This window comes from Pongo pygmaeus, chromosome 13 (genome assembly GCF_028885625.2).
Source record: "Pongo pygmaeus isolate AG05252 chromosome 13, NHGRI_mPonPyg2-v2.0_pri, whole genome shotgun sequence".
Taxonomy (NCBI): domain Eukaryota; kingdom Metazoa; phylum Chordata; class Mammalia; order Primates; family Hominidae; genus Pongo; species Pongo pygmaeus.
Genome location: NC_072386.2, coordinates 61,275,151 through 61,419,329, shown reverse-complemented (window position 1 = coordinate 61,419,329; position 144,179 = coordinate 61,275,151). Strand labels below are relative to the sequence as shown.

Sequence of the window (144,179 nt, the reverse complement as noted above, 5' to 3'; positions counted from 1 at the left end):
ATGTGTTTGTATGTGTGTGTGTGTAGATATTCTTTTTTCTTAAAATACATAATAAACATCTTCTCATACCATTAAATCTTATTTTACAATATTTTCAGCAGCCTATAGTATTCTATCCTATGCTTTTACCATAATATAGTTAACCAGTTCCCTATTGTTGGGTACTTACATGTTCTTCAGGTTTTTTTGTAATTATAAATAATGCCGTGATCAAAATCCTTTTCCCCTAACTCTGATTGTTTTCATAAGCAAATCCTTTTTTTTTTTTTCCCCAAAGAGGGTCTTGCTATATTGCCCAGGCTGGAGTGCAGTGGCATGATCATAGCTCACTGCATCCTCGACTTCGTGGACTCAAGCAATCCTCTGCCTCAGCCTCTCAAGTAGCTGAGACTACAGGCATAAGCCACTATGCCCAGATACTTTTTTTAATTTTTATTTTTGTAGAGACAGGATTTCAACATGTTGCTCCAGCTGGTCTCGAACTCCTGGCCCCAAGCAATCTTCCCACCTCAGCCTCCCAAAGTATTGGGATTATGAGAATGAGCCACTGTTCCCAGCTATATGCAAATTCTTAAAAACAAAATTGTTGAGTCAAAGGTCATGACTATTTTCTACTTGGTATTCACTGCCAAATTGCTTACCAGTGTTATGCCAATTTACATTCCTACCAATGGCATATTAGAGGGCAAATTTCCTAGTGTCCTCACTAATGTGGGGAGTTAGCTTTTAAAATCATTGCCAAGGTGAGAAGTGAAAAATGTTAGCATTCAACCTCTACACCTAAATGTAGGTGATTTACCACAAATGTTCTTAATTTATTTTATTTTATTTTGTTTTATTTTATTTTGAGACAGAGTCTCGTTCTGTTGCCCTGGCTGGAGTGCAGTGGTACGATCTTGGCTCACTGCAACCTCTGCCTCCTGGGTTCAAGCAATTCTCCTGCATCAGCCCCTGCTAGTAGCTGGGATTACAGGCGCCTGCCACCATACCCAGGTAATTTTTGTATTTTTAGTAGAGATGGGGTTTCACCATGTTGGCCAGTCTGGTCTTGAACTCCTGACCTCAGGTGATCTACCAGCCTCGGCCTCCCAAAGTGCTGGGATTACAGGCGTGAGCCACTGTGCCTGGCCAAATGTTCTTAATTTAAACCAAAGTAGGTTGCAAAGAATCACGGACAGTCTCTTTTTTTCCCAGATAAAGACAATCACACTTGAGCTAGTTTTGCACATTTGATTTTTTTTTCCTGTTAATTATACCAAAAACCATGATACCATCCTGCACTCAGTTTGCAGATGAAAATATTGTAGAGCAGATAACCATATATGTATGGGATTAGTTTTATTGGTAACAGATTCATATATAATCATCCCTTGATATCTGCAGGGGATTGGTTCCAGGACTCCCCACGGATAACAAAATTCAAGGATGCTCAAGTCCCTAATATAAAGTAGAGTAGTACTTTCATATCACCTATACATATCCTCCTTTATACCTTATTTTTTCTCTTCTTTTTTTCTTTTTAAATAGATGTGGGGTCTCCCTGTGTTGTCCAGGCTGGTCTCGAACTCCTGGGCTCAAGTGATCCTCCCACTTTGGCCTCACAGGCACGCACCACCATGCCCTGCTAATTTTTGTATTTTTAGTAGAGATGGGGTTTCACCATGTTAGCCAGGCTGGTCTCGAAATCCTAACCTCAAGTGATCCACCTGCCTTGGCTTCCCAAAGTGCTTGGATTACAGGCGTGAGCCACTGCACCCGGCCTATATATATACTTTTTGTTTGTTTTGGAGAGAAGGAAAGTGGTTATTCTGCCTTTTGCAGTGATGATAAGGAATATTTCTGCTGGATGTGGTGTCTCACACCTGTAATCCCAGCACTTTGGGAAGCCAAGGTGGGAGAATCACTTGAGCCTAGGATTTAGAGACCAGCCTGGCCAATATAGGGAGACCTTGTCTCTACAAAAAATTTAAAAACTAGCCAGGCATGTTGGCATGCATCTGTGGTCCCAGCTACTCATGAGGCTGAGGTGGGAGGATCACGTGCGCCTTGGAGGGTGAGGCTGCAATGCACTGTGATCATGCCACTGCACTCCAGCCTGGGCAACAGAGCAAGACCCTGTCTCAAAAAAAAAAAAAAACAAAACAAAAAGACAAATAAAAAACAAAAGGAGTGAGTACAGCTAGGTTGTTCTACTAGACAGAGGTGCCCAAGAGAATGACTTACCCATCTTTGTATTGCTAGTTCCGATGACAATGCCATTTACAATATGTTCTACTCAGAATTTAGTATTTCTCTCAAAGATTTGTACTTGATCTTAGCACAAAACCAGAGGTGATAAAGGAGAAAAAAAGTTCATTTTGTTTCTTATCAAATAAGTGGAGTGGATGAGATAAATTTCCAATTTTAAGAAAGATTTGTAGTTGTGTTTTATTTTAAGTAAACTAGTGTAATGTTACCTACATATGATTTTCTCAACATATTTGCAAAATCACCCTTTATAAAAATACATACACTGTATTTCGGAATTATTTATAGTGTATCATTTAGATGAAATAGGCAGAAAAGTTGTTCCAAAATAGCAATGGGAAAAGAAAACCCTATGAAAGATGATTTTATTTCTGTTTTAAGATTTCTTATAGTAAGAAACACCTCATTATAATGAAAACGTAGCTTAAAACTTAGCTCAAGGCAGTGTGCTATAATGGACAAAGCAGTTCAGGGTCAATGAATCTACATTCTCATCCCAGCTTTGTAATTAATCAGGGAAACTTGGACAATCCAGTTACCCTCTCTGGGTCTCAGCCTTCTAATCTGTAAAATATGAGATTTGTACTTGTTGATCCTTTCCAGGTCAAAGGGTTTCTGATTCCTTTAAAAATATATATGCATATATATTTTTTTACAGAGACGGGGTCTCACTCTGTTACCCAGGCTGGAGTTGAGTGGTGTGATCATTGCTCACTGCAGCCTCTAACTCCTGGGTTCAAGGATTCCTCCCACCTTAGCCTCTGGAGTAGCTGGGATTACAGGGGCAAACCACCACACCCAGCTACAGAGTTTCTGATTCTATTTGTGATTTTAATAATGCAGTTTAGCCAGATAATATCAAATTCTGTTAGTAATTTGGCTGATGTCTTATTTAACAAAAGAAAACATCATTTTGAAAAGTATCTCTTTGTAGAAAGCTGAATTACTATTCTCCAGAAGCAAGGGCAAGGAGCTACTCAATGAAAGAAAAGAGTGAGGGGCAAGAGAATTGAGAAGAAGACTGGAATGGTGAGTGTTTTAAGGTGAATGAAGGAGTGAGTAGCTGATATGGAGAAAAGGAGAGGTGGGTGTTCTCTAAGGAGGATGTTTATGAAGATGTGCTCTGTGTTGTGCAATGAAATTCCTTTTGTTGTTGTTTTTTAAAGAGACGGGGTCTCACTATATTGCCCACGCTGGTCTCAAACTCCTGGGCTCAAGCAATCCTCCCACCTCAGCTTCCCAAAGTGGAAATTCCTTTTTTGTTGCCTCATTAAGAGACCGAGAGTTAAGACCTAAATAATCTATATAACCCCTTCATTGTTCTTCGTGGCGAGATGTGGTTCTTTATAGATATGACGATGTGATTAACCTGAACATGAGATGTCCATGTTATTTTCAGGTTAGATTTATGACCTAGAGAGATCTACTTTAATGCAGCCTCACTCCTAAAATAATGTTATTAAAAAGCAGACAAGGAGATCATTTATTGAGTATGCAACAGCCACTTCACATATATTGTCTCTAACATTTTGAACAATTCTACATTGTATATCTTTTCTTTTCCATATAAAATCTGCCCCTGGGAAGTTGGGCACTTTATTTGCTCTTAGGAGAGTCTCAAAGAAATCTTTAATGAGATAAGCACAATTTTGCACATTTCTGCAATAATCCCAGCCATTGCTAGCTGTTCTTTGCTACAGTAAAAATTAGTTAGATTGCTCTAAATTACATAAACATTACAGAGTTAAAATAAATATTAGCCAAAGTTGAATCTTTAAACATACCATGCATAAAAAATATGGTTGTATTCTTCCAAACCAAATATTTTATAAATATTTAAATGAGTGGACATATTAATTTCCATAATTATAACAGCAAATTAAAAAAAGTAATTATCATGTTGAGCATGTGTAATCAAAGCAAAAGCAAAGCTTCTAAATGTATTTTGAACTTTGGTTCCTCCTCTTAGTTTGTACAGAGTGACCCCCAAATTGATATAACCAGGTCTCCTGACCCCCCAGCTTGGTCTGATTTTTGCTACATGGACTACCTCAAACACAAAAGACCTCAACCTCCACTTCCTCCTGTTTGTCCATTTTGCCAGCAATCAACCTCTACAAACAACCATTTGATTATAATTACACCTTGTTTTCCCATTTGGGTCAAGCCTGAACTCAGGCTCTTCTGAATGGTGAACTGCTGAGGGACATCATAAGAAAGTTTGAAGTTCTGCATAATTGCTGCAACAACCTGCCCTCCAGCTCTGATCTCCAACCACACTCACACTGGCTGGGCTATTCCTTTGAAGACAAAGAAACCAGTGCCAGAGGCTGTCCTACTTAATAATAAGCCTTTGGCCCTCTCTGCCCAGTATGCACATGGTGCCCTCTACTGGCAAAGTGGAGCCACATCCAGGAAGGGGATGGAGAATTGGATTATTAATGGCTTTGGGTATTCAAGGAAATCAGACCACAGTACCTGCTAAGGCCTTCCTGATAGCTTTTTGTTTGCTGATTATAAGCATTATTTGAGCTAAAAGTTGAAAGCAGTATGCTTTTATTTGCAATTTAATCGTGCACATTGCTATGGTAATGTAAAATACAGTAATTTGCATGCACTTTATCATATTATCGTTTTAGACTTTTTTATATGTAAACAATAAGTTTAATTATTTATTAAGTTTAACAGTAATCAGGCCGGTAGCTGACTCCTGTCATCGCGGCACTTTGGGAGGCTGAGGCGAGAGGATCATTTGAGATCAGGAGTTCGAGACCAGCCTGGGCAACATAGGGAGAACCCCCACTTCGTCTCTACAAAAAATAAAAGAAAATTAGTTGTGCATGGTGGTGCACAGCTGTAGTCCCAGCTACTCAGCAGCCTGAGGTGGGAGGACTGCTTCAGCCCAGAAGGTTGAGGCTGCAATGAGCCATAAATATGCCACTGCACTCCAGCCTGGGAGGCAGAACCAGAGACATTGTCTAAAAAAAAAAAAAAGAAAGAAAGAAAGAAAAAAAGAAAAACAAAAAACAAACAACAATCAGAAAATTTTCTTCAAAATAATTTTCTTAGTATAATTGCCAACAACCTTATATTAAGGGGATGAACCCAAATTATCAAATCAAATAAAAACACATCTGAAAAAAAAAAAAGGCTATAGAAGAAAGTGCACAAGAATAGGCCCTTATACATACTTTTCAAAAGGACATAAACTGCACTTTTCTTGGGTGGAGGGGCGGGGACACAGTCTCTCTCTGTTGCCCAGGCCAGGCTGGAGTGCGGTGGCATGATCTCGGCTCACTGCAACCTCTGCCTCCTGGGTTCAAGGGATTCTCCTGCCTCAGCTTCCCGAGTAGCTGGGATTACAGGCATGGGCCACCACACCTCACTAATTTTTGTATTTTTAATAGAGATGGGGTCTCACCATGTTGGCCAGGCTGGTCTCAAACACCCTACCTCAGGTGATCCTCCTGCCTCGGCCTCCCAAAGTGCTGGTATTACAGGCGTGAGCCGTTGCACCCGGCCAAACTGCACTTTTAGGCACTGTTTCTCTTCAGATTTCCTTTGTCAACAATATATGGCAGGACTTTTGATGCCCAGATGCTAACACAGAAAGATGATTAAGTCACCTTTATGCAAAAAAGCTTCTGTCTAATGCGCAGAAAATAAGTAGATAGCATGTTATGAATAAAGGTTTGCAAAGATAAGTTGTTTGATACTGAAAAGGCTTGCTGTCTCTTCATGTAATTAAACAATACAAATCTATGTATATTATGCCACTGGAGTCAAACTCTTAAATGGTACTTGATGTGCAAAATCTTTACCTTTAAAATAATTTTTGAATTTTTTTTTAAAGAGATAGAGTCTTGCTATGTTGCCCAGGCTGGACTCAAACCCCTGGGTTCAAGGGAATCCTCTCACTTCAGTCTCTGGAGTAGCTGGGACTATAGGCACACACCACTGCACCTGGCTAACTTTTACAATTTTAAAACAGGCAGATATTTCATTTCTGTGCTGTTTTATAGGCTGGCTATGTATAACAAAGTTTATTTTAAAATATTTATTTATAATAAACAGCTGGTCAGTTGTGAGAGCCAATTATGTCTCCTAAACCCTTGTATTAAATAGACACACTCTAAATATAAAATGTTTGGCATATAGTCATTGGATTTTTTTTTTTTTTTAGATGGAGTTTCGTTCTTGTTGCCCAGGCTGGAGTGCAACAGCACAATCTCAGCTCTCCACAACCTCCACCTCCCAGGTTCAAGCGATTCTCCTGTCTCAGCCTCCTGAGTAGCTGGGATTACAGGCATGTGCCACCACGCCCGGCTAATTTTTGTGTTTTTAGTAGAGACGGTGTTTCTTCATGTTGGTCAGGCTGGTCTCAAACTCCTGACCTCAGGTGATCTGCCTGCCTCAGCCTCCCAAAGTGCTGGGATTACAGACGTGAGCCACCACACCCAGCTAGTCATTGGATTTTTAAAACAATTACAACCTCCAGAATTCCCCATGTTTTACCATACTGAGTAGTTAAAAAGTTATTTGAGTATTTTGTTCTTTCAAAGAGAATTTTACTCCAATCGCCTTCAATTTCTTTCTATCATACTCTGGAGTGGACCCACGAGTTTACTGTGCATGTTCATTAAACCATAAAGTGTTTCACAATTTTCACTGTTAGTTCTAAAGTAGCATCTTCAGCACATACAAAAATAGTTTGGGGATGCTGCTGGAAAGCTAAAATAATCTTTTCCACTTTTGCTTTGTACAGGGAAAATGCCTTGTGTATGTCTCTTATGAGGATCATTCCTAGCAACAGAAATATTTATTCCTCTAGCTTTTAGAAATTTATTTTCAAATCCATCACATTCTGCTTGTAAACTTGCAGCACACTCATCAAGATTATGAGCATGATTAGGATCTATAACAATATACTTTAAAATGTTATGAGCATGATTAGGATCTATAACAATATACTTTAAAAAGTTACTCATACAGTAATGGTAGCTTTCAGGATGATTTCTGGGCAGTACTCTACATGCTCATCCATGTTAAATGTCTTCACATATTTAAAAGAAAGGCTTCCATTCTTGCAATAGTCTTTTAGTTTTTTGTGGGGTTTTTTGTTTGTTTGTTTTGTTTTGTTTTGTTTTGTTTTGTTTTTAGACAGGATCTTGCTCTGTTGCCCAGGCTGGAGTGCAGTGGAGCGATCTTGGCTCACTGCAACCTCCATCTCCCGGGTTCAAGCAATTCTCATGCCTCAGCCTCCCAAGTAGCTAGTACTACAGGCGTGCGCCACCATGCCCAGCTAATTTTTGTATTTTTAGTAGATACTGGGTTTCACCTTATTGGCCAGGCAGCTCTCGAACTCCTGGCCTCAGCCTCCCAAAGTGCTGGGATTATAGGCATGAGCCACTGCACCCAGCCATCTTTTATTTTTTAGTAGCATCCTCAAGTCGTACTCCCGGTTGACTGACCAACTCTTCTGATGCTAAAGCAGTGGGAGCCCCTGATAGCTTTTTCCGAGAGAAAAGTCACTGATTTATGCTGTGGTATTAAATACCCAACTTTCATGTTTCCATTCTTTTCCCTTGAAAAGAGAACTGTGACCACTTACACAACATTAGCTTCTGAACTTGCAGCTATTTACAGAGTAACTTGGGTGACACTACAATTATAGATGCAATGACCCAAACTTCATTTTATATAAAGATACAGATGTCACTTTCTATTTTCAAAAGTTAAAATATTCTGTTCTTCTTGATCATTATGATTTCCTAGCTCTCTTGTGCTGGTGTAGACATATAGTAGCATAACAGCCAAAGCTGATGAGCCATTTGACAATGAACCAGTTTTGGAGAGGCAATCTGAACCAGACTATCATAATAATAGAGAATGTTGCACGACATCGATCTTTGCTTTATATTCTTCTTTTGTGGTGTCATTGCCAATAAAGGCTTGAAATTATCCCACAGTCAACTGCTGAGGACTACCATGTTTGGAAACATGAAGAGTTTGACACAAGCAGTTTCATGTCATGGGGTAGGATAAACTGCTTATCCTCTTTGGGGTGTCCATCTTGTTATTTTTATTACCAATATATATTATGAAACATTTCCTTTTTTTTTTTTTTGAGGCAGAGTTTTTTTCTTGTTGCTCAGGATGGAGTGCAATGGCACGATCTTGGATGACCACAACCTCCGCCTCCCAAGTGCAAGCGATTCTCCTGCCTCAGCCTCCCGAATAGCTGGGATTACAGGCAAGCGCCACCAAGCCCAGCTGATTTTGTATTTTTAGTAGAGACAGGGTTTCTCTATGTTGGTCAGGCTTGTCTCGAACTCCTGACCTCAGGTGATCCGCCCGCCTCAGCCTCCCAAAGTGCTGGGATTACAGGCGTGACCCACCGCACCTGGCGAAACATTTCTTTTAAAAAAACGTTACTTTTTAAAAAGAAAAATTATTTTAGGTTCAGGGGTACATGTGAGGGTTTGCTACACAGATCGTTTTTTTGTACATATTATTTCATCACCTAGGTATTATTCCCACTACTCAATTATTATCTTTTCTGCTCCTCTCCTTCCCCCTACCCTCCCCCATCAAGTAGAACCTAGTGTCTTTTGTTTCCTTCTTTGTGTTCATAAGTGAGAATGTGCAGTATTTGGTTGTCTGTTCCTGTGTTAGGTTGCTAAGGACGATAGCCTCCAGCTCCATCCATGTTCCTGCAAAAGACATAATCTTGCTCTTTTTTATGGCTGTATAATATTCTATGGTGTATATGAACCATGGACAATCACTTTGGTACAAATATGTGGTACATATATGGGGCATATATGTACCATGGACATTTGCTTTATCCAGTCTGTCATTGATGGGCATTTAGGTTGATTCCAGGTCTTTGCTATTTTGAATAGTGCTGCAGTGAACATTTGCATGCTTGTGTCTTTACGGTAGAATGATTTATATTCCTTAGGTATATACCCAGTAATGGGATTGCTGGGTCAAATGGTAGTTCTGCTTTTAACTCACTGAGGAATCACCATACTGCTTTCCACAATGGTTGAACTAATTTACACTCCCACCAACAGTGTATAAGGGTTCCCTTTTCCCCATAACCACAACCTCACCAGCATCTATTATTTTTTGACTCTTTAATAATAGCCTTTCTGACTGGTATGAAATGGTATCTCACTGTGGTTTTGATTTGCATTTCTCTAATGATCAGGGATATTGAGCTTTTTTTCATATGAAAAAAGCCTCTCTTTATCTATGTAAAGTATTCTAAACTAGGATCCTAACCACCACACATAGTGGATGACCTAGAATGCAAGTTCGGTTTAAAAGACTTGAAACTGGGGCGAGGGGGCCTCCTTTTCTCCCCGTCGGCACCTCTGCCAACCTTTCTAAAACACTATATTGAATTTCCTCAAAGCAGGTGAAAACAAAAGCCTTTTCTATTGCCATGTAGTTTTAAACCAATGGCTTGTTTTGCATACTTCTATGTATTGCTTAATTAGGAGAAAAAAATTATTCTTGTTGAGAGGAAAATTCTTTTAAAAATGTTGCAAACTTTGTAAAATACGGCACATTATGAAAAAAATTTAGGTTTCTTTTCCACGGAGACGACAATTAAAAAATGATTAAAGCTTAATACAGATACTCTAATAATTTTAGAACTAATAGTCTATGTTGAATCTATGTATCAAGTTTCAATGAAGTGAAAAATATTCTGCAGACATGGAAATATATCACATTTTATATTTTATTCATTTTCTTTGCAAAGGATATGACATCTTGGAAGACAGAACAGATAGAAAATGGAAACATGTTAAAAAAATGATCTTACATAATTATGACTATCACATATGCTGAAATTTGGCTTGCTCTGCTATTGCTAAAGGGCTTAGGCAAATTATGTACCCCACATTTTAGAATAAATATTCAAAGATAAAAAATTAATCTTAATAGAAATAAGAGGCTCTTTGGCTTTAATTTCCTTATTTTAAAAAAAACCTCATCAAAGCTAGAAGATGGGGAAATAGTTCATTTATGAAATTGACAGTCACACTGTAAGAGATACATATAAAGATAAAAATCATAATCCTAAGTACAGAAATCTCGACCTTTGGCTAGAAATAACCCAGAATACTAACTGCAAGGAAATGGAGGTATAACCTGTCAAACGTTTTAATAGGTTAAAAAATCAGCTTGATCCCAGCACTTCGGGAGACCGAGGCGGGCGGATCACGACGTCAGGAGATGGAGACCGTCCTGGCTAACACGGTGAAACCCCATCTCTACTAAAAATACAAAAAAATTAGCCGGGCGTGGTGGCGGGCGCCTGTAGTCCCAGCTACTTGGGAGGCTGAGGCAGGAGAATGGCGTGAACCCGGGAGGCGGAGCTTGCAGTGAGCCGAGATTGCGCCACTGCACTCCAGTCTGGGCGACAGAGCGAGACTCCATCTCAAAAAAAAAAAAAAAAATCAGCTTGAAAAATATTTAGCAACCTTACCCATACTTGCTGATGATATCTTTTATAGAGTTAAGCCTCAGTATCTTATAGATCGTACCATTATTCCAATAGATCATATTTTCAAACTGTCATCAAATGTTACAGCTTGGTTCTTTCTGTTTAGGTAAGGTCTGAATGGATTTGTACGAATTTCAACCTGTATTTTATTTTTAAAAAATGGCCAGGCATGAGTTATTGTTAAGCATTTGGTAAACTTTTAATTTTACAGTTTTAATTTTGTTTTTTCTTTTTTTTAGAGACACGATCTTGCAGCCAGTTGCAGTGGCACATGCCTGTAGTTGTAGTTACTCAGGAGGCTGAGGCAGGAGGATTGCTTGAGCCCAGGAGTTCGAGGCTGCAGTGAGCTGTGACTGTGCCACTGAACTCCAGCCTGGGTGACAGAACGAGCCCTGTCTCTTAAAAAAAAGAAAAAAGAGAGAGAGAGATGGTCTTTGATTTTGTTTTCTACTAAGAAATTTTTGGGAGAAGGTAAACAGGTTTAAAAGACATTTTGTTCAATGCAGTGCTTTTCCAAAGCTTATTTTGGGGTGCTCATTAGGTTGGTGGTTTGTTGGGAAGTGTCACCTTCTAATTCAGCTCATTAACCTTATTCTGGGAGATAGGAAGCAACTTCTCTGAAAAGGTTGCATGGAGCCTCACTCCAAGGCAGTCATTTGTATAGTACCAAAATACCTTTATGATGTGTGACAGTTCATAAACAGTTTCAAGTTTGTTAATCCATTTGATTCTCATAACAACTATTAAGTGGTGAGAACAGACACTATTGTCCTGTTGTATAAGGTTCTAGAGGTAAACAAACATCCAAGAACACAGAGCTATTAAGTGGTGGAGGGAAGCTTTGAAATCTAAATTTTTGTGACTCCAAATCTCAAGTTCTTTTTACAACTTTATAGTAAAATCTTTTAGATTCTTGTGTGTGTGTGTGTGTGTGTGTGCACGTGTTGTGTGTTTAGATGAGGTCTAACTCTGTATCTCTGTATGCCAGGCTGGAGTGCAGTGGCATGATCAAAGTTCACTGTAGCTTCAACCTCCTGGGCTCAAGTGCTCCTCCCATCTCAACCTCCCAAGTACTGGGAGTACAGGTGTGCACCACCACACTGGCAAATTTTTTCTAGTTTTTATAGAGACGGGGTCTCACTATGTTGCCCAGGCTGGACCTGAATTCCTGGCCTTCAGTGATTCTCCCGGCTTGGCCTCCCAAAGTGCTGAAAGCACAGGTGTGAGTCACTGTGCTCAGCCTTTAAATCCTTATATAAGCATATGCTTAACTGCTACCAAATAACAGTCTTTAACCCTCACCAAATCATATTACTTGGCATAAATAGTGGCATCCCTGGGTTACAAGGATGTATAGGGAAGACAGAGGCCAGACTAAAGTCATGATGCTTACTGGCATCTTAGCAACTAGGTATGTGCTGTCACAGTTTTACCTCAAAGGAATAAACTTTAGTAAAGTTTAAATAGATTAGGACCATCTGTTGCACAGTTTCTTCCCATTATCCCATCACCATAGCAACCCACATACCAAATAAGCAAAGTTGATTGGGAAAGATTACAAGAAAGTGTCAGTAAAGGTGGCCTCCATTCCTAGTTCCAAAGTTATCTCAGGGTTTCAGCTGGTGCTCTATCTTCCTGTTGCCTGGCACCTTGTGACATTTAGCTCACATTTAGTCCCTGATGGACCCCTATACTCTCAACATTTGGCACCAAAGGGCTCTCCTGGGTTTTTGCATGACTTTACCAATACCCAGTCTTCATAGATAAGAACTATACCAACATTACATAAATGCTTCAGGTCGAAAAAGAAGAAAATAAAATAATTTCTTTTTTGTTGTTGTTGAGATGGGGTCTTGCTATGTTGCCCAGGTTGGCCTCAAACTCCTAAGGCTCAAGCAATTCACCACCTTGGCCTTCCAAAGTGTTGGGATTACAGGTGTGAGACGCCATGCCTGGCCAAAGGAATTTCTGTTCTAATAGATTGTACAGACTTTTCAAAATGGATTGTCAATGATCACCGAGTGACCTTGATGATAATAAAGAAAAATAAATAAAAAAAATTTAAGCATTTATTAAGTACCAGGCAGTATGCTAAGGGCTTTGCATGCATTGTATAATTAATTCTTTCAGCTACTTCAAGAGATGAGTATTATTATCACTCTCATTTTACAGATGAAGAAACTGAAACCAGAAAGTTTAAGTAGCTGGTCCAAGCTCACTTCACTTGTAAATGATGGGGCTGAAATTTTCACCTAAGCTTAGAGAGGCATGTTGATCATAAAAGCACAGTTTGGGGAGAAAAACAGAAAGGCCTATGGGCCAAGAGGTGGTTGAAATAACCACTGACTTCGTTCCTTAAGGATAAACATGCTTTTATTTATACAAAGCTTCTAAAATAAACAAAGCTTCTTGAAATATACAAAGCTTCTTGAAAATAAACAAGAGAGACTGAAATAATAAGTGAGGTGATCAATACGTTAATCGGCTTGATTTATTTATTTCATTGTATACATATATCAAAATATCACACATTACACCCCATAAATAAATTTATTATTTGCCAATTAAAACATTTAAAAGGCTGGGCACAGTGGCTCGTGCCTATAATCCCAGCACTCTGGGAGGCCAAGGAGGGAAGATTGCTTGAGTCCAGTTCAAGGACAACTGGACAGCTTGGGCAACATAGTGACACCTCATCTCTACAAAAATAAATAAAACTCTTTGGGCATGGTGGCACATACCTGTACTCTCAGCTACTCAGGAGGCTGAGGTGGGAGGATAATTTGAGCCCGGGAGCTTGAGGCTGCAGTGAGCCATTGATTGTACCACCGCATTCCACCCTGGGTGACAAAGCAAGACCCTGTCTCAACAACAACAACAGCAACAATAACAACAACAACACAATTTGAAAAGAGAAAACAAGTGAGACTAAGATGAACCATAAACAGGCGTTAGTTTTATTAGTATTGGGTAGCTGACCAAAGTATTTGCTGTGCTGATACATAAATAATGCCCTATGAGAGGATTCTTTTCTGCTGTCCAAATCAAATTCAAGAAACTTGCCAGAAGAAACAGCACAGTGTAGACCGAGTTGCACAGTAGCTCCTTTGCAATGCTGAAGTGGGTAGGAGTAGACCAATTTATTGACTTATTTTTAGACAACATGTTTATCTTTTTGTATTTGTGCTTTAATACAGTTAAGAGAGCCAATAAATAGTTGTCATGGGTAGCCTGGTTTTAGGTCTAAAAGTCTCACAGATACATATATCTTATCTCTTGATTCATTTTGACCTGATACCCATCTCAGGGATTTTTTCCCATGTGAGGCTACTAAAGTGAAAATAGCTGTATATCCTGTAGACACTTGGAGGGCTGTGATTCAGGGGAAGAATCTTCCCATTTCCTCCTATGAAGAGATGGAAAGAGGAAGGCTTGCATCTCATACAGAAGCTTTGATGAATTACTCATCTCGTGCTTTCCTTCTGCGTGTCTGTCCTTGGGACGCTTTTTCACATCAGGTCAAAGTCAAAACCAACAATCACACAAAGAAACTAACAGAGACAACTACATAGATGAACATCCTTACTTTTCCTTTATAAATCTTTTAGAAATGAAAAATACTGAAATTAAAACCACCATCCCCAATAAAAATTCTCAGCAATGAGTCCCTAATGGGCTTCCCTTTGATGCAGGGCAGGTAAGCCCCAAAGTTGGGGCTTAGCCAGGGAGAGTTCTTGCCTTGCCTTTGCCCAAGAAAGAATTCAAGAGCAAGCTGGTCGTGTTAGACAGCACCATTTTTTTTTTTTTTTTTTTGAGACAGAGTCTCAAAGGCTTGGGGTACAGTAGCATGGTCACAGCTCACTACAGCCTCAACCTCCCAGGCTCAAGTGATCCTCCTACCTCAGCCTCCTGAGTAGCTGGGACCACAGGTGCATGCCACCATGGCTGGCTAATTTTGGTATTTTTAGATGTGACAGTATTTTGCCATGTTGCCCAGGCTGGTCTCAAACTCCTGGGCTCAAGTGATCCGCCCACGTCAACCTCTCAAATTGCTGGGATTACCCACTGCGCCTGGCCTAGACAGCAACTTTTATTGAAGCAGCAGTGTACAGCAGCAGCAGAGGTACTGGTCCTGTGGAGAAGGCCACCCCACAGGCAGTGTGCCCAGAGTGGCAGCTCAGAGGCAGTTCTGCAGTCATAGTTATACCCACTTTAAATTACATGCAAATCAAGGGTTGGATTATGCAGAAATTTCTAGAAAAAGAGTGGTAACTTCTGAGTCATTGGGTCATTGCCATGGAAAGGGGCAGAAAATTCTGGGTGTTGCCATGGCAATGGTAAACTGATATGGCACTCTTGTGGGCATGTCTTACAGAGAGGTATTTTTACCTCTTCCCTGTTTTAGCTAGTCCTCAATCTGGTCCAGTTCCTGAGCATCACCTCCAGAGTCCCACCTCCTATCTCACCTTGTAGACAACATTTCACATGTGTTGTTACAACTCATTGCTGGAGGAATCAAGCATGTCCTTTGGGACTCTACTGGGAGGGGACTGTACTGGGAGGGGACCGTACTGGGAGATGGCTCTTGGAAGCTTGTGCCTGGTTACTTCTGGACCTCGCCCATGTGCCTTTTCCCTTTGCTAATTTTTCTTTGCATCTATTTACTGTAATAAATTTTAGCTATGAATGTCATTATATTTAGATTCCTAGCAAATCATTGAACCTGGGAGTGGTCCTGTAGATCCCTGACACAGCCTCCTTTACTAGATTTTTCTAAGTATTAAGTGTGATTATATTGGCATTATATTGTAATAATAAGTAATTAATAATAAACACTAATAAATGAAAGATAGCAAAATTACCTTATGATAACATGGAAAACTTGAGTCATATGCTAAAGGACATGAGATGGAAAAGGAGCATTAGCCAAGCCTGAAATTTTCTGCACATTCTCCAAAGTGGATTTTTAAAAAATAACCACAAATAAGTGCAGAGCTTTTTTTTACACTAGAACAATTAGGATGCCGTATTATTGTCTGGACTCTTCTGCTCGCTTGAGTCAATGAAAACTTTACACATATTGGCTAGATATATTCTCAGATATCTTCTGCATGTAAGCAAAGGGGAGAAATATTGTGCCGTTCTGAGCCTTTGAGAAAATTTGCCTTACCCACTTCCTGTGTTTAAAGAAAGGCAATGTATTAATATCTGGCAAGAGCACATTTGAGATCGAGACAAGAAGACAACAGGATGTACTTTCTTCTTGTCAAGATAGAACTTCATGCCTGGCTAATCACCTAGAAAGTTTGATTTTTGCATGCCTCAGGAAAAAGCGATCATAGGTGGTTTTGAGAGGAATGTTCTCTAGTGTTTCTTTCCCTGAGAGCCGAGATCTTACATGTAAATTGATGCACTTCTTCCTGGGTCATCCAGCTTTCAACCATCTTCACATTATGTTTAGCAAAAATAGGTGAAAATTTGAAGCCATGTGCATATTTTGATTACTGCTTCCGCTCATATACTCAGTGACATGAAAGACTGCCAAGTTTACATAGGACCTAGCGCAAGAAAAGGCTCTGCAGCAGGTCTGGGCCCTGTCACTTGGGCCATATGATCCTGCAGATACACTTGCATTGGAGGTATCAGTTATGAGAAAAGATGCTATGTGTTCAGTGTGAAGATAGGTAGATTAAAAAGAAAGAAAGATGCTATATGGGTTTCATGGCAAGTGCCAGTGGAAGAATCACAACTCAGGGCCTTGGGAATTGGGAGCAAGGCTATGCCATCTCTGGTGGAGAATCACATGCCTTTGGAAAAACTACTCCTGCCATGCTACAAGGCTCTGGTGGAGACAGAAAGCCTGCCAATGGTTGCCAAGTGACCAGGCAGTGAAATTTCTCATTGTGATCTGGGGCAAATCAACCAAGTTATAAGATAAGGGGACCCCAGCAGGAATTCATCCTAAAATGAAAGTGCTGTGGGACTGAAGAGAAGCAGGACCAGAAGGCAGAAGTAAGCTGCATAAGCAGCAGCCCAGACTGCCAATGTACCTACCACTGTTTTCCCAGTGCCACGCTTTAATAGCTGAATGGGGGATTCTTCATTGCAAGTCGAAAAAAGAGAAAGATGTTTGAGCTTGCTTTGTAGATTGCTGTGCCCTATATATGAGTGCAAGCTGGAAATGGATGGTAGCTTCTCTACAGTCTGCTCAAAGGTGGTCTTGAGAGACAGTGGCAGGGGAAAATCCTCCCAATAGGTAGTGCTTTGAGGAGGACACTTGGCTAACCACTTTGTGTGGAAAGAGAAGTAGCTTGAGGTTAGGATATATACAAACTCATGAGCAATGGCAAATGGTCTGGTCAGTTGATTTGGGACTTGGAAGGAAAAAGATTGGAGGTCTAGGGGAGAGGGATGTGGATAGACATACTGGAATGAGCATGAAGTGCATAAAATGTGAATATCCACCAGAGAGCACCCTCAAAAGAGGCACTAAAAACCAAGTAGCCAAAATGTCCTAGCCAGTTGACTGAAAGCCACCCCTGTCATTGACCACCCCAGTGTTGGCATGATAGACACAAGAATCAAGTGGCCGTGGTAGCAGAGATTGAGATCACTCATGGAACAAGCATTGTGGATTCCCATTTACCAAGACTGCCACTACCAAACGTGCAGCTGCCAGCAACAGAGACTAGGGAAGAAGTTGACTACACTGGGCCCCTTTCATTCTGGAAGGGCCAGCAGTTCCTTCTCAAGAATAGAAACATTTTCTGTGTCTGGAGTTGCCTTTTCCTGAATTCTGGGCCTCAGGCAGAATCACTGTGGTCTGTATTTCAGAACAGGGCTCCCAGGCCAATGCATTCTTCCTTGGCCACTGCATCCTTTCCTGGCCAATACACTCTTCCCAGGCCAATGCATTCTTCCCAGGCCAGTGCATTCTTCCCAGTTCAGTGCATTCTTCCCAGGCCAGTGCATTCTTCCCAGGCCAGTGCATTCTTCCCAGGTCAGTGCATTCTTCCTTTGCCAATGCATTCTTCCCAGTTCAGTGCATTCTTCCCAGGCCAATACATTCTTCCCAGGCCAATGCATTCTTCCCAGGCCAGTGCATTCTTCCCAGGTCAGTGCATTCTTCCTTTGCCAATGCATTCTTCCCAGTTCAGTGCATTCTTCCCAGTTCAATGCATTCTTCCCAGACCAGTGCATTCTTCCCAGTCCAGTGCATTCTTCCCAGTTCAGTGCATTCTTCCCAGTCCAGTGCATTCTTCCCTGGCCAGTGTATTCTTCCCTGGCCAGTGCATTCTTCCCAGTTCAGTGCATTCTTCCCAGTTCAATGCATTCTTCCCAGACCAGTGCATACTTCCCAGGCCAGTGCATTCTTCCTTTGCCAATGCATTCTTCCCAGTTCAGTGCATTCTTCCCAGTTCAGTGCATTCTTCCCAGGCCAGTGCATTCTTCCCAGTTCAGTGCATTCTTCCCAGTTCAGTGCATTCTTCCCTGGCCAGTGTATTCTTCCCTGGCCAGTGCATTCTTCCCAGTTCAGTGCATTCTTCCCAGTTCAATGCATTCTTCCCAGACCAGTGCATACTTCCCAGGCCAGTGCATTCTTCCTTTGCCAATGCATTCTTCCCAGTTCAGTGCATTCTTCCCAGTTCAGTGCATTCTTCCCTGGCCAGTGTATTCTTCCCTGGCCAGTGCATTCTTCCCAGTTCAGTGCATTCTTCCCAGTTCAATGCATTCTTCCCAGACCAGTGCATACTTCCCAGGCCAGTGCATTCTTCCTTTGCCAATGCATTCTTCCCAATTCAGTGCATTCTTCCCAGTTCAGTGCATTCTTCCCAGTTCAGTGCATTCTTCCCAGGCCAGTGCATTCTTCCCAGTCCAGTGCATTCTTCCCAGTTCAGCGCATTCTTCCCAGTCCAGTGCATTCTTCCCAGTTCAGCGCATTATTCCCAGGCCAGTGCTTTCTTCCTTGGCCAATGCATTCTTCTCTGGCCAATGCATTCTTCACTGTCAGACCCTGACATAGCTGGTAGTTAAAGACTATCTATTGATTGCAAGCCTTAAAAGGCGATCTGGGCAGTGGCACCACTGTCTACTATCCAGAAGCAGCTTTTTTCTTGTGTTTTCTCTCCCATTTCCCTCCAGTACTCAGGTTCCCACTCTCTCTCCCATTCCTTTTTCTCTATCCTGAAAAATCTTAGCCTGCCCTCCGGCCGACCATCTCCAGAGCTAAGTGCAAGAGAGTAATGGGAGAAATATTTTTTTCCCCATCTTCTTTCCTTTAGTGATTGCCAGGTCTGAGCTGGGTTAAGATTTAACAGGAGCTGAGTCAGGCTTCAGTAATCATTCTTTCCATTTGCATAGCCCTTTGCAGTTCTCAAAGTTCTTTCAAATACAGTTTTGAATTTTACTTCTTATAACTTCTCTGTGAAAAAATTTAGCATTATTTTTCATCTTATGAAGAATCTGAGGTCCAGAGAGGTTAAATGACTTTCCCAATCTATATAGGTTTTTGTCGTCAGACCAGGTCTTCTGAATCCAAGTCCAGGGCCTTGTTGGCTGCATCTTAGGTACTATCCCTACCTTGCAGTGGGAAGATTGAGGAAAAGACAAGAAATTACTTGCACAAAAAAGATAAGAGCTAGGCTGGTGTGGTGGCTCACACCTATAATCTCAGCACTTTGGGAGGCCGAGGCGGGTGGATCACCTGAGGTCAGGAGTTCAGGACCAGCCTGACCAACATGGTGAAACCCCATCTCTACTAAAAATACAAAAATTAGCTGGGCGTGGTGGTGGGTGCCTGTAATCCCAGCTACTTGGGAGGCTGAGGCAGGAGAATCGCTTGAATCCAGGAGGCAGAGGTTGCAGTGAGCCAAGGTTGCGCCATTGTACTCCAGCCTGGGCGATAAGAGCAAAACTCCGTCTCAAAAAAAAAAAAAAAGCTAATGTTGAGTGGGTTGATTGCTGTCTGGTTTCCAGGACCTACCAGCTGGATGTTTGTAACATACTGAGTGGAAAGAACTGGACTAAAGAACGTAGTTTGATCCAAATAATTTTTGTATCTATGTCCTTTTCCTAGGGCCACCAAAAATCACTGGTTACTATTTGGAAATGGAAAATAAGCATTCTTTCCTGTCCCTCAGCCTTCACTGTCCTCCTCTGATGGGTTTCTCTTCACATAGCACCAGAGTGACTCTCCATAAAACATAAGTCAGATCATGATACTCCCTTGCTGAAAGCCTTCTGATGGCTTCCCACAATTCCTAAAAGACAACTTTTTTTCTTTTTCTCTTTTCTTTTTCTTTTTTTTTTTTTTTTTGTCCCACATGGATCTACCTTTATTTCTTGTGACAAAATGTAAAATTTATGCTTTTTTTTTTTTTTTTTTTTTGAGACAGAGTCTCACTCTACCAGGTTGGAGTGCAGCATCGTGATTTTGGCTAAATGCAACCTCGACCTCCCAAGTTCAAGTGATTCTCCTGCCTCAACCTCCAGAGTAGCTGGGACTACATGTGTCTGCCACCACTCCTGGCTAATTTTTGTATTTTTAGTAGACGGGGGGTTTCGCCATGTTGGCCAGGCTGGTCTCGAACTCCCAACCTTAAGTGATCCACCCACCTCAGCCTCCCAAAGTGCTGGAATTACAGGCGTGAGTCACCACACCCAGCTGAAGACAATTTTAAGCCCTTCCTGTGGCCTGCAAACCTTTACATGGTTTGACCCCAGGATACCTCCCAGCTGTCTCCCTACTCCGTTGCTCACCTACCTCCAACCGCAGCAGACTCCTAGCTGTTTCTCAAACACATGGGATACATTCCTTTTCCAGAGCATTTGCATTTCCTTTTTTTTTTTTTTTTTTTTTCCTGGAAAATCCTTTCCCCAGATGCTTGCACAGCTCATTCCTTCAATCCATTCTGGCATCTGTTCAAATGTCTTTCTCAGTGAGTCCTTCCCTCACTGCTCCCTGTCACACAGCCTCCTGGTTGCTCTCTTTCTCTTTACCCTGTTGTATGTTTCTTTTGGGTACTTATTACACTATGACATTATGTAACATAATTATTTGTTTATTGTCTTCCTCCCCCTACCTCAACAATAAAGAGAGCTCCACATGGCAGACACTGTGTCTATTTTGTTCTTTGTTATGTCTTCAGCTCCTGGAATGGGGCCTGGCACATAGTGAGATTTCAATATAGATTTGTTGAATAAGTGAATACATCTTTAGTTTTATTTCTTCCATTTCTTTGTAAGGAATCATGGACTCTTGTCCTTAATTCAACTCTTGGGATTGTGGTGAATTATTTATTCTGAAAGGTATTGTTATAACTCAAAGTATTTACCAAAAAAATATACTAACTTCCAGCCTCTTCGTTCTAATTGGAAGTATCCAGTTACTTCAGCTCCATTCAAGGTAGTCGGGATCCTCTGTGTCAAACAGTAATGCATAGGCTTGACCTCCAAAGCATCCATGGCCAATTCTGCCTGTCATTACCAGCTCCGGTCATCTCTTACTGCAACTTATCTTAGGAGTCCTTAACATAGAGTTCATGAACCTCAATGAAATCAAAGGACGGACTCTGGAATCTCATGAATCTTCTGAATATGCCAGAATATAATGCTCATTTTTTCTAGAGGGATGGGCCCTAACTTTCTTCAGATTTTAAAGGGGCCCAGTGCCTTCTATAGAGACTAAGAACTCCTCAAATAGTTGTAATTGTCACCATTTACCACACCTCCATCCATTCTTTGAAGCCACAAAGCTGGGTGAGAGCATTTTATGACAGAAGAGTATTGACTTGCTGGGCGCGGAGGCTCACATCTGTAATCCCGCATTTTGGGAAGCTGAGGTGGGTGGATCACCTAAGGTCAGGAGTTCCAGACCAGTCTGGCCAACATGGTGAAACCCCATCTCTACTAAAAAATACAAAAATTAGCCTGGCATGGTGCCTGTAGTCCCAGCTACTTGGGAGGCTAAGGCAGGAGAATAGCTTGAACCCGGAAGGTGGAGCTTGCAGTGAGCCGAGATAGTGCCACTGTACTCCAGCCTGGGTGACAGAGCTAGACTCCATCTCAAAAAAAAAAAAAAAAAAAGAAAGAAAGAAAAAAAAGCATATTGATTGGACAGAGGTTCAGAGGAGCAAAGCCCTAAAGTTCTCCTTTCTTTCTCTAAGAGGGTGTTACAACACAAAGAAATATGATTACTGTCAAAGTTGGCTATGAATACTAAAGGATGAAAACCTAGGGTCATTCTAGCAATCCATCTCTCCTTCCAGCCATCTCTAGTCATTTAGATAATAATATGTGATGTATGTTCATAAATATTTAAGCATATCTATCCATCCATTCATCCAGTCATCTGTCCATTCATCTCTACATCCATCCATCCATTCCTACATTCCTACATCCATACAAAAAAACTCCCTATTGCAAGTATTTCTCAAATGAATCAGACACATTCTGCTTTCTTTTCAGATTTGAATCCTAGTGGTATAATTCCATTGCCAAGTCCACTGTTGTTCTCTTGTGCTTTATTTATTTATTTATTTATTGAGATAGTCTTACTCTGTCGCTCACTGTAATCTCCGCCTCCCAGGTTTAAGCGATTCTCATGCCTCAGCCTCCTGAGTAGCTGGGATTATAGCCATGCACCACCATGCCTGGCTAATTTTTGTATTTTTTTGTAGAGATGAGGTTTCACCATGTTGGTCAGGCTGGTCTTGAACTCCTGGCCTCGAGTGATCCACCCGCCTCGGCCTTCCAAAGTGCTGAGATTACAGGTGTGAGCCACCTCACCTGATCTTTAATTAATGTTATCCGTTATCATTAATGGAGTTCTGATCTTGGAAATTAAAAATAATGCTTCCACAGTTTGGGAGGCCAAGGCAGGTGGATCACTTGAGGCCAGGAGTTTGAGACCAGCCTGGGCAACATAGTGGGACCTGGTCTGTACAACTTATGTTTTTTTTTAAAAAACATTAGCTGGGCAGGGTGGTGCCCCTGTAGTACCAGCTACCCTCTAGAAGCTGAGGTGGGAGGATCACTTGAGACTGAGAGGTTGTAGTGAGCCACAATCACACCACTGCACTCTGGCCTGGGCAGTGAAGTGAGACCTTGTCTAAAAAATGAAAAGAAAAAGAAAAAGGAAAAAAAAAAATAATGCCTCTAGTAACAGTTTCAAAATACTGTCCAACACACTTTGTTTCCTTTTTTGCGACAGGGTCTCACTCTGCCATCCGGGCTGGAGTACAGTGGTGTGATCTTGGTTAACTGCAACCTCCTCTTTTCGGGCTAAAGTGATCCTCCCACCTCAGCCTCCTGAGTAGGAGAGACTACAGGCATATGCCACCACATCTGGCTAATTTTTGTATTTTTTGTAGACATGAGGTTTTGCCATGTTGCCTTGGCTGATCTTGAACTCTTGGACTCAAGCAATGCCTCCCAAAGGTGGGCATTCCTGCCACCTGCAGGAATTACGGGTGTGAACCACCATGGCCAGCCCCAACATACTTTTGATGGTGATTAATATTTATCAGTGAGAGTCAAAATAAAAATATTTTTGCTTCTTGAAATGAAAATAACTTTATTTTTCCTGTTTAAGAATTGATGTAAAAATTCACACTTCACTAAGATTTTTTGAAAAGTCAGTTAAAACCATTTCTAGTTTTGCCTAGATGGCATCACTAGTGATATTTTAGTACATTTCTCTCTAGACATTTTTCCGCAGTCACACACACCCATACACATTTACTTTTAGAAAAATGAGATTATATTATACATGCTATTTTAGAATTTGCTTTTCTATTTCATATATGATTAGTAAGTTTCATTAAACATACATTTACATCATTATTTAATGGCTACAGATAATCTATTGTATTGACAAAATAATTTTCTTTACTTTTCTTTTTTTTTTTTTGTTTGGGACAGAGTCTCGAACTGTCACCTGGGCTGGTGTACAGTGGCATGATCTTGGCTCACTGCAACCTCCACCTCCCAAGTTCAAGCGATTCTCCTGCCTCAGCTTCCCGAGTAGCTGGGACTACAGGCACCCGCCACCACATCCAGCTAATTTTTTGTATTTTTAGTAGAGACGGGGTTTCACAATGTTGGCCAGGCTGGTCTCAAACTCCTGACCTCGTGATTCACCCTCCTTGGCCTCCCAAAGTGTTGGGATTACAGGCGTGAGCCACCGCACCTGGCCAACAAAATAATTTTTAAAACAACTTTCCATGACGGGATAGTGAGATAATTCCCCTTCCCCTATTATTATAAACATTGTTGGGTGAACATCCTAGTGCAAAACATCCATGTTGGCTTCTTCAAATATTTCCTTGGGATATCGTCTAGGTCTTGTTCTCATTTTCTATAAAATAAGGAGTTGAATTGGATGATCTCTAAGGTTTCTTCGATGTACTAATTCAATTCTGAAAGATATCTTAAGTTAAATTTGGTTCTCTTGCTTTTGTATATACACACCTTCACATCCTAGATAAGAAAACATTTATGCTATTCTAAAAATTAAAAATCAACAGTCGGGTGCGGTGGCTCATGCCTGTAATCCCAGCACTTTAGGAGGCTAAGGCAGGTGGATCACTTGAGGTCAGGAGTACGAGACCAGCCTGGCTAACATGGAAAAACCTTGTATGTACTAAAAATACAAAAAGTTAGCCATCTGTGGTGGCATGTGCCTGTAATTCCAGTTACCTGGGAGGCTGAGGCAGGGAAATTGCTTGAACCAAGGAGGCAGAGGTTGCAGTGAGCTGAGATTCTGCTACTGCACTCCAGCCTGGGCAACAGAATGAGACCCATTTCAAAAAAAAAAAAAAAAAAGATAAAATAAATAGACCCAGGGCTGTGGCTCATGCCTATAATCCCAGCACTTTGGGAGGCCAAGGCGAGTGGATCACCTGAGGTCAGGAGTCCGAGACCAGCCTGGCCAACATGGTGAAACCCTGTCTTTGCTAAAAATACAAAAATTAGCTGGGCTTGGTGGCACACACCTATAATCCCAGCTACTCAGGAGGCTGAGGCAGGAGAATCACTTGCACCTGGGAGGTGGAGGTTGCGGTGAGCCGAGATCACGTCATTGATTGCATTCCAGCCTGGGTGACAAGAGCAAAACTCCGTCTCAAAAAAAAAAAAAATTAATTAATTAATTAAACAAAAGAAAACCCAGACTTTTAGAGATCACTAGAGATTCTCTTGGTAATAATTTTGTTTTGTTTTTGAGATGGGGCCTCACTCTGTCACCCCGGCTGCAGTGCAGTGGCACGATCACAGCTCACTGCAGCCTTAATCACCCAGACTCAAGCAATCCTCCCACCTCAGCCTCCTAAGTAACTGGGACCACAGGCACACCACCATGCCTGGCTAGTTTTTTAAAAAATTATTATTTGTAGAGATGAGGTCTATGTTGCCCAGGCTGGTAATATGTTTTAATATCAAATTATAGCTATGAGTTACCTTTTGCCAAGCTTAAACCTGATATTTTCATGTAAATTTATTTAACAAATTTCACTTATTAGCAGAGCATGTCTGAAACTCCTCCTGGAGAATATACTTTATGTATACTTTCACGGCTTAACAGTTCAATTTTTCTCTATTCCTATAAAAACAATTCTAGTTATTCTTGGAAAAGAGAAAGGTTGAATTGACAAAACCTTGGAATTACAGATAGAGTTATGAGTTTTTCTGCCTAAATTAAGGGACATTGTACAAAATGACTGTCCTGTACTGTTCAACATTCATGTCACAAAAGACAGAAAGGCTGAGGAACTGCTCCAGATTAACAGGAACTAAAGAGACATTACAACTAAATGCAATTCCTGAATTCCGCTTGGGTCTTGAATTCTGGATTTGGGAAAAATTCTATAAAGGCTATTGTTGAGCCAATTGAGTTTGAAATATGGACTGTGTGCTAAATTTTCTGAATTTGATGATTATGTTGTGGTTATGTTGAAAAAATTCTGTTTCCAAGAGTTACATGCTGAAGTATTTAAGTGTTAAAGGGAGTGACATCTGCCATTTATTTTCAAATAGTTCGGAAAAAAACAACATATAACTGTGAAGACAGACAGAAAGAGATCAATTTAGAAAAGTAAATGTAGGCTGGGCACCATGGCTCATGCCTGTAATCCCAAAGCACTTTGGGAACCCGAGGCAGGCGGATTGCTTGAGTCCAGGAGTTTGAGACCAGCTTTGGCAACATGGTAAAACTCTGTGTCTACAAAAAATACAAAAATTAGCTGGGAATTTTGGCATGTGCCTGTAGTCCCGGTTACTCAAGAGGCTGAGGCAGGAGGATGGCTTGAGCCCAGGAGGCAGAGGTTGAAGTGAGCTGTGATCGTGCCACTGCACTCCAGCGTGGGCGACAGAGTGAGATCCTGTCTCAAGAAAAAACAAACAACAAAAGTAAATGTAGCAAAGCGTTAACAACTGATGAATCTGAGTGAAGGGTACATGAGAGTTTTCTAACTATCCTTGCAACTTTTGTAAGTTTGCAATCATTTCAAAAAATGAAAAGAAAAACATTTTTAAGTCTCTTTTAGAGCACATTTAACTTTTCTTTCCAAGTGGTGTGGAGTGGGATATGATCAAAGACAATTATAGCTGTTAAATTTCAGTCAAATGTGAGATGAGGCCCTTTCCACAATTTATGTCTCTCATATACCACATTATCTGTTCAGTGAAAGGGAATGAATGAAGGAAAAGATAAAAATACAAAAATAAAATAGACAAAGGCTTTCAAGTGAAAAATAAAGAATTAGTGACTGTCTTCTAACACATTAACTCCGTACTATGAAAAATTTCACTAATAAAAAATAGAATAGTAGACACCGGGTGCGGCATCTCATGCCTGTAATCCTAGCACTTTGGGAAGCCTAGACGGCTGGGTCACTTGAAGTCAGGAGTTTGAGACCAGCCTGGCCAACACGACAAAACCCCATTTCTACTAAAAATACAAAAATTAGCTGGCGCATGCCTGTATAGTCTCAGCTACTCGGGAGGCTGAGGGACAAGAATCTCTTGAACCTGGGAAGTGGAGGTTGCAGTGAGCCGGGATCATGCCACTGCACTCCAGCCTGGCGACAGAGTGAGGCTCTGTCTCAAAAAAAAAAAAAAAAAAAAAAGAATAGTATAATGAACACCCACTTATCCATAACCTAGAGTTAACAATTGCCAACATATTGCCATATTTATTATTTATTATTCATGTATTATTTTTTGCTAATGTATTTTAAAGTAAAGATGTTGCCAGGTATGGTGGCTCAGGCCTGTAATCTCAGCACTTTGGGAGGCCGAGGCAGGAGGATTGCTTGAGCCTAGGAGATTGAGACCAGCCTGAGCAACATAATGAGACCCCTGTCTCTACAAAAATTCCAAAAAAAAAAAAATTAGCTGAGCATAGTGACTCATGCCTGTGGTCCCAGCTACTTGGGAGGCTGAGACGGAAGGATCGCTTGAGCTTGGGGGGTTGGAGCCACAATGAGCCATGATTGCACCAATGCACTCCAGTGTGGGTGACAGAATGAGACCTCATCTCAAAAACAAAAACAGATGTCATGATCTTTTGCCCCTAATACTTCAGTGGGAACATCTAAAAACACATTTTTTTCTTCTTCTTTTTTTAAAATTTATTTTACTTTTAAGTTCTGGGAGACACGTGCAGAACATGCAGACTTGTTACATAGGTATACATGTGCCATGGTGGTTTGCTGCACCCATCAACCCGTCATCTAGGTTTTAAGCCCCGCATACATTAGGTGTTTGTCCTAATGCTCTCACTCCCCTTGCCCCCCACCCCCGACTGGCCCTGGTGTGTGAAGTTTCCTTCCCCGTGTCCATGTGTTCTCATTGTTCAACTCCCACTTATGAGTGAGAGCATGAGGTGTTTGGTTTTCTGTTCCTGTGTTAGTTTGCTGAGAATGATGGTTTCCAGCTTCATCTATGCCCCTGCAAAGGACATGAACTCACTCTTTTTTATGGCTGCATAGTATTCCATGGTGTATATGTGACACATTTTCTTTATCCAGGCTATCATTGATGGGCATTTGGGTTGGTTCCTAGTCTTTATTATTATAAATAGTGCTGAAATAAACATATGAAAACATACATTTTTTTAAAAATTTTTTTTTCTTTTTTTTCCTAAACAATTATGTGGATTAAAATTTTTTTTCTTTATATAACATCATTAACATTCCTAATATAGTTTGGATATTTGTCCCCTCCAAATCTCATGTTGAAATTTGATCCTCAATTTTGGATCATGGGGGCAGATCTCTCATGAAGGGCTTTGTGCTGCCCTCACGGTGGCAATGAGTGACTTTTCCGTCTGTTAGTTCCTCTGAGATATGATTTCTAAAAAGAGCCTGGCATCTTCCTTCCCTCTCTCTTGCTCCCTGTCACCTTCCACCATGAATGAAAACTGCCTGAGGTCCCCACCAGAAGCAGATGCTCAATGCCATGCTTCTTGTACAGCCTCTAGAAACATAAGCCAAATAAACCTCTTTTCTTAATAAATTACCCAGCCTCGGGTATTCTTTTATAGCAACCCAAAATGAACTAAGACAATAGCTAACAAGATTAACAATAATTCCTTAAAGCACCTGATTTCTTGTCCATATTGAAATTTCTTCATTTGATCCCAAATGTGTCTTCCATTGATCCACTCAAATAAAGATCCAGTCAAAGACTACATGTTGTACTTGATTATTGTGCATTTTAAGTCTCTCGTGGTCTGAAACAGTTCCCTTCCTTGCCCTGGCCTGTAACTATTTTCCTCTTTTGACCAGCAAATAATCTGTGGTGGCAGGGTGGGGAGGGTGTCAATACAAAGTCTGACTAAGGTTGAGTCTTTATATATAACATGGGCTAATCATACAAAAATATTTTACTTATTTATTTATTTATTTTTGAGACAGAGTCTTGCTCTGTCACTCAGGCTGGAGTGCAGTGGTGCGATCTTGGCTCACTGCAACCCCCACCTGCCAGGTTCTAGTGATTCTTGTGCCTCAGCCTCCCGAGTAGCTGGGATTACAGGCATGTGCCACTGCATCCGGCTCAAAAATGTTTTATTTAAAAGCCACTGATGTTTGTCATTCCTAGAAACAAACTGAATATGAACACGGAATTCAGTATTATTTTTACCATTTTCTCCAGCAGAATGACTTTACCACTTTCAACTTGAGGTTAGCACGAGATATTACATCTAAATACTTCCGAAGGCAGAGGGGAGCAAGAGAAAAAAGTCCTGTTAGGACCTAATAATCCTCTTGTTCCCCTCAAAATCCAAACCGCAAATCTAAATCGGTGATACTAACTTTTAAAAGCAAAGCTGCAAATAGGTGATGTGGGTCCCCTCTCCCTCCCCCACTCCAAACAACTTGAGCCTTGTGTAAGCAGCTGCCAGACCTGCCCCGGGGGCAAGGAAGAGCATGCAGCAGGTCAGGACGGTATCTGACATGCTGGCACAAACACCCGTTGTCCCACCTCCGCCCTTTCCACCCTCTGTGCGTCAGCGCCCCTGCAGCACATGCCGTGAGCAACTGTGCTGCTGACAGTGTTATTTCCTGTCACGAAATGAAATGTGTAAATGAAAGTACAAAAGAATGGAGGGATGACTGGTGGCCCTGTCACACTGGTGACACCTAGGGCCTGGCTGTAGGAAACATGTCTGGCTGGCTGCCCCGCCTCCTCACGCCAGGGCTTTTGCCAGCCTGAGCAGCTCCATCTCTCAGTGATATGCTGTCCAGGCTTGGAAGATTCTGCTCCTTTGGCCACTCCAGGTGTGGGCATCTCTTGCCTCCTGTTTTACATTGGTTTTTCAGTCTGTCACAGTTGAATCCCTTTAGCTGTTCACACTGTACTGAGATTATGGGCCCATGGATCTCTATGCTGGAAGGGATGTCATTGGCACCAGCACCCACCCAACAAATAGTGGAATGTCCTTGTCACTATTGCTTATATGCAGTTGGTGAAGTGGTTAAGAGCTAAGACACCCTTGGTTCACATTCCTGGCACCTACTGGCTATATAATCTTACACAAATTACTTAGTCGCATTTAGTTTCCTCATCTGTAAATGTGTGGATTGGCAGGATGAATATCTATCTATCTATCTGTAAAACACAAACAGCAGTGCCTAGCTCATAGCAAGCATTCTATAAGTGTTGCTATTTGCACATACCTGTCCAATCTCTTCATAAACACATCCAGGGATGTGAAGCTCATGAAGCTACCTTTACAAGGAAGCAAGCTCATAAAACAAGACATTTAATCTTTGGTGAATTCCAATAATCAGATACAGCTCCTTATAGTGTGTGATTATTACAGGGAAAGAAGGAAATGTGTTGCCAAAAATATACTGGACCTTGTGGAAGATTTTTGGCTACCTTCTTGTCACCTTGTGGAATTATTTATTCCCATTTTATCAATTTGCATTTGGCAAAACTGAAGCACAGAGGATTTGGGAAATTTGTCCAGAGCCAAACAATGAGTAGATGGTTGAGTCAGGATTTGAACTTGGGCTTTTTAGATTCTAGCATCTTCAAATATTGGAAGATAGTAGTCATTTTCCAATGAGACTTTAGTTTTTCACAGTGGTTGGCACATAATAAGTTATCAAATGATAGATATTGTGATCTATTTGTTTGTTTTGTTTTTTGAGATGGGGTCTTGCTCTGTCACCCAGGCTGGAGTGCGGCGGCACTATCATGGCTTACTGTAGCCTCAACTTCCCAGGCTCAAGGGATCCTCCCACTTCGGCCTCCTGAGTAACTGGGACCACAGGTGTGTGCCACCACGTGAAGCAAATTTTCATATTTTTTGTAGAGATGAGGTTTCACCATGTTGCACAGGCAGGCTGGTTTTGAACTTCGGGCGACCTGCCTTGGCCTTCCAAAGTGTTAGGATTACAGGCGTGAGCCATCATGCCTGGCCATGACTGTTAGTTTCTATAATACTTTGTATGTTGTCAAGGCCCTTTTGAACCATCCCTTCCTGCATACAATATGCATTTATTCGGACCCTCCATCAGATGCTTGGCTTAGCCTCTTCTTGGACATGGCCAGGATGGAGTGCTCCTGAAGCAGCCTGTTTCATTTTGGATAGCTCTTATAATTGGCTTTATTCATTTACTTATTCAATGAATATCTAATGAGAGCTGAGATCTCAGTATGTCAAGCACTGAGCTATACACTGGGGATACAATGGGAAATGAAAACAGCAAATTCTTCAAAAGAGTGAACCATATTTTGCATGGATTGATCTTCCACCTACTGCTATCACTCCTGCCCTCTGAAGCAACAGAAACAAAAGGTTAATTTGTGCTCCCCACAATAGCTCTTCATATATTTGAAGATGGTTTTTCAGTTTCCTATGTGACTAAGATTTTTTTTCTCCAGGCTTTCCTCGTAACGGTAGTATTTTCTTTAATACTGCAGATGATCCAAAGGTGATGAAAGAAAATAGGTCTTATTTACTTTTTCTGAGACTCTGTTTTCTTATCTGTGAAATGAGGATAATTATACCCAACAGATGATATTGCGTTACTTGTCTGAAACAGAGTAAACATGTCTGTGCATTAGTGTACCTTCACGACATTAAATAACTTTATGCAAACGTGTACTATGTATTCTTATAAATGGGTCAGATTGACTAATTTACTGCATAACCACTCTGTGGGGGTAGGTAATGAATATTCTTATTTTACAGAGAAGACAATGAAAGCACAGAGAGGTTAAGTGACTTGTCCCAGGTCACACAGCTAGTAAGTAATAGAGCTGAAACTGGATTGGAGACAGCATGGCTTGAGAACACTGGTTGAAAGTCATTTTTATACTAGAAGGAGCTGAATGAGGGAGAAGAGTCAAGTGTTCAAAAAGTAAAAGGTAACTTAAAGTCTGAACTTGGAGTCTCCTCTTTCACCAGTGGTATGTACCAGCTACTATTTTAAATAATTACCTACAGTTTGAAATTCAGTATCTCAGATTCACAGTCTGGATATCTGGCCTTAAATGGGGCTTCCTTGTTCCCTGTTTGCAGCACCCAGTCCATTTAGCTTCCGCCTCACATGTTCTGGCTCTCTTTATATCCCAATGTACAGTTATTGGCAGCAAATATTAGTATTTTTTTTCTCGACACATCATTTGTTTGTTTCTTTCACTGCTTCAAGTTACAGCTTACAAACATATCTTTTCACTTAAGTGTGGTTTTCTTGATATAGTTTGTTTTTTAGCTATTTACCACTCTAAATTTGTCTGCTAAACAGGGAAAGCATAGTTTCAACTCAAATCATAAACAAAGGGATAATTTTCTTTTTCTTTCTTTCTTTCTTTCTTTTTTTTTTTTTTGAGATGGAGTCTCGATCTGTTGCCCAGGCTGGAGTGCAATGGCACGATCTTGGCTCACTGCAGCCTCTGCCTCCCGGGTTCGAGTGATTCTCCTGCCCCAGCCTCCTGAGTTGCTGGGATTACAGGCACACACCACCACACCTGGCTAATTTTTGTATTTTTAGTAGAGATGAGGTTTCACCATGTTGGCTAGGCTGGTCTGGAACTCCTGACCTCAAGTGATCCACCCACCTCGGTCTCCCAAAGTGCTGGGATTACAGGTGTGAGCCACCATGCCCAACTGATAATTTTCTTAATACATATAGAGCTTTTACAAATCAATGAGAAAAAGAACAACAGCTATACAGAAAAATGAGCAAAGAATATGAACAGTTAGGTCATAGATAAGGAACTACAAATGACTCTTGTAAATGTGAAGAGATACCCTCAATTATTACTGGAGAAACACATGTTGAAGTTATTATATCACTTCTTCCTATGACAAAGACATTTGTCTATATTTATGTCTATATTTATTTCTATAGATGTATATATCTGATTACATTTACTCAGGAGAGGCAATAGGAAAATAGATACTGTCATATATTGCTCTTGGGAAAGCACATTGGCATAACCTCTGTGGAAGACTGACAATCACCTATCAAAATCCTTTGTTTAGGTCAGAGTCTCTCGACCTTGGTTCTTGACATTTTGGACTAGATGGTCCTTTATCCTGTGCATCGAAGGATGCTTAGCAGCATGCTTTGCCTCTACTCACTAGATGCCAGCATCCCTCCCGCAGAGTGTGAAATTAAAATTGACTCTAGACATTGCTAAATATGTTCTGGAGGACAAAATCACCTCCATTTAAGAAGATGGGCTGGGGCCGGGCACAGTGACTCACACCTGTGATCCCAGCACTTTGGGAGGCTGAGGCGGGCAAATCATTTGAGGTCAGGAGTTCGAGACCAGTATGGCCAACATGGTGAAACCCCGTCTCTACTAAAAATACAAAAATTAGCTGGGTATGGTGGCATGTGCCTGTAATCCCAGCTACTCGGGAGGCTGAGACAGGAGAATTGCTTGAACCTGGGAGGCAGAGGTTTCAGTGAGCCGAGATTGCGCGCACTACACTCTAGCCTGGGTGACAGAGCGAGTCTCCGTCTCAAAAAAAAAAAAAAGGAGAGGGTGGGTTGAGATTTTTTATTGCTGCATACCAATCACCCCAAACTTAGTGGTTTGAAATAACCTCTCTTTTATTTGCTTATATTCTGAAATCTGCACGGGGCTCAGCTGAGCATATCCTCTGCTGTTCTTGCCAGTGGTGGGTCAAATGGCTGCATTTATTAGTGGGGCAGGTGGGGCTAAACTCAGCTGGGATATTGAGATGGCTGGCTCTTCTCTCTCTGGTGTCTCTGGTCCTCTTTTCCCACACATGGCCTCTCAGTATAGTAAAAATTGAAGGCATAACACTGTCTCCATGTGGTCTCTTCAGCAGGTTAGCTGGCTTTAACATGACAACCCAGGACTTCCAATGACACAACAATGGAAGCTGTCTGGCCCTCTTAAAATTGTTGCTGATTTTTAGCTAAGTGATTTTTCTGTGTTTTTGTATAAAGTGGAGAGTCTGTTCGGAAAATTACTGGACCTTTATAACTTCTTTTGTTTTATTGTAGTATCTGGATAACGGTAGCTCAAGCAGAAATTATGCAAAAAGTTTGCCGTTGGCATCTGCTGGGTCCACAGTGTTTCAAGCCTTGATTCCCTGGTCCTCAAGCCTTAACCTGCCCTGATCCTTCCTTTTCTTTTTTCTTGAGACAGGGTCTTGCTCTGTCACCCAGGCCAGAATGTGGTGGTATGATCATGGCCTCATTGCAGCCTCAACCTCTTGAGGATCAGGTGATCCTCCCACCTCAGCCTCTTGAGTAGCTGGGATTACAGGCATGTAACCCCACACCTGGCCAATTTTTTGTATTTTTTGTAGAAATCTCGCCATGTTGCCCAGGCTGATTTCAAACTCCTGGGCTCAAGCCATCTGCCCGCCTCTGCCTACCAGAATGCTAGAATTACAGGGATGAGCCTGCACCTTGCCCAGTCTCTCTTTTCTCATCATCATAACTTATCTCACTTTTTAAATTCCTGTCCTCAAGGTCAACATTCTTTAGATGTTAGCTTAACTATCACTTTCTTGGAGATGTCTTTCCTGACCATGTCACCTTAAATAAGCTTTTTCACAATCCCGCTCCAACTCCTATGCAAGTGCTTTTGAAGCCTGTGCTTACATCACTCTTCTGTTGTTACAGTGGCCAAAGCAAGTCACATGGCCAAGTTCAGATCCAGTGTAGGATAGGACCTTAGTAGAATGCAAATATTGGGAAATGTGGCTTATGGAAGGCCATCAATGTAACTTTTATCCCACTTATTACTCATAATTTTATTTCCCTTATTTCTGTCTGTATAATCACGTGTTATTATTATTTTTTTCCCCTTGGCTCACTGCAACCTCCACCTCCTGAGTTCAAATGATTCTCCTGCCTCAACGTTCCGAGTAGCTGGGACTGCAGGCGCGTGCCACCACACCTGGCTAATTTTTTATTTTTAGTAGACTTGGGGTTTCACCATGTTGGCCAGGCTCCTCTTGAACTCCTGACCTCAGGTGATCCACCCACCTCGGCCTTCCAAAGTGCTTGGATTACAGGCATGAGCCACCGCACCCGGCCGTGTTATTGCGTTATTGGTTTATTTGTCAGTTTCCTTTTATTAGGTGTACAAACCCCTACTAAAGTGTAGGGGCTTTGCTGTCTTATTCAGCTTCCAGAATCTATCAGTGTTTGCTACATAAGACAACAATAAATATCTGTAGAATAAATAATTGAACTCTGAGTTTTCTAAGCTGTGTTCAACTCATCTACAAAAGACCTTGTGTTAAGACAATCATGGAAAGGGTTGACATTCCTTCCCTTCTTTTTAAAGCACCGTGCGTATTTTCACAATAGTTTTCTGAAAACAATGTCTCAATTTAATCAGGTAGAAAATTCTTATATCCAAATGGACTATGAAATCAGATTTTTCTACTTTTGTCATGAATGGCATTTTTCCATTGTATTCTTGAAAACAAAAAGTAGTTGATGATTCTGTTAGTTTGTTTATATTATTTCAAGTAATTTTTTTCCAGCTTTATTGAGCTGGAAAATAATTGACAAAAGAATAATTGACAAAAGTTGTGTATTCAAGGATACAATGTGATGATTTGATACATGTATACATTTTGAAATGATTACCACAATCAAATTAATCAACATATCTATCATATATGTCATAATCCAGTAATCCTGTTTATCTTTCAAAATAGTCTCATGTTCATCCCTTACTTTTTAAAAATTTTAGACACGGTGTCTTGCTTTGTTGCCCAGGCTGGAGTGCCATGGTGCTATCACAGCTCACTGCAACTTTGAATTCCTGGGCTCAGCCTCTCAAGTAGCTAGGACTACAGGTGTGCACCACCACACGTAGCTAATTTTTTATAGAGTCAGGTTCTCACTTTATTGCCCAGGCTGGTCTTCAACTCCTGGCCTCAAGTGATCCTTCCGCGTTGGCCTCCCAAAGTGCTGGGATTACAGGTGTGAGCCACTGTGCCCAGCTCATGTTCATTTCTTTAGAGAGAAGTGTAGAAATTGTCCAAAAAAAGATTTGTGGAATTGAGCTGGATTGATGATAACTTTTGACATGTTGTCAATTGTGTATTTTCAAACCCATGGTGAACTCAAGTTTCCTAAAGAGCTCCTTTGTCATCCAGGTGGCCCAGAGGCTTTGCAGGGATTTATTTATTTTTTCTTGTACTTTAGTAAGTTTGTAATAATAACTATGGAAAATTTAGAGAGCTTTGATATAATATACTTTGGGGGAATTTTGACAGCTATGTATTTATGTACGTAAGGTACTCCTAATCTTGCTTTTCCTTTCTGATTATGCTCCTTTGAAGATTACACAGGATCCTGTCTTTCTAGGCAGAACAGGTTTATACTTCTTTGCTGGTTGCCTGGAAGGAACAGGAAGGAAGAGATAAAACCTCAGAGATAATGCATGATTTCAGGATGTTGGTATTATTTCAAATTAAAGTCTATATTCATAACCAGGTTTCTCAATTCTTATGCAAATTCACTATATCAACTCTTCTGGTACATATCCATATGTGAATATAATGAAAATACACTACATTTCTTGTGTGTATTTCTTCAGTTTACACAGATCATGTAATCTCCATCCAGCAAATTTATAAGATATTAGTGATAATACTGCATATATTGTAGACATGCTATGAGCAAATATTTTTTTTTTCTTTTTTTTAGACAGTCTTACTCTGTCACCCAGGCTGGAGGGCAGTGGCACCATCACGGCACACTGAAGCCTTGACCTCTGAGCTCAAGCAGTTCTCCCACATAAGCCTCCTGAGTACGTGGGACTACAGGCACACACCACCAAATTTGACCCAGAAAATCTTCTTCCTTTCTCTTTTTTTTTTTTTTTTTTTTTTTTGGAGACAGAGTTTCACTCTTGTTGCCCAGGCTGAAGTGCAATGGCTTGATTTCGGCTCACTGCAACCTCCGCCTCCCAGGTTCAAGTGATTCTCCTGCCTCAGCCTCCCGAGTAGCTGGGTTACAGGTGCATGCCACCACGCCCAGCTAATTTTTGTATTTTTAGTAGAGACGGGGTTTTGCCATGCTGGCCAGGCTGATCTCGAACTCCTGACCTCAGGTGATCCACCGGCCTTGGCCTCCCAAAGTGCTGGGATTATAGGCATGAGCCACCGCACCTGGCCTCAACACAGGAAATCTTAATCCACAATAAGTGACAGAAGCAACTTCATTCTAGCTAAGTGACTTCAGGCAACTCATTTCTCTTTTCAGAGACAGTGTCTTCAATTGTGACATGAGAATTAGGGGAATGTTTTTGGGTCTGGGTGCCAGCAGCAAAGCACAACCACTTATATAAAGATGGCTACAGAGCCCCCCCACCGACCCCCCAAAAAAATACCAAGTTTATATAACTTATTATGCAACAGTGAAACTTATGCCAATTTTGAAGATGTTAGATGGGAATCAGGATGGGATATCACTTTTTTCCAGAAAGTGAAAGTCATGTTTTTGAATGAGAAAAAGAAAAATTTAATTCCAACTGATTTAATAGAATTTAAAATAAAATAATTAAATGTTTTTCCCTTCTCTGAAAAGACTGCATCAGAAGTTTGGCTATACTGGATCAGAGTTGCTTGCATCATAATTTAAAGCAAGTGTCCAGAGAGTTTGACAGGAAACATGCAGCCTTCATTGCGAGCCTATGAAGTGTGAGAATGAGGCTGGTTGGATGGAAGGAAATAAAGAAAGCACAGATGGTTTTGTAGACATGCAGCTGTTACCGCAGCAAAGAAAGGTCACACTAACATTCTGTAATGTTATTGCAAGGGGTCAATGGGGGGAAAATTTTTCTAAGACTTTTAATTAAGTTCTTGATGGCAAACAGTGTATCAACACCTTACTAGTGAGGCATTAGTCACCTGCACATCAGTCTACACATGTACACTGAGTGCAAAAGGAGCAAATATGAACAGAAAAACATGATTTAAAGATGACCTAGGCAGAGCGTGGTGGCTCAACCCTGTAATCCTAATCCTTTGAGAGGCCGAGGCAGGTGGATTGCTTGAGATCAGGCATTGGAGACCAGCCTGGGCAACACGGTGAAAACCCATCTCTACAAAAAATACAAACATTGGCTGGGCGTGGTGGCTCATGCCTGTAATCCCAGCACTTTGGGAGGCTGAGGTGGTGGATTACCTGAGGTTAGGAGTTTGAGACCAGCCTGGCCAATATGGTGAAACCCCATCTCTACTAAAAATACAAAAAATTAGCTGGGCATGGTGGCGGGCACCTGTAATCCCAGCTACTCGGGAGGCTGAGGCATGAGAATCACTTGAACCCAGGAGGCAGAGGTTGCAGTGAGCTGAGAGCATGCCATTGAACTCCAGCCTGGGCAACAAGAGCGAAACTCCGTCTCAAAAAAAAAAAAAAAATTAGCCAAGTGTGGTGGTACACACTTGTAGCCCCAGCTGCTCGGGAGGCTGCAGTAGGAGGATCAAGCTGTAGTCCCAGCTACTAGGGAGGCTGAGGTGCGAGGATCACTTGAGCCTGGGAGACTGAAGCTGCAGTGAGCTGTGATTGTGCCACTGCACTACAGCCTGGGTGACAGAGCAAGACCCTGTCTCAAAAACATAACAAAACAAGACAATACAAAACACTATCTATTCAGACCCTCATAGAATGAAACACAGTTTGAAGGAATTAATTTCTAACAGCCTGGGGGAAAACAGAAAGGGGAAGAGTGGGTGATGGTGAAGTGAGGTTCTGTCTTAGTTTGGAGCTGGAGAGTGCAAAGCAAGCAGAAACCTGGAGCTGCAGAACACAGAGGTGCACAGACTCTTTCCATATCATGGTATTTGGTCCCCTCCTCTCTCCTAAAGCCTCTGCTGACTCCTTTGTTGCCCACTCAGGGGGCAGTATCACTCATCAAACACTGTGCTAGGCCCTGAGGATTTGAAGTTGAATAAGGCTGTATCTTCAATCTCTAAATGTTCAGATGCCCAGTCTACCAGGCAGGATGGGAAGGGCTGTGAATAAAACCCGCTAAATAACTGCAATGCAGTGTGGTCAGGGTTGCGGCAGGTGTGCGTATGGAGCCATCGGAGCTAAGGGGAGGCCACGATGACTGGCCTTGGAATATTTCACAGAGAAGGTGAATGTGTGTGTGTGTATGTGTGTGTGTGTGTGTGTATGTATGTATATATAAATATATATACATATATACACGTTAGGGACATTGACCCTCCCACACCCAGCCAGCTTCCATGGATAGATGTGGGGGTCAGTGCCCTTAACCCTCGTGTTGTTTAAGCATCCACAGACATTTAATATAGTCCTTCGGAGATGCAACGACATGTGTGGTGAGGGGTTAGGGCCACCAGGGTACAGGAAGGAGAGGCCTGGCATTTGTTTGGAGTGTGGCCGCTGTTTCTCACCATTAAAAAGAAAGTTCCAGCTTCCTTCAGGTAGTGCTTATTGTATTTATCTCACGGCCTTCACCTATGACCTGGACCCCAAGAGCACTCCATTTCCTATCTCCACCTCAAAGTCTTCGCAAGTGTAACCTAATATAACATTCCAATTTATCCTTGCTGCTTGGGAGGCTGAGGCAGGAGTATCACTTGAACTGAGGAGTTTGAGCCCACCCTGGGCAACATAGTGAGATGCTATCTCCCCTTGTCCCCCCAGATTTACAATTTAGCCAGTCACGGAGGGTGAAGAAGAGATGACAGGAGGCACCAATAACACAATGTGCTGAGCATTAATGAGAAGTGCAGTGAAGCCTCTTACAGCATTGCCATATTTAATTCTTATAATAACTGCATGGGCTAGGTACTACTATTATTCCCTTTTAAGATGAAAAATGGAGGCGCCTCAGAGAGGCTGAGCATCTGGTTGTGCTAGTGAGCTACAGCACGTGATCTGACTAAAGAGTCTCAGGTCTTAGCCAGTGTATTACCCTGTGTGAATGCAGTTACAACCAGGAAAAAATGCAAAATGTGGGCATCCCACTCACTGTGGGGCTTTCTCTCCTTATTTGGAAGAAATAGCACAATGGTGAGGATGTCACATACATGTAAGTGGGTGTGTTAGTCTGTTCTTGCATTGACAAAAGAGGTTTAATTGACCTCGATTCTGCAGGCTGTACAGAAAGCATGATGCTGGCATCTGCTCAGCTTCTAAGGAGGCCTCAGGAAACTTAAAATCATGCAGGGGAGGGAGGGTGGGGGCAAAGTGAGAGCAGGCACGTTACATGGCCAGAGCAGGAGCAAGATAGCGAGGAAGTACCACACACATTTAAACGATCAGAACTCTCGAGAACTCACTCACTATCCTGTGGACAGTACCGAGAGGATGGTACTAAACCATTCATGAGTAATCTGCCCTCATGATCCAGTCACCTCCCATCAGACCTCACCTCCAACACTGGGGATTACAATTCAGCATGAAATTTGGGTGGGGATACAGATCCACACCATATCAGTGAGTGACATGGAGATGCACTGCCCAGATTTGCTTGCAAAGAAGGACTTGCTGCCCAGCTCTGGGTGCTGTCAGCAGCTGGCCCTTTTGGAGACTGCCTTGACCAAGGTCATGTCACTTCCCAGGATGAACGACATCCAATGACTGATTCAGGAGGGTATCTAATGGTTCAGTCATTTAGGCTCAATAATTCCAATGGGCCATGTCTCAGATCCCCCAGTGGGATCAATGAAGGCTGTTGGGTACACCCCAGCTACTCCCTTTGCCCATGCTGATTCCTGCCTGTCCCCCACAGGTGAAACATCCTGTCAGTGTCTCAGAGCCTGCTTCCCTGAGAACTCAATCTGTGACATCAGTCCCATTGATCAGAGGAGTCTGTGTCCTCTTACTTTATTGGTTTCCTTCATAGCTTCCTTTCGCATCAGTTTCCTTTGATTTTTTTTTTTTTTTTTTTTTTTGAGACGGAGTCTCCCTCTTTTGCCCAGTCTGGAGTGCAATGACGAGGTCTCGGCTCACTTCAACATCTGCCTCCCAGGTTCAAGCAATTCTCCTGCCTCAGCCTCCCGAGTAGCTGGGACTACAGGTGCGTGCCACCATGCCTGGCTAATTTTTGTATTTTTAGTAGAGGTGGGGTTTCACCATGCTGGCCAGGCTGGTCTTGAACTCCTGACCTCAGGTGATCCGCCTGCCTTGGCCTCCCAAAATGCTGGGATTACAGGCTTGAGCCACCACGCCTGGCGTTTCCTTTGATTTTTTATGTTCCAGATAAATATCTAAAAACAAAAGTTTATACAATTCTCAAAGATAGGCCACACACAGATTCAATCCCCCTACCCTTTTTTTTAGTTAATAGACTATGTTTTAGAGCAATTTAGGTTCACAACAAAATTGAGCGCAAGTGTAAAGAGATCCCCTATACCCCTGCTCCCCACTAGCCCACCCCACTATCAATCGACATCCATTTCCCTCGGTTTGGGCAATAAATATAGATTGTGGAAATAAATAAGTCCTTTTTAAAACCAAAAATTTTATTAGACTAATGTATATAAATTTTTAATTGCTTGCTTTTTTTTTGTTTTGTTTGTTTGTTTGTTTTTTTTGAGATGAAGTCTCGCTCTGTAGCCCAGGCTGGAGTGCAGTGGCTCGATCTTGGCTCACTGCAAGCTCCACCTCCCATGTTCACAGCATTCTCCTGCCTCAGCCTCCCGAGTAGCTGGGACTACAGGTGCCTGCCACCACACCTGGCTAATTTTTTGTGTTTTTTTTTTTTAGTAGAGATGGGGTTTCACCACGTTAGCCAGGATGGTCTCTATCTTCTGATCTTGTGATCCACCTTCCTTAGCCTCCCAAAGTGCTGGGATTACAGGCGTGAGCCACCGCGCCTTGCCTAATTGCTATTTTTAACATTTGAGTGGTTTGCAGACTTGATTCCAAGAGGTTCTTACTGTGTGGCCTTGGGAAGACCCTTTAAATTTTCAAGTCCTACTGTCCCATCTTTGAAACGGAAACAATAATTAGTGGAAGGATTTAATTAGACAACATATCCCATAACGTATCCTAACTCCAAGCAAAGTGTCTGGCATTTAATAAGGATTCAAAAAATGGATATTTGTAATATAAAGCTGGCCCAGCACAGGCCTCCTATGCTGCAACATATCACCCAAACTCGGTGTAGCTTACAACTGAAGTTTATTCTTTCACACTTCTGGAAGCAGAAGACCGCGCTCAGTTTCACTGGGCCAAAATCAAGGTGTCAGCAGGACCTTGCTCACTTCAGAGGCTCTAGGGGAGAATCCTTGCCTTTGTGCTGGCATTCCTTGACTTGTGGAGGCATCACTTCAATCTCTGCCTCCACAGTGGACAGCCCTCCTCTGTGTGTGCTAACCACCCCCTTTCCCCTTATAAAAGTACATGTGACTGCAGTTAGGACCCATCTTGATCATCCAGAATAATCTCCCCAACTCAGGAAGACCCTTAATTGAATCACATATGCGAAGGCCCTGCTTCTGTCTATGTAAGGTAACATGCACAAGTTCCAGGACTTAGAACCCGTTATCTTTGGGGAGGGAACATTTTTCAGCCTAGCACACGGGGTGACACAGTTTCTATCTTTATTAAGCACAATGAAAAACACCTTTGGACCATGAAAACAGTCTTTTGTCCCTTCCATCTTGTTATTCAAAACTATCTTCCTTCTTTTAAAAACCTTTCCTCCCTGCCTTTCCCAGAAGGGACAGCGGCTCCCAAAGGCAGCTGGGTGAAGTTTCTGTAAGATCTCAGCACTAGCTCGCTTTGCTGTTTTGCAGGCATCTTTCCAAGGCTTTAATTAATTAGAGGATGCATTCTAGCCCTGTTTCCCAAGCTTACATATTCCAGATACCTCTGATTCAGTAGATCGGGCGATGTCTGGCAATCCAATTTTTTCTAAGTGCCCCAGGGGATTCTTATCATCAGCCAAGATTTGGAAACAGCAATTTCTTATACAAAATCCTGAACTAATACCCTTGAAATAGGGGATTCCCCTTCAATGCCGGGTGTGTTGCGGTTACACGACTGAGTTTGTTGAGGGAGGAGGAATGAACAACCCTGAAAACTAAACTATCCTACCTGTATATTATTCACTGAAGGAGTTTCCTGGAGGGAAAACTTCCAATTCCAATTAAATCGAGGATGACGACGGCCCGGATTTGGCAGTCCTGCCGCTGTCACTAGCTCGGGACCTCGTGGGTCTGAGTGATCCAGCCCGGGCCGCGCCCTCACCCAGAGCCAAGGCTGTGAGAGCAGCTCCAGCGAAGGGGCAGGGTGGCGGCGGCAGGGCTGCTTCAGGGCCGGTGCCGGTGTCCTCAGAGGGGCATTTTGGCACTGGGGTGGGCCGGGGCGTAGCTTTCGGCGCCACCTCTGCAAGCGGCCGCCACTCTAGAGTGGCGCAGGTAGGGGGCGTGGGAAGACCTAAGTATATTTATTCCGGCCCGCGAGCGGGATGCTGGGGTTGCTCCAAGGGACCAGAAGAGCTGCCCTGTGTCCCAGAGCAGGCTGGTTCTTCTGACAGCGCTGAGAACCTGGCGCTCGCGCCTGGCCAGGTGGGGGCTGTGACTGGACGCTCAGAACATTTGTGGGAGTGTGGAAATCTCTTTACGGGTGATGGGGGTCAAAGTCTGACGCAGCCGAGGGTTGATGGGGTGCAGTCACGCTCAGCCAGGGGACTTTGGGGGCGCAGTGTCAGGCTCAGCCAGGGAGTGACAGGCGCAGTACCAGCCTTATCTGGGGGTGCTGGAGGCACAGACTCCGGTTCGGCCAGGCGGGTGTGCGCGCCCAGGAAGGGTAGGAGCCTGCAGCCGCAGCGGGGGGCGCTGGCTGAGGCTCTGCCCCGCCGGCAGTGCGCTCGGGCGCTGTTCCAGCGCGCGGCAGCGAGTGGCGCTGAGCCTCCGCTTTCGCAGCTCGCGGGGAGCGGGGCTGGCGGGAGGGGCCCGGCGGGGCCACCGCCTCCTCTGATGGCAGGCTCCTCCTCTCCCTCCACCTCCCTCGCTCTCCACTGCCCGCCCGCCCGCCCGCCCAATCCACAGTTCCCGGCCCAGCCGAGCCGGGCTGCTTGTCTGGCCGGCGGAGGCTGAGCGCGACCCTAGCAAGCCGCGGCGCCCGCCGACCAGGGACAAGAGCGACTCCTGGGACCCCACTCTGCCCCGCGCCGCCGCCTCCTCCCCTGTTGTCGCGGGGACGCTCAGGCCTGCGCCGCCCAGGCCACGAGTCTCCTCCTCTTTCTCCCGGAGGGGAAGGAACGGAGAAAGCCGAGCGGCGGCTCCGGGAGAGAGCGAGCCGAGGCCCCTGCCCCCGAGGCTCGGGGCAGGAGGAGGAGGAGGAGGAGGCGGAGGCGGAGGGAAGTGCGCGTCACTCTCGGGAGGAGAGTATTTCACCTCCAGGCAGAGGCTGCGGCTGCCAGTTGAGTACGAGCGGCAGCTGCGGGCGCCGGCAATCGAGTGGCTTCCTGGCCATGGAGAGGAGATCTGGACCCGAGGACGCCAGGGACTCCTCTCCGTCTCCCTGGACCGCTGTGTAGGCACCTGAGTTAACGGACGCTAAGCGCGGTAGGGGAAGGTAAGAAGTGACTCGGTCACCCGCTCCCCCCACCCCGCCCCGCTCCATCTCGTTTGCTGCCCTCGGGGGCCACTGCGGGGGCGCAGACCCGGGTCTCGTCTACCTTTTCTGCTCCCGGCGGCCTGGCCGGCTCCGGCGTTGGGCATTTCTGCCGAAAAGGAAAACGTCCTCCCGCCCTTCCCCCGTGCGCCTCCTTTCCCGGTTTCATCTCTGGATTGGGACTGACCCGACTCCCCAGGAGTCAGTCCTCTCCTTAAGAAAGGGTCCTCGGGAACGGTGTCTTGATTTCTTTCTCTCCCCTCTCTCTTTTCATTACGTTTACGGGGAAGGGAACAATGGACCTTTCAAAGTCGGTGCGAACAGCATTAAACTTTCCGGAGAGGGATGGGCTGAGGGGATAAACCCTACAGTAAGCCGATTACAGTGAAAGGTTGATGGAATGTGCTTTGCAGTCCGGGCTTCAGTGCGCGCGCGCTTGTGCGTTTGGGGTAATCTTTGTCTCTTTACAATTCTCCTGGGTTGGTGGGTCCTCCGCCCTCCGCCCCCTGCCTCTCTGTTAGCTGAGGTAAGGTGAGGCTTTAAAATCGTGTACAGCTTCCTTTAAATCTGGGGAATAGCCTTAGCCCTGGACCCTATTCCCAGCTTTTCTCTGCAGAGTTGGGAGATCCTGGTAAACGAGGGGGGCCCTCTCTGCGAGGACCCAGAGTGCTGCTGTTAATAGCACTAGTGGCTACACCATTAGCGATAAAACCAAGGTCCTGAATTCCCTGGATGCTCTCTGCTGAGGGTTGATGAGTGTCACCAGACCTCGCCCTGGAGCGGAAAGAGCTCACTTAAATTCTCCGCAGGTTAGGAAAACAGACTTTGATATATATCTCCTTTTATCAGCAGTTGGGATTAAGGATAGACTGCCTAATAATTTTTAAAACTTTCATTGTGCACATGAGCTACTCACTGCCTTGAGTTCACTCCCCTTGATTCAGTGTGACAGAGTGATGCGCTGCTGCACTGTTGCATGTATTGAGATGTGCTGCTCTTCCCGGTAAAATGAGAAGAATTTAGAGAGAGGGGAAAGGGTAGAGGCTTCACCTGAGCTGAGGGAGGCCTGACTCCCCAGAGCAGCCAGGCAAATCTGTTGGAAATGGCTCAGTGTTAAAAAACACATTTAAAATGGTTAGCCTTATCTTTCTTTGGTTGGCTAGAATGGAGCTACTAATGCTTATTTGACCCTTGAAGGACACTTGTTCTTTTCAGAATTGGTCTGGGTATCATACTGTGGTTGTGGGTCTGATTACCTATACAAAGAGTTCTTTTTAATTTGCATTTCTGGGCAAAGCAGAAGAATGTGCAGTAGGCACGTCCTCTGCTTAGTAAACATTGGGTAGCACTTTAGAGTGTTTTTCTCTTCACGCTGAAATGACTCCCCCCAGCTTCTGTGTACCTGCATTAGAGGATCAGTTTGGGCGGAACTAGAAATCTGTCTTCTGGCTTTCTGTTCAGTCCTCCTGACGCTGTTTTTTTCTGATGTATGTGTGCTTAAAGGCTCAGAAAACTAAGATTATAAGTGAATTCTGAGTCATCACGTGTTCTTATTAACCTGTGAATGAGATAGTGAGCCGAGGACTCTCCTGTGTGTGGACAGGGAAATAGAATCTGTAAATTCTTACATGGTGTTTATCTGGATATTGTGTGTCACAGTTAATTATTTGAGTAGTTTCCTTCCTTGATCTAGTCTGTAACCAGTGACTTTTCACAAGTGTCAGATTCATAACAGGAAACCAGAATGGGGCAACACTTCAGTCATGTTCTAATAGGCCTAATCAATGCTGTCCTCAAACAGCTATCAAGAGAAGACAAACTGGAGGGTAATGTAGTCTTGTGGGCCATTATCTTGATGTTGACAGGGTACTACTTAGAGCTACATGCTTTGGGCAAGTTTCTGAAATTGAGAAAGACAAGCCACATTTTAGAAAGAGGAAACAGGCCGAGTACAATTGGCTCACCCCTGTAATTCCAGCACTTTGGGAGGCCGAGGTGGGTGGATCACCTGAGGTCAGGAGTTTGAGACCAGCCTGGCCAACATGGTGAAACCCCATCTCTACTAAAAATACAAAAAAAAAAATTAGCCAGGTGTGGTGGTGCACGCCTGTAATCCCAGCTACTTGGGAGGCTGAGGAAGGAGAATCGCTTGCACCTGGGAGGTGGAGGTTGCAGTGAGCCGAGATCGTGCCACTGCACTTCAACCTAGGCGATGGGAACGAGACTCCATCTCAAAAAAAAAAAGAAGAAACAATAATCACTACCAAATTCCTGGTCTTAGACTCACATGGAGTGCTGTATGTAAATGTGTGCATTGTAATGTGTGCTCTAAAATATGTATGAGCATTGCATCATTCACCCACCCACCATCCATTCAGCTAGCACTTATTAATCACCTATTGTGGTCCAGACCCTCTGGAAGCAATTGCAACACCTGCTTTGTGGAGCATTCATGTTGGTAAGGAGAAGGAGTTAAAGTGGTTGCAACCAGGGAGGCCACAGGGATTGAAGATACCTGTGTCATTTGCAACTAGAGAGATGACAATCTCTGCTATTGAAGAAATGAGCCTAGCCCCGGACATAAGGAAATGAACAATTAGAAGGTCCAATAAGTGCATGGCTGGGAGAATTATGCATAGAATGCTCTAAGAAGCCAGAGAAGGAACAGTTGGGGGTAGGGGAGCAATTTTGTGAGAAATAAAATTTATTAAATCAGACAAAATAGTAGGGACTGAAAACTAGTGTCAGAAGTACTATCTTAAAATGGTGAAGATTGGAGGACTTGAAGTCAGACTTGGATTTAAAACAAGGCTGTGACACTTGCCAAACATTTGCTGTGGGCAAATCCCCTAATCCTTCTCACATTGCTTCTTCACCTGAAAAAGGAGTTTTAAAATGCTTTATGGGAATGTTTTGGGGATTAAATTTGAGTAAGTTTGCTATGTATTAATATATGATAAAGTACTATACAGGCTAATGCTGTCTGGTATCAAAAGGTACTTTCAAAAGTTTTTTAAAGCTATAAATAGATATAAATCATAGCTTAATCAATCAGGTCTCAGCTACAGATTTTCATTTTATTGGCCCTTTCCAGAATGATCTGAATCCCATCTTGAGAGCAAGTCTTTAGACTTTCAAGCTAGCTACTGTCATATGGTATTGCTCTCTTATCCAGGCTTCTTCCCATCCCAGCCACAGGAAATCTTTTCATTTCATTTGGATTGTGAGCATTAGTGAGAAGAATGGGCTGTCTAGTACAGTACATCAATTGAAAGGGTCTTGTCTGGTTTTGTACGGTAACATCCATTCTCCTCTCTGCCTCCCAAGCCAAGCTAGCCCTTCTGCTTTCCTCTCTCTCAATATGATGAATATGGAAAAGGAAAAAAAAAAGAAAACTATGCATCTGCCTTTTTGAGAGTATGAAAATCCCCATTACTAGTTTTCTCCATTTGTAAAGAGGTATAATTTTCAACTAGATTGTTAAAGTCTATTCTCTCAATAGCAGCAGCTGCTGTCTAGGCGAAACTTGAATCTGTAAGCAATACTCGCTTTAGTTCTCCACTTGAAATGGACTTAAGCCCATCTGACATTTTAATAAATTGCCTTTGATAGAAATCTGAACTCAGATATTTAAAACTATCAAGTGAACTGTGCCCTTTTGCCAGGGGTGCGATGGGGAGGGGGGTAATGAATGTAAATCAGTTTTCTGGACACTGCTACATATGCTGAATCTTAGCATGTCACTTGAAGGGACCTTAAAGATAATATTAAAACAAGGAAGTTGGGACCCAGAGAGGCTAAATAATTAGGTAAGGTCATATAGTAAATTAACAGCCAAGCAGGGACAAGAACTCCTTTGTCCCTATTTCCAGTCAGCACTTTTTTTTTTTTTCTTTCTCAGATATATTCTTATTTTATTCCTGTTTGGCTTTGTTAGCAATTTAATTAGTTTAATGGTCAGATAATTTGCATTTGGGCTTTGAAAGTCATTGCTTTCAGGTTTAAGGCAGACACTATGTATATTTTTTCATTTCCTATTATTTACACATGATGGTGGGGTGATGTTACTTGTAACAGATTTCTGTGAAATAAGGAACTAAGTGTAAAAATAGCATTAGCTTTACTTGTATTTTCTATAAACAGGATGAAAATTTAAAGTACTGTAGATGTGCACATTTTTTAGAAGAAGCAAGTTCCTGGAAACCCTGTTCAGATTTGGGTTGTGAATCATAGAATAAAAGCATACTAGAATATGTTTGCATGTTCTTTTTTTTTCTTCTTCAAAACTTATGGCTGTAGGTCATGTTTACTTCTTTTGTTTCCCTGGTACTTGCTTGGGGAAGCCTTTAATATTGGTTGTCAGGAACTATGTTCAGCAACTATTTTATTGCATTCCTAGGATGTGCAAGGCACTGTACTGGTTGCTGTGAGCAATACAAAGATAAATGAAGCATAGGGTTTTTATTAAAATGTCTTTAAAAAAAATGAAACAGACTCATAAACTGTATATGTCTTAAAACACAGAATTGCTATCTCCCAACAAATCAGTCCTTTGATCTATAAGGCAAATCTGCTTTGAAATTGTTATTATTAGGCTAACCTAGTAACGAGATTTGTAACAAGACATTTATTTTCATTACATGGTGAAGAGTGATAAACCTTTTTACATTTGTTGTATCAAGGGTCCATTGCAGTTTGAACAATAAGTAAAAGTTCAATATTTGATAAGAATTTTATGTCATGAAAAGTTTGCTTGGTAGAGATTGTGGCATTCTTAATCCTAATATTTTTTAATAAGGCTTTACCACTGGTTAGAAGTGTCATTAGGACATTGTTGCCTGAAAGAGTTGAAATTTAAGGCAATCCACATTGAGCCCACGAGAAAAGAATTGACCTCTGACTGAGTTTCATGTAAGTATCTTAAAACATACGAATATCCACTATAAATTTGATATCATGGTCAGGTCAGATTAAGTCCCCCTCCAGTGTGAAATTGTTATCGATTTGGGGACTCTTAATTATTGGTGTGCACTTTGGAGACAGCAAGCTTTCTGTTGTCTTAATGGTCTCTGTAATGGTGATTCACTTCCCTGAAGAATGAGTCATTTTTCGCATACAATGAAGTTTGGAAAGTTAATTATTAACATTTTAGGAATGGGAAAGATTTAGTTTAACACAGGGACATATGCCTGATTCCTGTTTCGGAGGAATTAGAAAAATGAGTTCTTGAGGTTTTCTTTTTTTTTTAAGTTGTGGTTTGAAAAAACATAACATTAAAAAAATATGTTTTTTTGAGACAGAGGTCTCACTCTATCACCCAGGATGGAGTGCATTGGTATGATCACAGCTCACCGCAGCCTCTACCTCCTGGGCTCAAGCTATCTTTCCACATCTCAGCCTTCTGAGTAGCTGGGAGTACAGGCATGCACCACCATGCCCAACTAATCTTTATATTTTTTTTGTAGAGATAGGGTTTCACCATGTTGCCCAGGGTGGTCTTGAACTCCTGGCCTCAAGTGATCCTCCCACCTCAGTCTCCCAAAGTGGTGGGATTACAGGCATGAGCCACTGCACCCGTACTAACATTGCTTTTTAATGCCACCAGTGCCACCACTATAAAATCAACTTTATATGAGGATTTGAAAAATATTATACTTGAGCTGGGCTTGGCTGAGTCTGAGGTTTGCTTTAACCTTCAAGTGTTTTTTCTTGCCTCCTGTTAGTTCTTGTGGCACTTGGGCTTGTCACATAGCCCTGGTTTGCCTGTTGTGCTGCTGCTAGCCAGTATTTTTTTTTTTTTTTTTTTTTTGGAGATGGGGCTGGCGTGGGGTCTTGTTAGGTTACCCAGGCTGGAGTGCCGTGGCTCTATAGTAGTCCTAGCACACTATGGTCTTGAACTCCTGGGCTCAAGTCATCCAACTGCCTCCACCTCTAAGTGGATGGGACTACAGGTGCACATCATTGGTCCCCTCTTCCTAGCCACAGTGTATCCCTGTTCGGCTAAGTGAAGTCCAGCCGCAACTCTAGTGCTGAGTAATTACTTGTTCATTAGAAGTTCTGCCTTTTGACTCTGTAGCACCCTTGAGTCTTCAGGAACATAGAGGAAACTGTTGAGAATGTGTAAGATGGCCCTTTTGTTTGGCTTAGGTTTCACATGCCCTAGGAGGAGAGGGACTATGACTGTTTTATAGTCTGGCCTGGAACTCACCTGCAGGTGACACCCTTTCAAAGAATATGAAAGACTTCTGTAGTGTGTCATCCTCCCCTCCCTACCATACTTTTTAGTCACTATTGGGCAACGTGTCGTCATTTTAATGGCGGAGTTCAGTGGTAGACTTTAGTTTACACATGCAAAATAAGAAAGATATTAGTAATCGTCTGGTGGTGCACATTTGGGTGAGTAAATTTGCCAGGGCTTTTAGAAAATTAAACTCTATTCCATTCATGGAGATTTAATAAACTCAAGCAATCACCTCCTCAGCCCACTTTCTTTGCCTCAACATTCAGTTTAATTACTTGTTTACTTGTGTTGTCTCCCTACTCTTTCTCCCCACAAATGCTGGGCTGTGAGCTTCTTGAAAGTAGGAACCATGTTTATTTTTTGTACTATTGGGTCTCCAGTGTCTAGCAGAACCCTTTTCTCCTAAGAGATGCTCAAGACTGAACTTGTTCCCTGTTTGAAAAGGCTTTATTCCAAGTGGTTTAAGTTATATTAAAAATAGGCTATGTGTTACAGTTGAAGGAAATAGTCAACTTGGGTTCTGGTCCTGGCCCTGCCATTGATAGAAACTTTACTATGACGCTGGATTGAACAGCCTTGGATTATTTCAGTCTGGGCATCTCATTATTCATCTGAAATATTTCTAGTGTGAAAGGCACATCAAAACATACTCCTTCTGTTTCCTATTGTCATTGCATTTTGGTATCTGTACATCACTAGATCATGAACTTTGGCAGGTCTTTGCTTGTTTTTCAAACACATCCCTGTTGTCTTTTCATTTTTCCCACCTTTCAACATTTTACCAACATAACTTTCTTGGCTTTTTCTTCTTGAGAAGTATTTTAATGCATTGTCTTTGGCCCTCTGCAGAGAATGCAGCCCACAGGCAGTTCTGCCCTTTGCTATAACCTTAATTAAATCAGCCTCCCTCAGGACAGACTTCAGCTTTGGTTCTTTCTTTGGAAGGCCAGCTGCAAGGCTGGTGACGCGCCTGCACTTGCCATTGTGTGCCTCTGCACTGCCATCCGTCACTGCCAGCAGGTTGGAAGCCTCTCTTGAATCTTCCCAGCCAGTTGAGAACAAGGGCGAAGGGGGATGGTCTAGGATCACTGGGAAGGAAGGGAGAAAAGAGAACAGCTTTTCAATAAAAAGAATTAAGGAGAAAAAGAAATATGAGAAATATTAATAGGAAAAAAGGAAACTGAAGGGAATAGAGAACGACTGGTAGGTACAACGACCTTTTTCCCTTTTTTCTAATTTTCTGGGTTGAAGAACAATCTATCTTTCTGCAGTTTATCTCCTAGTTCTTTACTTCCACCTAGAAGCCTATGTACTTTGCTCTCTTTTTATTTTTATTTTTGGTTGCTCAAAGAGTGTTAGCTGTTCTTAATTGCTACCCTTCCTCCCCGCTTGGTCTGTAGTAGGTCTGCAGTTTTTTCCTTTTACGCTTTTCTTTTTTTGGGCATGATAATGCATTTGAACCTTTTGGCTGTATCAGCCCCATTGGCTTTAGGGTCGAGCATTACTTCTCATAGACTTGTTTAACATCGTTGGAAAGAGATAGGATTAATTAGTATATTTGGGATCAGAAAAATTGGACAGCTGCCTCCTTTACCTTGCATAAATGACAGAAACATAAGAATGAATTTTAAATATTTCTTTAAAGTCATTTATTTCACTTTAAAATTAAGTTTTCACTTGGTTCACTTTCGGCATTAAACATTATAAATAGCAGCTCTTTGTTTTGAGGGATTCATGTTTTAACAGGAGAGGCCAATGTAATTTGCCAAAGGTGTGTCCACTTTAGCGAAACTGTAGCTAAGTTGCTAATCTGAATTCCTTAAATACGGACCATAGGCATTTATTATTTTGTTATTATCAGGTTAAGCAAACTCTTAGTATTTATAGTAAATTTTTGTTTTTCCAGAGATTTATTTCCTAACTATAGTTTTTTAGTAGTTTTCTAGCAAAAAGACTATAGCTTAATACAAAAGTAAATTTTTAAGCAGGAAAATAAATCTTTCAACTTTAAATAATACTTATTCTAATCCAAACCTTAGTATCTTTTTTTTTTTTTAGTAAATTTAGTCTTTTTAGAACTATAGGTTTGAAATATTCTGAAGAAAATAAAAGTACTTCACCGCAATATATGGCTTCCCTGGTAAAAAGAGTATTTTAAATTAAAAGCCTTTAGAGATCAAAAAGTTCCTGGAGAGACTTTTCCCCTATCTACAGAGATAGAACTGACCCCCTGCCATCCCCCCCCGCCCCCCTGTACCCCCCAACAAGGAGAACAATTATCCCTGCTTCTTTCCCTGTTTTTTCATTATCCGTTGCAGGAAGGACCAAAAATCTAACCATACCCGAACAGCCCTATTCAAGATAAAGACTACCTCCACGGATCATTTAAATTCCCAAAAGAACTATTTAGAAGTCAATTTCTGTTTCCCCATCCAATCATTCTCCCTAGTAATCATTTATTCCCTCAATAGAATTCCTCCTCTTCTCCTTCCCATAACCTTTTTTACCAGGATCCAAGCCCTCATTCTCCCTGGAACCTCAGGATGTCATATAACTTCTGTGCCTCATTGGGAAGTTGGGTTTTCCTTCTGAAGGCTCCCATGCTTACACATTAAATATGTCTTTTCTCCTGTGGATCAAACTGCCTCATGGCAGTGATTTTAGTGAACTTTCAGGGAGCCAAAAGCCTATGACCCCCACAGTTTTTCATGCTTTCGCTGTATTATATTTTAATAGGTTTTTGGGGCAGGCAAGATTTTTTTTTTTTTCTTTAAGGAAGGAGATAATCTGAGTGACACATGGTGTGAATCTAGAAGTCTGATGCATACAGATGTTTATTATAACAATAGCTTAACTTGGGAATATCACTCATGTGTCTAAATCGATCAAATAGATAAAGCAGGTAGGGACATATAAACAATTAGGGGTTCTCAGTCCCTTGTCCTTTCCCTTCATAGGGAGAGGTTTATAATTAAGAGTTGGTGCATTTCCCTTCTACCTCTGAACATTGACCTGGCTATAATAAAAGTAAACAAGGATCTGTGTAAGTAAACTAACTGTGCAGAGTGTCTTATTTCTTGGAAACATGCCAGACAGTTGCAGGTGATTGTGACTCATACTGATTTTTGAGAGTTGAAGGAAAAAGACAGAAGGGCTGTGACAAGGGCAAAGTAATAATGGAGAATGCGTCTTGTGGGACAGTGTGAAGGCATGTCCTGTGGAAAATCTTCTATTTTATGAAATCAAAATATTTTACCCCCAAGTATATTTCTTTGACATATTTTGAGATGTCAGCAAACAGCAGCAAACAGAAGTCGCCCTGCAAAGCAGTCTTTTATGGGGGAAATTTGCATCTATAGAAAATATGCATTAATGCAGCCAGGTTCTAGGCTCTTGTCCAGTTCTAGGAAGGATTAATTAAGTCTGACTCCTTACAGATCTGAAAGAGACATTTGCCATCTCTCCTCTCTGAGGGGTGCTACCTGTGAGGTGAGGTTCATCTACATAACAAGACCACCTTTGTTTGCCAAGCCTCCTTACATAACCTGTCTTACAGCTAAAACCTGATTTGCTACTGTAACCTGTTCTCGGCCGTGCTCTGAGCCTGCATTCTTTCTGCAATTTCTAGAAGGTATTTACACACTTCTGTACCCCACCGGGGGGTTGGGTTTTCATTCTGAAGGCTCCTGTGTATAACACGTTAGATAAAGTTGTATGTCTTTTCCCCTGTTGATCTGGCTTTTGCGAGTTGATTTTTCAGTGAACCTTCAGGTGGCCAAGGTCCTTGGCCCCATACCTGTTTAGAGGTCTAAGGGTTTTCAGCTCTTTGAGAGTACGCTAATACACAATCAAACAGATCTCTGAATGAAAGTTGACTTAATTGTTTCAACCATATGTCTGTTTTCTCATAAATAGCTGTATGTATAGACCTAGAATTTATGTTGAATTCTTTGCAGTGGTTGTTTTTTTAAAAAATGTGTATTCTGTGTGCTCTGGGAATAGAATAGGTGATACATTATATTCTGCTAAACTACATATAAAAAGATTCCTCCCTACCCAAACTCTTTGAAAACCTTTATAATAGTTAAGTACACAATCTTCTTGAGAGTATTGGTCACCCTTAATTATTTATTTGAAACTTGGGGAATTAGAGGACCTAAAAAGTCTGCTTTGCTAAGGTTATTTTCTTATTGAACACTTTTTTATGTACAGGGTATTTGTTGAGTTCACTGTTTGTCAATGGACATAATCTGAATCTAAAACAAAACTAAATGAAACGCCCTAACCCTGCTTCCCCTCAAACCAAACCAAACCAAACCAAACCAAACCAAACCAAACCAAACCAAACCAGAACATCTAAATGGTGATCCCTGATGGTGTTCTTCTCCTGAAAGTAGGAGGTTGGGAATGTGGAATTATTAATTGAAAATTCAAGGCAGTTAGAATCTGGTTAAATATTTTATTAGGTCAAAAGTACAAATAATTATAGTAGCATCTGTTTTCATGATAATTCATGCTCACTCCTCTTTTTACTTTTTGCTGCATGTTTTTACTTTTTGGGCATACTAGTGAATGTGTTAGATCTTCTAAGGTCGTAATAAAAGAAAAAATGTTCTTAGCCAAATTTTGGCCGGTTGTACTGAAACTCTCGGAAAGCAAAAATTGTAACTTGACCCTTAGGTTGAATATTGTTTAAAAAATTATGTCCTTGATCAAAAAAGAACTGACCTGATTAGATCGTGCCAACTTCTTGGCTATTCCCACAAGCCTGAATCTTCCATTCAAAAATTAGTTTTCTTGAAAAGCCTAGGCGTGATTTGAAAAGAGCTTAAATGAATCAAAAGTATTGTATTTTCATTAGTTGTTCAATATGAGGGGATGATGGAGCCAATATACATTTCTTGGACTGTGTGGCTGTGGGACCTTCTCTGCATTGGGTTGGAAGGGCTAGATTATTCGGGGGGACTGATGATATAGCCTGGGGGGCAAGTGTCCTCAACCACCACGTAAGTGATAGGTACCTTAGTCTTGCATATTAACATCTCAGCAGCTGAAAGAACATTAAAAGCCCTTTTAAAGAGCTCCTACTAGTTTTGAACTGCTGCCGCTTTCTCTGTATTGAGAAGCCTTTCTCTTTGATCACAGCATTGAATGGCTGTCAACATAACAATATAAAGTGGAGTGGAATGTTTCTTTTTTTCTGTATGCCAACTGCATTTCATAATGTGTAGTTAAAACTATTACAAAATATTGTGAAAGGTTGAATTTATCTAGGTAGTTTGCTGCTCTTTATCTTTAGAATTCCTTCCTGCAGTTGTTAATAATACCTTTTAGTCACCTATTAGTTTTCATACTAGAATTGCATTTTATAAAAATTAACACATAGACTTTTTTTGCTTTAAGTAGTATTGTTCTCAATTTTCTCCTGAATCAGAGAAACTGATATAGAAATTAGTCAAATTTCCCAGAGCCTCAAGGATGTCAAAGAAGGATTAAATAGGAAATTTCTCTCTCTCTCTCTCTCTCTGTCTCTCTCTCTCCCTGGTGTGTGTGTGTGTCTGTGTGTGTGTGAGAGAGAGAGAGAGAGTGAGAGGAATCTGTAGTTGAAGAGATTCTTTGGGAGTATGCTTAGACAAAATCAAATTGATTTCTGAATGAAAGTGGACTTAATTTTTTCAACTATTTGTTTCCTCCTCAATAACTACATATATGTATATACATATATATACACACACACACGCACATATATATATGCTAGGTATATATACATAGGTATATATATACGTGTATATATACCTATATATACACACACACCTATATACATATATATATATACATATATACATATAGTATATCTATCTATCTATCTAGCATTTTTGCTTAATTCCTTGGCAGGAATTTGTGATCTAAATTCAACAGTCATTTGTTGAGTATCTACTGTATGTAAGCTTTTGTGAGAATGCCAATCACTCCTGGTCTCAAGAGGCTTGTGGTCTGCTGCAGATGGACAAGTACATAAATTAACTGAAACATAAGGCAAAAAGTAAGATGATCCTGTAAGAGGTTTTTTTTTTTTTTTTTTGAGACAGAGTCATGCTCTGTCACCCAGGTTGGAGCACAGTGGTACAGTCAGTTTGTTGCAGCCTTCACCTCCCAGGCTCAAGTGATCCTCGTGCCTCAGTCTTGTGAGTAGCTAGGACTAAAGGCACATGCCACCATGCCCAGTTAATTTTTTTGGTTTTTAGTAGAGATAAGGTCTCACTCACTATGTTGCCCAGGCTAGTCTCGAACTCCTGAGCTCAAGCGATCCTCCTGCCTCAGCCTCTCAAAGTGCTGGGATTACAAGTGTGAGCCATTGTGCCCTTCTAATTTATGGAAACTTGAGAAGGGTTCATGGATGAGATAGTGCAGTGTTTGAAAGCATTAAATGAGAATAGCTCAATTTTATTAAAATCATGCCTCTCCTTTATTTATTTTATTTTATTTTTTACTTTTTTACAGAGTCTTACTCTGTCACCCAGGCTGGGCTGCAGTGGTTCATTCATGGCTCACTGCAACCTTGAACTACTGGTCTCATGCAATCCTCCTGCCTCACTGCCTCAGCCTCCGGAGTAGCTAGGGCTACAGGCATCGAACCACCACACCAGCTGATTTAAGTGTGTGTGTGTGTGTGTGTGTGTGTGTGTGTGTGTGTGATAAAGTGGATGCTCTTACCAATTATACAAGTCTCTCTCACTTTGAACTGCTTTTGAGGTAATACACCAGTTTTTTTTCCCAAGAGAAGAATTTAATTTAAAATAACAGTGAGTTTTTAAGGTATCTTTTTGTGGGGGCAACTGAGAATTAGACAAAAGCACTAGGTACTTTTTGGAATGCTTACGTTTTTCCAGCATTTGTATTTTTTTTTAACAGCATTTGTATATTTTAAGTTGATATGTTTTCATAGTCTGAGTAATTTCTTTATTATTTAATTTAATATTTGCCTAAATTGCCTGTGCAATTTTCTGATTGCTTTGCTTACTTGCTTGCTTGATTCATAACCAAGCCTTTTGGGCTACTACTTTTTATAATCCGGTAAATAAATACTCACAAAATGACTCTCTCAAGGAATATCTAAATACCAAAAATTATGTTTTGAAAGCTTTGTAGAGTACATTTCCAATTTTAATATGAATGACTTAGATTATCCCCATTTTGGATTATCTGTCTTATTTTAGGTGTTGTCACAGTCTGTAGTTGGTCTAAAAATGTGTCATAAAATACTCATGTGCTCCTTCATAGCATGTGTTTTCCACTAGAAATACGACCATTTAAAAAAAAAAACATGTGATACAAACTGAATATTAAAGTGAAATACTGGTCTGTAGCGAAATTATTAAAATGGTGCCTAAGTTTGCCTTGAAAGCCAGAGAGGACTTCATTGTCTTTTCCCTAGTAGACCCCTCTTTTGTTCTCAGGACCCCAAACACAAGTACTAACAACTTTAGGGATTAAACAGCCATTGTTGAGAGTGGCCGGGAAACTTGGTGAATTTCACTTGCCTTCCAAACAAGTGATTTATTTTATTTTCTTTAAAAAATCTTTTTTTTATTATTATACTTTAAGTTATAGGGTACATGTGTACAACGTGCAGGTTTGTTACATAGGTATACATGTGCCATGTTGGTTTGCTGTACCCATCAACTCGTCGTTTACTTTAGATATTTCTCCTAATGCTATCCCTCTCCCAGCCCTCCACCCTTCAACAGGCCCACTGTGTGATGTTCCCTGTCCTGTGTCCAAGTGATCTCATTGTTCAATTCCCACCTATGAGTGAGAACGTGTGGTCCAAACAAGTGATTTAAAATTGAATTTAGGAATTGCATTTCTTGGGGATGCTGTAAATCTTTTTTCTGTATACCCCATAGTTCCTACCACAATCCTCTAATGATAGCAAGAGCTCACAATTAGCTTACTGAATGAATGAAATGTCGATTTTTTCACGAATAATTTAGATCTATAATTATCAATAAAATATATTTTTAAGTAATTAATACATAATATTGTACCTGAAGTAAATCCACAAACATAAAGTGAAATCCTAAAGCAATGTATTTGTATCTTATATTTTTAAAAAATTGAATAAATTGAGGGAGCTATCTGTTTAAAATATGATTTTTTTTGTTATTTTATTCTAATATATGGTGCAACACTATATTACCTCTTAGGAAAAGAATCTTGTATTTGCTGCTTATACATTTACATATTTTTCAATAAAATAGAGGTAATGGATTCAGAACATGTGTATACACATATACATACATGTTTTGCAGGAGCTTTATAGGAAAAACACAGCCATGCTTATTTTTGATTTATTGACCCCTTTAGTTTGTGACAGATGCCATCTGAATTTTCGTGTTAGGATCCATTTTTTGACCGTGAAGACACAAATTATTTCCAGTAGGCTGGTGACTTCATTTAGCCTCTCATGCCTTTTATTTTATTGTGGGCACATCTGGAGACCCATTATCTCCCACCAAAGACCCCTGCCCCCACCAGCCTGTTAAGTAATATCTCTCACCCTGAAACAATAAGGTATCAGATGATTGCAGCCTCAGAAACAAAAGATTCCCACTCCCTTTCAGAGCAGATTAGGGCTGTGATTCCCCTCCCACCCTGGTGAGCTGTCACTCAAGAATACCTACGTTAGCCCTTTCATTTGTTCAGAGAGGATCATAACGGGGTCTTTATTGTAGTCTTTCATTTGTTCCAGCAGTATGTCTCCATTATTTTGGTCTGCTGCTTGGCACATGCAGCAGTTCTTCAATAGCACCTTGAATGGTGGTGTTTTTCTTTTGTCATGAAGCTTGAGCTTCATCTAAATAATTACTTTTGTTCAGAAATCAAACCCCACAAACCAAGTGTTTTTGACAGACACACTGACTCTGAGAATGTTCTTTGCCCCGTGTAAAATCAGCATCAATTCCTGATTAGATTCTCTTTCTGCCCCCATTAATTTCCAGGTCGTTTGGGTCCTGGGAATTGCTTGTTTGTGGCTTCTCTAATGACCATTTTGTGTTTAATGGGTTTGCTGATAGTTTAGAGCAATTTGGAAGTACCTTTATGACTAGAATCTTATTCACTGTTTGGCAGAAGATGAAGGGGATTAATTGTAAGGGTATTGAATGAAGTCAGGTGACTCTGAGATGCTCCAGTTGTTAAGGAAGGGATGTAAGAGGTTAAACACCATGTTTCTGAAGCCATAGGGCACACCATACATTTATCCCCAGTCATTGCAATAAGAACCCTTCCCCTTCCCCTTCCCCTCACCTCCTCTCCCCTCCCCTCCCTCCCTCCCCTCCCTCCCTCCCTCCCTCCCTCCCCTCCCCTCCCTCCCTCCCTCCCCTCCCCTCCCTCCCTCCCTCCCCTCCCCTCCCCTCCCTCCCTCCCTCCCCTCCCCTCCCCTCACTCCCTCCCCTCCCCTCCCTCCCCTCCCCTCCCCTCCCCTCCCCTCCCTCCCTCCCCTCCCCTCCCCTCCCTCCCTCCCCTCCCCTCCCCTCCCTCCCCCCCCTCCCCTCCCTCCCTCCTTCCCCTCCCCTCCCCCCCTCCTTCCCCTCCCCTCCCCTCCCTCCCTCCCTCCCCTCCCCTCCCTCCCTCCCTCTCCCCTCCCTCCCTCCCCTCCCCTCCCTCCCTCCCTCTCCCCTCCCTCCCTCCCTCTCCCCTCCCTCCCTCCCCTCCCCTCCCTCCCCTCGCCTCCCCTTGCCTCCCCTCGCCTCCCCTCATCTCCCCTCCTTCCCTCCCCTCCCTTCCCGCTCCCCTCCCCTGCCCTTCCATTCCCTTCCCGTCCCCTTCCCCTTCCCCTCCCCTCCCCCTTCCTTCTTTCCTTCCTTCCTCTTGGCAAATTAACAAAGTAAGGTTTTATTCAAAACTTATTCTTTCATTCAAAAACTTATAATTGCTCTTTATAGAGAACGTAAAAAATTAAAAAGGATTTCCTTGTTTTTGTGTGTAAGCTTCTGTTAAAAATGAAGCATGTATAGTTTAAACTTCCTTATGAAGAATTCCTGAGAAGATTAATAGGCTTTCAGACTTAGCACCCTTGCAAAGCTCATTCTTTGCCTCTTGATTGTTTGGAAAGACACTGTGGTGTAAGTTAAGAGCCTGAACTTTAGAGTAAAAATACCTAGGTTTAATTTCTGGTTCTCCTCTATATTAACTGTATGATCTTTGGGGAAGTTAATTAACCTTTCTGGGCCTCAGTTTCTCTCATGTGTAAAATGGAGGTAATGGCATCTACCCTTATAGATTTGTTGTATTAAATATGTTAAATGAACTCATACACATAAGGCACTAGTTGTGTTAGCTGTTTTTATAATCTTAACCATAATATTTAAATGTCTGTTTTTTCAAACAAAATTTAAGGATTTAAAGAGATAAGATAGACTTTAGACTTTCTCACTAAATGAATTCACAGTCTATATCATTAAGTGATAACACAGATAGTAACACTTAAATTGCTTAATCACTAGATAAGTCTAGTGGGGAAATTAAAACACCCAAACACAAGTGCCTAGCTATTGGAACTTTTAGGGCCACTTTGGGTCCTCATGACACATGGACTTTTAGCTTGAAGAGCTTAGAATAATGATACTCAAAGTGTGACCTGCTTCAGGGTCACCAAGATATATTTTTTAAAAATGTAAAATCCAGGGCCCTCTTTGCACCAGCTGAGCCAGAATTACAGGGCAAAGAGGCCAGGAATCTAGGTTTTTAGCAAGCTTCTCTGATGATTCTTAGGCACACTGAAAATTGAGAATAGTTGGCATAGAACAGCGGCTCTCACCTGGATGTTCATGAGAATCACTTGGGGAGCATTTAAAAGCTACAGATACTTAGATCCCAGGGACAGCAATCCTGATTGAATTGTTTAGCAGTGGTGCCCTGAGCATTCACCTTAGCAGGTGATTATAGTATGCAGCCAGGGTTGAGAAGGAGTGACATTAGAACACAAGTAATGAAGGTGATTGTCAACATGGTTTATTAGATCAGGGATGTAAGCTGACTTGATATTTTCAAGAAGTCATGATGGTTACCAGAGGCTGGGAAAAATGGAGAGTTACTTAATGGATATAGAGTTTTTGTTTGGGATGATGAAAAAGTTCTGGAAATGGATAGTGGTGATGGTCACACAACTTTGTGAATGTACGTAATGCCATTGAATTGTATGCTTAAAATAGTTAAAATGTAAGTTTATGGTATATTTAACACAATTTAAAAAGTACTTTAAAAAAACCATTTATGATTCATACATTCCTGCTGGATACTGGGGCTCACGCCTGTAATCCCAGCACTTTGCGAGGCTGAGGTGGAAGAATCACTTGAGCTCAGGAGTTTGAGACCAGCTTAGGCAATATAGCAGGATCCCATCTCTACAAAAAATTTAAAAATTAGCCAATCATCGTGGGATGTACTTGTAGTCCTGGCTACCCGGGAGGCTCAGGCAGGAGGATTCCTTGAGCCCAGGAGTGCGAGACTGTAGTGATCTATGATCATGCCACTGCACTTCAGTCTGGGCAACAAAGTGAGACCCTGTCTCTAAAAAGTAGAAATTAAAGGCGAGTTGTGGTGGCTCACACCTGTAATCCCAGCACTTTGGGAGGCTGAGGTGGGTGGATCACCTGAGGTTGGGAGTTCGAGACCAGCCTAACCTACATGGAGAAACACTGTCTCTATTCAAAAAAAAAAAAAAAAAAAAAAAATTAGCTGGGCGTGGTGGTGCATGCCTGTAATCCCAGCTACTTGGGAGGCTGAGGCAGGAGAATCACTTGGACCTGGGAGGCAGAGGTGGCTGTGAGTCGAGATCATGCCATTGCACTCCAGCATGGGCAAGAAGAGTGAAACTCCATCTCATAAATGAATAAATAAATAAATAAAAGAAATTAAAAAATAATTTACACATACTGAAGCTTAATTTTTTTTCTTTTCACAGTAACAGTGTATCATGTATGCCACTGATTCCAGGGGACACTCCCCTGCTTTCCTCCAACCTCAGAATGGAAACAGTCGTCACTCATCTGGCTATGTTCCAGGGAAGGTTGTCCCATTGCGTCCCCCTCCTCCTCCAAAGAGTCAAGCTTCAGCCAAATTTACCTCCATCAGACGAGAAGACCGGGCAACCTTCGCGTTCTCACCTGAAGAACAGCAAGCCCAGAGAGAAAGTCAAAAGCAAAAGAGACACAAAAATACTTTCATTTGTTTTGCTATTACTAGTTTCTCATTTTTTATTGCACTTGCAGTCATTTTAGGAATATCCTCAAAATATGCTCCAGATGGTAAGTGTGTATGTATGCACATAGAACATATTCTAGAAGACAAAAGAGGAGGAAATAGTAGAATACTTAAAAAAAAAAATGTATCTTAAGTTGGCCCTAGCTAACTAATATGCAGTTAGGTAATATGAGGTATCACTTCTTATGAATGAGAGGAATTGTTCAATAATCTGTTGGAAATGATTAAATGGTTGCTCTTCCTGTCCATTGTGCCACTTTGTTCCAGTGCTCAGGGAGGTCTTGGAGCACCTCTTTTGGAAATGCTTTGAGAGCCTTCACTAAATTCTTATGGTAGGTATGATTTTTGGACTGTTGCAATTTTTTTTTCTTTTTTTCTTTTTTTGAGGCAGAGTCTTGCTCTGTTGTCCTGGCTGGAGTGCAGTGGTGTGTTCTTAGCTCACTGTAACCTCCGCCCCCCCGGGTTCGAATGATTCTCATGCCTCAGCCTCCTGAGTAGCTGGGACTACAGGCAAGTGCCACTACATCCAGCTAATTTTTGTATTTTTAGTAGAGACAGGGTTTCACCATGTTGGCCAGGCTGGTCTCAAACTCCTGACCTCAGGTGATCTGCCTGCCTTCGCCTCCCAAAGTGCTGGGATTACAGGTGTGAGCCACCATGCCCGGCTGCAAGTTTTTTTTTTTAATCATATGTGTAGTGAACTATATTAGATTTTTTTGTTTAAGTAAGTGACTAAAAATAATAATATTTGTGTTTGTGGCTTGAAATGGGCTTGGGAAGCAGTTCCAAAGGAAAAGCTTCAAATATTTTTGGGTAACAATATATATCCTGGAAGGGAAGCATCCTTTAGGATATATAAGTTCTGACACCTTTGTCTAAAAATCAGTCATTACTTCATAGTTAAATATTATGCAGGGAGATTTTAATTTCTTAAATGGTATTTTCTTTTCAAGTTAATGATATATCAATATTTTGAAAAGTTTTGAAGAAGTTGGTTGCCAGTCAGCCTTAATAGAATACCAAAAAGAATTGCCTCATAAAAGAATACCATCCATCTGTCTAAAATCAAAGGGCTCGGGGCTGTGAAGAGAGAAGACTCTAACAGCCTGGACTGGGTACCATATTTGTCTACAACAGATTTTTATCAAGTTAAATGCTTCCTTAAGTGGCTGTAACAGTTCAGAGGCGTTTTACTACTTATAAGACTTACAAATATTTTATTATTTAGTTTTCCTGGGTGCTTTCAAGGGATTTTTAAAATTTTAAGGTTCTGGGAGAGGTAGTGCTAGTACTTCTAAGAAAATAAGCCTCAAATGAGAGAGACATGCACATTAATATCCTTGTGGACCAAACAAGTAGACCACATTATGAACTTATAACATTGATTTCCATTGCATGCGGTATGACTTCCTCTCTCCTTTTCCCAGCAGAATAACCAAGTTCTGTATGCTGATTCATAATAACCAAGTTCACTGTGCTGATTCATACTTCCCAACTATTCTGCAGTAAAGGGATGCTAGACTAGTGGGAAATCAGACCTGAAGTCTATGGCTTTGATTGGTGTTTTCATATTCCATCTAAAACAGGGTATTGCTGATATGGTTCCTTGAACCAACATTCTTTAGTTTCACATTTTGGCAGTGTAAGTGCAGATCATCAGTGGAAAGATCTGGTATGCTGAAATATTTCAGGGTCAGCTTGACTGTGGTTATTGCTGTTACATAACTTTGATAATACACTCACTGCTCTTCAAGTGGGTAGCTGGGAAGGTGGGGTTGGCTGAGCTATTTTTCAGTGCTTTGTACAGGCCACACATTTTCTCATTAAGCACATTTTACTGGAAGGAAATAGACTGGAATTTTTGGTGATGGTTCTAATGAACCATGCTCTCCTGGGGAATAATTAAAAACAATTAAGAGAAATTATATAACCATTGAAGTAGGCTCCAGATCTCAAAAGACTGGATTTCCTTCTTTATAGCTGGGTACAGTGCTTGTTATAAAACTATGGAGAATTTCAGCTAGATGTTTTATGGGAAGAGGGAGGTAGAAGAAAAGTTTAAGGAATCCTCATTATTAAGGCAAAACAAATTTAAGAGTTTTTTTGTTTCTTTGATGGGAAGAAAAGCTTAAAGATTGTTTTTAGTATAATACTGATACTCATTGACTTATCAGAAGCATTAAATATCAACAGTTATGATACTGCTGTGAGAAAAACTAATTCCATGAAATAATTGCCAAGGATATAACTGGTGAGACTAATTGTAGCTGTGGTTAATAAGAGAAAGCATAAACCTAGGGCATTGTAAGAGCTCAGAAACAGGAAGATGTTTGCATTAGTGTTATGCAAGTTCAAAATGAGGAATCATTTTTTTTTTTTCTGTATAGAACAATATCTTTGTGCAGCACCCTACCTCTCTACTTTTTCTCATGTTATTCCTAAACATGTACGTTCCACCTTAATGAAAGGAATTTCTTCATATGTTTCTTCAAGTATATCTTGCTTATTCCTACCTTAGCTCAGTGCTTTCAAGGGATTTTTAAAATTTTAAGGTTCTGGGAGAGGTAGTGCTAGTACTTCTAAGAAAATAAGCTTCAAATGAGAGAGACATGCACATTAATATCCTTGTGGACTGAGCAACCAAATGGACTACTTGGATCTCAAGGGATACTTGCATTACTAGTGTTCTCATGATCCTCTTATTTAAATACTGCCCATCCTTTGATGTCCAGCTCTTGAGTCACCTGTTCATGAAGCTGCCTCAGTTACTCCAGCCCTATGCCTCCTTTGCTTGAGGTCTTTTGAACCTCGACTGACTACCATATTGTTTAATGTTTCATTATTTCATACTTGGTGTTTTTTCCCTCCAAAGCTTGCATATAAACTCTGAGGAAATGTGAGCTGATTCTATGCTTTATAAATTTTAAAATATCTGGTACAGAGTGGATAAATTGATGCTCCACAAATACTTGGCCGTAAGTTGATCAAAATTGAAGGCGTGATTTTCTTTCTCCCCTCTTCAAAATTATGGTGGACCTTAAAGTTTTCATACATTAAATAGCTATGGCTATTTTAATTAAATACTGTTATATTTTTGTTATTATAATACCTATTCTAGAGGCAAGTTCTAATTCCAGTAAAGGAACACTACAAGTAAATAATCTCATTTTCTAAAAGGGGAAACTTGCGTATCACTCAGCTTGCTAAGTAATCTTTGGTTTCTCTAACCTGTAATTTCCTCATCTCTGAAAATGAGAAGTTATGTCTTTAGCCACTTGCCTCTTTCATTTTGTTGGGAGAGTGCACGTGGCTGAAGATAGCGATGTTTCTCAGTCTTGGAGAGAGGTGCTATCAGTACCTACTTCATTATTCACTGGTACAAGAAGGAACTTGTGAAGACCTGATCAATGTATTGTTTAGCAATTTTCATTTTTGATTTACCAGGATGTTGTGAACATATTTCTTTTCTAAAACAGCTTTCTAGTGTGAATCCCAAGAGAATGTATAATTTTGCCTCTTACTATTGGTTTATTTCCAGAGTAGATGATTCAGGGGAACTTTTTTTTTTTTTTTTTTGGTGAAGTTTGTCCTGAACTAGATGCTAGCAATTTAGTTTTGTGGTAAAACTTTAAAATGGAAATGTGATGAGAAATTAAAGGGTAAGATGTTTCTCTGCTGGTGGGAAGGCGTGGGATTTCCATTCTAATGGCAGGAAATCAACATATGTTAGCACATTTTTTGCAGATCTGCAGTAAATAATGGTAGTGCTTAGATTTGGCTATATTATTCATGCATTTTAATGGGTTGGATGGAATATCAATGTGTTTATAGAAAATTGCCCAGATCAAAATCCTCGTCTCAGGAATTGGGATCCAGGACAAGATTCTGCAAAGCAAGTTGTTATCAAGGAGGGAGATATGCTCCGTCTGACCTCAGACGCCACCGTGCATTCTATAGTCATTCAGGATGGAGGTAGGTAATGGTTCCTGCCTATGGGAACTGCAAGGTTGCTCTTTAATGTGGGGGATGTTTGATGTTCCTTATGTAGAAAGCTATTTTTAGGCAGAATAGCCTTTAGTTTGTGGTGTCACTCTGACCATGGAGATTTGGAAAGATCATGAGATAAAACCAGAGAATTTATCCAGAGATAAAAAACATAGAATTTAAGAGCTTAGACCTTAGGTATCACTCAAATCAAGACCCTTGATTTATAGACAAGGAAACAGTTCCAGAGAGGTGATCTCTTAGAGCTAAATTTTTGTCACAATTCTGAGAGTGATGAGAGAGTTAACATCAGTAAACATATACAAAAGTAAGATTCAGATTTGTAGACTCTTAGATATTTTTAAGAGAAATGATTTAACCTCCAAAGTGAATAGGTTGAAATTCATAGTCATGGGCATTGAGAGTATATTAAGATATGAACTCTTCATTTTTCCCTTTAGTTTTCTAAGCAGATTCTTAGTGAATTCTTTTTTCCTACCTAATTGCGGAAGTGTATTTTACCTTAAGGTGAAATCTATTTCGTTGTATCTCAGAAAGATGATTTAGAAGTTGGCTTACAGGGTGGTGTTCCCTGCAGGACTGCTTGTATTTGGGGACAATAAAGATGGATCCAGAAATATTACTTTGAGGACTCATTACATCCTGATCCAGGATGGTGGGGCGCTTCATATTGGAGCAGAAAAATGCCGCTATAAATCCAAAGCGACAATTACCTTGTATGGCAAGTCAGATGAAGGTGAAAGTATGCCAACATTTGGCAAAAAGTTTATTGGTGTGGAAGCTGGCGGGACACTGGAGTTACATGGGGCACGGAAGACATCGTGGACGTTGTTGGCAAAGACCCTGAATTCCTCAGGCTTGCCCTTTGGGTCCTATACCTTTGAAAAGGACTTTTCCCGGGGCCTCAATGTGAGGGTCATTGACCAAGACACAGCCAAAATTTTGGAAAGTGAGAGGTTTGATACCCATGAATACCACAATGAGAGCAGGCGGCTTCAGGAGTTTCTGAGATTCCAGGATCCAGGTCGGATTGTTGCCATAGCTGTCGGGGATTCAGCTGCTAAAAGTCTCTTACAAGGAACCATCCAGATGATCCAGGAACGGTTGGGAAGTGAACTGATCCAAGGACTGGGCTACAGGTAGGCATACCTTCTTTCCAGATCCCTATCAGAGTCCGTGTCTGTGTGAGAGGAGGGTGAGGGTGGGGAAAGGAGCCACAGCCACAGCATGACTCAGGCAGCAGAAGGGCCACTCTACCATTTGCATGTCTGGTAGCTTTAGACATGGGGCTGGAGAATAGGACACCGCATACAAAAGCTATTTTCCTTGGCTTTGGTTTACGAAGCCCTTTGTGAACTGGAGTGCCAGGCTTGTGAAAAGTTGAGAGCAGAAGTGTGGTACTGAAAAACAGTCAGGCAGTTTAAGGACAATTTGCCTCTGAAGATATTTCCTCCTTTCATTACCTTCTGAAGATCATATGAAACTCAGGCTAATTGAGGCAACTTAATGAGTTTAAAGGTTAGGGCAGAATTTCATGCTAAGTTTTAAACCTGTCTTAAAAGGCTGAGGGGATAGAATATGCAGTTTTCCTTTTTCTTTTTCTTTTTTTGGACTCCTTTGCAGGCTGATTGGAATCTGCATGTTTGATTGGCACAGGTCTATGGACCCCTGGCATATATGAGGAAGGAAAAAGTTAAAGGGCTAGGAAATTCATCCAGATAGTAGAATTCATTTCTGCTATTTATGGTTCTTGTACCCTATTCGTTTTATTTTTATTTTTAGAGACAGGGTCTTGCTCCGTTGCCCGAGCTGGAGTGTAGTGGTGCAATCGCATCTCACTGCAGCCTCAACCTCCTAGGCTCCAGTGATACTTCCACCTCAGCCTCCCAAGTAGCTGAGACTACAAACAGTTGCTACCACACCTGTCTAATTTTTAAACTTTTTGTAGATGGAGGGGGTCTCACTTTGTTGCCCAGGCTGGTCTCAAACTCCTGTGCTCAAGTGATCCTCCCGCCTCACCCTCCCAAAACATTGGCTTTATAGGCATGAACCACCACACCCAGCCTTCTTGTGCCATATTCTAATTAACTGTGATTTCCTAACGCAGTTCTGAGTCTAGGGGAAGTAGCCGGCCTAACATTTCATTTAAAAAGCAGAAGATTTTAATTCTGCTGAATGCTTTTAGTAAAGTCAGGGAATATCTGTGGTGGAAAAAGTAAGAGGACCTCAAAACCCACATGCCGTAATGATCTAGTTACTATTTTTTCCTTTGATGGTAGATTGTTGGAATGGGATATTACCTACAGCAATTCTAGAGCAGGCTAGAAAGACAAAAATAGTGAAGAAAACCAGTCTGTAACATTTTAGAAATGACTTGTATTCATGTAGGGGATATTTAGGAGATGCTAAGTGCTGGATACCCATGGATGCTTAGACGAAAGGACACTGTCTCAGAGCCCATGGTTAATCTGGTGGATAAACAGAGACCTAAATAGATGATGATCATACAGTGAGACATGCTGCAGTTACAGGGTGCAATGGGAGCATAAGTACTAATAAAAGGAGCCTCTAAATTGGCCTAGTGAATCAGTACAGGCTCCCCAAATGTAAGAGACCTGAAAGAAGTTCAGGAGTGTGCTGTGTAGACAGTGGAGAAGGAAGCTTTTTCAGACCGAGGGAATTCTATGTGGAAAACCTCAAAGGGTTTTTTTTTTCTTTCTGGTTTTTGTTTTTGAAATATGATACACATGCAAAAAAGTGCCAAAAATAAGAATGTAGAGCTTAATAAGTTGCTGCAATGTGATGCCTGTGTAGCCACCACCCAGGTCAAGAAATAGGACATTGCCAGCAGCCCAGAAGTTCCCTTCCTCCCCTCTGCTATGCATTAATCACTCTCTTCCCCACCGAAGGGAGCCATGCTCCTGAATTTGTGGGATCTACTAAAGTTTAGGTTTGCCTGTTTTTCAACTTTATATAAATGAAAGCCGACAATATATTATATTTTGCGTCCGGCTTCTTTGCACAGTGTTAAGTTATTGAATGCTATTCATATTGTTGCATGTAGTGCTGGCTCATTTTCTTTTCTTTTCTTTTTTAATTTTAAATAGAGATGGGTTCTCACTCTATTGACCAGGCTGGTCTCAAACTCCTGGCCTCAAGTGATCCTCCCATCTCAGCCTCCCAAATTGCTGCGATTACAGGCATAAGCCATGTGCCCGGCCGAGGCTCATTTTCTTTGCTGTTTATTTTCTGTTGTATGAATATACCACCGTTTATTTATTGGTGGCCATCTGAGTGGCTTTCCAGTTTGGGCCTGTTATAAAATTGCTTCCCTAAATGTTCCTTGATCCATCTCTTAATGTACATGTGCATATATTTCTATAATGTATAAACCTAGGAGTGGAAGCATGATCTTTTCAAAGTTAGAGGCCTACTTTTTTCATTATCCAGTAATGCCAGGGATTACAGCTTCTATTTCTTCATGCTATTATTGTTTCTAGTTTTGCATGATCATTAGCTGTGACCATTTTGACTTTCTTAGGTTCCTCTCCCTACTGGTTTCTAAATTCCTTTTAAAATATTGCTCTTGATTTCATAGAGAACTTAGAGTTGTGATCTTTTGCCAGCATTCCATTGCATTGACATTATCTCCAATGTACATAAACACATAGGCCTTTGAAGATAATGTTCTGGTGCGCTGAAATTTTCCCTCAAATGGAGGAGGGAAGTAGGAGTGTTTTGGAGATAATGTCAATAGAAGAGAAAGAACATTGTTTTATAGTTGCTGAGGCAGTTCTGGTAAAGAAAGGAAGCCTGTGATAATTCTTCCTCTCTTTTCTTCTCCAAATAGGAGATAATATATTGAGACATTCTTTATTTGATTCTTTCTGCTTTATCAAGTGGTATAAAAAAAGCTACAAAGCATTGTTGTCCAAAGAGTGGCTAATCCATATAGGGGCGGCTGTGGAGTTTGTAAGGGTGTAGGCATGCTTCGGTTAACTTTTATCTGTGAATATCTAGCCATCTGTCAGACACAGATTACATTTGTTATTTTTTTTCTAGAGTAGGAAGTTGACATATTTTTCTTTTCATGTTTTAAACCAGGAGTCTTAAAGCAGATTTTCTGGTTTTTAAAAATTGTCCCTTTGCATTGATTGCTTTTGGTCACAAGTTTGAGCATGCCTCTCAGATATTTAGTATCAGAAATGTTTTTAGGCCGGGTGCGGTGGCTCAAGCCTGTAATCCAAGCACTTTAGAAGGCCAAGGAGGTTGGATCACCTGAGGGCAGGAGTGTGAGACCAGCTTGGCCAACATGGTGAAACCCTGTCGCTACTAAAAATTAAAAATACAAAAATTAGCTGGGTGTGGTGGTGGGCACCTGTAATCCCAGCTACTTGGGAGGCTGAGTCAGGAGAATCGCTTGAACCCCAGAGGTGGAGGTTGTGGTGAGCCAAGATCACTCCATTGCAGTTTAGCCTGGGCAACAAGAGTGAGACTCTGTCTCAAAAAAAAGAAAAGAAAAAGAAATAATGGTGTTTTCAAACACATTGCTGTCAACAAATAGACATATAGTATATAAAATTTAAAATCTGTTGGATAGTGATTCTACAGCTTTGATTTAATTTAGGAACGTTAAGAAATCTCTGCTGGCTGCGGTGGCTCACGCCTGTAATCCCAGCACTTTGGGAGGCCGTGGCAGGCTGATCACCTGAGGTGGGGAGTTTAAGACCAGCCTGACCAACATGGAGAAACCCCATCTCTACTAAAAGTGCAAAATTAGCCAGGCATGGTGGCACATGCCTATAATCCCAGCTACTCAGGAGGCTGAGGTGGAAGAATTGCTTGAACCCGGGAGGCAGGAGGTTGCGGTGAGCCGGGATTGCGCCATTGTACTCCAGCCTGGGTAACAAGAGCGCAACTCCATTTCAAAAAAAAAAAAAAAAAATCTAACTCAGTTCTCAACCTTGCCTGCACGCCTGGAGACTTTAAAAAATCTTGACACCTAGGGTGCACCTTAGATCAATTATGTCAGGAAGAGGGATAAAAGAAGGATAAGACTCCCAGGCTATTGAAGGTTGATGATTACTACTCTAGTCTCTAATTTAGGGGTTTTCAAAGTATGGTGCCCTGACCAGCAGCATTAACATAATGTGGTAACCTGTTAGAAATACAAATTCTCTGGTCCCTCCTCAGAAACTGAGAGAGCGGGACCTGCAATCTAATTCAGCATGCCCTTCCTTTCTTCTGTTGATCCTGATGCATACTGAAGTTTGAGAACCACTGCCCAAACTCAGTGGTTTTTAAGCCTAACTGCATGTTCAAGTCACCTGGGAACTTTAAAAACATAGTCAGACCCTGTCTCCAAAAAATAAAAATAAATTATTACAAACTACAAATGCTGGACCCAATCTTTTGCAATTATTAACATGATTCCCTTTATCTGGGATGGGGTCTGTGCATTGATATATTTTTCAGACTCCCTGGGTAATTCTATTATGCAATTAGATTTTTGAGAACATTGTATTAATAGAATGGATAGTTTAAAAGAGAGCAGGTGATAATCATTTTAAAAGAAAGTAAATGAATTTTGGCCAGAATGTTATGTGTGATGTGGATGTGTATTGAGGAAGTAAGTCAATGATTAATTGAAATTGTAGTCATCGGTCTTTCACCTATTACAGAGCTGGACAAACAAGTATTTAAAAAGTAGCTGCATTTCCTTCTAGGAAAACTAGGTGCAGTCAAGGTTTGGAATTGCAACCTCATATAGAAAAAACATTAGGGATTGACAAAAATGAAATATGAGAATTAAACAGCACTCTTTAATAACATCTTTGTCAGGGATTTTGTGAATACCATGACAAGTAATCAAATGCACATGCTCTTTTTCCTTCTAGGCAAGCTTGGGCTTTAGTTGGTGTCATTGATGGTGGAAGCACTTCTTGCAATGAATCCGTGAGAAATTATGAAAATCATAGCAGTGGTGGGAAGGCTCTTGCCCAAAGAGAATTTTATACCGTGGATGGCCAGAAGTTCTCTGTGACAGCTTATAGTGAATGGATTGAAGGTAGGCAAGCAGAGTTTATACTCTTGTAAGACACTGATAAGTATTATGACAGATTTTTTTTTTCTAAGAATAGTATTATGTTCAAATGACAGTCTGCCTGGTTAGATTTCTCAACTAGTTGAAGTTGAAACTTACAGTTTTCCTACTGTGCTTAATCTTTTAGAACAGGGGTCTCCAATCTTTTGGCTTCCCTAGACCACATTGGAAGAAGAATTGTCTTGGGCCACGCATAAAATACAGTAACACTAATGATAGCTGATGGGCTAAAAAAAAAAATCTCATAATGTTTTAAGAAAGTTTATGAATTTGTGTTGGGCTGCATTCAAAGCCGTCCTGGGCCGCATGTGGCCCACGGGCTGTGAGTTGGACAAGCTTGTTTTAGAACAAAGCTGAGTTGGGGGTGCTGAAACTAGAATAGACCATTCTCTAGTCTAGAAACAATCTTCTGGGCTTGGCATGAAGATTAGGGATGAGGAAGCTGGAATCAAGCCCCAGCTTTCTGCCTCCAAGATGACTGCTGTTTCTTTGCCTCTGCCAAAAAGCCTAGGTGGTGGATAAGAAGCGTTTCTTAGCAGGAATTTTGTCCTGTAAGTGGAGTTTAGTGGTTCTGTCTCCAGTACCACTAAAAAAAAAGCAGTCATCTTTTTTTCCTTTCTTTCTTTCTTTTTTTTTTTTTTTTTTTTTTTGAGACAGAGTCTCACTCTGTCACCCATGCTGGAGTGCAGTGGCATGATCTCGGCTCACTGCAACCTCCGCCTCCCAGGTTCAAGCAATTCTCTGCCTCAGCCTCCCAAATAGCTGGTATTCTAGACAGGGGATAATTACTGACAGACCTCTAGTCAACGTTTCCTTTGTAGGAAATGTTATTTACATTTCCACATTAGTGATAACTACTCATTTCTGAAAGATGGTATGTTCTAGCTATCTATTGTAAGATATTGTTCATGTCTCATGTTCTCAGTGACTCTTACTTTCTGGAAGAGGTAGAAAATTTTCTTCAGGAATCAGAGAATGAACTTTTTTTTATGTTTCCCATTCAGTAGTGCTAGTAGGAGATAATCCAAGACAGGATTTTCTTTTAAAGCCAAGAAAAAATGTGTTAGTGACTAATACAAATCTTCCCCATCTAACCTTCTGGCTTTAAAAAAATTTAACAGAAAGAAACAAATTCTAGTGATCTTTCAAATCGAAATTTATTTGTCTAGTAGTCATCTTTTTTTTTTTTTGAGATGGAGTCTCACTCTGTTGCCCAGGCTGGAGTGCAGTGGCCTGATCTCAGCTCACTGCAACCTCTGCCTCCCAGGTTCAAGCAATTATCTGCCTCAGCCTCCCAAATAGCTGGTGTTACAGGTACCCACCACCACGCCTGGCTAATTTTTGTATTTTTAGTAGAGATGGGGTTTCACCATCTTGGCCAGGCTGGTCTTGAACTCCTGACCTCGTGATCCACCCGCCTCAGCCTCCCAAAGTACTGGGATTACAGACGTGAGCCACCACACCCGGTTAGTCATCTTTTTCTAAAGCATTACTGAATTTTCTTTTTTTTGAGATGGAGTCTTGTTCTGTCGCCCAGGCTGGAGTGCAGTGGTGCGATTTCCGCTCACTGCAGACTCTACCTCCTGGTTTCAAGCAATTCTCCTGCTTCAGGCTCCCAAGTAGCTGGGATTACAGGTGCGTGCCACCACCCCCGGCTAATTTTTTTGTATTTCTATTAGAGACAGAGTTTCACCATGTTGGCCAGGCTGGTCCCCAACTCCTGACCTCAAGCGATCCGTCGATCTCAGCCTCCCAAAGTGTTGGGATGACAAGCGTGGTTGCATTACTGAAATTTTATATGAAAAAAAGAATGTTTCTTAATTGCTCTTAGGGGAATTTATTTTGTTGGCAAAAATGTGAAATTTGGGGTAGGGGTTTTTTTTGCCTCCATGAGGTTTTCTTTATTTGTTCTTAACCTGCTTGTTTTGATTCTTGGAGAGTATAATATAGAGGCTTTGGAAGAAATTGGGCTCTGGAATTAGATTAGCTTTAAATTGGGGGCTCTACCATATTTAGCTGTTATTCAAACTCCCTGATCTTTGGTTTCTTCATCTCTAATAAATATAATAGCTCCTATCTCTCACAGTTGTTTTGATGAATGGTTATTATGCATGTGGGATCTCAACAACTATTAGCTATCATTATTGTTGTTAGAATTACTATTATTAATATTATTATTTGTATAAGATCTTACAGGCTTTAGTATCTGGATGCAAGACACATATTCAGAAAACATTTTAGATTTGTTAGGTACTTTATTTCTGTGCTTTAGAGAGATAGAAAAGCAGGGTAGATCAAGAGTACAAAAACAGAATCCAAGACTTGCCCAGGTTAAGTTTTATCTAGATAGTTGGCAGAGCCGGGTAAGGTGACTCATGCTTGTAATCTTAGAGCTTTGGGAGCTTGAAGTGGGAGGATCACTTAAGGTTAGGTCTGGGCAACACAGTGGGACCATGTCTATAATTTTTTTTTAAAGACTGTAAGAATACATATTATTGATTGTTCCTTGCTTGAATTTCCCCACTTTTGATTCTCCAAAGTGAATGTGTTCTTCTTTCACTCATATTGTCATCCCTTAGAGTTAGCATATTTTTTTTTCTTTTTCTTTTTTTTTTTCTGAGATGGAGTCTCACTCTGTCACCCAGGCTAGGGTTCAAGCGATTCTCCTGCCTCAGCCTCCTGAGTAGCTGAAACTACAGGCACGTGCCACCACACCTGGCTAATTTTGTATTTTTAGTAGAGACAGGGTTTCACCATGTTGGCCAGGCTGGTCTTGAACTCCAGACCTCAGGTGATCTGCCCACCTTGACCTCCCAAAGTGCTGGGATTACAGGCTTTTCTTTTCTTTCTTTCTTTCTTTTTTTTTTTTTTTTTTTTTGAGAAAGGTCTTAACTCTTGTCTCCCGGGCTGGAGTGCAGTAGTCCAATCACAACTCACTGCAGCCTTGACCTCCTGGGCTTAAGCAATCTTCCCAGTATCTGGGAGTACAGGCATGCACCACCACACCTGGCTAAGTTTTTGATTTTTTTTGTAGAGATGAAGTCCCACTGTGTTGCCCAGGCTGGTCTCCTGGACTCAGTGATCCTCCCGCCCTAGCCGCCTAAAGTGTTGGGATTACAGGAATAAGCCACCACGCCCATCCTAGAGTCAGCATCTTAAAGTAGCCACAGGGTAGTATGCTGTTAATTAGAAAGACGACAGAGAAGTACAGATATTTATTAAACAGCTATCTTTTGAAATGTCATGTTTTCCTTCTCTGTCAGTGTTATGAAGTAGTTCTCATCTATTTCATAGACATTTCCATTAAATCAGCTTATGATTTATGACAGATTATATCATGAATGTTAAGAAGCAGAAAACATTTCTATACTGGATAGCATGTAAAAGAAGCCAAGTTATGAAGTTGGATCAGATTTTCAGTTCTTGTCTGCTTAATTGGGAACTAACTTTGACTTTCAAAGAAGATATTAGGAAAGATCAGTAATTAGTAGTCATTAGATTACATAATTACATCATCCCAGGAAAGGAGCTGAGTTGGACAGGGGCACCATCATGTGACCTCAGGTTACACTGCAGATCATACTGGTCATACTCATCCATTCAGTAGACATCCGTGGATACATACCACAAACAAGACAGAGTGGTGCATACGTAAATAATGTACCCTGCTACCTTCACTGATGCAGCTTCCAAGGAGGTGAGCGGTCCTCCCACTGGGAAGGTATGAACAATACCAGGCAGTATATCAAGAGAATACCGGAGAGAGAGAGGTTGCTTCCAACAAGAATGTTTGGGAAGTCCTTAAAGAATTGCCTGAACTTCATAAAAAGGACAGTATGTTGGTTGGTCAAGAAGAATGGAAGGACATTTTAGGGGAAGAATAAATGATGAGCAAAGGCACAGAGATGAAGGGTTTTCTGAGACAGATTTTTATGTTATTTTTTTGAGAGAGGATCTTGCTTTGTTGCCTAGGATGGAGTGCAGTGGCACAGTTGTGGCTCACTGCAGCCTCAAACTCCTGTGCTCAAGTGATCCTCCCACCTCAGACTCCCAAGTAGCTGGGACCACAAGCGTGTGCCACCATGCCCAGCTACTTCTAAAAATATTTTGTAGAGATGGGGCCTCGCTCTGTTGCTCAAGCTAGGCTTGAACTCCTGGGCTCCAGTGATCCTCTGGCATTGACCTCCCAAAGTGTTGAGATTATAGGCGTGAGCCACTGTGCCCAGCCACAAATTGTTATTTTATGTATTTACTTATTTTTGAGACAGGGTCTTGCTGTGTCTCATAGGCTGGAATGTGGTGGCCCAATCATAGCTCACCACAGCCTTAACCTTCCTGGCTCAAGCAGTCCTCCCACCTCAGCTGCCCAAGGAGCTGGGGATATAGGCACACACCACCATGCCTGGCCAATGTTTTTTGTAGGGACAGGGGTCTCACTATGTTGCCCAGGCTGGTCTCGAACTGCTGAGCTCAAGTGATCCCCCTGCCTTGGCCTCCTGAAGTGCTGGGATTACAGGTGTGAACCATCACGCCTGGCCCACAAATTCTTATTCTTAATATTAAGATTGTTAGTGTGCTAATGTCCTATCCATTTTTCTGTGCTTGGATCAACTTGAAGCACTGCGTATTTATTACAGACCTATCCTCTGCTTGACAACTTCTGCTGGAATATATGTACTTGTCACATATTAGGATGGTTTGGGGTCAGTATAACAGTTGTTGCACTGAGTTAAATATAGCAAGAGATTTGAGGATCTAGAGCCTTCTTCAAAAGTATAAAATAATGGTTTACTAAGGTGACATCTTGTGTTCCTTCATGGCTAGAGGTACATGGGGCACTCTCCCCTTGAGGGCAGGGATCTCTCTGTTTTCATATTTTTATTATTTATATCTGTAGAGTGACTAATACATGGTAGCATGTGTAAACATCTGCTGAATCGTGGTTATCTTAACTTTTGATTTGTGAATCAGTGTGAGGGTTGATTTTAGAGGGAAAAAATACTGTTAATGTATCACTTTCTTTTTCTTTTTTTTTTTTTTTTTTTTGGTTTAGGCGTTTCTCTTTCAGGTTTCCGGGTAGAGGTTGTAGATGGAGTGAAGCTAAATTTGCTAGATGATGTTAGTAGTTGGAAACCTGGAGACCAGATTGTGGTCGCAAGCACAGACTATTCCATGTACCAAGCAGAGGAGTTCACTCTTCTTCCCTGTTCTGAATGCAGCCATTTTCAGGTCAAAGTCAAAGGTATTAAACTGCTTAGAGTAATTCTTGGGAAACACACTATTTTCTTGGGATTTGATTCCTGGAATCCTTTTTCCTCTCAGTCACTACCATCACCACCACCACCACCATCACCATCATCAGTATTGAAAGTCATAGCAGTGGAGTGCATCAAACACTAGATTCCAGGAAATATTAGATAAAAATAGCTATTGAGCAATATTCTTGCTGCTAATGATACATATTGCTTCAGTTTCTTTGTATTAAAAAAAAAAGAGATGTCCACTAGAGAAATTGATTTTCCAAGGTCTTTTCCATTATTTTAAGTTCTGGGTTACATGTGCAGGATGTGTAGGTTCATTACATAGGTAAACGTGTGCCATGGTGGTTTGCTGCACCTACCAGCCCTTCACCTAAGTATTAATCCCAGCATGCATTAGCTATTTTTCCTGATGCTTTCCCTCCCCCTGCCTCCCGTCCATTTTCTTTTGTATTAATTTTCTGCTATCAGATAATAGTAAACCCAATGATGAATTAGATCCATTTATTAATAGAAGTATTTCTTAATTAAAAGAAATCCTGTGGTTTTCGAGTACCTATTTGATTAGCCAAAAAAAAAAAAAAAAAAAAAAAACTCACTAATATTTAAAATGGAATCAAATAGGTATTTTCATAAGACTACATTTCCTGGCTGGGAGCAGTGGCTCCCGCCTATAATCCCAGCACTTTGGGAGGCTGAGGCAGGTAGATCACTTGTGGTTAGGCGTTTGAGACCGGCCTGGCCAATATGGTGAAACCCCGTCTCTACTAAAAATACAAAAAACATTAGCCGGGCATGGTGGCACAAGGCTTGTAATCCCAGCTGCTAGGGAGGCTGAGGCAGGAGAATCGCTTGAACCCAGGAGGCGAAAGTCACAGTGAGCTGAGATCATGTCACTGCACTGCAGCCTGGGCAACAGAGCGAGACTGCGTCTCAAAAAAAAAAGACTACACAAAGAAATTCTTACTGTAAGTTGCATATTGAAAGAATGCCTGACACTTACTGGGTACTCATTTTGAGCCTGGTACTAGGCACAGCCCCTTTGTACATTGCTTCATTTATGGGATTCATTGTGCATTTCACTCATTCTATTGCTTTTCTTTTGAACTCAACATTATACATTTATGGTATAAAACAAAAGAGTTTACAGTAACTGTTCAGTAAGTGCTTCTTTAGTTTTTCAGTAATTTAGAGTAATAGGTAGAGCTTCAACATTTAAGGAAAAATTTTCTGCTTTGGAAAAAAATAGTGATTGGCTCACCTGGCCTTTTTTCCCGGTGCTTCAGTCAATATTGTACTTTTCCTTCTTGATAATACAGGGCATAAACAAAACAAGAACACTGCCACCAACAAAAAACCCCCAAAACTATGATACCATCTGGCATTAATTTTTTTTGGAAATTCCAACTCTTGTTAACAAGTCTGCATGATGAGTCTTCATGAACTGTCCTCCCATGATTTATGTGTATTTTGCCTTCCTGAGTTTATATAATAAGATCATCAGTGAAAAGCTCATTATTAAAGTGCTTCTACACTTCCAGTAAATGTGGGAATTTAAAAGAATGCATAATAACATAAAATAAGAAGAAATGAGAAAGAAAAGATGGTAATTTATCTACTGTTAATGTCCAGTTGCAGATTACTTTAGCTTCCAGGCAAAAGCATAAACAATTTGACACCCTGATATTAATATCTACACACCATTTGTTTTATGGACTCACTATGCATTTGATTGTTTATATGCCCTAGGGGAGGAGACCAAGAGCGTATGGACAGAAACTGGAGAGAAAGATTATGGATTATTAGATTCCAGATTATTAGTGCTGTTGAAGGGAGGACTGAGCTGCTTCAGGAAGGAACAAGCTTTCTGTCAGTGTGTGGGTTTGAGAATTGGCAGAACAGTTATAGTGAGGGTTCAGGCAGTGGGTGGGGGCTGGACTAGATGATCTTTAAATTCCCTGTGTTGGGAGGCTGAGGCAGGAGAATGGCATGAACCTGGGAGGCGGAGCTTGCAGTGAGCCAAGATCATGCCACTGCACTCCAGCCTGGGGGACAGAGTGAGACTCTGTCTCACAAAAAAAAAAAAAAAAAAAAGTATATATATATATTCCCCGTGTCCTGGGATTCTGATTCTGAGGTGTCAGAGAATGGGAGCAGATGATAAGTTGTCAGGATCATCTTGGGGTTATGGAATGAAGAGAATGTCTTTTTGAACTGAGTTTCATGTTTTCTTTGTTCTAATATTCTTTTTTTTCCTTGCTCATATCAACCAGAAACCCCTCAGTTCCTGCACATGGGTGAGATCATAGACGGTGTAGACATGAGAGCTGAGGTTGGAATTCTTACCCGGAATATTGTGATCCAAGGAGAAGTGGAGGACTCGTGCTATGCAGAAAATCAGTGCCAATTTTTTGATTATGATACCTTTGGGGGACACATTATGGTAGGCAAAAGGATTTGGTTATTTCTTTGAAATCCTAGTTGCTAAATATATGTTTGAAGAAACTGTCAAGTTTTGGAACTTGATATAAATGAATATTAAAAGCAAATCATGTTTTGTTTCTCAAATGACAAGTAGGAGGTTTTAGATGATTAAAATAGAATGTTGTGACTTCAGTTAGTTGACTTGGACCTCTAGTTAAACCATTTAAGAATTGTTCCATGAAGAGTCAAATCAATATATTGGGAAGAACCAATTACAGAGACAAAAAACAAAAAAAAACAAAAAAAACCCCGAAAGCTCTTGGTTGGTATCCATGCATGCGATTTCTGAAAGAATCAATTAATTTTTTAAAAAGCATAGTATTACCAAAGGGTTAGCAGTACTAGCAAGCACATGCAAAATATGTTTCTATAAAAATATTTTTTGTATGCAAATTTTTGTTCTGGAAAAAATTTTGAGCACTTACTATATGCTAGGCAGTATTCTATTAATATATACTAATCTGTTGGACTTCTGAGCTGCATTTTGGCTACATGTGTTTTTAAATCACTTTTTGTGCATTGAGTAGGCTGTGGTTGTAAGTAGCATTTCTGTTAGAAGGATTTTTTTTTTTTTTTTGAGATACAGTCTCATTCTGTCACCCAGGATGGAGTGCAGTGGCGTGAGCACAACTGACTGTGGCCTCAGTATCCTGGGATCAAGTGATCCTCCCACCTCAGCCCCGCCAAATAGCTGGGACTACAGGTGTACACCACTGCACCTGGCTAATTTTTGCATTTTTTTTTTTTTTGAGACAAGGTTTTGCCATGTTGCCCAGGCTGGTATTGAACTCCTGGGCTCAAGCAGTTTGCCCACCTGGGCCTCCCAAAGTGCTAGGTGGGAGCCACTGTACCCCGCCTGTTACAAGGATTTCTGAAATGTTGATCAGTACTATTCCCTTGTTTTTAGTGATATGATTGAAAATCTAGTGTTTAAAAATATTGAGAGTGCTCAAACTTTGGATCACAGAAGAACTTTTAAAAATAACTTAAGCCAACAATATTATGTGCTAACTAAAACACTGGGGAGGATCTAGAAATAAATAACTATTTATCAGACTCTGATGGAGGTTATAGAAGTGAAAGAACAAGACGAGACTGGGAATGACCAAAATATTTGAACACATCAAAACACTTACGCAGAGATCATTATTGCAGCTTTCCTGATTACATTTGCCTTTATTCCTAATTGGAGGCTATTTTTGTGGCTCTTTAAAGCATTTGCTTTTGTAAAGAAGCATTTGCTAAATTATTAACTGGCAATCTGGGAAAACAGGATGCAAAAGAAAATCAAATGTTTTAATAAGTATTCTCCTTTGGATGTTTTCTACTAAAACAATATTTTTTGCTACTTCCCTATTCTGAAAATTATGAGTTTGATTTTAGTACCTTGACTTACAGATAATGAAAAATTTTACTTCAGTCCATCTTTCTTACGTGGAATTGAAACACATGGGTCAGCAGCAGATGGGGCGATATCCTGTTCATTTTCATCTGTGTGGAGACGTGGATTATAAAGGAGGATACAGATATGCAACATTTGTGGACGGCCTGTCTATTCATCATAGCTTCTCAAGGTGCATCACTGTGCATGGGACAAATGGCTTGCTAGTAAGTAGCCTCACATTAGGTCAACCCATATTATTGAAATAGCTAATTCTCTTTAATTCTCATGTCTTCTCAATTTTATATAAGTAAACTCTTTAGCCACATGCCTTGCTCTATCCTGCCTTTTCTGAGCATTCCACGATTTTTCTGTCTGAAGGAAGCCTACCTTTCCAACCACCCAGAGTATCCTCTTCTAAATTTAATTCAATGTTATATTTTGTATTTTATTTTTATTTATTTATTTACAATTTATTTATATGTTTTTTCCCCTGTGGGACCCAAGCAGATTATCCCCTTCAGAGATAAATTAAGCCTGACATTTCACTTTGCCCATTCTGCTAAGGTTCATACCTGTTTTTCCACTTGTACTGAACATGCTACACTGGATAGCGCTTGTCACTTAAATCACAATCAGTCTTGTTACCAATGACATTAATATACTTTTATTTCTGCAGATAAAAGACACCATTGGATTTGACACACTAGGTCATTGTTTCTTTTTGGAAGATGGTATTGAACAGAGGAATACTTTGTTCCACAATCTGGGACTCCTCACCAAGCCGGGCACTCTCCTGCCCACCGATAGGAACAACTCCATGTGTACCACCATGCGAGATAAAGTGTTTGGAAATTACATTCCTGTGCCTGCTACTGACTGTATGTGAGTAATTGGCAGAGAGAAAAACCCATGCGTCAGGGCCTTTGACTTTTGGGGAAGAGGTTTTGGGGGAAGTTTTTAGTGGGCAGGAGTTTTTATGAAGAATGTTTAAATCACCTTGAAAAATGCCTTGCAGGGCTGTTTCGACTTTCTGGATTGCTCATCCCAACAATAATCTGATTAATAATGCAGCTGCAGGCTCACAGGTAAATAATGTTAAAGTGACCTCAGGTGTTTTAATGTTTTTCTTGTTTATAAATAGTCTGGTTTATTTGGATTTAATGTCATGCGTGCCGGTGTAACCCAGGCACGACATTGTTTTCTGGTACTACTTGTTTAGCTGAGAGCAGAATATGATAGAGATGATTATTCTATTTCTCCTACATTCTTTGTGCCCATTAGTATCTTTTTTGTATTTTTTTTTTTTTTTTTTTTTTTCGAGACAGAGTCTCGATCTGTTGCCCAGGCTGGAGTGCAGTGGCGCGATCTTGGTCACTGCAAGCTCCGCCCCCCGGGTTCACGCCATTCTCCTGCCTCAGCCTCCTGAGTAGCTGGGACCACAGGTGCCCGCTACCATGCCTGGCTAATTTTCTGTATTTTTAGTAGAGATGGGGTTTCACCTTTTTAGCCAGGATGGTCTCAATCTCCTGACCTTGTGATCCGCCTGCCTTGGCCTCCCAAAGTGCTGGGATTACAGGCATGAGCCACCACGCCCGGCCTGTGCCCATTAGTATCTATGAGTTTAATAAGAGAGATGCCAAAGGGGGAAAAGAAGTGGGCTAATCACTAGGGTTGTGTTATTTCCAGAGTGTATTTTTGGTGTATTAGGTACAACCTTTCTGGCTTCTCATATTTAAGTCATATGTGGCCAAGTAACTGATCATTTCAATTTCAGGGTGTTGCTAAAAATAGGCTTAGGTCAGGCACAGTGGCTCACGCCTGTAATCCCAGCACTTTGGGAGGCCGAGGCTGTTGGATCGCTTGAGCTCAGGAGTTAGAGACCAGCCTGGGCAACATGGTGAAACCCAATCTTCACCTCCCCCTACACCCTCCAAAAAAAAAGCCAGGCCTACTGGTGCGTGCCTATTGTCCCAGCGACTTGGGAGGCTGGGGTGGGAGGATACTTGAGCCCAGGAGGTGGAGGCTGCTGTGAGCCAAGATTGCGCCACTGTACTCCAGCCCGGGTAACAGAGTGAGACCCCGTGTCAATAAAAACACACACACAAAAAAACAAAAAAACCCCACAAAAAAGCCTTAGCTTTTCTTTATGAGAATGGATTATTTTGGAGAATACCATGACAGTTGTCACTCTGGTCAGGGGGCACACCCTTTTGTTGAATGTAAGGCTTTATATACACGTGGGAATTTCATTTCCTTGGGAAAGCAGCAAAACTCTTTATGATGAATTAAATCACAAATGAGAATAATTTTTAAGAGACTAAATGATATTTTTGGGTAGTAGAAATGTCCCCTGGATAAGTTTGGAGAAATTTGTATTTATTATTGAGAGTTTTAGTGTTATTAAAACTGCTCATTTAAAACCTAAATGAATCTTTTTTTTCTCCCTGAGACAGCGTCTTGCTCTGTCACCCAGGTTGAAGTGTAGTGGTGGCTTACTGCACCCTCTGCCTCCTGGGCTAGAGCCATCTTCCCACCTCAGCCTTCTGAGTAGCTGATACTACAGGCACAAGCCATCACACCTGCTGATTTTATATATATATAGAGAGAGAGAGAGAGAGAGAGAAAGAGAGAGAGAGAGAGAGACGGTTTCGCTGTGTTGACCAGACAGGTCTCGAACTCCTGGGCTCAAGCTATCCACCTGCCTTAGCCTCCCAAAGTTTTAGGATTGCAGTCATGAGCCACCATACTCAGGCTAAATGAATCTTTTTGTTTTTTTGAGACGAAGTTTCGCTCTGTCCCCCAGGCTGGAGTGCAGTGGCGCAATGTTAGCTCACTGCAACCTCCATCTCCTGGGTTCAAGCAATTCTCCTGCCTCAGCCTCCCGAGTAGCTGGGATTACAGGCCCCTGCCACCATGCCTGGCTAATTTTTGTATTTTTAGTAGAGACTGGGTTTCACCATATTGGCCAGGCTGGTCTCGAAGTCTTGACCTCAGGTGATCCGCCCGCCTTGGCCTCCCAAAGTGCTGGGATTACAGGCGTGAGCCACCGTACCCAGCCTCTAAATGAATCTTTTAAGATAGTATGCTATCGAGATTGTAACTGTGTTGAAGACTGCAATTAAAAAAATGAAATTTGCAGTGATACCTAAATATTCATATTTATACATCATGGCTATTTAAAGTTTTTAAAAGGAAATAAATACCTAACATTCTTTGCTAAGATGAAGTAAAAGATTAGTTGAAGGGAGTATTTATTTGAGATAACAAGAAAAAAGGCATCAATGGGTGATGGTTTGAACTCATATCTGTTATTTTCTTTAAAAACATAAAACATAATCTGAAGGTCCCTGTCAATTGAAGATTCTTATTTGACAGGGCAGAAACCCAGACATTTGATCATTTTAGGTTTTCATTCATTCATTTTTCATCAAATATTTGTTGAGCCTGTATGAGGTTTGTGCTAGATTTTCTAACTGGAAAGTGAGTTTTTGAGTAAAGATGACCAAGAAGTTGATGCACAGCCATCTTCTGATCTATGTGACATTACGCGTCAACAGTCAGAACAAAGATTTCTTTTAGCTCTTTTTAGAAGTCAGGGCTTGAAGATTAAAGCAAATTGCTGAGAGTTCATGAAAAATAGAAGGTGAGGCTGCCAGATACCCTTACTGTGGCTCATGTGAGAAAAGAAGAAAGCATTCCATGTATGTTCTTTCTTTTTATTCTGTGAGCTGTTTATTTTCTCTCTAGAAAAACTGTTCCAGTAAAAGCTAATTTGGGCAGGGTTTTTCCTCCCAAAGTAAATCAAACCATTTTTTCATTGTACCTTTCCACTGCCCTTTACAAAGCTCCTTTTACCTGTGTTGACACCACTGTGTTTTAACAGGAAACAGCCGCTACTCCCTTATCCCCGTCCCACTCCCATCTCCATCTCCATTGCATCCTAGGATGGTCCACTCTGCCCTCAGCTTATGGGTTATGGTATGGAGTTTTCTTCTGACCCTCCAGGTCTTATCCCGTCGACTTGTCTGTTTTGTGCCCAGAAGAGTTGAGGTAGCAAGCATTTTTCAGAGTAGTTTGTTTTATTAAGACCCATTTGTAAACTTTTATCATGGAAAATGTTACACATGGCATTCATTTTGATGTGTAGGTATAAATATATGTTTTCCATAATTCCTCTCTCATCTTTCCTCCCAATGGAGGAAATGTAGTTACAGCTAGTAACTACTTATTAGGTATATTATATTTTAATTATCTCTATCTTTCTTAGTAGACTATGAATTATTTGAGAATAGTCTTACTGTATACCTGGCATATAGTGGGCACTAAATAAATGTGTGCTGAATTTGAATTAATGCTGTCCTTTTACACTGTATGATTAAGTTTTAACAAACTATTTAATCGAAGTTCCATAAAGTGAAGTTGTCCTTCACATTGGGCTGATTTTTAATTGAGTTGTAAAATAAAGATTTGTCATGGGAATTAACATTTATTTCCATTTTTATGTCTAATTTTTGAGTGTCAAAAAATTTTAAACTGTTATGTTCCTATTAAGGTCAGTAATACTGAAATTGAACAGACAGGGCCCAGCCTGAGACAGCATCCTGATTCATACGTGTGGTGGTTTTTTTTTTCTTTGGCAAAAATTTGCCTCGGGACAGGAAGGGCATTAGACTTGTTTGAAAGAAGTCAGTGATCTCTGCGTGCTGGTGGACAGTTGTTTAATAGATATGAGTCATCTATTGAACAGGTTTGGAGGTAAACAGTTAAAAACCGTATTGCTTAACGTCTGTGCTGTCTTGGTCACATGGAAAGCCGATTTGGTTTTAATTCTGCGTAACTTTTAATGTAGATAATGATGGAAAAGTTTTGAAAGTGAATTTTTATACCAGCCAATTGTTTCTCTTTTGTCCAATCCTGCAAGCAAAATTAAATTTGCTTTTTTAAAAAAATACATGATATAACCACTTTGAGATGTGTGTACAACTTTTTACTGTCAATTCTGAACCTGCAATAATGAAAAATTTGGGTGAAAAAGATTAAACTTGCTGATGAAGCAGTTAGTTTATGAGAGTGTTTCATAGATATCTGTATAAATCAGGCTTTTAATGGGCTTGTCCTTTCATTTGTAGGATGCTGGAATATGGTATTTATTCCACAAGGAACCTACTGGGGAATCCAGTGGATTGCAGCTCTTGGCAAAACCAGAACTCACTCCATTGGGTATATTTTATAACAACAGGGTCCATTCAAATTTTAAGGTAGGTTTCTAAGTTTTAACAATTAGTACATATGCTAGACAGTGTAAAGGATGAACTATTGTGACTGTATTTTAGTCCACTTTGTGCTGCTGTAGTAGAATATCACAGACTAGTTAACTTAGAATGAACAGAAATTTATTTGGCTCACAGTTCTGAAGGCTGGGAAGTCCGAGATCAAGGGGACAGCATTTGGTAAGGTTCTTCTTGCTGTGTCATCCACGGTAGAAGGGCAAGGAGAAGGCGGGAGAGCTATAGAACAAATTTGCTGCCTCAAGCTCTTTTATAATCAGCATTAATCCATTCAAGAGGGTGAATCCGTTATGACCTAAACACCTCCCATTAGGCTCTACCTCCCAATACTTTTGCACTTTCTAACACATGCTTTTTGGGGGATGTATTCAAACTGGTAGTAGATTGTAGCTGAGAGATGTCAGTTTTTGGTAGAACTTGTCATCAGAGAAAGTAATTTGTAATTAAAAACAGACACCTAACCCCTCCCTGTTCAGGATATATAGAGAGCATTCCATTTATACATACCTATTGTGCATACAGGTATGTGCAACACATACATGCACGTGTAACCTGAATAATTACATAATGGATTTGATTCATGTGTCCTCATCCTCTCTCTTGTTTCTTCTCACCTCTTCCTCCCTCTCAACTTCTTTCCAATCTTTAATGTCGTTACCTGTTTCTAGGGAGGTACACATTAAATAATATGCTTCTAGGGGTTGATAAGCATAATTCATCCCTTCTTTTGATTCACAGTGGCTGGTAGAGTGTCCTATTAGGCATTATACTAATTATATAAATAGTGAAATATTGCTTAAGAATAGTTGACCTAATTTAAAATGATACAGATCAAGTAACCTAAAGGCCATTAGGAGTTTCAATTTTTTCATGAAATTTGGCTCTAACCCTTCACCCCCTGGTGATAAATACATTTGGTTTATTTTGTGCTCACAAGCACTTTAATGTTTTGTTACGTATATAATGCCCAGATCCTTTACTCTGATGTGACCCACACCAGAGTTAAAGGAATACTTTGCATTTATGATACTCAGAGGATCCTTTAAAAACCTAAGTGTGTTATAGTTTGAAGAGCTTAGAATCACTTGATGAAGAGTTGAGGAAAAAAACTATACAAAACTGATTTTTGTGAGCTGAATAGTTGATTAAGTTAATGTTTATTGAAAGTAGCATTTCATAGTAGAAATCCTCAAATTTTCTTAATTGTAAATGGTATAAAAAGCACCTCATTCTAATGGAATTTTTTTTTCTTTTTTGAGACAGAGTCTTGCTCTGTCACCTAGGCTAGAGTGCAGTGGTGCGATCTCAGCTCACTGCCACCTCTGCCTCCTGGGTTTAAGCAATTCTCTGCCTCAGCCTCCAGAGTAGCTTGGATTACAGGCATCTGCCACCATGCCCGGCTAATTTTTGTATTTTTAGTAGAGACAGGGTTTCACCTTTTTGGACAGGCTGGTCTTGAACTCCTGACCTTGTGAACTGACTGCCTCGGCCTCCCAAGGTGTTGGGATTACAGGTGTGAGCCACTACGCCTGGCCCCATTCTAATTGATTTTTAACATACAGTAATTTACTCAATTAATATGAATATTAAATTTAAATGACACGAGTGGATGATTAGGTGTTAATTTGTTAAATTTGGAAATGACTGTCCAGGATAATACTTTATAGCCAAAGGAGACTGAATTCTTGGAGTACTCAAAAAGAAACATGTCATTTTGGAATAACTCATAAACACATACATGCGCACACAGGCACACACCCACATGTGTGCACACACACACTGGTCCTTATGGCTTCAACTGCTGATGCCTCCCGAATCTGTACTAGTCCAGGTTGGTCAGGCTTATCCTACTGCCTACTGAGTACCCTTTGAATGTCTTATGGACATAAATAAAACATGTTGCAAACTAAAATTCTTATTTTTAGGCCCAGACGTATTCCCGTATGTCTATTTCAGTGAACGAAACTACTACTCAGCTGTGGCCTGAACCAAAAATATATGAGCTTTTATTGCTTTCATTCCCTCACCCACAGAATTTATCAATTACAAAATGATATCAATTCTACTTAGTAAATAATTCTCGCTTTATCTGTTTTCCACTGTTAGTATGGCCATGAGTCTAGATCATCTTTATTTCTCTTCTGGATTACTGAAATCATCTTCTACCTTATTTGCCTCCTTTTTTTTTTTTTTTTTTTAATCCTCTTTCAATCCATTATCCATTTTATAGCTACAGTGTTTTTTCCTTAACTTGCAGTTGGTTACAGTGCATTTATTAAATTCCTATTGTCCTGACTTCTGTAGCATATCAACTCCATGTGATCTGATGTTTGTTCCTCTTTAGCCTTCTCCATTATATTTCCTTCCTTCATACATTCTTGTTTGTCCATCAAGGTTTTTTTTTTTTCCCTTGGCTGTTCCATGCTCTCTGTCATCTCTAGACTTTTGTACAAACTATTCCCTTCAGTTATTTTCTCTGGCTCTTCAGCTGCTTCCTCCCACCCTCTCCCCTGCACCACCAATCCGTTCTTTTGCTTAATTTCTCTCCATCCTTCAGGTTTCAGCTTTAAGAGGTCACTTCTTTTAGGAGACATTCCCTGAATCCTCTCACCTCCACCCACAAAAAAGGCCTCCTCCAGATGCCCTTCTTTTCTGCCCAAGCCTCATCTGCTTCCTTTTTCATATGCTTATCGTTTTGGATTATAATTATTTATTTAATTGCATGTCTTTCTGCTAGTTTTTGTGTTAGCAACAACAAGGATATTTTTCTTGTTAACTAATGTATAACACTGGGTGCCTACCAGTAAGTATTTGTTGAATGACTAAATGAGTGAAATGAGTTAAATGAGTAGAAAATATCCAGGAAAGTGGCTGTTTTTTTTACAGTACCTTTGCCGTTGATTCCCTGCCCCACTTTTTTTGGTAGAAGTGATAAGCTAAAATCTATTTTCATGAATCATTGTATATGTTGTTGTAAGTTGGGATTCATATTCATTCCAGTCCATTATTTATATTTTTCAGGCTGGCTTATTTATTGACAAAGGTGTCAAAACAACCAACTCTAGTGCTGCTGACCCAAGGGAATATCTCTGTTTGGACAATAGTGCAAGGTAAAGCTGGCTCTTTTAAGTCACACTCAAGCTATACTTTGCCAAAGCAAAACTTTCTAACTGGAGCTAATTGTGCTCTTTCTGTGGTAACACATTCAAAATGAAGTTTTAAAAGTTCATAAAAGGGTTTTTTGAAAACCACTTATTCTGTTGTTCCAGGTCCTGTGACTGGGCTTTTATCTTATTGAAATACCAAAGAGATTGATGTTTTTCTCCTTTTTCATTGCTATAAATAGATGCTAGAGAGAGTTGCAGAAAGAGAAAGAAAAAAGAGGAGATATGTTGAGAAAGTTTCCAAATTTGGTGTGCAGTATGATTCATTGAAAAATAAGTTAAACTAAGATGTTTAGTCTAATCCTTGAAAAACCAAACCATATAGAATTTATTCTTCATGGTCAAAATGAATACTGCATTTAATATTTCATAAGGAAGATCCCAAATTTGATGAGCAACCTGGTTCTGGTTCAGCCCTTTGTAGCCTCAGATTTACATCATAGCCAGGCTCTAGGTTACTTTCTTTTGTAATCACAAAATGCGTTAGGTATGGATCAGCATTTCAGCAGAGTTCTCTTACATGCTATATATGAGCCAAAATAAAGAAAATGTCCCAGATGAAAATAAACTTTTCTGGAAAAGATGGTGACTTAAAGTCATATTCAGTAGAAACTGTGTACATATTATTATTTTCCATACTTTAAATTGATTGACCAGTTTATGGAGTTGATAGAGTGCTAGATTTAATAGGCTTTGTTGACAGACACTTAGGAAAAGAATACCAGGCCTGATTGTTCTTCAGAGAATCAAGTAGGAAGCACACCATAGGTTGGTGAGCCTGACTTCAGGGTGAGGCAGATTCTTACAACACTTTAATAAGACATGAGGTCAGAAGAAAACTGGGGAAAGTCTAGTTTGTATTGAGGATTCCTCAAACATCAAGTTGAGCCTGAAATATGTTGATGCGATGATCAGATAGCATTTCAGAAACCCAGAAACTGTGGGCATTTTAAAAAATAAAACACAAAGTACTGGATACCTAAAAGCTGATCAACAAATGAAGTGAAAAAATAGAGGAGATAAACTTAAAAAGAAAAAAGAGTATATAGATGAGAATAAATTATGAACTAAGAGGAGAATATTAGCTGGCAAATAAAGAATTCTATCTAGAAGGTTACTGCTGCTTTTTTAGCTTTGAAGAGTTTATTATAATTGGTAGAACTAATATAATTTATTATAATTAGTAGAAAGTAATGTGTTCTTTGCTTAGCATTGCCAAAAAATCCATAAACACAATTGGTTCTCTTCCCTGCCTTAAAAAATTATTTATGTATATATATTTATGTATAATTATAGTAATGTGTGTGTATATATGTGAATATATGTGTGTATATATATGAATAGAGTAAATATATTTGAGTTCATTGATGTTTTAATTAGACTTGACAATAAAACAATTTACTCATAATGGCTTAAGTAGTTCCTTACTAGGTGTGTGTATCTGATATTATGAAAATGGTTATCTTTCTTCTCTCCATTATTTATTTCTCTTACTAGTTTATAACTACATACATATTGATAAGGAATTGGGCTCCATTTGGAAGTTGTTATTGAAAAAAACTGATTATAGCAGAAAAGTAACAAGAGCTTGTGCATATACTGAACTAGTGTTTAGAATATGTTCGTATATATATTCATGCAATTTAGACATGGTAAAAATGATAAAAACTAGCATAAATGAGTAATAGGCCAGCTCATATATTAAACACCAGGCTTAGGGCATCCAGAAGATATTTAATCTGTTCATCAAAGAGGAAGCTGACTGAACAGTTAATCAGGGCCGGGCGTGGTGACTCAGGCTTGTAATCCCAGCACTTTGGGAGGCCAAGGCGGGTGGATCACCTGAGATCAGGAGTTCAAAACCAGCCTGGCCAACATGGTGAAGCCCCGTCTCTACTAAAAATACAAAAAATTAGCCAGGCATGATGGCAGACATCTGTAATCTGAGCTACTCAGGAGCCTGAGGCAGGAGAATCACTTGAACCCTGGAGGCGGAGGTTGCAGTGAGCCGAGACCGTGCCACTGTGCTCTAGCCTGAGCAAAAAGGCAAGACTCCGTCTCAAAAAAACAAACAAACAAACAAAAAAACCTGGTTAATCACATAAACCTTTCCTTGTGTCTTTAAGATGTGAAAATATAGGAATCCAAAGATGAAAAATTTTAACTGAAGAAAGCTCTTGGTTTGAAATTAGGAAATTTAATCTACAAGAGTGAAAGGGCATTAGAACCAACTAGTACATTTAAAGCAGAGGACAGTTAAGAGACAGTTGAGAAGTGTGCTGAAAACTCAATGATGATAATAAGAAAATCGGGAAAAAGTAACTATTGTCTGTATGCCAAGTGGGAAAGAAGATGGAAATAAAGGGAATCAAAGCAAGTGGTCAGTTACTGATTATTTTTTTTCTCCCTGTACATGCCTGGGCACTGTGGGGGTGTCATGATTGATTTATATTGATAGGAAGTTCAGAAAAGTTGAGATGGTTACAGCAGAGAATCAGATGCTGCCTTATAGCACTCTTTTTTTTTTTTTTTTTTCTGCTTTCGTTTAGAACAGTATGTCTCCGTTCCGGAACTCTTCCATCTGCTTACTATTATGTAATGACTACAAAGCTGTTTGGCAGGAACTACAATGCCAGAGAGTAGATGTTGGCTTAGAGTCAAACTTTTTACCTCTTAAGTCAGAGCTAGTTAGGGTAAAGGGACTTGGGCCATATAATCTAAAGATGGGTATGACACTCTTTATCTTCGCAGCTACTGCCCCAGTTTATACCACACGTGCATCTGTCTGAAACACATGAAGATCCTTCTGACTGGTCTCCTTAGAGTCCATTCTCTATAATCCTTTCTCCAGATAGCAATCAGTGATCTGTTAAAAGAACAAAAAAGAAATTTGATCACATCCCTTCCTTGATTCCATGCTTCCATTGACTTCCCATTGCATTTCCAATGGAGATCCAGACCTTTACCTAGCCCTTGCCCTCCTCTCTATTCTGTCTCCCTTGCTTCTTTCTCTCCAGCAAACTTCCTTGCTGTTCCTGAACATGCTAAGCTCACTTATGCCTAAGGACATTTGCACTTGCTATTTTCTCTCCACAGCTGCTACTGCCGTCATATCCATTTAGTGAGCACCTACGGTGTGCCAACAGCTATGGTATTAGCATTAGGCAAATGATATTTCCTCACTGGTTGAAAATCTCTACCTGCTGAATTGGTTTTTGAAAAGCTGTGATTTCTTTTTTTCTTCCGTTTGTTTTGTAAGATTAAGATAGAAATGATTAAAAAATAATAGGTAGCCTTATGGGGCCATTTGAGTATTTGAGTATCATGTATTTGAGTATTTGAGCATCATGGGGCCGTTTGACTATTTGAGTTGTTATAGTGGACAGTTTTTGACACCAACTGTTTTTATCTTTTCACTAAGGTCCTTATAACTGTTTTAGAGAGAAGAAAAAGGAAAGGTGAAGTTAAGTCTTTATAATAAATATGTTAATTAAATACAGTCTGGCTGGGCACGGTGGCTCACACCTGTAATCTCAGCACTTTGGGAGGCTGAGGTGGGTGGATCACCTGAGGTCAGGAGTTTGAGACAAGCCTGGCCAACATGGGGAAACCTCGTCTCTACTAAAAATACAAAACTTAGGTGGGCGTGGTGACGGGTGCCTGTAATCCCAGCTACTCGGAAGGCTGAGGCAGGAGAAATGCTTGAACCCGGGAAGCAGAGGTTGCAGTGAGCCAAGATTGTGCCACTGCACTCCAGCCTGGGTGACAGAGTGAGACTCTGTCTCAAAAAAAAAAAAATAAATAAATAAATACAGTCTATTTTAAATTTAGGCATTTTAATGATATTGAACCCAATTTTGTCTATATCTAAACATTTAACCAGCATACAACTCAAATTATACTCTAGTTCACATATATGTATGTTGAAATATTAATTTATTAAATAAGTTTATATTGGTAACATGTACCTTAAGGATTTGTAAAGACATGCCAGACTTCCTGATCTGGGTTTTTTGGGAAATGATTTTTATGCAATAATATTCTGCAGTGTCCATTTTAACTGATTTTTCAAAAACAAACTAAGAAGATGTAAAAGCAGTTGGTTCTCTGGAAACTTGTGTGTAAATAAATGTAATTTCTTCTTTGAATCTTTAAAATGTAACTAAGTTGTATCTTAAGAATTTTTCATTTGTTTTGGTCAAATTTAAATTCTGCTTCTTGACACTTAAACTTATAACTAGCTAATTCTTATGGCTTTTATGTTATATTTTTTAAAATTCTTTTTTTAACCCCTAGATTTCGACCTCATCAGGATGCAAACCCTGAAAAACCACGTGTTGCTGCTCTAATTGACAGGCTCATTGCTTTTAAAAATAATGATAATGGAGCTTGGGTCAGAGGAGGAGATATTATCGTTCAAAATTCAGCGTGGGTATTCTCTACCAAGTTATTATATGATGACACCGATCTATTATTTTTCAGATTTTTTTTAAAGCCAGTAGCATGAAAGCACAGTGATGATTCTTGGAATCATATTATTATTATTAAGACAGGACAAGCTCTGAGGACGTATGCTAGAGTTAAAAGACCACAAATATTTGAAGTTGTCTCATTCTGGTGCTTTTATTGGAACAGAACTTATCCGGTGACATGAGAGTTTTTGATGAAATTGAACAGAAACCGGGAATTTAACTTTATATAACAAGCATGGTCTATGTCAGAGAGCTAAATAAAACTACCTGGATCTTTTCCCTTCCTCTTGAAAACTCCTTAGTTTTTCTGATGCTCTTCTATTGCCATTCAAAATAAAAGCTTTATAATTCCAACTCAGTAAATCTGTTGACTTATGTCTTAACATGACTTGAGGCAGTAAGTATCTCACTTTTTTTCCCATTTGTATAATTTTAGGAGTGGTCTCACGCATGTTGAGCTAAGATTTAGTGTTCAACAGTCTAGAAAAATGTGTGTGTGTATTTTTTTTTCTGGCACTGAAATTAGCTTCTTGGCATTTCACGTCGTTTCTGAGTTTTTTCATCCAAAAAACTGATATTGTGTTGAATCTGTAGAAATGGCTTCAGAATCATATACCACAGTCTAGTTGTTTTTAAAACATAGTTATAAAAATAATAATTATAGCTAATACTTTGATACACTGCTTACTGTTTGCCAGGCACTGTTTCTAACATTAGAAATTATTATTTTTTGAGACAGGGTCTTGCCCTGTCACCCAGGCTAGAGTGCAGTGGTGCAATCATAGCTCATTGCAGCCTCAACTTTCTATGCTCAAGCAATCCTCTCACCTTAGCCTCCCAAGTAGCTGGGACCACAGGCATGTGCCACAACGCCCTGCTAACTTTTAAATTTTTTGTGGAGACAGGGTGTCCCTGTGTTGCCCATGCTGGTCTTGACTTCCTGGGCTCAAGCGATTCTCCTACCTCAGCCTCCCAAAGTGTTGGGATTACAGGCATGAGCCACCATACCTTGCCAACACTAGAAATTCTTTAGTATGTTTAATACTCTCAAGAATCCTATGAGGAAGGTTATATTTTCATTTCAACTTGTAGATGGGAAAAGTGAGAGATAGAGGTTGAGTAGGTTGCCAAAAGTCACGCAGCTAATAATTGGCAAAGCCCAGATTTGAACTGAGTGCCCTCACTGCAGATTCTGTGCTCCTAGTTATTGTGAAATCAAATTTTTGTGTGGTCATGTATAGAGTAAATATTGGGACCTTTTGGATTTCATGATAATTAAATATTGAGAGAATTACCTCTTTTTACATAATATGGTGAATTAAAATGTTCTTCATTCTCTTCTTTTACAGATTTGCAGATAATGGAATAGGACTGACCTTTGCCAGGTTTGTAATTGCTTGAAAATACTTACTTATTTTAAAGCTTTAAAATAACCCTTGATTTTTTTTTTTTTCTGACAATACACAGGAATGTTTTATTATTTTTTTAACATAAAAAAATTAGCAACCTCTTCCTGATGCCACTAGAGGGCCAAAAATACATTTTTTTTTCTGGATTAATTGAATTCATAGCAAAGTACTAGGGTAATATAGCTGGAATTTCACAGAAGGATAATTTCTGCTTAGAAGAAAACACTTTTGATTTAGACTAAAGTTCTTAAAAAGTAGGGGAAAAAAGAGGAAGGGAGTAAAATTAGGGAGAAAATTTAAAAAACTAATATTTTCTTTCTTAGAAGCTGCTCTAATTTAGCAACAGTCTTTAAGAACTAAACTTTTTGTTCTATATGTTTTTCTATAGATAATAGTCATTCTAGTTGTCATGTTAAATATGCATGTCATTTAATTCTTATATTCAGGCCAAGTTTGTTCTCCTCATTCTCAGTGTTGTTGCTTGAGTCTAGAGCAGTCAATTATTGCTGCTAAATTAAAGTTTGTTTATATATAATTTGTAAATCATTTATTAATTCATATGAGGGCTGGACGTACCGGCTCACACCTGTAATCCCAGCAGTTTGGGAGGCCAAGACAGGAAGATCGCTCAAAGCCAGGAGTTTGAGACCAGCCTGAGCAACATAGCAAGACCCTGTCTCTAGCAAAAATAAAAAAATTAACGTTAACCAGGCATAGTGGCATGCCTGTAATCTTAGCTACTCTGGAGGCTGAGATGGCAGTATCCTGTGAGCTCGAGTTCAAGGTTGCTGCTCCAGCCTGGCCGACAGAATGAGACCCTGTCTCTTTAAAAAAAAAAAAAGTATATATATATATCTTAAGAGGGATATATGTATGTATATATATTAAGCTATAAGTAGGTATAGGTATTTTTATAGTTTAAAAGCAATTTCAAGACTGAGTGTGATGGCTCATAACTATAATCCCAGCATTTTGGGAGGCTAAAACAGGATGATCACTTGAGGCCAAGAGTTTAAGACCAGCATGGGCCACATAGCAAGACCCCATCTCTACAAAAATTTTAAAAAATTATCTGGGCATGGTGGCACGCATATCTGGTCCCAGCTACTTGGAAGGCTGAGGTGGGAGGATTGTTTGAGTCCAGCAGGTCAAGGCTGCAGTGAACCATGTTCTTGCCATTGTACTCCAGCTTGGGTGACAGAGCAAGAACCTGTCTCCAAAAAAAAAAAAAAAAAAAGCAGTTTCTGAAGACTTGTGAATATGTATTAGAAAAAGCTATTGACTTCTTTTAAAACTTTTAGCTTTTCAGTTATAGCATGCCTACATTTGGGAATACATTTAAATTTTCTGGAGAAATGTAGCTAATGATTGTTCTCATTTTAACAGTGATGGAAGCTTCCCAAGTGATGAAGGTTCCAGCCAAGAGGTATCTGAATCTCTCTTTGTTGGGGAGAGCAGGAATTACGGCTTTCAGGGTGGTCAGAACAAGTATGTAGGCACTGGAGGAATAGACCAGAAGCCTCGGACATTACCCAGGAACAGGTAAGCATTGCTTTAGCTGTGGAGTGTTAAATTTAAGCAATAAAGGAAAACCTAACCCTCAGGGAAGTTTCTGTAATAATCCTGGATGGATTGGTTCCTACCATGAGACTCTTTCCCTATTTTATTATTTATTACTACTACTGCTACAGCTGCTACTGCTACTACTACTACTATTATAATTATTATGTGTATTATCCTCCTGAAATTTTGGAGCATTAGTTATTAAACATTTCATAGATTTAATTATCAATTTTATAACAAACCTGTCTTGTTTCTCATTCCTTATATAAGACCTTTTACAAACTGTTTTTTTCTTCCTTCTTGAGCCATAGAAAGTTGCCAAACCCTAAACTATGACATTAGGTCAGTTTTTCCTCAATGTGTGTTGTTGGTTTTCAGAAATAGCTACTGGAAAAAGGAAATTACCTACTGAAAAGAGTCCTAGGAAATGAGAGTTGACTGATGCCAAAGTTAACTCAAAACCCCACCACGGCTGTCTAATTAATGGCGGTTTAGATGTTGAAGGGAACGGGGTAGGCTCTTGGCATGTTTTCTGTCATCATCATCATCACGGAGTCATTAAAATTGTACTTAGCACGTCTTCAAAGCTTTAAGGAAACTATTAACTAATAATTCATATCTCAGTTCTGAGGCACAGTTTGGACTTCTCATTTTACTTGTGAGAAAACCAGGTAGAAAAATATTCAACAGTGTTTTTAGGCCTCACATCTGAGCCTATGTCATAATTCTTCAAGAATCAACTCCCCTAGAGGAGTGCTGTCGCTGAATGTTGGGCTAGAACAAGGCAGAGGAATGGGACATACAGACTGTAGTTTTGGGGAGTGGTGGCGCAGAGCGAGGACTCGGGGGAGAGCTGTACTATTTTCTGGAAAAAGGTCACTATGCTTGGCTTCTCACCCCTTGTGCTTGTCGTTGTGGAATATCGAACACTGCTATGTGCTACACTCTGTGTGGAACTCCTGTTAGCCCATAGAAGCCACTGGGAAAAGAACTTCATGGATTTTTTAATTGCTAACATATATTAAATGCTTATGATATGTCAGGCCCTGTTGTAAATATATTTACTTAATCTTCACAAAGCTCAATGAGATAGGTTCTGCCAGCATCCTGTTTTACAAATGAGTATCTTACTGAAGGTAGAGAAGGTGGAATTCAAACCCAGTTAGGTTGTCTTCAGTGCTGTGCTCTTCAAAATTAGGCTCTTGCTGCTGTTTCTAAGGTGTAGATTTTTTAAAAAGCTGTATTGGTTGGCATATGGGCTGCAATGTGATGGTCGCCAAATCAATTTCACTCGTATTTTATATTGACCTCCAGTTTTATTTCAAAATGCTTTTTGCTGTTTGGTAAAGAGGATTTTCCAAAATCAAACTTTCTCATTGATTAATGGAAACAGCTTTAATATTATCATATATTTACAACCTGTATTAGTCCATTTTCACACTGCTGATAAAGACATACCTGAGACCGGGCAATTTGAAATCAAAAGAAAGAGGTTTATTGGACTTACAGTTCCACATGGCTGGGGAGGCCTCACAATCATGGCAGAAGGCAACGAGAGCAAGTCACATCTTAGGTGGATGGCAGCAGGCAAAAAGAGAGCTCGTGCAGGGAAAATCCTGTTTTTAAAACCATCAGATCTCGTGAGACCCATTCACTATCACGAGAACAGCACGGAGAAGACCTGCCCCCATGATTCAGTCATCTCCCACTGGGTCCCTCCCACAACACATGGGAATTATGGGAGCTACAAGATGTGATTTGGGTGGGGACACAGCCAGACCATATCACAGTTTTTTCTACAGGGGAGAACCATGTTGAGATGTATACTTAGAAATATTAAATACATCATGATGCGAAGGTTTTTAAACTAGGCTATTTGGTTTTCTTGCCAGCATATATGCTTTTGCTGTAAAACATTGCCTAGTTGTAGAATAATTAGTTGCTATAGAGATCTTCTGCCATGCAATTAAAGAATTAATAGGAGAGGAACTTAAGGAATTCAGAATATTACCAGTTCCTATACATTAATTACAGTTATTGATTTATGATTAGTAGGCTAAGGAGTTTGTGTTTGAACAGAAAGAGGGAAAATGAATAAAACAAAATTCTCAGTCTAGCTTAACCCTGTTGACATGGTAAGCCTTGAGGGCTCATGCTTTCACACTTTTAAATGTATCATTTCACCTTTGTACCATCATTTAGTGGCTTAAGAGGCGGTTCTCTGCCTAAGCACAGACTTGTCTTTTGTTCTCATGGCTGGAGATTTGGAAACGAAGACCAAAGTATCTGAGGTTCCAAATAAAAGATCTTAACTGAGTTGATTCTAGGAAGACAAAGTCACCTCTTCAGAGAGGCCTCCATTCTGTCTAAAATAGCATCTTTCTCCCCACCCAATCTATTATAATGTTGTGTCTTATGGTCTCTATAGCACTTATTTTCTGAAATGATCTTTTGTTTTTCTGTTTGTCTTTCCCACTACAGCATACCTTTCATTCAATCAGGTATCTTGTTTTGGTTCCTACTGTATCCTAGAATTTTGCTTAGTTCATACAGGATGTTTAGCTGTCTTTATAAAACAAGTAAGTGAAGTGCTGCTAAGGGGACAGCCCATATGCATTAAACAAAATCTTGTATTTCCACAGGACGTTCCCAATTAGAGGCTTTCAGATTTATGATGGGCCCATTCATCTCACAAGGAGCACTTTCAAAAAATATGTGCCAACTCCAGATAGGTACAGCAGTGCAATTGGCTTCCTCATGAAGAATTCCTGGCAGATAACCCCCAGGAATAATATCTCCCTCGTGAAGTTTGGTCCACATGTAAGTATGTTCTGTAGTTCTTATGTAGTGACTATGGTGAAAAAAGGAGGGATAGCACGTTTCCAAAGACAGAAACGCAAAGGATTTGCACTGAGTCTGTATGAGTGGGAGGAGAAATACACACAGAGCTAGCTCCTAATTCCGTGCACTCTCTCCCATTGAGTTCAAGGGGAGAACAGAAGTCCCGTGTGACTTTGGGTATGTTTGACATTCAAGTCATACCTTGATAGGGAAAATGACTTCAAGTGATGATACAGAGGTTGTAGAGTTTCATAGGAACAAGAGGACATATGATTTTGGAAAATTCAGTGAAATACACTGGTTGGGTAGCCCATTTCCACTAAGAGATTTGGATCCTTCCTGCTATTTTACTTGTCTGAGGGCTATTCTTCTGGGGGGACTAGAGAATAAGAGGTTGTGAATAAAGCAGAATACTGTGGCAGTGTGATACAAATTAGGTTATTTCTTTTTTCTTTTCTTTTTTTTTTTTGTTTTTCTTTGAGGCAGGGTCTCAGCCTGTCACCCAGGCTGCAGTACAGTGATGTGAACGGTGGCAAAGTCATGGCTCACTGCAGCTTCAACCTCAATTGGATGGATGGCTCAAGCCATCCTCCCACCTGAGCCCCCTAAGTAGCTGGGTCTACAAGCATAGGCCATCACATCTGGCTACTTAAAATTTTTTTTTTTTTTTTTTTTTTTTTAATAGAGAAAGGGCCTCATTAGCCTGGGCTGGTCTTTAACTCCTGGCCTCAAATGGTCCTCTCAGCTTGGCCTCCCAAAGTACTGGGAGTATAGGTGTGAGCCACTGCACCTGGCTGAAATTGGGTTATTTCTGATATAAACTGTTGGAAGGTTTTTATGAAGATTGCAGATAGACTGTAAAAATTACCATTTACAGTACAGTAGCCCACAGGAATCGTTTTCTTACCAATTTCACCAGTATTGCCTGTACCCTTAACACACAGGACGATCTGATTACATGCCCCCGGGCTTTCATCATCTTGCCAGTTCCATGATGGCAATGGCACAAGACAGAGAAGTCTCAGGACATCTAGCTGCCTGTTCCCACAGGCAGCTACACCTGGGAAATAAGTCATCATTCTCTCATTCACATCCACCCACAAACTTTATAGTTGCCCAATTTAAAATAGAGCTTGATAGGTTTATCAAAGTCTATGTCTGGTTTTCTACAACAGCTTGGGCGTGGATCAGAGGCACAAGTACAAATTGGAGTGTCAGCTTGGTTGGCTGATTCTTTTTTAGGCCATGTGACTCCAGGGGATGGGTAGGACTAGGCTGGTAGATGGCACCCACATAAATCAGCAGGATGAGTCTTGGATCCCCTGTCCAATATAGAGACTTGCTGTTTCCTTACTGCCCACGTGGACCTCCCCGTAGTTCTCCATGTATCGTGTTTAGTGATCACTGGCATAGGCATACTGAAAAGCAGTTTGTTAGATACTGCATTTGTTGTCCTAAAGTTATAACAGCATAATACAATCCATATTGTTTAAGTCCAGCAGTTCATCCAGTCTGGAGTTTTCTATGGTGGGAATGCTCTGAAGCTTATAAAAGGAGCAGTTTGCAAAATTTGCTTTACTTAAAAGGGTGGAAAATATGCTCTAAGCTTTTCTCAGATTTAACCACGTAAGAAAAGAGAAGTGTGGAACCAAGAACTTGCAGCTACTTGTCCTAGATGTCACAGTTTTCCATTGAGTTGCTTATCATTTAGATGTTCTGTTGATTTAAAAACACACCAGGGCAAAAAGTGCATAAAAGCATTTAAGAGATGTATCTGCGTGACTTCAATAGCGTTAGTATTGTATAATTTACTGCTAATAAGAAGCAGCTAAAGACTGTAAAACATGTCACCTGCAGCCCATTTTGCAGCTGTGCATTATGTGTTTGATAAAGGCTTTAAGTAAACTCCACTGGATGTGAAAATTATTGAGCTGAGTTTGGTCTGTATTGAGGAGCGAGATAGTAATATAAGCTTTTTAGCAGATTCTAGTGAGTTTATCAGTAACTCAGCCATATTAAGTCAACACTTAAATTGTGTTTCTGTTTTGACCTGTACTTATCTGTTTATTTTTTTGGTGGGGGGGAGTCATATGAACAAGTAACTGAAGCATTTGGAGATAAAATGATTAAGTAGCTCTGAAGATAACTTATCATAGATTTTTTATTTCATTGAGATATAATTTACATATAGGGAAATGCACAGATCTTATATGTACAGTTTATGATTTTTAACAAATGTATGTGACTGCATAGTCTCCCTTCCCACAACTCTTCTGCTTTCTCTCCCCACAAATGAGTTTTGTCGGGAGAACAGGTAATAGTTTTTAAGTGGGGAAAAGAAGAATACAAATAAAGATGAAGTTTAACATTTGCCCATTAAACACCATAAGGTTTTGGGAAATTCCCCCCAACCCCAGCATGTCTTTAATTGAGTAGAAGACTCAGGCTGACTTGAGTGCCATAGCTGACAACTATGAACTGTAACTCAGAACTGCTCTAACCTTAAAGCAATCACAATGGACCTGCAGTTGAGTCATTGCAGGGGATGCTGAGATGGCAGGAGCCCTCACTTTGTGATGTCTTTCTTTTTCACTGTGGTCAGGTCTCTCTGAATGTCTTTTTTGGAAAGCCTGGTCCCTGGTTTGAAGATTGTGAGATGGATGGTGATAAGAACTCCATATTCCACGACATTGATGGCTCTGTGACAGGATACAAGGATGCTTATGTGGGAAGAATGGACAACTACCTGATCCGCCATCCAAGCTGTGTAAATGTGACTAAGTGGAATGCAGTGATCTGCAGCGGGACCTATGCACAGGTAGGCTTAGCAAACGTATAATGCTCAAGTTCCTACCAGCTCCTGCCAGCACTGTTTCTGTGAGAAGTACTCTTCAGCTTTTCAGTGTGATTGACATTTTCCAAAGTATGATCTATCTTCCTGTCTTGTCCTGTCCTTTCTTTTCTTTCTTTCCATTCGTTAGGAGTCATGGACTCCTGGAATTTTTCTTAAAACTCCCCAACTCTAGATCTGTTTAAGAGGTGAAAGAGTGAGTCCCAGAGAGGAGAGCTGATTTACCCTGGGTTAAATGTGGTTGGAACGTAGTTGGGGCAAGAACCCATGTTTCTTGACTCAGGTTTTCTTGCCACACTACAGCTATGCCCTCTAAGAGGGATTTTTATCCTTTGCTTTTGGGGTCATTAATCTCTACTTAATTAAAGAATCTGACTTTTGAGGCAAAATATCAATAGGTCACATGAAAAGTGAGATGTTCCCGGGGACAGAGCTGGAGATTAGAATGAGTGGACAAGAAAGGAATCCAAGGAAAATTTCCTAATTATATTATGATATAATGTCTATGAAAATATGGAGGAGATGATATACATTGAGAAACACCTCTTTGAAGACATTAAGCATTAATGTGTATTAACTTGATGCCTAGTATAAGAGGTTGAACTAATTTGCAATGTAGTATATATGGTTAACAGCGCAGACTCTAGAGCTAGACTGCCTGGGTTTGAATTCTGGCTTTGTTATTTTCTAAACTATGCATTGGACAAGTTAATTAACTACTCTATGTCGGTACACAATGGGGATAATAGTAATTACTCTCATAGGAGGCTGTTGTGAAGATAGAGTACATGCATATATGTAAAGCATTTAGCATATGGCCTGGCACATAGTTCAGTGCCCGCTGCTCTTAGTATTATTTAAGGAGAAGAGCTGTAAGTTGCAAAGGTGATTTTAATAGTGACATTTTGGTGGATGGAAGAGATTGCAGAATGGAAGTACCAGTTGCCCAGGATTTTGAAAAGAGCAGATCCTGCCCCCTCCCTCTGCCCCATGCAAACAATTAAAGGGTAGGAATTTTTTTTTATTTTTAGTTTTTGAGACGGAGTCTCGCTCTGTCGCCCAGGCTGGAGTGCAGTGGGGCGATCATGGCTCACTACAAGCTCCACCTCCTGGGTTCACGCCGTTCTCCTGCCTCAGCCTCCTGAGCAGCTGGACTACAGGCGGCCGCCACCATGCCCAGCTAGTTTTTTTGTATTTTTAATAGAGACAGGGTTTCACCGTGTTAGCCAGGATGGTCTCGATCTCCTGACCTCATGATCCGCCCACCTCGGCCTCCCAAAGTGCTGGGATTACAGGCGTGAGCCACCGCACCCGGCCAGGATTTAATAATAGACTGTCAGAGGAGATAAAGGAAATAGATGATCAGAACATGGAGACGAGAATTAGAGGAAGAGCAAGGGTTCCACATAGAATTGGACTGTGATAGCCCTAAAGGCAGGAAAGAAGCCCATTTCTTTGATTTGCTGCTAGATGTTCTTTTCGTAGCATGGGCTCTTCCTGGGGAGGATCTGTGCTGTGCTATTTCCCCTCTACTGAGCTCTGCTCACTTTGCCGGTCAAAAGTGTGTTTTTGGGCTCCCGCTTGTCACTTCTCTGAGCCCCCTGAATTACATGTAGTTTCTACCACCTGAGCTTTCAATAATTGGAGCTTCTTGGATCAGAATTCTTCTTTGTTCTTCTGACTTTGAATTATGACAGTTAAAGAAAGTGATTTTTAAATTTTAAAACTTAAAAAGTTTAGACCCTTATCTATAGACTAAACAAAGGGCTTAAGAGGAATAAAGACGGGAGAGACTTTCTGGTTTATTTTAGTGGGGGTATTAGCTTCTTTATTGCTATGGGATTTCTCATTCCCAGGAGCAAAAACAAAAAATACTAAAAAAAAAGTAATACTTGCCTAAGTCCCAGAAGGGGTGGAGAATTAACTACAGTAGAATAAAGAAGAAAGGAACACGGTTTATAATGTGATTTATTTTTTCCATTTATCTTATTCTTAATCAGAATTGCCTTCCCCAAATTAAGTTTACCCATCAATGCCTAGGAACTATAGAAGTTCTAGAACTGAAACAAAACTAGAAAATGAAAACTAAGGCCGGGCGTGATGGCTCACGCCTGTAATCCCAGCACTTTGGGAGGTTGAGGCAGGTGGATCACCTGCGGTCTGGAGTTCGAGCCCAGCCTGGCCAACGTGGTGAAACTCCATCTCTACTAGATAGAAAAAATTAGCCAGGCATGGTGGTGGGCACGTGTAATCCCAGCTACTCGAGGGGACTGAGGCAGGAGAATTGCTTGAACCTCGGGGCGGAGGTTGCAGTGAGCTGAGATCATGCCATTGCACTCCAGCCTGGACAACAAGAGCGAAACTCTGTCTCAAAAATAATAATAATAAATAAATAAATAAATAAATAAATAAATAATAAAAAGCTTTTAGCCTTTTTGTCGCTACAGTTGTAGCTAAAGTTCTTGCCAGCCATGAGTATTCATGCATGTGTGCGTATATCTATCTGTCTGTCTTAAAGTGGCAGGTACACACTAACGGAAACTATATTTTTTACGTGATCATAAATGTTTCTATAAATATGTGGTTATGGTAGCTCTTTTATAAATTACCATTGCGACTACCAATGTGACATATTTTTCATTTATTCAACATTCACTCAGTAAAGCATTCAGTCCTTTGAATATCTGATGTATTTGAGAATATTAACCTGATCTATATTACAAATCAGAGTAGTAATTCTGTTTTTATTTATAGATGAAGAAAGAAATAAGTCATCTAATACTCCTCAGGGGACACTGGGAATCATAGGACTATGGACGAGAAATTTACTCCTGAGAATTTGAAATTTGGGCCAGAAGCCCAGATCTGCAGCCATTTGTTGTTACTTAGAAATGATGTAGTATGCCAAAAATGGAAGCAATTGGATCTCGAAATAGAATGATCATTATTTAACTATTTGTAAATATTTTTTAGTGGAATATGTGCCTTTTTTTTCCTTTTTTTTTTTTTGAGATGGAGTTTTGTTTTTGTCGCCCAGGCTGGAGTGCAATAGTGCTATCTTGGCTCGCTGCAACCTCCACCTCCCAGGTTCAAGCGATTCTCCTGCCTCAGCCTCCCAAGTAGCTGGGATTACAGGCACCCACCACCATACCTGGCTAATTTTTGTATTTTTAGTAGAGACGGGGTTTCACCATATTGGTCAGGCTGGTGTCGAACTCCTGACTGCCAGGGATCTGCCTGCCTCGGCCTCCCAAAGTGCTGGGATTACAGGCTTGAGGCACTGTGCCTGGCCGAATATGTGCTTTTTAATGACCTGAGGGATAAAGGTACTCAGGGAGAAAGATGGTGATATAGGGAGAGTTAAGTTTACTAAGGCAGGGGACAGATATGCAGTGTATGTATAGCCTCATATATATATACACACACACACACATACACATATATAAATGTACATGTAAAGATACATATACATAAATATATATAAATATATGTTAAACATGTTTAATATATATTATATATTGAGTATATATTTAAATGAAGACAATCAATAGTCTTAAAAATGTTTCCTGTCTATTTTAAATCTTTAAGTGGTGTCAGTAGAGTATTAAATAATTGAGGTAGTTAAAAAGGACATAAAATTGAGTCAATATGGATAAGATTATAGAAATGACAGGGAAAAATACAGAAGTATTGTAGATTAAATGTCAATATTCTGCTGCTGCTTTAATATTCTGGAGAATTTGGTTACAGATATTGATTTGTTTTAGGAGATTTGTTCTAAGAATTTTCCTTTGTAGGATACATTTGGGGATGGCTTTGTTTTGGCATGGCAAGTAGCTCTAATGCCACTGGAATACATTCAGGACTTTCAAATTTGTCTCAGTTTAATGTTTTTTCAGTTGTTGCACAGTACTTTATAACTTTTTTTTTTTTTTGAATGGGTGAAAAATGGCTTTGTGGGCTGACGTAGGTCATGGAAAATTGAAAGCCAAAGCTCTAAGATATATAAATTTTTCATATCTTGGTTTAGAGGAAAGTCTCTTAGATTTGAGTAGAGGATATCAGTTTTCACATTAGTTTACTAATTTTTTTTGTATGTGTGTTCTTTAGACTGAGAGATTTCTTTGACAAGCTGTATAAGCCACAGAAGTTTTATATTCTGATGAATAAGCTGGCCTGTAGTGGTGGAAGCGATGATGAAGATCTTGGCTAGCAGAGCACATGGTCTGTTTTTACCATTTCTGGTTTAAGTCAGCTGCACTATAAGTGGCTTAGGATGTAGTTGGCTGCTGCTCACTTAGTCTGGCACAGATCACAGGATCTCCCTTTTCAAAGTTGAGACACTTGACTTTGTGCTGAAAATGTCTTTTTAGCTGTTTAAATTTTCATTCTCTTCCCTTTACTTCTTGATTATTTTTTCAAGGTCTATGTACAGACATGGAGCACTCAGAATCTTTCTATGACCATTACACGAGATGAGTATCCGTCCCACCCTATGGTGCTCCGAGGTATTAATCAGAAGGCTGCCTTTCCACAGTACCAGCCCGTCGTCATGCTGGAGAAGGGATATACCATCCACTGGAATGGGCTGGCACCACGGACTACATTTCTATACCTCGTCAACTTCAACAAGTATATTTCTGTTACTGTTATTTCAAATAGTTGAGCGAGTAGTAATTTAGTGGAGAAAAAGAATAACTTATATCTCCTTTGCAGCAAGCAAAGAAAGCCAATTTTATATACTTTGCTTCTCTTGTGGGGAGGCTGTATATTTTGTATTGATGGAATTAAGAGATTATACAAATTGAATCCTGTCATTTCAAAAGCATTTTTTTTCTCTGTGGTCAAGTTATTATGCACATAAAGCCATTCAACAATAGGTTTTAATACTGCTGAATGCTTTAATTCCCTCTAGCTGGGATGGGAAGTAGTTTTCTATGATGTTCCAGTGGAGCATTTGCTTACCTGAAAAATTAAAAGATTATTGAGGCTGAGTTTAGACTTGGCAGAAGAAAGTTGTGGGATGGATTAGTAATGCCTGCTAGGGGCAAGAAGTGAAAGAGTTGGGACATGAAACCCAGGTATTTGTTAGCCCTGCCTGAAATCACTATTTTATCCCTTCTTGATTTCTCAGTTGTCTGTTCTAATATCACAGGCAATCCAAGGGGCTATTTTTATAATTGATTTATTCAAGTGTTTATTGTGTGTAAGTTGACATAAAGGTGAATGAGAGAAGTACTTGCCTTCTAGGAGCTCAGAGTAGACAGGTAGAAAAAACTCAAGTAAATAGATAAATCAAAGCTATTTTTTAGTGGACAAATGATAGAGCAACTATTAAATAATTCTGCCTAAGGGAGTTGAGCCAGGCTGCAGTGAGGAATGAGTCTGATGAAGCAATCTGTCTTGTTATATTAATAAAAGCACAGTGTTGGGAAAGGGCCAGTTCTCCTGGGGGAAATGATGGATTCAGTGTGATGGGGGCATAGAGTGTATCAGGGGAAATGACAGAAGGTGAAACAAGGAAGGTGGGATGGGACTATTTAGAAAGGGAGGGGTAAACCAAATGTATCTTATCAATCTAGATACATGTGGCTATTAACCCATGCGACTCCATGAAACTGCTGAGATTTATACCTGAAAAATTGAAATGGCTTGTTCACCTGAGTGGTCATCAAGCCCTGACTTGTCAGAACACTCTTAAAACATCCAGTTGAAATGAACATAGAAGGACTAGAGCATATAGGAATTCAGCTTTAAGCAAGTCACTTCCAAGGATGATGAACATCGTGGCAGATGCCCTTGTTCTGAGATTGTTAGGGCTCTGGCATGTGCTCTGAGCTGAAGCGTTACCATTACTGTTACTGTTTTCCTGTAATCCTTGCTGCGGCCCTCTGTGCCCCACCCACACAGTCAACCAAGCCCCAAGGCCAGTACTCATTCTTGTCTCTTCCTTTTCCCTCATCACTCCATCTTATCTGTAACTGCACCCTGTTGGTTCCAGCTCCTAAAGTCATCTAAATCTGTCCACTTCTTTCTACCCACAGTGTTTGTGGCTAAGTCAAGCCCTCATCATCTCTTGCCTGGCTCTGTGGAGCAGTCCCCACTTCAGTCTCCCCACCTCCAATCCTTAGTCCACATTGTGGCCAGAGTGAGATTTCTGAAAGCCCAATCTGATATCATCAGTGAGTTGCAGAGAAGTCAATGAAAGAAACAAACAATTGTCAGAGAGGATGGAGAAATGTCAAAGGGTGATCAGTACTCTATAAGTTATATTGGGCAGAATTATGAATTGGAGGTGAGGTATGACAATAAAATGATATGCAGTGTTCTGTAAAGTACCGTGCATACCTTTCCATCAGATACTGAGCAAGTAAAGACATTTTAAAGTGAAAAAAAATGCTGAGCCTAGAAGTTTCAAAAATCCACATGGGCATGAAATTCAGTCATACTTGTTTAATTAGCTGAAAGTTTATAAAAATTACATGATGGTCAGAGGCAAAAGGAAGAGATGGACAATTTTTTACCCCTCAATTTAAGATAATTATAGGGAAGTCATAGATTTTGTCATAATGCCATTTCTGAAAATAACACTTTCAGAAGTTATGAAAGCAGTACTTATTCATTAAACAAAATAAAGAAAATATAGAAAAACATAAAGAAAATGGAAATAATCTATAGTTCTCCTAACCAAAGCGAGGCATTGTAAACATATATAGTATATTCCCCTCTTTCTAACCTCAAGTTGCTTTGTGTCTATGGATGTGCTATAATTTTTTTAACTACCCCTCTTACCCCATGAACATTTAGGTTGTTTCTCCTGCCCGCCCGCCCCCCCCCCCCCCCCCGCATTTTGCTATTATAGACAATAATTCATAGAACATCTTTTCTATCTTTTGTCTGCATTTTCTAACTATTCTTTAGTGGGATTATTTTTTTTCACTTGAAAACCTAGGTGAACAATATTTTTTTTTTTCCTTGAGACAACATCTTGCTCTGTTGCCCAGGCTAGAATGCAGTGGTGCAATCTTGGCTCACTGCAACCTCCGCCTCCTGGGTTAAGTTGATCCTCCTACCTAAGCCTCCCAGGTAGCTGGGACTACAGGCGTATGCCACCACACCCAGCTAATTTTTGTACTTTTTATACAGATGGGGTTTTGCCATGTTGCCCGGGCTTGTCTTGAACTCATGCACTCAAGTAATCCACCTACCTCAGCCTCCCAAAGTGCTAGGATTATAGGCATGAGCCACTCTGCCTGGCTATGTGAAGAATTTTAAGGCCTTGTTACATATTATTTAAACATTTTTTAGAATGACAAAAAAGTTTGGGAAATAGTGATGATGATTGAACAACATTGAGAATGTAGTTATTGCCACTGAACCATATGGCTAGAAATTATTAAAATGGTAAATTTTATTGTAGGTATATTTACTATAATAAAAAGGTCAAAAAAGAGAGAAAATGATAAAAAGTGGAAGTGTTTTTAATTTTTAAAAAGGATTAATTTTATATTTAAGGACACTAAGAAAATCCTAGGGACATTTAGTGATATGCATCAAAAGCTTTAAAAAGGCATATACCTTTACATACAGCAATTTTCCCACTAGGAACTCATCCTAATACATTTATAAAAGGTAAAATTATATTATAAACAAAAAAATTCTTTAGAATCCTTTTGCCAGTGTACAGTTCCACTCTCCATATATTAGTGTTTCTGTCTTGTACATCTATACCCAACCATCTCACTTAATTTTCTTATCTTTTTAGAGTGTCTAAGTCTGTTTTATCCAACTTTTTAATGTTCTTTGAAATCCTGTTAAAACTAAGAATTTTTAGGGCTGGACACGGTGGCTCATGCCTGTAATCCCAGCACTCTGGGAGGCTGAGGTGGGCGGATCACTTGAGGTCAGGAGTTTGAGACCAGCCTGGCCAACATGGTGAAACCCTGTCTCTACAAAAATTACAAAAATTAGCCGTGCATGGTGGTGTGCCCCTGTAATCCCAGCTACTTGAGAGGCTGAGGCAGGAGAATTGCTTGAACCTGGGAGACGGAGGTCACAGTGAGCTGCGATCGCGCCACTACACTTCAGCCTGAGCAAAAGAGCAAGACTCCATCTCAAAAACAACAACAACAACAAAAAACAAAAACAAAAAAAATTTTAAAGGCTCATATTTTTGCTGTGTATCTATTGATATGAGAAATTTGAGCAACAGATGAAGGTGGGTGATTTGTTAGTATGCCGTGGTTCAGAACTTCCACTGTCAGTGGCCCAACACACAGAAGAAATTTAAGGAGGAGAAAACTATGGGCAGGAAGTGGAAGAAGTGGCACGTGAAGGCCAGTTATTTGCATACGCTATAGTACTTAACAGATAATGGCTGAAGTGTAAACTAATTTTTTTATGTTTCTCCTTTAAAGGAATGATTGGATTCGAGTTGGCCTTTGCTATCCATCAAACACAAGTTTTCAAGTTACCTTTGGCTATTTGCAGCGGCAGAATGGTTCATTATCCAAAATCGAAGAATATGAGCCTGTGCATTCACTGGAAGAACTGCAAAGAAAGCAATCCGAGAGGAAATTCTATTTTGACTCCAGCACAGGGTAATTCAGTGAAACCAGGGAATGAGAATTATTCCTATTTTTCTTTAATGGTGAAATTGCTAGTTCTTCAGCATCGCGGCTGTTTAATGAAGCAGCTGATGTGGGTAATTCTCTGCACATCTCTATTAGAGGTTTAGAGGGGAACTAGAATGGCTCGTAATTATAGTTGGCAGTAGGGATGGAGTGAAGATGTTTGCTGTATATGTATTGAGGCAATTTAGGGAGAGAAATTATCCCTTGTCGATGAAGAACCAGTAGGCCCAGTTGGAAACTACAATAATCTTTTCCCATAATAATGTTCTTCATATGATTATTTACATGTGATGTAGTTCATATTTCAGTGAAAGCTCATTTTTCTCTTCCTGATTTAAGGCTATCTTTCAAGTTGACCTTGAGTTTTTGAAAATCACTGTGTAACTGTGGAATATTTGCTTTCAACTTTCTCTAGGCTGCATCTTTCCACTTTTTAATTCCAATCCTGTTCTTCTGGGGTCCTGTTGGTTTTGACTGCTTTTACCCAGTTACAGTCTCTCAGCCTGTGGGCTATGGTAGGCTCCATCTCCTGTACTCTTCCAGCAGGTAGCATGTTCCTTCAGCCTCTCTCCTCACGCAGACATTCCTCCTATGTGCCATTGTCTATGCACTATAAAGATACCAATGGAAAGAAGACGCATTTCTTCTGCAAAATCACAGTCCATTGAGGAATGTGGGCATGTAAAGCAAGTCATTAGAGAAGGAAAGGTTGAATGCTCTCGGTTCTATATTCAATGCGACTTTTGGGTTGCCTCAGAAGTTCAGCCTAGAGTAACCGGTAACATCCTGAGAGGGTGACCCTGGAGCTAATTCTTGAGAAACACTTAGGAGGAGATGGAAAAAGAAATGGGTGAGATGTCTTACACAGAAGAGACAGTGTGCACAAATGCATGGGGGCATGGTAGAACATGGCATTGCATGTTTGGGGAAAGGCAAGAAGTTCAGAGTGGGGAGAAGGGTGGCAAGACTGACTTGGGGAATGAAGTTGGGGCTCAGTTGTTAAGTGCCTGGTTAGCCTTTAAATAAGATGCAACTCATTTGCCCTCCCAGTCCCCCACCAGCCAGTGTTATCAGCTTAAAAGTTTTATTGTCATAATTGTCTCCAATTTTTACTTTTTCTTTCTTTCTTTTTTTTTTTTTTTTTTTAAGAGACGGGGTATCCCTGTGTTGCCCAGGCTGGAGTGCAGTTCACAGGCATAGTTGTGGCACATTACAGCCTTGAGCTCCTGGGCTCAAGTGATCCTCCCACCTCAGCCTCACAAGTAGCTGCTGCCACCACACCCAGCACTGATTTTCAATTTTTGGTTAGACTTAAACAACTACCTGGACTTTCATTCTGTAGATGATAGAACTTCCAGATTCCCACTTGATTTTCCCCAAGAATAAAAAGAATATCCACATTTGGAAGGATAGTCTGGTGACAAGTTAATTATTAAAAGTGCAAAAAGATGGGAAATACTTTCTGATCTGGGTATTTCAAGAATCCCGAGGTCCTAATTCTTTTTGTTAGATTGGTGCAAAAGTAATTGTGGGTTTTGCCATTTTTTTTTTTTTTTTTTAATGCTCTCAGTCCTAGAGATACTCAGTGTGCCATTTGAGCTGATTTATACCTCATAATCTCAACTTTGTACTGTTTATTGACCTAATTAAAATGTGAATTCTTCATCTCTAGTAATCAATCACACTTGATCAAGTTTTTTTAGAATCTTGACTTCCTTTGGTTTGGAAGGACTGGGTTTGCTGATAGAGATTGAACTCCTACCTGGAAGTTAGACTTTTTCATTCATCTTGGCAGTGGGAAGATAATTCAGAATGGGTGGGATGGACTGTTTATTTTGCCTGGTTTTGGCCCTAATATAGACTGAAGAAACCTAGGTCCATCTGCTCTTCGTAAATATCACAGGAATTGATTTGAGACTTTATCTTGGCCTTAGCCAAAGAAGTCACAGTTGTTCCTGTTTTTATTATTTCAGTTTTATGCCTTAACCAAAATGATTTACGAACGAGAACAACAAAAAGAATGAACCACACTAATTTACCAGATCCTAAACTCAACACATTATGTATAAAGTGTTCCAAGGAATTTTTGAGCCAAACCAAATTTCATCCCCCCAAATTACCTATCGAACTAATTCAAACCAGAAATCAGCTTTGATATGTTCCACAACAATGGAAGCAGGGTATGAAAATATTTCCTAAAGTGTTATTGCATTTGACTTAGGACCCTTGAAGGATAGAAAGAAAACAGAAATAACTATTCATTTTGTAATTTATGTTTTAAGGAAAAGTTACTAATTGGAGGAATATCCCTTTTGGCCATGAGCTGATTTGAGGAATTTTGTAAGTTTTTGAGAATAAGTCTAACTACATGGATTGGTTTCTGTTTTGTGCAGGTTACTGTTTTTGTATCTCAAAGCCAAAAGCCACAGGCATGGCCACAGTTACTGTTCATCTCAGGGATGTGAAAGAGTCAAGATCCAGGCAGCCACAGACTCAAAGGACATCAGTAACTGCATGGCCAAAGCATACCCACAGTACTACAGAAAGCCATCAGTGGTCAAGCGGATGCCGGCCATGCTCACTGGACTCTGTCAAGGCTGTGGCACTCGGCAGGTAAACAAGGATGAAAAGTGGTCTGTGGCCAAGGAGAAAAAGTCAGAGGGTTTCTTTGCAATAGGAGCACTTTTCTTTGAAACATCTATATTGCCCATTTATGGACATTGCATGGCATCTCCTGAATTTTGGCCCATGCTAAAACGTGAAGCACGTAAGAAGCAACTAGTTCAAATTTATACCAGAGTTACTTGCCCCTGTGATACGTCAGTTTACCCTGAACAACTGCAGATTTTCCACAGTTTGAAATTAGAGGTTGCTATGTTGGTCCTCATTTTTTTTCTTTCTCAGATGTTTGATTCTGTTGCAATATGACTGTTGGATTTACATGCTAGTGATGTAAAAAAGATACTTTGCTTTGTTGGCACAGTGTGAAATTTCTTTTCAAAAATACAGCTAATATGAAAATTGTTTCCTTTTTATAAGGTGGAAATCCGCTCTTATTTTTGAAGCATATGCTATTATATCTATCTGTAGTTAAAGTACAGACTATCACATCACTCTATCATTTTTATTTTAAAAAAAAGTACAGACTGACTTTGGTTAGAAATGAAAATGCTTCTTCTAACATTCTTGATTAGATGGCCGCCTACTGGATCTCAAGAAAACACTGCAATGAAAGTGAACGCAAAATACAAACTAAAATTGGGCATACAGAAGGGGTTCCAAAGGAAATCAGATAGTTCCAAGTGAAAAAACAAAGGATGGAGCTGCCCTGATTTATAAATCACACAAACAAATATGGGCTAAGGGAAATGGTTCTCAAAGTGTGGCCCCCAGACCAGCAGCATCAGGATCCCCTGGAAACTTGTGGAAAATTGGAATTCTTGGGCCCAACCCTCATCCTACTGAGTCAGCAACTGCAGGGCTGAGGCCTGGCTATCTATTTTAACCAGCCCTGCAGCTGATTCTGATACCTGTTCACATTTGAGTTCCACTGATAATTTTTTTTAAAAAGCAATAATTACCACAGATATGCATACTGCCTATTAATATGGAGAAAACTAAATCTTTCTTTTCATTTCTTACTATTCTAAGTGATTTAAGAAAACAAAATTACTTCCACTAATAAGTTCCATATTTCTCTCTCTTTTTTTTTTTCATTATTTATATCCATTCATGGCAGTAAGAGCAGGAAGAAAGAGGTGGATTTATGTTTCCCACTAGAATGTGTAAGTCTTTTTTTGTTTTGTTTTGCTGTTTGTTGTTGTTGTTGAGATGGAGTCTCTCTCTGTTGCCCAGGCTGGAGTGCAGTGGCATGATCTCGACTCACTGCAACTTTGCCTCGCGGGTTCAAGGGATTCTCCTCCCTCAGCCTTCTGAGTAGCTGGGACTACAGGTGCATGTGACCATACCTGGCTAATTTTTGTATTTTTACTAGAGATGGGGTTTTGCCATATCGCCCAGGCCAGTCTCTAACTCCTGACCTCAAGTGATCTGTCCGTCTCAGCTTCCCAAAGTACTGGGATTACAGGTGTAAGCCACTGCACCTGGCCAATTTTTTTTTTTTTTAATGGCAACTCTACTATCACAATCTTAGTCTCTCATATTTCTGAGCCACCTCTGTTCTCTCATACAAGTAAAATAAAAAATAAACCAACCAGACAAAACAACAACAAAAACTACCCTGTATATGAAAGTTATATGATTCCTTGCCAGGCTGATATAATAATCTGACTGTTAAAGTGACATTTTGAGATAGTCTTTGTGGGGAAGTAAATTTTCCAGCCTAATTCTCAAGCTGGATTTGTTAAGACCCTTCGACATTGAAGAGACTTTATATAATTTATAATAAACATTATAACATATAAAAATAATTTAATTAACATTGGAAATATTCTAGGCCTATGTTGTTAAATGATTCCATGCACTAATACTTAGCATTCTTTATCTTTTGTGCGTGAAGCATTGATCAGAATTCATTTTTTAAAAATGTATTGATTACTGACTTTGTGCAGTTGCAAAGTAGTTGAAGTCGCTGGGAACATCACTTTTACTTGAAAATTTGTGGGTAATTTTTTTTTTTTTTTTTCTTAAATATAGAGGCGGGGTCTCACTATGTTGCCTAGGCTGGTCTCAAAGTCCTGGGCTCAAGCGATCCTCCCACTTTGGCCTCCCAAATTGTTGGGATTACAGATGTGAACCACCATGCCCGGCCTAATTTTTGTTCTGACTGTCAAAAGCAAACACATGTATATTAGGAGTAAATAGGAAAATTCACAGGAATTTTTGACACCAAACTTGGAGACTTCAAAGAACTACCCAGCTTCCGACTTGGGATCATTTTGGCTGTTTATTTTTTGTTTTTTGTTTTTTTTTGAGATGGAGTCTCATTCTGTCGCCCAGACTAGAGAGCAGTGGTACGATCTCAGCTCACTGCAACCTTCATCTCCCAGGCTCAAGCAATTCTCCTGCCTCAGCCTCCCAAGTAGCTGGGACTACAGATGTGTGCCACCTGCCTGGCTGATTTTTGTATTTTTAATAGAGACTGGAGTTCGCCATGTTGACCAGGCTGGTCTTGAACTCCGGACCTAAGGTGATCCGCCCACCTCAGCCCCCCAAAGCGCTGGGATTACAGGCACGAGCTACCATGCCCAGCTGATTGTTTATTCTTGCAGGGAAGTTTTTAACATGGATTTATATGGACAGTGTACCTCTAAGTGTTAAATTGTGTGAGAGTTAAGTGTTTTTGAATGAGAAGAGGGCCGTTAGGGAGGAGATAGGTTTTGGAGACTGGGAGTAATTTGGAGGAGTACAGGGAAAAGGGAAGGGCATTCTTGGGAAGGGAACAGCATCAGCAAAGGCAGAGTGGCAAGAAAGAGGGTGGAGTGCTTGTGGGAAAGTGAGGCCCTGCCTGAGTGTAACAGCACAGGGAAAAATAGGGGCCTGTCTGTAAGGCACAACTCTGTTTATGGAATGCCTTGCAGGTCACAAAGAGGAGTTGAGACCTGCGCATGTACAAAGTTAGTAAACGTTTCTTAACAGGGTAGTCCTTGTTATCTACACTTCTTTCCTCGGTCCCAGAGTGACTGAGGGACCATGGTCTGAAAAAAACTTTAAAAAATATTTGTGCCTGTTTTTCCATAAAATGTTTACAAAGATTTAAATATAAATCACATTTATTTAATCACTTATGGAACTGAAGTGAATAACAAGAATAATATTTATTTGAAACTGGGATTGCTCCAGAAAATGAGGAACAAATATATACTTACTGTGTTAAGAATATCAAGATGGAATTCTAGGTCATGAAATATGTACAAAAAGTTCAGAATAAGAAATACAACCACTGGCTTTAATTATAATTAAGTTTATATTGAGGGAACCTTTTGGAGGAAGGTAACAGTTGCCATAAATATGGAACTTCTTCTCTGTCTAGGTGGTGTTTACTAGTGATCCTCATAAAAGTTACCTCCCTGTGCAATTCCAGTCACCTGATAAAGCAGAAACCCAGCGTGGAGACCCGTCTGTTATTTCTGTAAGTACCATCTGGTGTTGTCTTAGTCTGTTCTAGGTTGTATAACAAAATGCCATAAATTAGGTAGCTTATAAACAACAGAAATTGGCTGGGTGTGGTGGCTCACACCTGTAATCCCAGCACTTTGGGAGGCCAAGGTGGGTGGATCATAAGGTTAGGAGATCGAGACTGTCCTGACTAACATGGTGAAACCCTGTCTCTACTAAAAATACAAAAAATTAGCCGGGCATGGAGGCGGGTGCCTGTAGTCCCAGCTACTCGGGAGGCTGAGGCAGGAGAATGGCCTGAACCCAGGAGGCGGAGCTTGCAGTGAGCCGAGATCGCGCCACTGCACTCCAGCCTGTGCAACAGAGCGAGACTCTGTCTCCAAAAATAAATAAATAAATAAATAAATAAATAAATAAAAATAAACAACAGAAATTTATTTCTCACAGTTCTGGAGGCTGGAAAGTCCAAGAGCAAGGCACCAGCAAATTGAGTGTCTGGTGAGCCTGGTTCATAGATGGCGCCTTCTCACTGTGTCCTCACAGGGTAGAACGGTCCAGGGTAGAACGGTCCAGAAGAAGCTCTCTCAGGCTTCTATTATAACAGCACTGATCCCATTCATGGGGGTTACACTGTTGTGTCCTGATCACTTCCCAAAGATTCTACCTGCTTATACTGTTACCTTGGAGATTAGGATTTCAACATAGAAATATTTGGCAGGACACAGACATTCAGACCAAAGCAGATGTGTACACCGTCACAGCTTCTTGCTTTTATCTTCTGTCTTGGTGACGTGAATTACTTCTGACTATAGTCACTGGTTTGTCATCACATTTTCTATTGTTGGTAGCAAGCAATACAATAGAGGTATAAATACCTCCTAAACATTTGTGTTTTTAAATACATTTAAGAAATGTTTTTTTCCTGAGTAGATTGTGTTTACTCATTAACCTTATTCTTTGAAACTTAAAATAAGTTTCAAGATTGTTTAAGATATGGGAAATGAAAGTTAACATCTCTTCGGCCTTTTATTTTAAGGTTGCCTCTTCTCTATTTTTTCAGTTGAGGAAAATGAAGATGCAAAGTGTTAGTTGTCTTTTCTAAGTGGCTTGATGGAAGTATAGACATGAGTTTCAGTGTCAACAATAGCATTTGCACATAGAGCAAGGTTAGCCACTGAGAACCAGGTCTCAGCATGTGGCTTGTCCAAAATCAGGTTGACCTAGGTGCCACCATACAAAGAAATCTTTGGGTGACAGGTATCCAGCCTTTCAACTAATACTCAGCCAAGGCCTGTGCCATCTCACGTGGTCTTTTTAGGGGCTTGGTTTTTTTAGTGGTGGGCAACATAATCACAAATCCATATATATGTGGAGAAAATTAAATTTTACTTTTTTTCTTAATTTTTTTATTGTCATAAAGTACACATAAACTTTACTATCTTAACCATTCTCAAGTGGGCAGTTCAGTGGCATGAAGTCCATTCATATTGTTGTACAACCATCACTACCATCCAGCTCCAGAACTTAAGTTCTACTTCACAACTCTGAATTAAGACTATCCCTATGTAAATGTAGCTCAAAGATTCTTGGGTTTTTTTTTTTATTATTTTATTTTGTTGTTGTTGTTGTTGTCGTTTGTTTGTTTGTTTTTGAGACGGGGTCTCCCTCTTCACCCAGGCCAGAGTGCAGTGGCGCAATCTCGGCTTGCTGCACCCTCCACCTCCCAGGCTAAATTGATCCTCCCACGTAGCTGGGACTAAAGGCACATGCTACAGCACTTGGTTGATTTTTAAAATATTTTTTATAGAGACGGAGTCCCACTGTGTTGCTCAGGCTAGTCTTGAACTCCTGGGCTCAAGTGATCTTCCTGCCTTGGCCTTCCAAAGTGCTGGGATTACAGGTGTGAGCCACCACACCAGGTTAGATTCTTCTAGTCTGTGTTTATGCTTGTTCCCCTCCTTTAGCAGTCCTGCATTTTGTAATACACCCGTGATGTAATTTTATTGGCATGAAATTTGCTAGCTCAGCATCTGAATGCAGTCAGCTGCATGAGGAACCTGATCCCAGCCTGTTAGCATGGTAACTGGTGGGAGTTGCATAAGGGAAGCAGGTGGGTGCTGAGTCTCACAGTTCTAGTAGTTTACTAGGTAATAGAGAGAGAGAGAGAGAGAGAGAGAGAGAGAGATGGGGGGGGAGAGAGAGAGAGAGAGAGAGAGAGAGAGAGAGAGAGAGAGAGAGAGAGAGAGAGAGAGAGAGAGAGAGAGAGAGAGAGAGATGAGAGATGGGGAGAGCATTTTGCCAAAAAAAAAAATTTCAGGCAGGCTATGCCCCAGAGTCTGAAAAGATTGTTTGACTCTATTGTTACACACTGGGTGCCTGGGACTCTAGAAAAGTCATATTTATCCCCAATACTTTTTTTTACATTCATTATCTGAAAACTCTTCCCTAAGATCTGGGATTGCATAAGGGGTTTTTTTTTTTTTCTTTTTTTTTAAGACAGAGTCTCGCTCTGTCATCCAAGCTGAAGTGCAGTGGCTTGATCGTAGCTCACTGCAACCTCTGCCTTCCAGGTTCAAGAGATCCTCCAGCCTCAGCCTCCCGAGTAACTGGGATTACAGGTGCCAAGCACCATGCCCAGCTAATTTTTTTTATTTTTAATAGAGATGGGGTTTCACCATGTTGGCCAGGGGGCTGGTCTTAAACTCCTGACCTCAGATGATCCACCCTCCTCGGCCTCCCAGAGTGTTGGGATTACAGGCATGAGCCACTGCACCCAGCTGGTTTGGGGTTTTTTTTTAAGACAGTATCTTGCTATGTTGCCCAGGTTGACCTTGAACTATTAGACTCAGGTGACCCTTCTACCTCAGCCTCCCAAGTAGCTGAGATCACAAGCATGGGCCACAGTACCTTGCTTTGCTTTAGTTTTCATGGAAAGTATTGTGGGTTTTTTAAGCAACAGGCTTTGGGGATACTTTTCATAGGGGCAGTCTGAATATGTTGAGGACTGTTAGGCTTTTTTTTCTTAAATGTACCTCAATTTTAAGTATTGAGATTTAAAAACATAAGGAAATCACGTCTAGTCTTTCCACATATAAAATTTACTTCAAATGCTTCCAGAAGTATTTTCACTGGATTGGTGCAATTTAAACGTAGCTAAAGGGCTTTTTTTTTTTTTTTTTTTTTTTTTCCTGAGACAGAGTCTCACTCTGTCGCCCAGGCTGGAATGCAGTGGCACCATCTCCGCTCACTGCAGCCTCCACCTCCTGGGTTCAAACGATTCTCCTGCCTCAGCCTCCCAAGTAGCTGGGATCACAGGCATGCACCACCACGCCCAGTGTATCTCTTAGTAGAGATGGAGTTTCACCTTGTTGGTCAGGATGGTCTTGAACTCCTAACCTCAGGTGATCCGCCCACCTCAACCTCCCAAAGTGCTGGGATTTGATTACAGGCGTGAGCCACCACACCTGGCCTTAAAGTGCCATTTTGAATACCAGTGAGATCAAAACTGATTAGAAGTAAAATTTAAATATTATAATTTCCCCAGGCGTGGACAGGTGTAGTGGTAAGAACATTTCTCCTTTGTTAGCCTTTAGCATAGTTTATAATTTTACACCTTATAAACAGGAACAGTGCCTATGGGTTTAATTAGTGCTTAGTTGTTTTGTTTTGCTCCTTCATTTTTGGCTGAGAAATTAATGATATTTGGAAATGTCTGGAGTTCCTTTTTCTTGAAAAAGTCACAAACCACTGATTTAAAGAGGATGACTTTGAAAATTTAGCTCACAATAGTTGTGAAATAAATGTAGTAGTACTTTGTAGCTTAAATTCCAGTAAAATTGTTGCTTTGTCATTTTGATCTCAGAGGAGAGCTATTATTTGTAGCAAACTACAAATATAAACTAACATGGAATTCCTGTCGATCAAGGCATGATACATATTTATATGTGTGTGTGTGTATTTTTTTCTGAACCAATATGACAATAAGCCATCTACGCTGAAGTACAGAGACAGCCACCTATCATTGACTTATAAAGCTTTGACCCCAGTGAGAGTGTGTGTAAGAAGGAATACCTTGAGCACTTCAGAGTGAAGTCACCCAGCTTAGCTGAGTGGGGGCCACCATGCCTTGCTCAAAGCAGCTTCTCCAGTCAGCAAACATCAGTCAAGGCAGAATCTATAGGCAGTGCCTGGGAACACAGGCGCAATTTCAGATGGTGAGGAAAAAGCAAGTGAAGCACACAATTTGAATCTCGGAAATATACTTTGAATCATGGGTTTAGAAGACACAGGGAAAGGGCCGGAAAAATGAGTCATCCTGCAGATGTTCTCAAAATGATGATGACAGCAGAAGATGTTTTTGCATTCTCAGGTCAATGGCACTGACTTTACCTTCCGAAGTGCAGGCGTCCTCCTCCTTGTTGTGGATCCGTGCAGTGTTCCATTCCGGTTGACGGAAAAAAAGCTTTTTCCTCTTGCTGATGTCAGTCACATTGAAGAGTATTTAAAAACAGGCATCCCTCCAAGGTAGGTCAAGCTTGTGCTGTAACAGGGAAAAGCCACTTTAAAGATGTGGAGTGCTCCAAACTGATAATGCCTGGTCAAGTCCGATTTTTTACTCTCTGGACATTCAGGGCACTATGCAAGGTGTTCATTCCTCTCCTACCTCAGATTGACGCCCATGTCGTCTAAGCTGCTTATCATTGACAAGCCATTGCTTACCCGTGGCAGAACTTGGATGTTGCAACATTTTGCAAATGGTGGGAAGGCTCTTCGGAGGAAAAAAGCTCATTATTTGGAACATTACCTCCCACTTTTTATTTTATTTATTTTTTGAGCCTCGTAAAATAAATATCAAAGCATTATACTTTTTAGTATTAAGTTGATATACTTTGTCCACAACTCCCTCAGAAGGCTTATTACTATTTTGAAGTGATTTTCCAGGCGGTTTACCTTTGCAGCCCTCTGTCCCACTGATGGTCTTAGACAGCATTGCACTATGATTGTGATACAGGAAGTCATCACCTGGGTCACTTGGAAATGGCTGGAAAAGAGTAAATTGATTTTTGAAGTGGTTGAGTGTGCAATCGCTCTTACAGAGCACTAGTCTGATTGGTTTTCTTTGATGTCTCTGAAGAAAGCTGCACAGGAGAGAAACCTTTCTTTTTCTGGGTTGGTGAGACCCTGCCTGGAGGCAAGGAGATGAACTCAGGGTGTTTTCTGCCTTTGCCACAGATGTTGATTTATATACCCGCTTTCATTTAATGGAACCATTAAGGAAGGAACTTAAGCTTTCCCCAAGTTAAAGGCCTATCTAGCTTTAGAATCATTTTCCAATAGCTTATGCTTTATAGAACCGGATGCCAATAAATTCTATGAAGTCACTGGATTATTTGGATGTAACATTAAATGTATATATGTAGTTCTGTCTTCTGGCTTAAGACACTTGTACAGCCTCAATTTTCCTGCAGGATTTAAAGATTTTTCCCAATGTTGAAAATACATGCACTCACTTCCCCTAAAACAATCCAGGACATAAATCTCACCACAAATATTTAGGACAACATGGCAATCCTGCAAGGTACCCCATAGATTTAAGAGGTAAAACCAACTCATTAACAGAAAGGCTTTTAAGATACTGGTAATGCTGCTTCTTGATCCACCCTCTGGTTGTGCAGATAGGTTTTGTTTGCAAAAATTCAATGCGTATGTTGTATTTTAACAAAGTGTTAAGAAGGTGTGGAGCAACTGGCAGTGACTTTTAGGGAGACTGAGCACGTGTCTATGTGTATAGGGTTGCGGGGTGACCTGTAAATGATCTTATGGGTAATTCTGACCTATTGAAGAAGGTCAGGTCTGCAGGGTAGCCGTGCTTAGACTGCTGCACTAATTTTAGATTGTGTTACCACTGCTTTAGAAAGACTACAGTAGGCCGGGCACGGTGGCTCACACCTGTAATCCCAGCACTTTGGGAGTATGAGGCAGGAGGATCACCTGAGGTCAGGAGTTCGAGACCAGCCTGGCCAACATGGTGAAACCTCATCTCTACTAAAAATACAAAAACTAGCTGGCATGTTGGTGGCACCTGTAATCCCAGCTACTCGGGAGGCTGAGGCAGGACAATTGCTTGAACCCAGGAGGCAGTTTGCAGTGAGCCAAGATTATACTACTGCACTCCAGCCTGAGCAACAGAGCGAGACTCTGTCTCTAAAAAAAAAAAAAAAAGAAAGACTACCATAAAGAACTCATACCAGCATGAAACTTAAGGCACTTAATCTTAAGAACTATCAAGACCCACATTAAGACATACTACACAAATTTCAACTTCCTGTAGACATCCTTGATGACTCTGAAAATAAATCAATCTAATGTTACCTTTTAATTAATAAGAGCTACTCAGAGCCCCCTAAACACTGATTTGTTCTTGAAAATTTTGTTTCAGTAATGCTGGCCAAGAGTTCAGGCACAGTGGCTCATGCCTAATGCCTATAATCCCAGCACTTTGGGAGGCCATGGCAGGACGATTGCTTGAGGCTGGGAGTTCAAGACTAGCCTGGGCAATGTAATGAGAACCTGTCTCTATAAAAAATTTAAAAATTATCTGGGTATGTGGGCACATACCTGTAGTCTCACCTACTGAGGAGGCTAGGACAGGAAGATCCCTTGAGCCCAAGAGTTTGAGGCTGCAGTAGACTATACTTGCATCACTGTATTCCAGCTGGGGTGACAGAGCAAGGACCCTATCTCTAAAAAAACAAAACAAAAAACAGTTGCCCGGGCTGGAGTGCAGTGATGTGACCACAGCTCAATGCAGTCTTGACTTCCCAGGCTCAAGTGTCCCTCCTACTTCAGCCTTCCAAGTAGCTGGGACTACAAGTGCACACCACCAGCCTGGCTGGTTTTTGTTGTTGTTGTTGTTGTTTTTTAAATTTTATTATTTTTCTAATTTTTTGTGGAGATGGAGTTTTGCTGTGTTTCCCAGGCTGGTCTTGAACTCCTGGGCTCAAATGATCCTCTCATCTCAGCCTCCCAAAGTGCTGAAATTAAAGGCATGAGCCACTGCACCTGGCTGGCCAAGAACATTTCTGATTAAAGTTTTTGAAACAGTGAGTTTGTATGTATGCACACACACACACACACACACAGAGAAAATAAACACATTATTAAATATATGTGAATATTCAACTTCTGTTGCATATTCTTTTGCAGTGAGCCAAGATTGTACCACTGCACTCCAGCCTGAGCAACAGAGCGAGACTCTGTCTCTAAAAAAAAAAAAGAAAGAAAGACTACCATAAAGAACTCATACCAGCATGAAACTTAAGGCACTTAATCTTAAGAACTATCAAGACCCACATTAAGACATACTACACAAATTTCAACTATATAAAGAATAATATATAATTATTCTTTATATAGTCTTTCAATAATATAATTATTCTTTCAATATAATTATTCTTTCAATATATTCTTTCAATTATTCTTTCAATATAATTATTCTTTCAATAATATAAAGAATATGCAACAGAAGTTGAATAAAAGGAGAGACTCTGTTTCTGAATGGGAAAATTAATAAATATTAATTTCATGGACCAGTTTCATGGAAGATAATTTTTCCATGGACTGGAGGTGGAGGGGGATGGTTTCAGGATGATTCAAGTGCATTACATTTACTTAGTTAAAATATAAATTTGACACATTTCCATTAGTGTCCCAAAAGGTACTTTTCTACTGTACTTGACAGTTGATACTGTAGTTCATCTGGAAGAATAAATGAGAAAGTAGTAAAATATAAACAAATTACAGTAATACAAGGGGCTTGTTTTTATCAAATATTAAAATAGACCATGAAGCCATAGGCCAGCATAGTTTTGGCAGAGAAGAGCAAGATCAGAGAAGAACAGAGAATCCACAGATAGGTCCAAGTATGTGTGTTGGTTTACTATGTGACAAAAATGGCAATTAAAACCATGGAAAACACATTTAGTTACTTATTTATTTTTAGAATTGTGTTTATCCATTTAATAAATAAATTTATTTATTATTTATTTATTTAATTAAATAAATAGAGTATTTGAAACAAAACAAAACCATTCTCCCATGTTACAGTAGACTTACTCCCTGAAAGACAATGGAGAAGGAAGGGTGAGGGATGGATGACAAGAAATTACTGAATAGGCACAGTGTACATTATTTGGATGATGGATACCCTAAGTGCCCTGACTTCACCACTATGCAATCCTTTGTATGTAATGAAATTGCACTTGTGCCTCACAAATTTATAGAAATTATAAACAACAGCAACAACAATAGACTATTCCCTAAAAGAGCTGTGCCCCAAACCATCCACTAGGTCAGCAGTCCCCAACCTTTTTGACATCAGGGACTGGTTTCATGGAAGATAATTTTTCCATGGACCGGAGGTGAAGGGGGATGGTTTGAAGCCCTTCACCTCCAGTAATGTAATGTGATTGAAGCACATTACATTTACTGTGCACTTTTTTTCTATTATTATTACATTGTAATATATAACGAAATAATTATGCAGCTCACCATAATGTAAAGTCAATGGGAGCCCAGAGCTTGTTTTCCTGCAACTAGATGGTCCCATCTGGGGGTGATGATCGACAGATCATCGGGCATTAGATTCTCAGGAGCACACAACCGAGATCCCTCACATGTGCAGTTCCCAATAGGGTTCTGCCCCTATGAGAGTTGAATGCCACAGCTGACCTGACAGGAGGTGGAGCTCAGGCTGTAATGCAAGTGTTGGGGGGTGGCTGTAAATACAGAGGAAGCTTTGCTCGCCTGCTCACCTCCTGCTGTGCAACTCGGTTCCTAATCTACTGGTACCCATCCATGGCCCAGGGGTTGAGAAGCCCTGCATTAGGTGAACTTACGTAAATGATTTGGTTTCTGTATGTGTTACCCCTTGTAAGAGCAACATGCGAAGCCCATGGTGGTGGGGTGGAAGAGTGGGAATTGGATGGAAAATCATCTAGGCTTTTTTCTTTTTGGAGTTCTGCTTTTATCTAATATTTCTATTCAGCACTCAGTTCAGAAAGATACTCAATAGAAAGATACTCATGCTGAAGGATTGAAATTGGCTCTGACTTTCTAAATTTCACATACAGGTCAATTGTTCTGTTGAGCACAAGAGGAGAAATAAAGCAGTTGAACATTTCACACTTACTAGTACCTCTGGGATTAGCCAAACCAGCTCATCTTTATGACAAAGGTTTGTATTTGTATTATTCCATGAAGTTCTTACAGGGCCAGCAACATAGGTAATTTTATGGTGCAATTCAGCTACCAGACCATTTTCATGAGCTTGTTTGCTGGAGTGGGTATCATTAAGATGATTTCTAAATAAGGGCACAGTGTGAGAGGAAGTGTGTTGGGATGTGGTTTGTTATCTGGGGCAAAAGGTGGGTGGTGAGAGTTCATTTGCTGATGTAAGGAAGTGCAAGAGTTTTTTAATAGCTGCCTTTGTTTTGCTCACCTCCGACTCACCTCCTGTATTCTCTTGCTGGAATGTAGCTATAAAAATTGAATTTTTTTCTTTTTCTTTTTTTTTTTTTAGGGAGTACCATATTTTTGGGATTCAGTGGAAACTTTAAACCATCATGGACTAAACTATTTACCAGTCCTGCTGGACAGGGCCTTGGGGTGCTTGAACAATTCATACCTTTGCAGCTGGACGAATATGGTTGTCCCAGAGCCACCACTGTCCGCAGAAGAGACCTGGAACTGCTAAAGCAAGCTTCAAAAGCACATTAGAGACTAACTGTAACTTAAGTGCTGGGGGAAAAAAAAATGTGAACTAACTTATTTAATTTATGGCATTTTAAAATGACACTGTTAACCCAACGGAACCATTTTCCAGTTTGATACAGAACGGGGAGAAAAAAAAGCATTTGAAATCCTTGCTTGGATACCAGCTTCATGCACCTTCTAGTTGTACAAAATGTTAAAGACGTTATTTGTATTTGTAAGGCTGGTGTATTCAGAGAGCAGATCTCTTATTCCTCACTTTCCACCCCAGTATTTTGTAATGACCATGAGCAATGTTTTTACTTTTTGTATAATGGGGTGGGGTGGAGTGGGGGCTTCTGAGAGTCAGCCTGAGGTCTTTAGAGGACCAGCTATTGTAGCACCTTGGATACTTGAAGTCTAATGCTCAGTTGTGTCGGGTGGCAGTTGACTTGGTGGCTGGCATGTTCAGCAGTGCCTGGGGCCCTGTTTCTGGGCAGCCTTGGAGGATTTTCTATGATATTGAATGACAGTTTTAAGTGGCAACTCAGGCCCAGCTCATGCCCTTTTTTGCCTGGACATGTGCTATTTTTATTCACTTATATATCAATTACTTGTAAGGGTTAAACTTTCAAACAGGAAGTATATTGGGACAAAAGGGCTCTTGGGGATTAGATATCCCTTTAATCTGTGACCAGTGGGCAAAAAATTTTCCTGCAGCAAAAGTCTGAGGCTGTTGGGACCATTTTTGCAGCTTTAATCCTTAGCCTCTTTTGACTGTATATTTGTGTTTAAAATGCAGAGCTGAACTGAATATTTCCTTTTTTGTTTTGTTTTGTTTTAAGAAGTAGGTTGTTTTCCTGAACCGTAAACTTGTATCATTTTAACTTGCACAAAGGAAGTCTGTTCTTGGTATTGCTCTTGCACTTGGGTTTTTTGTTGTTGTTTTTTTGTGTGGATTTTTTAAAGCTTTTCTGTTCACCCTCCTGCCAGGAAAATCCCAGAAAGCTTAATGATACCCCAAAATGATTAAACCCAGGGAGGAAAAAAAGGAGCGCTTTCTAGGGTCAGAATCGTGGAGAGAATACTCAGAAATGAACCTCTTTAAAGCCTTACAGGAATGAGTCACTCTTACTTAATGAAATGTTAAAGCCAATTAAAAAGTGTGCCGTGATGCCCTGCTTCCCTTTCCACAGGGTGCATGCGTCTCCTGCTGGTGAATCACATGCGGCAAGAGGCAACTGGCTCCACAGCCTGGGATGCTGCCATACCAAGAGGAAAGAAGCAGCAAAATGCCTTTATGTTGTTCTAAACCCCCCACGCATAAAGTGTAGAGGAGGGATGGCCAAGGATGGGTGGTAGAAAGTGTGTTCAGGCTGACACTGGCAATAAGTACAGATAATTTCACTTTCCTCTTCCAGGGGCAAAGGCTGATGGCCTCTACCTTTGTATCCAGGAGCAACTGCAGAGCAGCCCTGTGACTTTACAAAATATGCTACCTCAAAGTGCTACCGATAAACCTTTCTAACTGTAAGTGCCCTTACTAAGGGCACATGTCTTAATCAAAGTTAGTTTTTTGTTTTCTGGGGTTTTTTTTTTTGTATATTGATGAATGAGATCTTACCTATTAAATATATGATTGGATCATGGTTCCTGAAGGTCATTAAAGTTTGAGTGTGTGTGTTTGTGTGTGTGTGTTTTATGACTTAAATATCTTTGTGTGTTTTTTTAGAGCTTGGTTCTTTAAAGATTTGGAGAAGATATGTAAATTACCAAGGCACTTGGTTTTTCTGTTTTATATACTAATAATCAGGGCCTAAGTTAAATAAAAAGATGTGTGCATGTATTTTATATATGTGTGTATGTGAATTTATTTATTATTTATTTTATTATTATTATTATTATTTTTGAGATGGAGTCTCACTCTGTCACCCAGGCTGGAGTGAGATGATGCAGTCGCAGCTCGCTGCAACCTCCACCTCCCAGGTTCAAGTGATTCTCCTGCCTCAGCCTCCCAAGTAGCTGGGATTACAGGCACCTGCCACCATGCACTGCTAATTTTTGTATTTTTAGTAGAAGTAGGATTTCACCATGTTGGCCAGGCTGGTCTTGAACTCCTGACCTCAAGTGATACTCCTGCTTCGGCCTCCCAACGTGCTGGCATTACAGGCATGAGCCACCGTGCCTGGCCTGTATGTGAATTTATGTCTCTATCTATAAATTTAAAATTCCATATTCCAGCTCTAAAGAAGTTACTGACGGAAGTGAGGAAGACACTTGGTGGACAGAATCCACCAAGTAAATATTGTAAGAGTAAGCTTCAGAAGGGCAGGGACTGTATTCTCCATCGCAGAGGTTCTCAATCTTGGCTGCACACTGGAATTACCTGAGGAGCTTTAAAAAAAATATAGAGGCCTAGACTTTACTCCCTTCCCCCCAGATTCAGATTTAATTGGTGTTGGGTGCAGCCTGAGCACTGGAATTTTTTTTAAAGCTCCCTGGATGATTCTAATATGCAGCCAGGTTTCGGATCCACGGCACTAATATAATAGGCCCACTGTTTAACTCCAGTCTATAATTTTTTTGTGACTAAAACAAAATTGCATTTATCTATTATTTTTATTTGCATTTCCTATATTATTCACAAAACTCCCAGCCCTAAACAAAACATTTCTCTATTGTCTCTTTTTAATAGAAGCTTTTAACACAGTTTTTAGTCCTCAGTCCTCTCAAATCATTAAATTGGTTCTATACACTGATATATACATTTCAGGCAATTGGGAGCTAGCAATCTGTTCTATTTCTACCAAGAAAATATATTCAAAGGTGATTTATAAGTTCGTAAGCGTTTTCCATCAGGTGAGGCAGTTGGTTGGGCTCCAAAAATGTGGTCGTCCACAAATCAGCCAGCTGATGAGAAACACAGAGGGCTCTCATGTATCCACAGACTGGGGTTTAAGTCTTTGCTGTGATTCCTGCCTCTCCACCTGAGTCAGCATGCCATATATTATCTTCAGAGGCTGGAAGAGAGTGCTGGCAAGAAGATGAAAGGCAGACACACCATCTCATGGGCTATGACTCCAAAGCAGCCCCTAAGCTGATGTTTAGGCTCGGGGATGGGAAGAGAGGATTTATGACTCCTCTGTTCTCTAACTTCATCAAGAGACAACACATCCTCATGCCATTAAGTGGGTTACTTTGTCTTGAGGAGGGGAAGGTAATGAAGTGACAGATCGAGGCTTGAGTGCTTTAGATAACTACAGTAGGTTTTCATTCCATAAGAGATGAGGTCATGTTTGGATGTGTCTGGTTGAGAAGCATTTCAGTAAGAAGGAATGAGCTTAGTTCAAGTGTTTTTTTCTGTTGTTCCTAGTAGGTAAACACAATACATAGATTCAATGATGACATTGTTTGTTAATTTCATCATGCAGAGTTGGAGCTTCTGGAATTCTTATTTGGTTTTCAGACACTTATTAAACAATGTTTAATAACCTGAGAAATTCCCCTGGAGGTAAAGACCTTTAATAGGGCAGCAGATTTGTATCATTACTGTTAGTCTTCACTTGGTTATAACCCAGTGTGCTGGAAATGTGAGCAGACACTATTTAAGCTAGTTTTCAACGAAAGGTCACGGAGGGGAAAAAAATAAAGGAACTCCATTCCTGGTTCCTTGCTCACAAATGGCAAAATGCTGTTCATGACTTGCTAGGCCATTTGAGTCATTTGGAAGAGAAAAGTTTTTTTTTGTTTTTCCCTTATTTATCTTCAATTTGAGAAAAAAACTAATAAAAGGATGCTTCAGCAGGCCCTGGTGTGGATAAGGGCACACACACTTTTTATTTTTATGTGGTAAATTTAGAGAATGACTGACTGAACTGTGATTTCTAAATGAGGAACTGTGCCCCACAGGACATCCAAAATTATCAGCCATAGCAAGCTGTGAACATGTTATATCTGAAAATACAGCAAAGGGTGGACCAGAAAACATCTTTATAGATGTGTTTTTGTAATTTTCCTAAGAGGGACAAAATAATTAGTCTAAATATGAAAAATTAAGTTTTAAAGTTCATCCATAGAAAAGCTGGCTTCATGATCACAATTGAAAAATCCGAGTTGGCAAACCTCTGCCTGCAATTCTGAGCTAGGAATCGTTTTTATGTTTTTAAATACAACAAAAGAAAGAAAAAGAAGAGTAGTATTTTATGAGGTGAAAATTCTATGACATTTAAATTTCAGTGTCCATAAATCAAATCTTATTGGAACACAGCCAAGCTCATTCTCGTATACTTATTAACTGTGGGCAATTCCTGCTGCAGGGGTAGAAATGAGTAGTTGCTACAGAGACTGTCAGTCCAAAAATATTTACTATTAGGCCCTTTACTGAAAAAGTTTACCAACCTTTGATCTCAGTGTAGTGTAGACCGGCGTTCATTGTCCTGTTCTTGGAACCTTCCCACACTGTCAGAATTTTTTAAATAGCAACTTAAGGAAAAAACCTGCATCAGAATCGCCTGAGGTGCTTGATGAAAATGCAGGATCCCAAGCCCCAGCTCAGACAGGAGAACTGACATTTCCAGGAGTTGTGAAGCGGGGAATATTATATTATAACAAGCTCTCCAGATGTTTCTTGTGAACACTAAAGTTTGACCATCTCATAGCATGTAGTGAGGCTGTTCTTCCTTTCCCTCTTTCCCTTCAACAGAGAACACATCTGAACAAAACTGATTTTTTTTTTTAACCTTAATGATTCTATCTACACAGTCTTCCCTAGAACTTTTTCTGACTAGGGCAGATTTGATATTGGGCAGAGTATGTGGCTGTTACTGGGGCAAAGGTTTGGAGCCCGTGATTAAGTCCTCCTGCCATGATGCCTGAAATACCACTACAATGATTCCTTTGGCTACAGTTATTCCTACTCTGAAATCCCAGCCATTCTTTATTTTCTGCAAGTTCGTTTTATTATTTTAAGGATTTTGAAGGAAAATGTACATTTGGCCACAATTAGGCTGCACAGACTAACAAAAACATAAGTTTCTTTGCTTTTTGATGAAACTGTATCCACCCTTTTTACTAATTTTACATTTATTGAAGCTCTGATTGGTAATTTCAGATGTATTTTTTGTGAGGTAGAATGAATCATTTCATGCAAGCAGTTTGCTTTGTAAGCAAAAACCTTTTAATGCATGAACTTTATGGAGGGCTGCAGGAGGTGGCTGAGTAGTGGATAATGAGATTGACCCTTGCCAGCGAACAGGGTGGGTGTGGGAGGTTCACCTTCTCCCATCAGCCCATATTGATTGTCAACATCCAGTTCCTGAGGGAGGAGGGCCTAGGTCAGGTAGGTTTCTGATGTGGGAGAATGCAAGATTTACAAGTCTTAGGAGGCAAGAAACATCCTTAGCTCCCACTATGGGTAGGAGAACGAGAGAGTTCTGATGGGAGAGAAAGATGACAAAACTTGTTGCCTCCTTCAAGAGTGCATGCAGTCAGTTGTTTTTTAAGTAAAATAGTTCTTAGAGGAAGTGAAGTGGAGTCAGGGTAAAGTGTCTGATACAGTTATTTGCTGTAGGTATGGATATTTTCGTGACCAATCTAGGTTTGATTCCACTAAGGCTCTCTACTTAGTGGTGGTCCTGGGAGCAGCTTCCTCCTGAGCCTCAGGTTTCTCATCTATAAAGTGGAACCATTCATAACTTTTGTGAAATTACAGGGGGGATTAAATGAGAACAGCTGTGGCTCCTGAACATTAGAAACACCTGATGGTTTGTTTTCTAAAAAATTACATTTCCAGACCCCTGTGAATTCTAATTTAGTAGTTTTTTTGTTGTTGTTGTTTTGAGGGTTAAGGATTAGGGAATCTGGATTTTTTAAAAACAAACTTCTAAGATTATGCCAGTTTCAGGAACCACTGAGGATACCTGATGCAAACCCTGCCCTAGTTTCGACACACTCTGGTGCTGTTACTTGTATCTAGAAAATGGGACCTCAGGCCAGGCAATACCCATTTACTGACTTGGTTTGAACATCATGAGGTTTGCATTCATGCTCTTAGTTGCCCTAGCACCATAACTCAACAAATCAGCTGTGTACAGACTGGAGCTATGAAATGTGAAAAAAAAAAAAACACACAAACGTGGAAAACATGTGGCTTCACCCTGTTCTGCTGCTAGTATGTATAGTTTTTAGCTCTTCATTCTTGTGAGAGGAAACTTTAGTTCAGTTAATAATTTGTCTATTCTAACCCCTCTGTACCATAAACTAACAGGGACCAGAAACATCTCATTTCTAACTATCTCTCAGGTTTTTTTTTTTTTTGAGACAGAGTCTCGCTCTGTCGGCTAGGCTGGAGTGCAATGGCACGATCTCGGCTCACTGCAACCTCTGTCTCTCAGGCTCAAGTAACTCTTCTGCCTCAGCCTCCCGAGTAGCTGGGATTACAGGTATGTGCTACACGCCCGGCTAATTTTTGTATTTTTACTAGAGACAGGGTTCCTAGTTGGCCAGGCTGGTCTTGAACTCCTGACCTCAGGTAATCTACCCGCCTCGGCCTCTCAAAGTGCTGGGATTACAGGCGTGAGCCACCGCACCCAGCCCACTATCTCTCAGTTTTTTAACCACACACAATTTCACTTTTCCTTCCTATCAAGTAGGAAAAAATGCTAACATGTAGTGAAATGGTTTAGAGCTAAGATTCATATAACAAGCTAAGCTGAGTTCAAGGACTTGGAAAATGAGTGCCTTTGACAACAAACCTTCCCGTGTTTCTGTGCCCCATTTCTGCTTAGTCACATCTCTGCCCCCTCCCAACTGCCCAAGTTCCACTCCTGGGGCCCTTGTTATACTGGAAGACCACATTCCCAGAACTGTTTCGTAACCCATGCTCCACTGCTGCTCACATGTTTTCTTCTAACCGTCAGGATCCTCAGCCCTTGCTAAAGTAATTCAAAATCAGGTCAGTCCTCATGTCTAAAACAAATTCTCTCTTGGGAGACAATATGATTTTAAATATCTGCCCACAGCACCTTATAGTTCTAAAAGTAATGTGTATCTGGAATTTTTGTTGACATATCTGATTTGTTGGCTGTTAGAGGACTTTTGCCCTCCAGCAGCATATTGACCTCCATATGAGACTGATTTCATCTGTGTGTAGAGGAAATTACAGATCTGGAAAATTCACACCCTGGAGAACTAGTCACTGGGTAGTGAAGTCAGTACATCTACAGGATATGAGTATTTGTACTTGAGTAGAATCCCTTCTGATTACCTTCCGGAAGGTCATGGATTATACTGTGATTTTCCTCCAGCTTAAGCAATGTTCTCAGAACACAGATACTAGTTGAGAAACAGTACCTGGCTCTGAAACATATAATCTACTCAGATTCCAGGCCCAGGGTCCTGGCCACAAGAAAGCATGTTTATCCTAACATCTTCCTGGAAGCTGTGCTCTGTGAGCACTGGAAAATTCTTTCTTTTTGTAATGTCTTGCATTTCTGTAAGTCACCTATTTTAATAGCTAAGAGGAAGAGATTTGTTAATTATAGCTTTCCTTTGTTGCAGCTCTATATTGAAAACATATGCCAGAAAAGTTAAGGAAAGATGCAAGTGGATAGATGATACACAAACAGGATTAGGAATCATGAGGATTAGGGGCTTCCTGTGCAGTTTTATCCAGGAACTGACCCCAGGAAGAGGGTCAGTTACAAACACAAAATTATTTTTGTGAGGGGAAGGTGTGATTTTGTTATATTGATTATATTTTATTTTATAATCAATACAATTATTGATTAGATTTTATTATAGAGATTATATTGATAATCTAAGTTTTCTGGCTCTTGTTTCAAATTCCTTGAAATGAGTCAATTTGTTGATTTCAGTCATAATTTACTGTAATATTATCTAAAATAATTGGATTTAAAGTTGATAACAAGTGTAAGTGTTGGATATTTTGGAGAGTCAGCTTCTAAATTAAGAATTTAGTATTTTTATTGTTGCTACCTAACACAAGAGGCTCTTTTTATTTGGTGCTAACTTTATTTTATCTGTTTACAGAAGACAAGTGGCTAATATGAAGCATAAAGGTAGCCAATTTTAGACTTACAGAATGGTAACATTGGAAGTAAAGAATGAGGAAGAAGAACAGTGACTCTACCTTGGTTTTCTTTCACTTTTCCTACCATCTCTGCTCTTCCACTAGCAGGTCAGAGCCAGCGGACTCTATCTATTCATTGAATTTCTGAGTGTGCTTAGTGAGAGAATAATTTTCTAAGCAAATTCTGCCCTCCCTGTTACTTTGTGTGTATGTGTGTGTGTGTGTTGCTCTCATATGTCTCAGAGTTCATTTGTTGTACTAATGTAATTATCTTGCTGAGGGCTACAAAAATAATGTTACACTGGTGTGTGTGGTAGGTAGACTCCTGCTTCAAGGGAAAAGTTAAATCTGTTAATTACCGTGGGGAAGTTAGCTACTTAGATATACCCACCTGCTTAGTATGAGTTTCTTAGTTTAGAAGGAATGAGGGCTTAGCTTCTCTCTGTGGTCAGACTTCTATGAGTCAAGTTGCATTGAAATGGGCTGTTGAATAGTGGATGTTAAGGTTTCAGGTACCACTTGGAAAAAGAACAGGTTATAAAGGGGAGGCTACCCTGTATTAAAGAATATCATCTTCCCTGGACTCTGGCATTCTCTTTTGTTTACCAAAGCCAAGGACTATGTTTCTTAAAGTGAGGTTTATGGCCAATATCCATCAGAACTATGGAAACTGCAGATTCATGGACTCCATTCTAGGTGGATTGCATTAGAATCTTGGGTTGAAACCTAGAAATCTGCCCTTCAACCTAACTAGTAGAATGAGTCAGAGAACCTGGAAATGATGTGTGACAAAGATGGCATTAAAAATCAGCATGTAAATGATAAATTATTCAATAAATAATGTGAGAAAAATTGGTTTTCCATATGGAAAAAAATGTGATTAGATCCCTACCTCACACCATGAAACAAAATAAACTCCATCTCACATGAAAAGTATATTCATCCCAATAGCCCCCAAAGTTTTAACTGATTCCAGCATCAACTTTAAAATCTAAGTCCAAAGTGTCATCTAAATATAATTCAAATCAGATATAGGTGAGACTCAAGGTATGACACATCATGGGACAAATTATCTCCAGCTGTGAACCTGTGAAATCAAACATGTTATGTGCTTCCAAACACAATGGTGGGACAGGAACAGGATAGACATTTCCATTCCATTTGTAATGCCATCTTTGTCACACATCTATTTCCAGGTTCTGTGACTCATTCTACTAGTTAGGTTGCTTATTTAAGGGCAGAAGAGGGTAATGGGTCCTGAGCAATTCAAAACCTTAAAGCTTGAAAATAATCTTCTTTGACTCGAGGCTCTTCCTGCCAGTCCTAGCGGGGTTGAAGTTCCCCTTTCTGAACCCACTGGGGCATGGCCTTGCCCTCATGGCTTTGAGGAGCCCCATTCCCATGGCAGTTCTCTTAATGGGGCTTTGAGCAGGCCCCATCTCCATGGTGGCTCCTTGCCTGGGTCTTGAACCTGCAGCTCTCCCCAGATGTAATCATATGCCAGTGGCTCTAACTGTTGGTCTCAATGTGGCCATACCCCCCATGGCTCCACTGGGAATTGTCCTAGTGTGGGTCCCCTGCAGTGGCCCCACCTCATGGCTGCTTTCTGCCTGGGCTCCAGGCTCTCCAGGTCATCCTTTGAAATTTAGGTAGAGGGAGCCAGACCCTTATAGCTGTGCTGGGTGTAGTGCATATTGAATCAGGGCCACGAGAGCCACACCTGGGGCAGTGGAGGAGCATGGTGACAAAGTGCAGGAAGCAGAACCTTGAGGCAGGGCTGGGCAGAGGGTGCCAAGGTCCCAGGGGTGCCAATCACCCCTCCTTTGAAATCATTCTCTCCCCCAGGTCCTTGCACTTGGGCCTGTGAGTGGCAGCCCCAATCTGAAATGCCTTCAGGGTCATTCTTCTATTGTCTTGATGAGTAACACCTGGCCAATCCACACTAATTTCCTTATCAAAGGGTCATTTGACCACACCCTTGGTGTTAGCTCCCAACACATTTCTCACTTTTTACAGTATACACAGGCTGAGAATTTTCCAAATCTTTAAGTTCTGCTTCCTTATTGATTAAAAATCCATCTTTAATTCATTTCCCCTTTCTCACGTTTTACTATAAACATTCAAGAGAATCTAAGCCAGACCTTCAACACTTTGTTTAGAAGTTTATTCAGCCAAATATGCCATTTCATTACTCATAAGTTCTACCTTCCACAAAAACACTAGGCCAATAACATAATTCAGACAAGTTATTTGCCACTTGTCAAAGGTGACAAGGATCACCTTTCCTCCAGTTTCCAATAGCATATTCCTCATCTCCATCTGAGACCTTATCAGAATAGCCTTTACCATTCTGTTCATGATCATGTAGGTATTCTCTAAGAAGATTCAGCCTTTCTCTACAGCTCTTTTCTTCTGAGCCCTCACCAGAATCACCCTTTATGGTCCATTCATGCCAACGTAGGCTTTTTCTAGCATGGATCTCACTTCCAGCCTCTACCTATTAGCCAGGTCCAAGAGCTACTTCAACATTTTTAGGTATTTGTTATAATAGCACCCCACTTCTTGGTACCAATTTTGTTGTAGTACATTCAGGCTACTATATAAATTACTGTATACTAGGTAGCTAACAAGCAACAGAAATTTATTTCTCACAGTTCTGGAGACTGGGAAGTCTGAAATTAAGGTGCTGGCAGATTTGATGTCTGGTGGGACTCATTTCCTGGTTCATAGATGGAGCCTTGTTGCTTTCTCCTTACCTTCCAAAGGCCCCAGCGCCTAATAGCATGGCATTAGTGACTAGATTTCAACATAGGAATTTTAGGGAAACACAAACTTTCATACCATAGTGCAATGGAATTTTTTGTATGACAAAAGATACCATAAGCGAAGTCAAGAGACTCACCAAAAACTTGAACAAGATATTTGTAACAAGTATAACCAGTAAAGGATTACTATCAAGAATGTATATATAGAATACATACATATATATATGTATTCTATAAATCACTGAGGAAAATAAAAGCAAGCCAGGAAAAAAAATGGGCAAATGTTAATCATATCCAACTCATAGAATAGAAATCTGAATGGCAACTCTATTAGTATTCAGGGAAAATGAAATTAAAAAATGAAATACCATTCAAAGGGTTAGTGAATATGTAGAGAAAATAAAACTGTGGAATACATTGTTGGTTGGAAAGTAAGTTGGTACAAATACTTTGGAGGTCAAATTGGCAGTATCTAAAAGCTTTGTATATTTGCTACCCTAATTATATATATACACTTGTGAAATTCTTGCTCATGTATACAAGCAAACATGTTTAGACAAATTCATTGCTGTGTTTATATTGGTGAAAAATTGGAAAGAACATTAATGTTCATCATGCGGGACTGCATAAACACATTATAGAATACATTGAACTACTCTACTTCAGTTAACTATGAATGAATTATGTCTCTGTGTATCAATATGGATACGTTCAGAAAACAGTGCTGGGTAGACAAGTTACAAATGAATTCATATGAAATGGTCATATTATATTTATAGATATACACTTATTTTTGAGGTTGCATGATCCAATTTCTTACCTCTAAGAAGAGATTTTCTTTCTTTCCTTGCTAAACTTGAAGATGCATTATTTTACATTTAGATCTCAGAATGTTGGGGCTAAAAACTCTCCTAGAAATTATCTTATCGAATCTCCCCATTTAAATTTTTTAAGAATAGACTTTTAATTTTAGAATAGCTTTAGATTCATAGAAAAATTATGAAGATAGTACAGGGAGTTCCCATATACCCTACACCTAGTTTCTCCTATCAACATCTTACATTAGTTTTTTGTTTTTTGTTTTAGACAAAGTCTTGCTCTGTCACCCAGGCTGGAGTGCAGTGGTGTGATCTCTGCTCACTGCAATCTCCACCTCCCAGGTTCAAGCAATTCTCCTGCCTCAGCCTCCCAAGTAGCTGGGATTATAGGCGCCCACCACCATGCCCAGCTAATTTTTGTGTTTTTAGTAGAGACGGGGATTTCACCATCTTGGCCAGGCTGGTCTTGAACTCCTGACTTCATGATCCACCTGCCTCAGCCTCCCAAAGTGCTGGGATTACAGGTGTGAGCCACCATGCCCAGCCTAACATCTTACATTAGTATAGTACGTTTGTTACACTTAATTAACTAATGCTGATATAACAATTAAAGTTTATATTTTATTCAGAGTTTCTAACAAATGTTATTTATCTGTTCTAGAGTCCCATGAAGGATATTACATTGAATTTATCAGTCACATCTTTTTAGGCTCCTCTACATTGTAGCCATTTCTCAGACTTTGCCTTTTTTTGATGACTTTGACAGTTTTGAAGAGTACTGATCAGCTATTTTGTAGAATGTTCCTCATTAGAGGCTGTCTGATATTTTTCTCACTTTTAGACTGAGTTTCAGTGAGGAAGACTATAAAGTACTATTCCCATCACATTATATCAGCTGCACATATTATTATCATGACTTATCCCTTTTGATGTTAACCTTGATCACCTGGTGCAGGTAGGATTTGCCACGTTTCTTAGCTGCAGAGTTGCTTTTCTGCCCTCTCCCTCTTTTCCATGCTGTATTTTTTGGAAGGAAGTCACTATGTGCAATCCACATCAGTGTCTTTCTTAAAAGGAGAAATTGGAGCTCAGAAAAATAAAGTAATTTGCCCCAGATCATAGACTTATCTGGTCCACATTACGATTTGGGCCACAGTTAGAGGATTTTCTTAATGTATAATTTAATAATTTTAATTCAATCAATTTAATTGTAAAATTAACCAATGTAATTCAATTAATTTTATTTCACTTAAATCATACATTTAGTTTTATGTAAAATTAAGATTAAGGCAGTGGATTTTGTACATATAAAATCTACTTTCCGCTCCTCCTAACAACCCTTCCTCTTGAGACATATAGAATTATTAGATTCTATATTAACTCACACAAATCTGGCTCAACATAAAGCAAAATTTGTACTTGTTGGGAATGTGGAAGGAACTAGTATCAATGAGCAGGATGTAAAGGTCTGTGTGGACCAGAAAGCTACACTGAAAGCCTGCCCTTAACATTTGCCATTCAGAGGAAATTCCTGGGTCCTGGATCTTTGAAACATGGCTCAGAGGAGGTACCTCTGTACCTGCTCTGGTGGGGTGTCCTCCTGGGCTCCTGGATTCCTTGGCTCTTGGAGATAGGCACTGTAGATGAAGAGCCAGAGGGACGCTCCAAAGTGCTGGGTTACAAATCAGGGACCCCAGATACCCATATATGAGGGTGGTTTTTTAACCAGCCCTAGGGTTAAAGTATCTATTTGACTGGGGCTAAAGCCCTGGGGTTCAGTGAGAAGATAAATGATTGCAGGGTGGAGTGATAAAGTACAAGAAGCAATGATGAACAAAGGAAGCAATAAAATGTCGAACACAATTTCAAAAAGTATTTTCCATAAAATAACAAGAACAGTTGTTTTTGTGTTTTGTTTCAAAAGAAGCTAGAAATAAAATACTCCACAGTAACTTGGAAACCTTGAAGCAGAGGAAGTTTGGAGGAAGTTACTGTTTGCTAAGGTCCTTGTCTTTTTCCGTAGAGAAAAGAAATACTGATTACCTTTCACTTTGTCAGCGTATTATAAATGTAAGACTGTATGCTAAAATAAACACAAAATGCATAACTTCTACACTGGAAAGTGAAAAGAAAGAAGTCTATAAAATTGATCTGTTTAATAAAATAGCAAAAAGAAAAAAATAAGAATGGCAAAAAGTAAAATGTAAAGGTGGCAAAAATCAGTGTGAGCGCATGTGTGTGTGTATATATATATATATATATATATATATACACACACACACACACACTATATATATATATTTGAGACAGAGTCTGGCTGAGTCACCCAGGCTGGAGTGCAGTGGCATGATCTCAGCTCTCTGCAATATTCACCTTCCAGGTTCAAGTGATTTTCCTGCCTCAGCCTCCCAAGTAGCTGGGATTACAGGCACTCACCACCACGCCCGGCTAATTTTTGTATTTTTAGTAGGGATGGGGTTTTGGCATGTTGGCCAGGCTGGTCTCATGTGATCTACCCATCTTGGTCTCCCAAAGTTCTGGGATTACAGGAGTGAACTGCTGCACCTGGCCAGTGTAAATATATTAATAATTATACAAAATAGATACAGGTTAAACTCACTTTTCTAATATTGAATTGGACAATCTCTGGACTAAAAAGGAAAATATAATTATGTGTTGTTTATAAACACATCTTAAAATGTTATGGAATGATTAAAAATGAAAAGAGAAAATGGTTTGTTAGTTTTTTAAAAGTTGATAAAATTAATAATACTAATAGTAGAATATGAATAGAATATTCAGCAAAAAAAATGTATAAAGAAAAAAGACAATGCATATTAATAGGCAGTAGCATTACAAAATGAAGAGGAAGACTGGGTGCTGTTGTTCATACCTATAATTCCAGCACTTTGAGAAGCCAATGCAGCAGGATCGCTTGAGCCCAGGAGTTCAAGACCAGCTTGGGCAACATGGCAAAACTCCTTCTTTACAAAAAAACACAAAAGACAAGCTGGGCGTTGGCACGTGCCTGTAGTCCCAGCTGCTCAGAAGGCTGAGGTAGGTGGGAGGATCATTTGAGCCTGGGAGGTGGAGGCTACAGTGAGCCATGATCATACATCACTGTACTCCAGCCTGGATGACAGAGCAAGACTATGTCTCAGAAAAACAAAACAAAACAAAGCCCACCAACACAACAACAAAGAGAAATATCCCTCTCAGATCTCAGAAACTGATAGATCAAAGAGGCCAAACTAAGGAACCAATTGCTCTGATGAATTGTCAAAGTATGAGACTGTCTTGTTCTCCAGTTCAAGATATGGTGCCATCTTCAATTCACTTTACAGTGTGTGCCATGCATTTCCCCTGTATTTAAGCACATATTTTCAGTTCTCCAAACTCATCATGAGTTCTCTTCTCTATGGGCCTTTATACAAGGTTTTCTCACCTGGATCTTTCCTCCCCAAGACTTTTCTTGGCTAATGGGCTCCCATAGTACCTCATCCTTCTCCTCAAGTGGCATGTGAAATTCTGTATTTTAATTGCCTGTTACATTTTTTTTCCTCCCCTGCTAGGCAAAAAGCTTTGGAGGACTACGGCTATGCCGTTTTCTTTATTGCAGCACAGTGCCTGGCACGTGGTTTACTTCTTGAGGAAATAAATTAGTGAAGGAATGAGTTATGTAAAAATGAAATATGATAACAGATGGAGGGATTAATTCTACCTAAGGAAAAGGCTTCATAGAAGAAATGACCTTTAAGAAGAGACCTGGAAAATTAGTAAGGACAAAGGTTGTTCCCGGTGGAGGGAACAGTGTAAACAAACACCTGGAGGCTAGACAGGGCACAGCATGGCAGGGAATTTGAGTAGTCAAAGTGCTGGAGCATTTGTGGCAGAAATGAAGCAGAAAATAGAGATTGGGATCTCTATATAAAGCCTGGAATGCCATGCTGAGAAGTGTATAGTTTAATCTGCAAGCAAGGCACGTGTATTATAGATTGAAACATTAGGATGATCCTGGTAGTTATTAGAGCTGTTCACTGGATATTGCTAGTTCTTCACACTTCTAAGCCTGTATTAGGATTACATACTTCTCTGTATACTTTTGAGGTGAGTCAAAGTCACATGACTTACTTGGACCAATGCTAATGAGAAATGAGTGCAAGTGACATGTGCCATGTCTGCGTAGAAATTTTAAGAAACATTGTTCGATTTGTCGTTTTTCCTTTTTCTGCCTTAGCTTTTATGGAAGCATGAGACTTGGTCCTTGAATGAGAAAAACATAGAGAAGACTCAGCTATTCTTTCAGGGACATGAATAAGAAGACACAAGCCTTCTCTGCTTTATGACACTGAGAAGATTGGGTGTGGTGGCTCATGCTT

At 40.4% G+C, this 144,179-nt stretch overlaps 1 protein-coding gene and 1 pseudogene across 3 annotated transcripts; one reads left to right on the top strand and one right to left on the bottom strand.

The window, feature by feature from the left end:
* Positions 1-6,830: 6,830 nt before the first annotated feature.
* On the bottom strand, positions 6,831-7,351 carry LOC129043475 (glucosamine-6-phosphate isomerase 2-like; annotated as a pseudogene).
* A 36,437-nt stretch (positions 7,352-43,788) lies between these two features.
* On the top strand, positions 43,789-129,979 carry CEMIP2 (cell migration inducing hyaluronidase 2). 3 transcript variants are annotated; one of them, XM_054501919.2, is made up of 24 exons: positions 43,789-44,298; positions 62,547-62,889; positions 66,677-66,817; positions 67,428-67,989; positions 72,748-72,917; positions 78,007-78,195; positions 80,485-80,654; positions 82,094-82,303; positions 82,756-82,961; positions 83,095-83,164; positions 87,209-87,337; positions 90,389-90,477; positions 94,828-94,959; positions 96,353-96,388; positions 97,799-97,954; positions 100,618-100,795; positions 103,419-103,634; positions 108,091-108,299; positions 112,085-112,267; positions 114,694-114,913; positions 118,293-118,391; positions 122,748-122,902; positions 127,510-127,613; positions 127,959-129,979. In XM_054501919.2, exons 2-24 carry the CDS (start codon positions 62,559-62,561, stop codon positions 128,153-128,155), a joined length of 4,152 nt encoding a protein of 1,383 aa, XP_054357894.1. In that variant the 5' UTR covers positions 43,789-44,298; positions 62,547-62,558; the 3' UTR covers positions 128,156-129,979. The 3 variants fall into 3 exon arrangements, with proteins under 3 accessions (XP_054357894.1, XP_054357895.1, XP_063505673.1); XM_063649603.1 differs by lacking the exon at positions 43,789-44,298 and adding an exon at positions 51,647-51,781; XM_054501920.2 differs by lacking the exon at positions 78,007-78,195 and having other exon boundaries at positions 44,167-44,298.
* The last annotated feature ends 14,200 nt before the right edge of the window (positions 129,980-144,179 follow it).

What these genes read in the sequence shown, in the direction of transcription:
- CEMIP2 (XM_054501919.2), top strand. Translation starts at nt 62,559, where the DNA reads ATGTATGCCACTGATTCCAGGGGACACTCCCCTGCTTTCCTCCAACCT. An exon ending in TTATAGTGAATGGATTGAAG is followed by an intron (nt 72,918 to 78,006) that starts GTAGGCAAGCAG and finishes TTTTTGGTTTAG; the next exon opens with GCGTTTCTCTTTCAGGTTTC. An exon ending in TCGTGAAGTTTGGTCCACAT is followed by an intron (nt 100,796 to 103,418) that starts GTAAGTATGTTC and finishes CACTGTGGTCAG; the next exon opens with GTCTCTCTGAATGTCTTTTT.